Source organism: Ornithodoros turicata, chromosome 5 (genome assembly GCF_037126465.1).
Source record: "Ornithodoros turicata isolate Travis chromosome 5, ASM3712646v1, whole genome shotgun sequence".
Lineage (NCBI taxonomy): Eukaryota > Metazoa > Arthropoda > Arachnida > Ixodida > Argasidae > Ornithodoros > Ornithodoros turicata.
Genome location: NC_088205.1, coordinates 44615192 through 44759370, shown reverse-complemented (window position 1 = coordinate 44759370; position 144179 = coordinate 44615192). Strand labels below are relative to the sequence as shown.

At 46.1% G+C, this 144179-nt stretch overlaps 2 protein-coding genes and 3 long non-coding RNA genes across 8 annotated transcripts; 4 read left to right on the top strand and 1 right to left on the bottom strand.

Moving 5' to 3' along the window:
• The first annotated feature begins 17166 nt into the window (after window positions 1-17166).
• On the top strand, window positions 17167-19659 carry LOC135395794 (uncharacterized). Its single transcript, XM_064626887.1, has one exon. The coding sequence runs from the start codon at window positions 17167-17169 to the stop codon at window positions 19657-19659; it is 2493 nt and encodes an 830-aa protein (XP_064482957.1).
• Window positions 19660-57692: 38033 nt separating this feature from the next.
• Window positions 57693-138344, top strand: LOC135395622 (sodium-dependent low-affinity dicarboxylate transporter 1-like). Of its 4 annotated transcripts, none has more exons than XM_064626718.1 (11): window positions 57696-57785; window positions 58839-59156; window positions 59937-59994; window positions 68708-68821; window positions 68894-69010; window positions 73662-73742; window positions 98277-98357; window positions 106121-106292; window positions 107538-107699; window positions 114788-114925; window positions 138120-138344. In XM_064626718.1, the coding sequence occupies exons 1-11, from the start codon at window positions 57755-57757 to the stop codon at window positions 138285-138287; spliced, it is 1440 nt and encodes a 479-aa protein (XP_064482788.1). In that variant the 5' UTR covers window positions 57696-57754; the 3' UTR covers window positions 138288-138344. The 4 variants fall into 4 exon arrangements, with proteins under 4 accessions (XP_064482789.1, XP_064482788.1, XP_064482787.1 ...); XM_064626717.1 differs by having other exon boundaries at window positions 58836-59156; XM_064626719.1 differs by lacking the exon at window positions 107538-107699 and having other exon boundaries at window positions 57693-57785; window positions 58836-59156.
• Window positions 89080-90341, top strand: LOC135395621 (uncharacterized). The gene is made up of 3 exons (XR_010423220.1): window positions 89080-89292; window positions 89767-89857; window positions 90274-90341. It is a non-coding gene; the product is annotated as an uncharacterized LOC135395621 (long non-coding RNA).
• Window positions 99082-100479, bottom strand: LOC135395620 (uncharacterized). The gene is made up of 3 exons (XR_010423219.1): window positions 100228-100479; window positions 99663-99753; window positions 99082-99240 (listed from the first exon to the last, which is right to left on the bottom strand). It is a non-coding gene; the product is annotated as an uncharacterized LOC135395620 (long non-coding RNA).
• Window positions 100639-102027, top strand: LOC135395619 (uncharacterized). The gene is made up of 3 exons (XR_010423218.1): window positions 100639-100751; window positions 101060-101175; window positions 101742-102027. It is a non-coding gene; the product is annotated as an uncharacterized LOC135395619 (long non-coding RNA).
• Window positions 138345-144179: the final 5835 nt, after the last annotated feature.

The following is a 144179-nucleotide window of genomic DNA, read 5'->3' as shown; positions in this document are numbered from 1 at the left end:
ATGAAAGATACTGTATATGGAATTGAAAAATCCATGCAGATGCTTTCAGACAAGTACGACGAGATTCTTGAGAAGATTGAAGGTCAGCAGAGAGAAATTTCTGAAGTTAAGCAAAGGGTCGTCAAACTGGAATCCATTTTAGGCAAGATAAACGAACTGGATACTATAAAAGCCGATTTAAATAAGTTAGAACAATGCGGTAGATCAAATAACCTCGAGGTTCATGGCATTCCTGAGTTACAAAATGAGGATCTTCTTGAAAAAACTGCAACCATTGCTGTAAAGATGGGCGTACCTAAACCTGATAGGGATCGAGTTGAGCCTATACATCGCGTGCATTCTAAGAAAGGGAAAACGCCTTATGTGATTGTGAGATTTGTTAGCAGGAGCGATAAAATGGAGTGGTTAAAAAATAAACGTAAACTGCGTGAAGAAACAGATAATCAGATTTTCATTCATGAAAATCTGACACAAGCAAACAGAAATGTTTTCTTTCAAGCAAGGGCTCGAGCGAAGACCTTGCAATACATATTTGTCTGGACTACTTATGTCAGGAAAATTGAAGGAGCTAAGGCTCTGAAGATAGCGACAGAAAATGAACTTTTAAACATTAAATAATGCTGAATCAATCCTTTTCATCTATGAGTGAATGGTGGTCTAATAATGTGGCCAATCAAGATTCAGCATCGTATTACTGTTATACATACCAATGCTCGAAGTATAAGATTGCACTGGGATGAACTAATAGTGTTATTAAAAGACCTCTTAAATGAGATTGATGTGCTGGTACTTACTGATACGAATACACGTGATGAGGAAGGGACTATATATAGCATTGAGAATTTCGAACCTATTTGGTGTAATAGAATAGATCGAAGAGGTGGAGGAATTTTGGTACTGATAAATAAAAAATGGAACATTACGGTAAAGCATGTTGCGTTTTCATGCGCTGAACTGTATTAATGGACCTAAAACAAGACCGAAGATCGGTAACTGTGCTTGCAATATACAGACCTCCACAGTCCTCCCTCAGGACTTCATTTTTGAGCTTTCTCAGTGGCTTGAACAATACAAACAACGTACTGTGTTTATTGTTGGTGACATCAATATTGATATTAGGAAAAACAACAGAACTGTAAACGAATATTTGAATGCCATGTCGCAGTTTGGGATGCATCCCGCAATCAGTGATGTTACTAGAGAAGAAGTATATAGTGGAAATGTTACTGCATCATGTATTGATCATATTAACGTACGTCATGCTAATGGGCATTGCACTGGAAGTGTTATCAGGGAAAGAGTTGCCGATCATTATTTTGCTACGCTCGCTATGACGAACAACGTATCGTGTCGGAAAAACGATGAAGAAAAAAAATAACACTGAACAATGGAAAAGTGGACTGATAAGGGACACCAATTGGACTGAAATACAGAATTTAAGGGATCCTGCTGTTATGCATTATTAGAAGTCGACATGCAAACCTCGTTGCATACGCATCCATTCTGGCGCACCTGCCCCACTTTCGGAATAAACCCGTCCCGTGCACACGCACTGTTGCTGGCTCCCAGGCTTACTGCTCTCTCACAGGTTATGGGCCCAGGACACTAGAACTGTGGATATGGGAGACAGCGGCAAGTTTACGGTTGCAAAGCTCACGGACGGCAATTATCAGGTCTGGAAGTTCAAAATGAAGATGTTGCTGACCCGGGAAGGAACGTGGACGTACGTGGACGGACCTACTCCACAGACACCTTCTGCAGCCTAGACAGCTGTCGATGAGAAAGTGCAGAGCACGATTTGCCTCAGCGTTGACAAGGAGGACAATCAGATTGTGCACATCTGTAATTGCGGCTCAGCGAAGGCGATGTGGCAAGAGCTACGCAAGGTTCATGAGCGAGCAAACCTTACCAATAAGCTCTACCTGCTAAGGAAGCTCTACCAATCCATCCAGCAATGCGGTAGAGTATCGCCTTTGGCGGTGAAACTCCCCACTCTCCAAGGTCGAAATAAAGTTGTTGTTGTTCTACCAATCCAAGTTAGAGGAGGACGAAGACATGCCAGGCTATATAAGGCGTACGTTGGAGTTAGTCAAGCGGCTGAGAGGGATGGGACAGGAGACCACGGATTTCCAGGTAGCGGCTCTTTTGCTCAGTGGTCTCCCGGAGAGCTACGAGGCGCTCGTGACAGCCCCGGACGCACGGCCTGACGACGAGCTGACGCTGGAGTACGTGAAAGGAAAACTCGTGGACGAGTATATGAAAAAGCGAGCATCAAGTAGTTCAGCGTCTGCGGCCAGATTCACAAAGAGCTCGTGCGACGGAAATTGTCGTAACTCCGTCGTACGGGAAAGTTACGGCGAAGTGTAGCTTCACGAAGGGCGCGCGTCGGAAAATCTTCGCAGCTTACGGCGGAATCCTGCGAGAGCTCCCGAGCAGCCTTACGAAGAAAGATGGCCTCGTTATTTGGCAGCGGTGAATTTGGAGACGGGAAACAAAGACTCCGTAATACGCGCCAACGCATTGCACTTTGCCACAGAACCTTCGAGACCATTCCGAAGTGACATTGAGGCACTTTTTTGCTTGGTAACCTTCAACAAATGCTTCAACTTTGTGCTCCATAAAATCGTGCGGCAGTGATTTTTAAAGCATCCCCTACACCCCGCTAAGACACCCCCAACACCCCTCCAAATTGTCTGCAAGAAAGGCAAAAGAAGCCATAAAAACTGCAAAATTGAGTGCCACACACAGTTTACAAGACACCCTCACCCACCCCCTCTCCGAGACGAACGTACTGGGAACATATTTGCTGTGTCATCGAACGCGTTTCGCCTGTGATTGCATGGCATCCATTATGGCTACCGAAAGACCGAGAGCACGTGCAGTAACAAACCATTTGGGGACGAACAACTTCGTCTTCTTCAAATGGGACGACTCTGATTGGTGCGATCACAAATTTTCGTCATCGTTACCATAGCGAAAACCCCTTTGGCTGTCTCCGAGGTGCACGTGACAGGAAGCGAGCAACTTCCTCTTCCTCGTCAAAGGGGGTACCCTCTCCACTACGATAGCTTTGTGAATCGCGCTAACGACGCCGTCGTACGCGCGTCGCAGGCTACGACGTCTTAGCGCATCTTAGCGTAACTTACGACCGCGTTTGTGAATCCGACCCCTGGTTCGGGAACTGCCCTTCAAACGAAGAGAGACGACAGTAGGAAACCTTCGTCCGGCGGGAGGCATTGCTACTACTGCAAGGAGGTAGGCCACCTGAAGTGGAACTGCCCCCGCTTGAAGAGGCGCAGGAAGCCTCGCAAGCGCGCTAAGGCAGCAGCGTCCGACCGCTCGTCATCGTCCGAAACTGCATTTCTCGCCGTTCCCGTATTGCCAGGTAGACCATGGTACGTTGACTCGGGCGCTACCAGCCACATGTGTAACGACAGGGATTTCTTCACGGAGAATTATCGTCAGTCAGCAGAAACTGTGACCGTGGCGATTGGTCAGAGAATTTCTTCACATGCAATCGGTGACGGCATTTCTGATACCAAGTGCAAGTCAGTCAAGGTGAAGAATGTACTCTACGTACCCTCCCTTGAGAGCAATCTTCTGTCTGTCAAGCGCCTCACGCAACAAGGCAACGTGATGACATTTCAAGGAGACCACTGTATCGTCACTAGTTGTCAGGAGGTGTTGGCTAAGGCAAGAGTGAAAAATGGCCTCTATCGCTTGTCCACTTTGCGTACTACGGCTGCCAATGTCTCTCGGACGTCTAGTCGCCGAGAGTGCGTACACGTATGGCACCTTCGTCTCGGGCATAGAGACTCAGTAGCAGTCAAGCGTTTACAGCAGGAGGATTTGGCAGATGGGATCCTGATCGGCGACTGCGACCACTTGGTAAAATGTAACACCTTTATCAAAGGAAAGATGAAGAGGACATCCTTTCCTAAAGAGACTTCGTCGAGAGCGGGAGCTGTTCTGCAGCTTGTCCACACGGATATCGGCGGCCCCATGAGGACTCTAACGCATAGCAAAAACAAGTACTTCCTCACTTTCATCGACGATTTTTCACGATACACTGTCCTGTACCTGCTGAAATCTAAGGACGAGGTATCTGCAAAGCTGGAGGAGTACTTGGGCCTGATACACAAAGTTTGGGTGTCATCCGCAGGTAATTCGCGCCGATAATGGGACAGAGTACACCAGTGGCAAGACACAGGCCCTTCTGCGCAAGTACGGTCTAACATTCCAGACATCAGTTCCGTACAACCCAGAGCAGAATAGGGTCGCCGAGAGAAAGAACAGGACACTCTGTGAGAGCGCAAAGAGTATGCTTTTCGGGGCAGGCCGTCCAAAGTTATATTGGGGCGATGCTGTTACGACTGCCTGCTACCTTCAGAACCTGGTGGCCTAGCAAAGCGGTATCAAAAACTCCTTACGAACTCTGGACTGGCAAGAAGCCCCACCTGGAACACTTGCGCATGTTTGGGAGCACGGCCTGTCTTCATGTTCCTAAGGAGAAGTGAGACAAATGGGACGCTCGGGCTCTTGAGGGTGTGCTAGTGGGCTTTAGCGAGACGTAGAAGGGGTACCGGGTACTACTTCGTCGGGTGCAGAAGGTGCAGAAGGGGTTCGGGTGCAAGGTAGTCACAGTGTCAAAGTGACGCGCAGTGTGATCGTTGACGAAAGCCCGATCATGGAGGCGTTCTGTTTAGAATCACCCGCTTTCCGGTGTCCGGCCTAACAGCGTTTGGAGCAGTCGTCTTCTGGTGAAGTTGAAGTGGAGCTGCCTAGCTTTCGCCCTCCTAGCTTGCCCTTGCGCGGCGACAGCGTTGGAGATGTTCCGGTGACTGACAGAGTTGTACCAGGGTCCGGAGCGGATGTTCAGATGGCAGATGGAGTTGCTCCCGCAGTTGATGGGGGTGGTCCTGTTCAACCACGGCGCTCGAGTCGGAGCACGAGTCGGAGCAACAAAGGAGTACCTCCGGACCGTCATTCTTATGTAGCCTGCGCGGCATACGCGCCCGATCCAGTTAGCTGGAAGGACATGCAGAAGTTGCCAGCTGCTGACAAGGACAAATGGATAAAGGCTGCTGTCGATGAGATTGATTCGCTTCACCAGCTCAACACCTGGGTTCTTGCAGAGTTAACGGAGGGCAAGCAGCCCTTCGGCTGCAAGTGGATTATTAAAACTAAACGAGACATAGATGGCAACGTTGAGCGTTACAAGGGAAGACTGGTCGCTCAGGGGTTCTCCCAGCAGTTTGGAGAGGACTATGATGCCAGGTTTGCTCCAGTTGCGAAGCTCACCACACTGCGGATTCTTCTAACAGTGGCAGCTGCTGAGAACCTGAGAGTTCATCATTTCGACGTAAAAACCGCATTTTTGAATGGTGAAATCGAAGAAGACATTTATATGCAGTAACCGGAAGGGTTCGTCGCTCCAGGGGAGGAACATCTCGTGTGTAAGCTTTAGAAGTCGTTGTATGGACTTAAACAGGCTTCCAGGGCATGGAACATCAAAGCAATCAAGTACTGCTTGGAGTGGGCTTCACACGGAGCCAGGCAGACCGCTGTTTGTACACCCAAGTAGTGAACGGATCCCGGCTATACGTACTTGTATACGTGGACGACATGTTAATTTGCCATCGAGACAATCCTACCATAACGGGAATTTGGCGTCAGTTGAATAGGCACTTTGAGCTGAAGGGCCTTGGACATGTCTGCCACTACCTTGGTATCGAAATAGAGAGACCACGTCACGACTGTTTCCTGCTGCATCAGAAGAACAAAACAGATGCATTGCTGGAGAAATATAACCTCAGTACTGCTAAGATCAGCTTCACACCAATGCATTCAGACTATCTGAAGCTTACGGGGGAAGAAGATCTACTGCCCAGTAACGATCTGTATCGGAAAGCAGTCGGAGAGCTTCTGTATCTGAGCACGACGACACGGCCTGATATCGCCTGCGCAACTGGCATACTTTGTCGCCGAGTGAGCAATCCGCGTCAGCGAGATTGGGGGGCCGTGAAGAAGCTGTTCAGGTACCTGATGCATACTTGGGACTTTAAGCTGACCCTTACAGGTCGACAAAGCTTGGATTTGACTGGATATGTCGACGCAGACTGGGCCGGCAACGTCACTGATCGCAAGTAAACAAGTAGCTACATCATCCTGCTTGGAGACAACCCGGTCACTTGGTCCAGCAGGAAACAGCCATCTGTTGCTCTGTCAAGCACCGAAGCAGAGTACATTTCCGCAGTTTATGCTTCACAGGAAGTTTTGTGGTTGCACCCATTGTTGGAAGATTTCGGACTAGTCATTGATCAACCGACACCTATGTTCGAGGATAATCAGGGCTGCATTAAGCTTGCCCTTAGTGAAGGAATCAACGCCAGGACAAAGCGCATCGATGTCCGTCACCATCACTTACGTGATCTAGTAGCACGCAACATCATCAACTTTCAGTACCGCGAGTCCGCTGACAACATCGCGGACGCGTTGACGAAACCTTTACCACGACCGAGACTGGAAGCGTTAAGGCAACGGATGGGGCTCATCAAGGGATAACCTGTCGAGGGGGGTATTAGAAGAAGTCGACATGCTAACCTCGTTGCGTGCGCACCCATTGTGGCGGACCTGCCCCACTTTCGAAATAAACCCGTCCCGTTCACACGCATTGTTGCTGCCTCCCAGGTTTACTGCTTCCTCACATGTATAACAAAATCGTAGATACGTTTAGGAATATATACAAGCTTGCCGAAGAGAAAGTTTTTGTCAAAAAACGGAAGCCACAGAATGTATGGGTAAACAAAGAAATAGAACAGTTGATAGAAGAACGGCAAAAGGCATGGACTGAGTACAAGAATCAGCCTGGAGATCCACAGAAAAAACAGGCTTACAGGATTTTAAGAAATAAGGTTAATTCCCTGGTCAGGCTCGCGAAAAGAAATTATTTCTGGAATAAATTTGCGCAATCCAGGGATCTGGCACGACAGTGGAATTTAGTCAATGGGTCGTAACACTAAGCTAAGCGTCGATGAAACTATTCTAAAAAACTTTGGCCAAGCTCAGAACGTACCTAACTTGGCCAGTGAATTTAATATGAAATATTTGGAATCAGTTGCGTGAGAATATAAAATCAGATCATGCAGGTGTGAACAGAACGTCGATTAGTAATTCAATACATTTTCCTGAAGTAACTCGGGAAGATATTTTGCACATAGTGAAGCGTATGAAAAATAATAAAGCTGTTGGTTATGATGGCATTAGATCTCGTGATATTAAAGAAAACATTGATGTCCTTGTAGACTGTCTATTTCACTTGTTCAATGGTATTTTCAAAACTGGTAAGATACCTGATAGTCTTAAAACAGCAGTAATAAGACCCATTTACAAGAAAGGGTCTAAAGATAACATTTCAAGTTATAGACCTGTGTCTGTTCTGCCAACACTATGTTATATCATAGAGAAATATGGCACAATATAAAAAGCAACACTGAAGCTTCCTTAGTTTAATATATACAAGCTTTCGCGTGGGGGACCACGCTTCATCAGGTACAAGGTGTGAAGTTCGCGTATACAAGTATATATATATATATATATATATATATACAGAGAGATAGAAAGTTTACAATAAGCAGACCCCACAAAAATTGGGGGGAGGTGCATACTGAAAAACAAAACAGATACGACAATGAAAAAATGGCTAGGAAGCAAGCGAGCTGGTGAAGATGATGCATAATGTAAAAAAACCCGATACTAGGGAACACGAAGGGACAGACTGTCTGTCCCTTCGTGTTCCCTAGTCTCGGGTTTTTTTACATTATGCATAAAACAGATACAACTGGAAAGCTACCAGTTTATCACTACATGAATGTTGGGGGTCAACGCATTGGGAGGGGGGAAAAGCGGAACCTCTCATAAAGGGCACCAAGGTCATGGTGACGCATCTTCGCGGAAGTCAACCTCCAAGAGTGTGAGAAATCTGTGGGACTGTCTGGATGGAAGGGCAGACTCCATGTGTTTCAAGGGAATTTTTTTACAATACGGTCTGCAAGTGCGTCTCTGCACATGAGAGGAGGCAGTGAGAGGGAAGAGGGAGGGTGCCGCCGTAGCCAATGGGGCTTCCCGAGTGGAGTAACCGGGAGAGGAGATATGCGCAGGACGCTCGGTTACTTGCAGAGCGTATTGTACATTTGTACATTTGCCATTTTTACATTGTACATTTGCCAAATGTACATTTCTGATCGGACCGCTATCATATCTGATCGAGATTCTGCTATCAGAGAAATATGGCAGTAAAATAGTTGTTGATTTCTTGGAAAAGATGGGAAGACTTAGCGATTCTCAATATGGATTTCGGCCTAAGAAAAGTACAATTCATCTGTTAGAAGACTTTAATGATGATGTAAATAGATTTTTAGATCGTGGATGGTTTGCTATCTCTCTTTTTATAGATTTCTCAAGGGCGTTTGAAACGACAAATCATGAAATTTTGCTGAGTAGGTTATATTCGTTGGAATTAGAGGAAATAGATATATAATTGGTTTAGAAATTGTTTAGAAAACAGATGTCAAGCCGTGAAAGTTCACTTTTAACTTTTTTAGTCCTAAGTCACTTTTGTCACATGGTGTCCCGCAAGGCTCTGTGCTTGGTCCGCTCTTATTTATTATATATGCTAATGAAATTTCCAAGGTACCGTTGCAGGGGACGTTATATCAGTTTGCCGACGATGGAGCGCTTGTGGTTGCAAATCGTAGTGATGAAAAAGCAGTGAGTGTTATTAAAGGCGATCTACAAAAATTGATGGAATGGTACAGAGAAAATCAAACTGTGATGAATGTAGAAAAAACTAAGGTGGTGGTCTTCAGACATCCACGAAAAGTATTTAAGGCATTACCCATAAAAATGCATGGTGATTTTTGTAATTGTACTAATTGCCCCCTGATTGAACATGTAGATAGTAAAAGTACCTTGGACTGTACCTAGCCTATATATGAAATGGCACACGCAAGTTGAAAAGGTCTGTAAGAAACTCTGTTCCGTTTCGGCACAAATGTACTTCATTAAAAGAAATGCACCATTCAGTATCAGAAGATACATCTATTTTGCGCTGGGTATGTCTTCATTAAACTACGGAATAACATTATATGGGAATTGTGCGCAAGAAAATGTTACGAAACATTGTCCCCTACCACGGTTATAATGATGCAGCTCGGAATATATATGTAGAGTCGGGAATATTAAAGTTTAGCGATTTATTCAAATATAATATTCTATGTAACTATTACTTTTCAACTCAATTTAGGGTATTGGAAGAAAGAGGCATAGCGTTAAGATCTGGTACACACTATGTAAAACAGAATACGGCAAATGTCCGAGGAACTATATGAGTTTAGCAAACTATCTGATGAACTCAAAAAGCTGAAATCTATGTCTAGCGTCAAAAAAGAAATGAAAAACTGGCTGTTGAACACGTAAAGCGCTCATAGCGTTACTATTTATGTACAGTAAGTTTAGGTTTTTAGTTGTGGATGAAGTTAGTAGTTAGTTTGTATGATAGTAGTAGTAAATAGTAATGGTATGTAGTTGTAGTGGTGTGGTTGTAGTAGTGGTGCTCTATTTGTGTTATCATTCATTTTGTATGTTAGCTTGTTGTTCCTATGACCTGTATCTTTCTATTTTTAGTTATGTCAGAAGAATTTGTCAAAGAGTACTAAATATGGTGCTGTTGTCTGCAACCTGCAAACAAGCCAACTGGCTTAAGCAGGCGTTCTAACTTGTAAAAAATTGTGATGAAAAATAAATTATTGTTATTATTATTATTATTATTACTGGCCTAAGGTTTTGGTCATGGTGACACGCGCACTAGGCGAACCGGCAGCCCGTTTAGTTAAATATTTAGTTCAATACGTTACTTTAGTCTAGTTAACTAACCTTATCGAGTCAATTAGACTAGCCAAAATGAAAAATTGCGGCTACGAAGAATACACGACTGCTGACGTTCAGTTCAGATAATTCGTGTGCTGCGTTGTTTTATATCCTAGTGCATGTTGGGGCAGCCCTGTACATGTGGAGGTGAACACAATACTTCTATACGTTTATACGTTATATTCGTTTCTACCTCATCAGATCATGGTTTGTGTGATATTTCGCCAAGTATATACTGTTTTAGCGTCATCGTTTAATTTTTAACTGGTCATAATTTTAACCAACAGTTTTGGCGCACTATAGCCTTAGTTGCGTGTGCGCCATAAAATCTGTCATCATCATCTTCATACTTCTATCGATAACGTCTGTCAATATGAGGACATATAAGTCCATCTTGCTTGCTTCGGTACTTGAAATCTTGTTGCTACATGTTATCGTAGGCGTTCTGAATGTCAGTCTCAGTCACACGTTCTGGAGAGACAGTCTCCCCCGGTACCTTATCTGGGGGATGGGAAGACGGCCTCGGGAGCTGGTTAAGTTCGCCAATAAAGTCGAGTAAACATTCGCTTTAGGATTTCGCATATCACTTACCAGATGCGTCCGTTCACTGTCTGAAATGTGACGACGTCAGTTTCTGTGCTGTGCAGCCACCACGGAGCTACCTGACGATGATACGCCGCAAACAACCAGTGTTTCCTTATGTGGTGGGAGCAAGCGGAGCAAGCGCTACGACGACCTTAACCTAATTCGAAGGGGGGAGGGGCAACAAAGGCACCTGCTTTTAACCCACTTGTTTCCTGTCAAAGATTAGTTCTTTGCGCGTTTCTTGGGATGCGTACTTAAAAGCACGCGCGTCGCCTGCTCCGGGAACGAAAAGTTTGCGACTTCTCCTATAGGGGCAGAACGCCCCGCACGAGGCGTACACACGTTTGCGCCTTGCTTCTTTTGCCGTTTGTACTTTCTGGATGGTGAACCCACCACACGGTGAAACATTTAACAAATTAAATTTACAATGCGGTTCAGGAATATGTTACTGTACTTTTCTGAATTGAATTGAGTCTTCTGAGTTGGTGTGCATGCAGCCAAGGAGGCCCTGTGACTACAACATTTAGCGCAGGAAGTCGGAGCAGAAAAAACTTCGTACTGGAGCCGTAAACATTGTTCGTCGACAACCAAGTTGCGATGGCGACAGCGGTGAACCAAGTAATGTGGGAGCGCAATAAGCGCATCGAGCTGTGATAATTTTTTTTTCTTCGGAAAAGATCGAAGAATGGAAGCTACGACTCCAGCACCTAAACACGTCTCCGAACAGAGCGGACACCATGACGAAAATCTTAAAGGGACTATCGCATCCGGAGACATGGGTAGGAAATGGTTAGAGAATGCTTCGCATCATTCGACAATCGATCTCACCGATTTATTTTCTCCACTGAGAAATGTTTGGGTATTAAATAAACGAGTTTTTTTCGATCAGCGAAACCTCCGATGACATCATTGTGACGCAAGAGCCAACAGGACCAATGCGAGGGCGGCGCGTCGCCGTTCCCCTCTTTTCCCTCGGAGACGTCTGCTTTGGAGATGGCGTCGTACATGGCTACCTGTATAAAACAACCTATTTCTTCGAAAGTGCTGTGAGTTCCGTTCAGTGGTGAAATTGCAACATGTCGTCGAGTTCGTGAACGCGTCGTGGTGCTCCTGACTGCAAAGAATCGTCTGAGGCTAACCCAGAATTGACATTTCACGAGACCAAGGACAGGGACGCCAAACGAAAGCAGCAACCGCCAGCAGGCTTCTTAGCGTGGCACGGCAAGAATTGCACGTTCGGCACGTTTGTTCCTCGCATTTTGCGGACGAAGTGTACGTGGAGGCGGACTTATTGCAATCCCGTAGTGTCAGGAAAACTAAAGAGGCTAAAGCCCTATGCTGTAGCCACATTCTTCCATCAGGAAATGGACACCACCGATGTACCGGATGAGCAGGTAAGCATTTGTTTTCAGTTCATCTCGAATGAAGCCCCACACAATTGTGGTGAATTGATATAACAGGCCACGAAGTGGCTCCAGGTAGTCTGGGTGTGGCTCGAGTAAGATCAGACTGCGCGGCGTCGAGACGCGCGAGATCTAGATGACTCAATGCACTCGGAGTGAAAGTACGTACAATAAAGCGGAGAGTATCTCGCGAGATGTCGGTTCTGCTGTTCAGGGATAAACTCCCAACAACATAAGAAGTATGTACGGCAGTACGCTTTTTCACGCTCTTTCAGCCATTCGTTTGTGCAAATGTACATCGGAATATGTATAAACTGCGGCCGGCAGTCATGTACCAGACCCCCTTAGGCCCCACCGGCGCACCACGTAAATTTTTGACGATATCGTTCTAAATTTTCCGGTTGCGATATTCAAATTCACTACCATATTCTTGCCGAAAAAGTTGCCCCATCGTTCCTTGTTCACGTAACCCAGCTTGACTCACCATTTTTGTAAGCCAGAGAGTGCCCAGGAGGCAGATTTCCAGCAGAATAGCCTCATTCGGCATTACGCTTTTATGCATTATATTTTCCAATATCAAGTGCTCAATATCTATCACAGGTGGAGACAAGCAGCTTGATGGAATCTCCTTCTAGTGGTGAGCATGAGAAGCTCGATTTATTAGGAAAGTTAGGTGTTGTACAGTGAATGAAATGTGAATCATGAGTCACAGTGAATGTTCATGTTGTGAAACCGGCAGCCTATGCAAGAGTATCAGCCTCTGCAAGTGATATATATTGCTCACATGCTGTGAAGGCTTGATGTTGTTATATTGTGAATTTCTATTTTTAGGTTCCGGAAGTGAGGCTTCCACCTGCGTCACACACTGAACGAGCCACTGAAACTAAAGTAAAACAAGGCCCTTTCCAGAGGCACCAATTTTTATCCAGAGACAAATACTGCGTTATGAACCTGTGTCAGCACCATTGCCAATTCTCGTCCTGGTTGGTTCAAGCTACGCGCCACCGGCGCGACAGCAGTTAGTTCGGGTCTGGCTTTAGGACCATTCGACATATTAAAAGGCTAGTTCCTCTCCAGACCTGTTTGTCGTGTCAGTCACAACAACTGGTGACCCGAACTGCTCTGCCGTTGACACACCCTGCCGCTTCTCCCGATCTAGCGGATGTTCTGCCTGCGCAGCTTGTATTTCTGATGTTTTCCTTTGTTTTCTTTCCTTGGGTGGCGCCACCGGTTCTTGTGCTATTATTGCTAGTGTTTTCACTGCGACTTCTTCGTTTTTTCGGGTTCATGAACATCGAGAGGTCTCGTGTTCTCTTTTTCTTCGTTCGAATTGAGCGACCATGAGGGCTGCAAGGTGAATTATAGCATCATTTTTTCACCTCTTGTTACTGGACTTTTCAATTGGTTTAGCTATCTGACAAGTCTTCAGCTTGGAAGCATTCAGACGAGGTCAGAATAGTGAAAAAATGACTACAAAAGGTTGTCGACTCGGCTGCTGGTCATCGCCCTAGGGTCACGCATCACGGTCAGCATAACGCCACTTCATCCTTCAGTGAACTTTCACCATATCGCTGTTTCCAGAGGACACCACGTCATCTTCAAACACAGAAGCAGGACGCGTCCGAGGTTGGTCCGTTCACGTATTTTCTTAAAACGCACTGCTACGTCTTCAGAACTCCGGCTCTGCGCGCATCCTAGCCAATGGAGGTCAAATATGCTGGTGAAGTTTTTTCGAGACCTGTGAGAGAAGCTCTCGACAGATCGTCTACAACGCCGGTCGCCGACGTGCAGGGAGCAAAGCCTAAGCGGAGACTAGCTCTGTCCCAGAAAGCCAAGCATAACTACGAGTTTGAGAGAAACGAACATCGCACCCGATTGGAGAAGGCGTGGGAGGAAACCGAGCTGGAGCTAGAGAAGATAGATGTTCGTGAGGCTTCGTCGCAAGAGCTAGCAAACCTCAACGCTTGCTACAAGCGCTATAAGCTCCGAGCTGCGAAGTTTACCAGGTTCCTGACGAGAACAAACATTGAGGAAAGCCTTACTGAGAGAGATGTACAGAACGCAATAGACAAGGATAGACATAACCTTGTCTGTGGAATACTCACTGGGATCGAGCATCAACTCGAAACAGGCACCAGATGCGCTGATGGCTCTGTGAGTTCATTTGGCTTATCAAGACAATCTTCTGCATCCCATGCAAGTTCCTCAACGAGCGTTGCAGCAACTAAAGCTCGAGCGGATGCTGAAGCGGCACGCACGCTCGTGTCTTACAGCCAGCAAGAAGCTGCCCTGAAATTGGAAAAGGCCCGTATAGAAGCTAGCCTGGAGGCGCTCGAGAAAGAGAAAGCGGCTGCAGCGGCAGATGCTCAAGCAAAGGTTCTGGAGGCAGCTCTAAACGTCTCAAGGCTTCCAGAAGTTGAACTCGCTGATACGGCCGACAGAACGAGGGACTACGTTCTGCGCCACGCAGCACCCCCAAACGCAGTAGCACTTCAAGACAACCGCGACCAACATCATGCGCTGGGTGTGGAACGGACTGGCCCTACGATGACAGCTCCGCCTGCGGAGGACCGCCGGAATGCTGGAAGAGATCCTCTCCGATCGCAAATGGATACGGCGAGGTCTACCACCCTTCAGGAGCCGGCATACGTCATGGGTGACGTCATGGGTGATTCCTACTTCGTCGCGAGCTGGTCACCACAGGTCTCTCGAAGTTTACGGACAGAGCGGAGGACTATAGGTCGTGGAGGTCGGGTTTTCGTAACGCCACCGAGAGCCTGGGAATATCAGCCACTGAAGAAATGGACCTGTTGGTCAAATGGCTGGGAGCAGAGTCGTCGGTTTACGCTCGTAGACTCAGGGCTGTGCATATTGGAAACCCAACCACGGGCCTTCACGCTATCTGGGAGCGGTTGGAGGAAGCCTACGGCAGCCCCGAAGCGATAGAGAATTCGCTCATGGAAAGATTAGAAAAGTTCCCAAAAATTATCGGTAACGACGGGGGAAAACTCAGGGAGCTCGGAGATTTGCTACAAGAATTGGAATCTGCAAAGGCGGACCCTCACCTCTCTGGACTCTCATACCTCGACACGGCACGTGGAGTCAACCCAATTGTGTCGAAACTACCTCCGAGCTTGCAAGAGAAATGGATCAACCTTGGGTCAAGATATAAGCGAGAACACCGAGTGTCCTTCCCACCGTTTTCTATATTCTCCGGTTTCGTCCGCAACACGGCGAAGGTTAAGAATGATCCAAGCTTCAAGATCACGGATGACAGCAGCAGAAGCAAGGACAAGCCATGGTCTGCTCACGGTTCCAAAGCCTCTTCCGTAGCAGTGCACAGGACCCAAGTCACTTCGCCGGAAGACCTACGAAGCCAGGCGAAAGCAAGCACTAAGAATTCGGATCGAGAGTGCCCCCTACATAGAAGGCAGCATAAACTTGGGAACTGCCGAGCATTTCGACGTAAACCCCTGAGCGAACGAAAACGTCTGCTAGCAGAGTATGGGGCTTGCTTCAAGTGTTGCTCTACAGCACACAACGCCAAAGCCTGCAACTCAACAATCAGGTGCACTGAGTGCGACAGCGAGCAACACGTCACTGCCCTTCATCCTGAGACAGTGCTCTCACATCCTCAATCTACAGTGATCCCTCCACGGGAACATCACGGGGACCTATGGAGTGAGACGTCCGCTCACATTACATCAAACTGCACGGAGTTATGCGGAATTTTTCGTTCCGGAAGATCATGCTCGAAGATATGCCTCGTCAGGGTGTATCCAGAGGCTTACCCGGACAAAGCAGTCCGCATGTACGCGGTTCTCGACGACCAGAGTAACAAATCGCTGGCAAGACCCGGTTTCTTCGAGCACTTCAACATACAAGGGTGCCAGTATTCCTACACGCTCAGAACGTGCGCAGGAGTTGTGGAAGCAATGAGTCGTCGTGCTGAAGGCTACGTTATTACCCTTTACCAACGCTGATCGAATGCGACGAGATCCCTAACAACAGGGACGAAATTCCTACTCCAGACGTTGCTCGCCAGCACGCCCATCTGAAGACACTGGCTGAAGTCATTCCGCCATTGGATCCCAACGCACAAATTCTTCTGCTTCTGGGCAGAGACATTGTACAAGCGCACAAAGTACGTGAGCAGCGCAACGGACCCAACAATGATCCTTTTGTTGGGACTGGACGTTGGATGGGTTATGGTTGGTGACGTTTGCGTGGACAGGCTGCGCACGACTCAGAGGGTCCATGCCTTCGCTACTGCCGTGCTGGAAAACGGACGGCCTTCTTGGTTCACGCCGTGCCCCAACCACGTCCGTGTCAAGGAAATACCCCTACTTTCGAAAGCCACACAGTGTCCGTCATTCCATGACGACTCACACGACGGGCTGTTCAGATCGACGTTGGACGACGAGAAATTTGCCCCTTCGATAGAGGAGCAACGTTTTGTAAGCCTCGTGGAGAACGGATTTTACAATGATGCTTCGAATAACTGGGTCGCTCCTTTGCCCTTTCGTGATCCACGTCCGTATCTTCCAGACAACCGGGAACAGGCTCTATCCCGTTTCGCTTCCCTACGTCGCACTTTGCAAAGAAAGCCCGAGATGAGGGAGCACTTTGTCACTTTCATGCAAGACGTGATGCAGAAGGGTCACGGCGAGCCTGCCCCTCCACGAAGTGAATCAAGTCCGTGCTGGTACCTTCCAAGCTTCGGTGTTTACCACCCACGGAAACCGAATCAAATCCGAGTAGTGTTCGACTCAAGTGCGAAGTACCGTGGGGTATCGCTGAAGGACGCTTTGCTCTCGGGACCAGATATGACCAACAACTTGGTCGGAGTGCTGCTCCGTTTCCGTAAAGAGGCTGTCGCCGTAACCGCGGACATCCAGCGCATGTTTTATTGTTTCTTCGTACGCGAAGAAGACAGGGACTGCCTTCGGTTTTTCTGGTTCCGTGAAGACGACATCAATGGGGAAGTTGGAGAGTACAGGATGCGCGTGCACGTTTTCGGAAACACGTGTTCGCCCGCTATTGCGACCTACGGGTTGAGACGCACTGCGCGGGAGGCGGAGAGCCAATTTGGAACGGACGTCACTTCGTTGAAAGAGACTTTTATGTGGACGACGGCCTCAAGTCCTTACCGTCGGAACATGAAGCAGTCGACCTGCTCGAGAGGACCCAAAGAATGCTTATGGGAAGCAATCTCCGATTCCACAAGATAGTTTCCAACTCCGTTAACGTCATGAAGGCTTTCCCGACTGACGACTATGCTGCCGACTTAAAAGATCTGGACTTAAATGGAGCTGATGTACCAATGCAACGTAGCCTTGGCCTGAGCTGGCACTTAAAAACGGATACGTTCACCTTCAGAGCTCCTGCGCAGGATAGCCCAAACACCCGTCGTGGTGTACTGTCTACTGTCAACAGTCTCTCCGATCCTTTGGGTATGACCGTCCCGGTGACTGTTCAGGGTAGACTTTTTCTAAGAGACATGTCTGTCGGGACCACTGACTGGGATGCCCCCCTCGCTGTGAACCACGGCTGGCAAAGATGGAAAGACTCGCTGCAAGCTCTCGAGGATCTGCGGATACCACGCCGGTACGTCACCGTATCCCTAGCACACGCTAGACGCCGTGAGATTTGCATATTCTCGGATGCGTCGGAGAAAATCATTGCCGCTGTTGCGTACATCAGAGTGATCGACGCTAACGAAACGCCACACGTGGGTTTTGTCTTCGGTAAAGCAAAGTTAGCCCCAAGGCCTGAACAGACAATTCCTAGGCTCGAGCTGTGCGCTGCAGTGCTCGCTGTCGAAATCGGAGAGCTAATCCTGGGCGAAATTGATACACCCATCGATGATGTCAGGTTTTACTCTGACAGCAAGGTCGTCCTGGGATATATCTTCAATGAGTCAAGGCGGTTTTACGTCTACGTGAGCAACCGGGTTAACCGCATTCGAAGAACCACGAAACCGGGCCAGTGGCACTACGTCCCAACGGACCAAAATCCTGCGGATCACGCCACTAGACCTGTGGCCCCGAGCGCGCTCAGCCGTACGACTTGGCTGACAGGGCCAAAATTCCTCGAAAGACACGAATGTATGAACTCCGAGAAAGACTGCCCGTTATGCGAACCGGACGGTGACCCAGACGTCCGGCCGCTTGTGACAGTCTCCGCGACACACATAGAAAAGCAGTCGCTGGGAGCTCATCGTTTCGAACGGTTCTCCTCGTGGACTTCTCTCGTACGTGCCGTAGCGAACCTCATACATGTCACTCGCTCCTTTCACGACCCTCACGATGGTTGCTGCGGTTGGCACTACTGCAGCAAGCCACAGACCGTAGAATTCGAGGCAGCAAAGAAGGTCATACTTCACTCTGTCCAGCGTGAACAATTCGCAGACGTCTTCCTGAGCCTTGGTACTGATGGCCACCGCAAGCATGCTCCGTCCAACCACACTCTGTCAAAACTAGACCCCATCGTCGGCAATGACGACTTACTGAGGATCGGTGGCCGCCTACGAAATTCGAAAGAACTCGACGAAAAGGAGAAGCACCCTCTCATCGTGCCAGGCCGCCATCACATAGGCTTGTTGCTTACGCGACACCACTACGAAGACGTTGTCAGACATCAGGGGCGTCACTTCACCGAAGGGGCCGTCAGAGCTGCCGGATTTTGGATTGTCGGTGGAAAGAGATGTATCAGCGCGATCATTCAACGATGTATGACCTGCAGGAAACTCCGCGGAAAGCTGGAAACGCAAAAGATGGCACCTCTTCTTGAGAATCGACTAAGCCTGGATCCTCCTTTCACCTTTGTCGGGTTGGACGTTTTTGGTCCCTGGATGATAGCCGCACGCCGCACAAGGGGCGGCATAGCCCAAACTAAGAGGTCGGCGGTGTTATTTACGTGTATGGCCGTCCGCGCAGTCCACATCGAAGTGATAGAGGCGATGGACACTTCGAGCTTTATAAACGCATTACGGCGATTCCTGGCTGTCAGAGGTCCAGTAAAACAACTTCGGTCAGACCAAGGAACGAATTTTGTCGGAGCCTGGGCAGAGCTCAAGATAACTACAGTGCGTCTTGATTTCAACAAGGTTCAGAGGTCTCTCAACGGACAAGGCTGTACGTGGGTTTTCAACACTCCACATTCTTCGCACATGGGTGGAGTGTGGGAACGTATGATTGGAGCTGCTCGTCGTATCCTGGACTCTATGCTACTCCTCAGAAACACCAAGCTTTTCTCACATGAAGTCTTAACTACATTCTTGGCAGAAGTCGCTGCCATCATCAATAGCAGGCCACTGGTCCCAGCCTCATCGGATCCTGAATGTCCCTCTGTCCTCAAACCAGCTCTGATATTGACTCAGAAGCCTTCCTCAAGCTCAGTACCTCCAGGAGAGTTCACAAGACTCCATGTAAAACAATGGAGACAGGTTCAGGCCTTGGCGAACACGTTTTGGCATCGTTGGAAAGCAGAGTACCTACCCACACTTCAAGGCCGCAGAAAATGGCAAAGAGAGCGACCCAATCTTCGAGTCGGTGATCTGGTTCTGTTGAAGGATAGTGGAGCTAGGCGTAACGAATGGCCAATGGGGCGGATCACTGTAGTGCATCACGGGAAGGACGGCAAAGTGCGAAAGGTGGAAGTACAGACGGCAAAGGACGGGAACAAGAAGACCTTCCAACGACCAGTCACCGACGTGGTACTTCTGTTCTCTTCACCTGAATGACTTCCCGTGTGCAGTTATGTGCTATTGTAGTCGCAGTTACGGTTTAAACTGATATGACGATCGCGCAAATTTGGTTCGAACTGGCAAAGACTGTGTGTGCTTTCTGTGCAAACGTGATAACGCTTTCTTAAGGTATTTCATGTCAGGTATCTTACACGATACCAGCGGGGGGAGTGTTCTGCCTGCGCAGCTTGTATTTCTGATGGTGATCTTTCCTTTGGTGGCGCCACCAGTTCTTGTGCTATTATTGCTAGTGTTTTCACTGCGACTTCTTCGTTTTTTCGGAGTCATGAACATCGAGAGGTCTCGTGTTCTCTTTTTCTTCGTTCGATTTGAGCGACCATGAGGGCTGCAAGGTGAATTATAGCATCATTTTTTTCACCTCTTGTTACTGGAGTTTTAAATTGGTTTAGCTATCTGACAAGTCTTCAGCTTGGAAGCATTAAGACCAGAATAGCGGATTCAGTCAGAATAGCGGATGCGTCTTCTTTTCTTTCAAAGCTTAGTGCAACCATGTCTCGAATCCGGCCCTCCCCGACCCGCCGTCATCTTCGAAGCCATACGTTCGTCCCACCGGACCCTGCGACGTCAACGCACGTTTTCGTTCGACGCGACTCCGTCCGACGCGCGTTGCAATCACACTACGACGGCCCCTACCTCGTCCTAGAACGGCACCCTAAGTGGTACCGGCTGTCCATCCAGGGCCGCCGGGACACAGTATTTCTCGACCGTCTCAAACCGGCCCACGTCGACGCGTCGTCACTCGCCACTTTCACCTTGCCAGGTGACCTGGGCCCCGACACCCCCACACATCCGCAAGGCGTCGCAACGACTACTACCCCTGCTCTCGTTCCTCCCAAAACGGTATCTGGGAGCCCCATCCTACGCCGTTCTTGTCACCCAGGCTTCTGACGTTTTTTTTTTTTTTTCTTTACCATGGGGGAGGGGGAGTGATGTGGCAGCACCATTGCCAATTCTCGTCCCGGTTGGTTCAAGCTACGCGCCACCGGCGAGAGAGCAGTTAGTTCGGCTCTGGCTTTAGGACCATTCGACACATTAAAAGGCTCCTTCCTCTCCAGACCTTTTTGTCGTGTCAGTCACTCCAACGTGCACATTATTGTTTTGGTACAGCTGCAAACACTTTTCTGAATTGTGTTGCTGATTCTAGTGAACTTTTTAAAGTTCAATTTTAGCAACTGGCTATAAACGGCATCTAATCAACTAGATGCACACCTGTGACTTTTAGAACATTTCCAGTTACAGTGCACAGAGGACACTCCAAGGGTTCAGGATTATAGTGGTATTGGGCATTGATATGCACATTATAGTTCTTTCTTTTCGTCTTTTTTTTTCAGCACTTCGAGCTTCACATCTGCACTGCATGTATATTGTATGGAAGGAAAGAGGCTGTTACCGCACTGTCTACATGAACATCAATGCCAGCTCTCCACACAGCAACTGAAAAGATAGCAAGAACGGGGGAAATAAAATCTATTGACATAATGTAATCGGCTTTTGTTTCTTGTACACAGGGGGGATAAAACTGTGGTAGTATACACATTGGTACTAACATCTATCCTCCATTTCGAAATGAAGCATAAATCCATGCTCAGGGCAAAAGGCATAAGTTCTTTTTTTTTTCTTCAAACATACGTGAAAAATGTGGTACAAAAGAAACCACTCTATGGTGAAGCTAAATAGGCTACTCAAAATATGTATTACACAAGTACCAGTGCTTGTCCTAGTCGTGTGATAACCTTGGTTTGTACTCCAGAATGATTTGCAATGAAAATTATTTACACACTGCACTGTATACTTGCAATATATGACAACAAGTCTACGTTGTTTGTGAGACATGCTTCTTGAACTGATACAAATAGTTAAACCTTTCAAAACTATCAGTGCAAACACATATGACTAACGGTATTACCAGTCTAACCGCTGAATAATTTGTGACTTCACTCTGCAACATTTCATCACCACATACGCTTATGAAAAGCAGGAACCATCGATATTGTTTTGATTGTGTACACAGTTTCGTCTTCTCAATAGCAAACCAGCTTTCATGAACATGCAAAAACAACAATGACAATAACGATGATTCCTACAATGCAAGATATGCCTGCCTGGTTTGCATTGTACAGAGGCCCACTTGACACTTATGTTACTCGTATTATCCGCTATATGAATTTGATGTGTACAGCATCCTGATCCAGTGCAGAGCACATCCTGGTATCTGCCTTCGGTTTCTTATGCGAAAGTAACCATAAATCCAGCTTGTGCAGGAGCAATACGGAGGCCGCCTGTAATAATAAAGAAGAAAAGTGTTTATTTCTTTGACTAACAGCAGCAACCTTTTAGTAAAGCGTCATCCATGTGCTCGAAATCAAATTGGAATGAAATTACGCCATTTACGACGTGTGAGAAGTTTTTTGACAACGTACCTGTTGTCAAGTGGCTCGAGATAACGCATGCGGCGGTCATCGCGACAAAAGATGGGTGCCAGCCAACCAGCCAGCTCCCTCCGCAGACAAACGTCATTCAAGAGCAGGTGATCGGCGATGCAACTGTCCCTGCACTTTCAGAGACAACCGACACCCTGTGTTCGTCATGCTCCACTGGAATACAACGAGTGCAGGGGCGTCTGTCATTTCCAAGTGGACAAATGTCAAAATGCCCGACAGTGCACAATCACCATGAGCGATCGGATATGATAGGCTTACCTGAAAGTGTCGTCGCCATTGGACGGTTCCTTTTCACTGCCTGCACGTTCACCTGCGGCAGGGTCAAGTGGCAGATGGTCTGTGGAGTAAGGGTCGTCATCTAGCGCAATTTCTTCAACGCTGTAATCCCCAGAATCGCTTGGAAGCGACGCGACGTCACTTTCGTATTACGACGATTCCGTCATGACGCTGGCGGTCTTCTCGCTGCCTCGCATTTCAGATGTTCGGCGACTTCACTGATCAGCTGTGCCAGAAGGCGCGCTCTTATTGGCCCCGTTGGGCGTGACGTTTTCAAGACTTTGTGGACAGCTGGTGGAGAGGGACTCCCTTGTCCGTCATCTGCTCTTTCGATGTATTTCATGAGATCGCTCAGCATATACGCAACCTATGCACTTGGAGTTTTCCCTACTGTTATCAGAGACCACCGAGAAATATTGTGGTACTGAAGTTTCGGAATCGACCGGGATGGATACGATAGTCCCTTTAGATGGGGTGAAAACCCAGAAAGTCTGCGACGCCATGGGACTTCGAAGTGGCGTGTGGACGATACATTGAGGGAGGTGTTAGATGTGTGCAACGTGCCGTTAGCTGTTTGGGGCATTATGTTTTTGTGTTTGTTCTGAACTACTTCTGCGTGCCATCGCGTCTTGCGTGGGGTGCTTCTTTTCTCTAGGCCATTAAAGGCTTCTACGGCAACGTTGACACACGTCTCGACTTCTTGTCTGTTGTATTGCTATACCTGTGGTGACTGCTTAACAAGTTGAGTTGAGCTGAGAAGAAAAAATTTAGAAATAGTCAACAGTACTTTTGTAGTTGGTATGTTACTTCGTAATTGTACATTCCCCATTCACTAGTGCGTGGAGGTGAAGAAATGAAACTGGACAATGTAGCATCAGTACATTTGAATGTAGAACAGCAAGTAGATTCGCAGTGTAGTGCTTTTACTCAACCCGTGATGCTCGGTAGTTAGCAGCATACTATGGTACTTTGCCCACCACTGGCGCCGTTTCATGATTTCTGCCTTGCTCTTGGATTCGGTAATACAGGTTCTATAGATGAGATATATCCATAGAGTTGATTAGAAAATAAACTGCGTGTCACCCACAAAAAAAAAAAATGTAAGGCTCTCGGCGCGCAATGTTTTTGGGAGCTTTGGAGATTAACATTCCAGCTCGTAACGCCACTGGTGCCACTTTTAGGACCTATTTGAATTATTAAAACCAACCGTGTCAGGCAGTCTTAATATATTCGTATTGTATCTGACTTTTTGCGCGCCCAATCTGGTATTCCCAGTGATAGTATTCTTGGGACCCTGTTTTTTGATGCGTATATTAATGATAGTTAAAATAACACGAGCACCTAGCAAACATGACAGCAGATGACGCAGATAACACTACTTGCTGCTACTGCTCTGTATAGAATGCAGTTCATTATGTATTAATGTAACAAAAACGATGGCAATGTTTTTCGACCTAGAAACAAGGCAGTTCGTGATAAGATCAGTCAATTTTAGACTGGTACAAAAATTGAAATAGTGTCATCGTCTAAATGCTAGGAGTAATATTTATTTATTGTGGTGCTCTAAAGGCCTTGCGGCGTTACATGGAGAAAGCATAACTGCAACGAAAATGAGAACAGAACAGAACAAAAAAATTATGAAATGGATTAACACAGCATTGCATAACTGCATTGACACTAACTCACTAACATGACTGACTGACATAATTGACGAACATTAACAGTGCCTAACTGCAACGAAAATTATAACAGAAAAAAAATAAGAAATGGATTACCACAGGAAAAAGTAATACCATGTCACAAACCACCAGATGCATAACATGATGTCGCATAATATGGATTGGTAACACTACAAAGGAAAAAAGAGCGGAGAACGGTTTTGAATGATGTATGATTTCCAACAAAGGAACTGGTAAACAATTCCATAGTCTAATAGCGCGTCTAATAGTCGCCGACACTTTCCGGCAAAGCTGCTGAGCAGGTACAATGGCGATGCCTAAGGCATAATAATAATAATCATTGGGGGTTTACGTCGCGAGACAACTGAGATCATGAGCGACGCCACAGCGGTCGGTCTGTGGATTGCTTTTGCCCACCTGAGGGTTCTTCAACGTGCGATGAAAGCTCATCACACGGCACCCCGTATTTAACGTCCCTCGCGGAAGACGGCGTGTCTAAGCAACTTGTACCCTGCCACCAAGTTGCTGGCGTCCTCGGCCGGGTTCGAACCCGCGATCTCGGGATCAGAAGGCGAACACGCTACCGACTGAGCCACCGAGGCCGGTGATGTCCAAGCCGCGTAACATATCCATGCCGGCAATGGCAGCACCTTTGCTCGCCACATGAAATGCACAAGTGGCAGTCCTGTCTCCGAAACATACTGTAGCAGAGAATACCCCTTCCGTGGAGATGACAGCTTCAGTATGACCGTCTCAAAGTACGACTCCTGACCTGTAAAGAGTCAGGTGAGAGAACTTCTCATGGTAGACGTTAGAAGGTAAAAGAGATACCTCTGAGACTGTGTCGACCAGAAGACGTAAAGGAACTCCCGCAGCTTGTATTTCACGGAAAAGTGACTTTTTGTTGGACATCGATGTTGGATAGATGTCTACGTGCACCTCCTTGACAGTAGGGTTTGCTTGTACTGAGGACTTCTGTCGGCACACTGACGCGAAGTGTCCTTTCCTCTTACATGACCGGCAAGTTTTGTTCCTAGCAGGGCAACTGGGACTGTTCGCCAAGTGCTTCGTCGACCCACATCTACAGCATGCATTCCACGTTTTCTTCTCATGGCGAGCTACAGCTGAGACGGTAGCGTGGTGTTGCTGAACAGCCAGGAGAGCAGATTCTTTTTGCGCTTGCTCCACTTGCCAGATCAGTGTCCAAGGTCAGGTCGGGCTCTAGTAGAAGGTGATCCCTCACAGCCTGACTCGATGTCTTCTCCACCAACTGGTCACAAATCATGTCTTGAGCTATGGCCTCAAACTTGCAATTTGCACAAAGAGTTCGCAGCGCCGTAACAAATTCATCAATCGATTCACCTGGATGTTGCGTTCTTGCACAGAACCGGTACCGTTCGACCGTTCTATTTAGGACTCGGAAGTAGAAGCGCTGTAGGCTCTGCACCGCGGCAGCATACACGTCCTCCGTCTCATTGAGGGTCGAGGAGACTATTGTAGCAGGCAAAGTACGGAATATCCGTTGTCCCTCCACTCCTATGCAGTTCAGTAGAATAGACATTTACACAGCTATTATCCTGATAATATAATTTTTAGTTATGTTAAAGCCGGTGATGAAGATAGTTTTTTTTCAAATGAACTTGAAATCAGAAAATTCTTACGTGTAGATGTATATCCTGTTCCACCGCAGGCTTCCATGTAGGTCGTGAACAGCTGCATCCACTCCTCCCAGGGAATGGCCGGTTTGCCATGGGAAGGCAGAAATACTGTTGATGCAGGTTCATCGCAGTATAGACTGCGCCAGACTGTTATGTCTTTATTGACATCAAACACAACTGTCCTGGACTAATGCCTGAAACAGAATGCCACGAATGTTCCGGTCCGCTCTGCGCGAGCCACATCTGTCGCTCCTTCCCCTCGTCCTTGCATCAACACAACAGACGGCTATAGCTAAAAAAAAAAGCATTCTTTGCGACCTTCGTTGTTGTGGTCGAAGAGCTTCGTGGTCAAGACCTTCGTTACGACCCATGCAAATTGTCGGCCGCCTTCAAATCGCCATCAAGCAGCGACGCGGGGAGGACTCACTTTCGTTTCAATGCTTCAGATGTAAAAGCAGCAAGGTAGCAAACAAAACGATAGCTATCTGAAGCAACAGCGAGAAGACAGCACGAAGAGGCCTGGACACTGCTTTTTCTGCTACGCATACGTCCCTGCTTTTTTTTTCAGGTGTCACCGACATCTGTTCTCATTGAATGGGGTATGTCGGACAAGTGCTCTTGCGGCTGAAAAAAAAACAGACAGAAAAAAGAAAAAGAGAAAGACGGGTCGTTAACTTTGATGTTGACGTCAAGAAACCAAATTTCTTTTAATTAGAACCTAATCAAATTACTTGTCGTACGTGGCAGCAGCTCTGTACAGATAAATGCCGTTCTCTGTGGCATGCTTTGCTTACACATGGTTATTGAAACATTCTGTATGTTAGTGTGAAACGTGTGATCCTTCGCACTGCACGAACCTCGAAACCATCCCGAAAACATTCGTCGCACCTATCCCTGGTGACCCATTTTTAACCACGATGTGTGAAAAGAGGATAGTAGAACCGAAGCCGTAAGGCGGTCAATAAGGTGGTCAAGTAACGCTTGACGCACAGTAATAGCGCGCAATTTGCGATAACCTGAAATATCTCCAGCTAATATGCCGGCAGAGCTACTTTGCATGCGTGTCTGCGCTGGCAACTTGGTGACCGCAGTGTACCTGAGACGAGTTGCTCGCACCCTGTACATTGGAAGGTCCTACGAGGAGTGTCCAGGTCAAACCGGGACTTTTCATTTTCGCAAGAGTGAAACGAACTTACAGGCGAGAAATTAGTTTTATTTTTCAACGTAATTTTCCAGCTGCACTAATGCACTTGTCCCAGCGTTTCGCGAGGGATTGGATGCCAGCAGCGTAGAAATCCTTACCGACGCGTAGCAGCCATGATCGAACCGCATTCTTGACTTCGTCGTCGCAGCCCAAGGAACACCTTCAGTGGCCCGAAGAGATGGAAATCGCTGGGGGCGAGGTTTGGGCTGTAAGGGGGATGTGGCAGCAACTCCGAGCCAAGTTCCTGTAAGGTGCGTGTCGTGAGATACGCGGTATGCGTGCGTGCATTGTCCTGTAGGAGGAGGACTCCTTTGGTGATGAGGCCCGGCCGCTTTTGCTTCAGCGCCTTACGCACAACCCTGAGAGCCTCGCAGTAATATGCACTATTGATGGTGGTATCACTGGGCAGAAAATCAACATGAACAACGCCAGCCTTGTTCCAGAAAGCCGTGGCCATGACCTTGCCCGCAGACGGGGTGCTTCGATACTACTTGGGAGTTGGCAGCCCGGATGCTTCCACTGTATTGATGCCCGTTGAGACGCAGGAGTGAAATGATGCACCCACGTTTCATCGCACGTGATGATTCGATCAATGAACGGCTGTCTTTCAGTGTCGAAATGGTACCTTAGCTCTCGGGAGATTTCCAGTCTTCCCTGCCGGTCAAACACGGAGAGCTGCCTCCGGACCCAACGGGCACAAACTTTCCGAAACTAGAGGTGTTCATGAATGTGTTCAACGTTCCCACAGAAAGCTCCGTCTTCCCAGTTCGAGACATGTTAGCCGTCGGTCCTTGAGGATCAGGCGCTCCACAAGTTGGATGTTCTCAGGAACTCTGATACTGGGCTCTGAACCGCCCCGGCCGGGATCGTCCTGCACTGATGTACCGCCGTCTCGGAACCGTTTGCACCACGTAAACGCCTTGCTGCGGCTAAGTGTATCGTGGCCATACTGAGCCTGAAGTCTTCTGTGATTGTCAGATGACTTCACGCCTTTATTCAAGAGAAAAAAAAGAAATGGATTACCACAGGAAAAAGTAATACGATGTCACAAACCACCAGATGCATAACATGATGTCGCATAACATGGATTGGTAACACTACAAAGGAAAAAAGAGCGGAGAGCGGTTTTGAATGATGTATGATTTCCAACAAAGTAACTGGTAAACTGGGTAAACAATTCCATAGTCTAATGGTACGTGGAAAGAAGGAAAAGAAAAAATAGTTACTAAGTGAGGAAAACGGTTCGCATTCCTGAGTGTCATCTAACCGTTGACTAATGTAAGGCGCTGGACGAATGGAAGATGCAATTATAATATTTCCAGATAATTTAACGTGGAATATGCATGTAAACAATGTCGCGAAAGGACTTGTAGTAATGACTGGGATTTCGAGGACACATCGACACTTACTGCCGGAAAAAGTGCGATCGCAGATAATAACACATTGTTTTACTCGCGGATTCGCTACTGCTTTTTTTTTGGGGGGGGGGGGGGGGCACAGTCACTGTTGCAAGCATGAACCAGTTGTGTGTACTGCAAGAAAGAGCACTTAGTGTGGTCGCTGGTCTACATCGTTTTTCACATACGACACATTTATTTAACGTGTACGGAATTATTCCAGTTTTGAAGTTTTACGACTGTACCACAAGCCAGCGGTGGTATTTACCCCTTTGTCGGACAGAGTACGGTAGGCAATCTCTCTAATATATACTGCCCTCAATATCCAATCAGTTTATTCTTAGGAACGTTGACCCTCTGTCTGTAACTTTTTTTTCGCCTGTCTTGTGGTAAGCAGGCGTGTTGCATGGGAAGATACATTTGCAATTGCATATCGTCATATTGTATTTCTCGCGTAAAAGTGCTCATTGCCTGTATAATAATAGCTTCGTTTTATAATACTGCATATTGCTTGTACAGTATGGTGTAAAATATTTTTGTATAATTAGCTGTTGTGCTGTAAGCGGCCAGAGGAGCCTGCCAAGCCTGAGTGGCTTTTTGCTCCCCCCCCCAAAAAAAAATCAGTTCAATTCAAAACTGGAGGTACGATACAAGCACGAAGATAGAAATACAAACGCTTCGTTAACAGCATTTCTTAAGAAGAAGATTTGTTTCGGTTCTACCAGCGAACCAAGCACTGATAAAGGCGTGCTTGAATAAAGGGGAACATCCAAAGTTTTGCGTCTGTATCCAAAGGTGCCCCGAGATAGCAGCGCGTTTGACGTTGGCGTGGTGCTCGCTTGCCGCGTTTACGCTGGCCTGCTGCTTACGCTTATGCCGGATTGTTACCATGGAAATGGACAGGCGCTCTCCGCAAGACCACTTCGCCGACGCATCGAAACAGTTGAGCCAACTTCAACTGTAATGACGCTAACAACGCAAGCGCAAGCCATCTGCCCGATGGAATCCGATAAATGCGCGCATGCGTGCGGTTACGTAGAGGTTACGTAGGAAGAGTTCATTGGAGGAGTGCAACGGTCAAATCGCAAACATGTGAACTGGGCGACGAGCGAGAAATGTGAGCCCGTTCTGTGAGGAAACGAGAGTAGATGTAACCCGCTGCCAGTCTTGTACACGAGAGCTGATCAAAAACTTCCCGGACTGATTCGATTGCTGACGAGCAGAGGACAGCACGAGGGTGCGGTGGCCCATCTGGGAGATGTGGCCCTGAACAATCAGGGTGACGCGTGGTGTCACCCGATCTACTCTGGGACCCTAGTTATTACAATTTTTTTGGTCACAGGCAGTACCCCGTCTGCGGTTTCGCCATGACCATCAAACATGAGCAGAGAACAAACGTCAAGTTTTGTGTCAAACTTGATAGATCTGCAACGGAGACGATTGAGATGATTCGGCAGGCCTATGGCGATGAATCAGTGAGCCGGACAACGTGTTTTGATCGGCACGCACGTTTTAGAAGCTGCAGGATTTCACTGGACGATGATGAACGGTCAGGAGGACTATCCACAAGCAACACGGCGGAAACTATTGGATTTTCTTTGTTTTGTTTTTTTCGACATTCGACAGTGCTCCCTCACACTCGTCATTGAAAACACGGGAACTCCATGCATGTAACGGCATGATCGTCGCTTTCCACCCCCGGCATTCGCCGGACTTCTTCCTGTGCGACTTCTTCCTCTTTCTCTTGATGACGTCCGGATGACTCAGATGGAATCGCAGAAGGTGTTTCAGCATCTGGAAGAACAAGACAATGGCAGTGGCACTGGGAACGATGTGTAGGTGCCCAAGAAGACTACATTGAAGGGGATAGGGCAGATGGAGAAGGAGAGCGTGTTTATTTAAGAACGGCATTAAATACTCGCAGAAAGAAAACACGTGACTGTGATTAAACAACAACACTGTGATTAAAATGTGATGGTTAAAAATAGGTGCGATGTTTAAAAAGGAGAGCAACAACAAATAAAATGCAAGCCTGATACTACAAAAGATTCACAATTCCAATGTCTTAAAAATTGAAAACTCTACTAAAAGAGATGATAGCCTCATCACCGAGCAATATCGCTGGGTGACGAGGTAAAAAATATGTATAAAACTCCTTAAAATGATTCTGACGATGAGTTTCGTGATGTGGACATGTGATGAGTATGTACAGAACACAGAGAAGCTCAACACAGTCGCGTGCACTCAGGCGGCTCCTCTCTGTGAAGTAAAAATTGGTGTGTAACGAATGTATGACCTATCCGTAAACTTGATCGTAACACACTACACAGACGATTTTCCAGTTCTCCATGACTTTGAATGTGAGGTTTGATTAAGTGGAGTTTGTTGTATGTCTGTGTATCCCAGCATCTCGGCCATTTAGTGTAAAGTGATTTCTTGTGTGCTCACCTGATATCTTGGATGGGGATTTCAAATTGGGTAATATCACTGGAAGTTGCAGCTGTAGCAGCCTTGTCGGCTAATTCATTACGCAATATACCAGCGTGGCTCGGCACCCAGCACAGGATAACAGAATAGCCGCTCTTTTGTGCAGTGCTGGCCAAATATTGTGCGCGTTGCACAAGGAAATTCTGTTGTTTCTGTCTGCTACAAGTGGCATTAGCGGAGCTCAATAAACCACTGTATATGGAGCTAATTAGATAACGAATATTTTCCTTTGAGTAATTGGACGCTCCTCCACGAAGGAGCAGTATAGTGTCACGAAGCGAAATGGGTCGGCAGGTCGTCGAATAAACAGCGAACGGTTTATTAGACTACTTGGTAGCAAAACACAAGAGTGATAGCTCTCTGAACACAACTGAGTCCAAAGAATGAATGCTCCAGCTTGGAGCGCACAAGCATTTAAGCGTCGCGCCGAAAAGTCTAGAAAGAGCACGTGCGTTTGCCAGACAGCAGGCGATGTGTCTGGAAGCTTCTTGCTTCTTCTTCAGCATGCGCCGGGATGACATGTACCGTTTCGTGCCTGCCCGGGAAGTTTCGTGATGATGATTCGTGGCAGTAGCAACGCTACCAACAATATCGCCACACCGGAATTCTTCCCATGCGCCTTTTTTGTGCTTCTGTTCTCGTGGTGGCGAGAATTTGAAAACGAAATTGACGAAGCGGATGACTCGTCATCTGTGTCGCACGAGTAAATTACCAAGCGTTTGCCCGAACAACAGCCGGCGGCCCACAAGAGACTAGATGTGACGTTTCGATTTCATGAGTTTCGGGCTTCCCAGCTTTTTTGCAAGCTTTATTTCTCATCTCGGAAGAATGTACCTAACATATTGGCGCTGTCAATATAACAATTTCGAATTGTTAAACCCTTTAAACCACTCGAGTCTTTGCCGAACATGTAACTTCTCGAACCACTTTTTCATAGTTAAGGGGGTGCAACACCCTCCTGACCCAAAGGCATTTCTCATGCATTTCTCAAACCGGATAACTCCACAAAGAATTGCTCAATTTACACAAAATAAGCCTTGAATAGAAGATCTCAATAGGTGCAAGAAATGCATCTTTTATTTTGGAAAATTTTCCGCAGACAAATAAAAGCGATAAAACCCAGTGCAGGGGACACAAAGAGACAACACAGACGAAGCACTGACTGACAAACAACTTTAATGGCAGGGACACATCTTAAATATACCAACTGCACACCCGACCCCTAGTGGCAGCCAAGGCCGTCATGCTGTAATCATAAAATTATCACAAAGTTATCAAAAGCTATCACGCAAACAAGGCACCAAGTAAACGCCCCCCCCCCCCCCCCGAAACAGAATTCGCGTTAGTTATCAATGAATTGCAGGATTGTATCCGTTACCAACACGGAAGGCACGCTAATGCAACTACCTCCAGCCTGTTTTATCAACAAGGCTTCCTTATAAAGAAGAACACCTAACTTATGACTTTTAAACAACACTTTTGTGTTTTTGAACAGCGGCTCGCACCCGGAACAGGTTCTTAAGTGTTCCGCCAGCTTACCATACCCCTTTCCTCTCGAAGCTCTATGTTCCATCAGATGTACGTTAACACAACGTTTAGTTTGACCAATATACTGGCGCCCACAAGACAAGGGAATTGAATAAACAACACCAACAGTGCAAGTCACAAAAGGATCTACATGTTTTACATGACAACCCCCAGTTTTTGTCCGGTTAACCCTAGCCATCAGAGACCTGAGCCAATAACCTCTTTTGAAAGCTACATCAACACCATGCCTACAGGCTACCTTTTTTAGGCGATGGGAGGCCTGATGAACATACGGGATCACCCCAACCCCCCTCCAATCTCTCTGTTCACAACGCATGTGAGAATCACATTGCGTTTCGCGCTTGATTGAGTTTTGTTGGCCGGTCACAAAATAGACCTCAGGTGAGACTTTTAATCCCATTAAATTAGCCGAGGCGGAGGTGTGTTTATTTTAGTTCACGCATCCTTAAGGTCATCAGAGCTCGATGTTGGTAGTAACACCGCAGAAACGGTTTGATGTACAGTTAGTTTTGCTAATTGCTCACATGCACTGGGCGTTTTCTATCGCCCGCGTGGATCGGATGCTGGACTATTGCACTCGCTCTTTGATATTATATCCGAGATTCCTAATAGTACTATCATGTTAGCAGGTGATTTTAATTTGCTTGACTTGTGCTGGCAAGGTTCTTCGTGTCTTGCAAGAGTTGGTAGTCATGTAAATAATGAAATGAAATGTATTGTTGACACTTTTGGTTTAGTTCAATACGTGAATGTACCTACCCGTGAAGACCATATACTTGATCTTTTTCTTAGCAATTGTCCAAATACTGTTAAATGCGTCAACACTATTCCTGGCATTAGTGATCATGAAGCTGTTGCGGTTACTTTGAATAGTCGGAGTGTACGTAATAAGGTAGCAACGTCCAGAAGAGTCTACTTTTTTGATAACGGGGACTACGCGAGTATATCAGAAAAACTTTTTGACTACCTGCCTGTGTTTGAGTGCTTGTCCGAAGAATATAGCATTCATGAGCTATGGCAGTTATTTAAGAGAAACCTACTAGCACTGGTAAACCAGCATATACCAAATGTGGATTCATCTAAACTCAGTAAACGCAAGAAGCCTTGGGCTAATAAAGACGCATTAAATATTGTTAAGCGAAGAAGAAAGGCCTATCTTGTTTTCAAAAAAAACTGGACGAAATGAAGATCTCCAAAGCTTACGCGATGTTACGAGAGAATATAGGTCAAAAATTAAAATAGCGAAGGAACAATATTTTAATAAGGTAGATGAGCAGATGAAAACAAATCCTAAAAATAAAGAATTTTGGACGTACATAAAAAGTTGTAGGAAGGATCCTATTGGAATAAGTGAAATTACTCATGAAGATGTCGCCATTACAGATGACGTTCAAATAGCTACGTGTTTGAATAACTACTTCCGTTCTGTGTTTCTAGCGGATACTTCTTGTCCTTTTGACTTACCCTCTTGTCACATTCCATTAATGCAACCGGTCCAGTTGAGCGTAGCTGGAATCGAGGCACTACTCGAAACGATAGATGAAACGAAAGCATGTGGTCCGGATGGTATATCCCCGAGGGTGCTTCGTCGTTGTGCGCGACCTATATCGTTATACCTTTACTTGTTGTATGAAAGATCACTTTCTACGAGTATTTTACCCGATAACTGGAAGAAGGCGTGCGTCGTTCCCATACATAAGGGAGGTTCCCGGAAGGAAGCCACAAATTACTGGCCAATTTCATTAACGGCTGTGTCATGCAAAATTATCGAGCACGTTCTGTACAAAGCGATAATGGAGCACCTGACGGAGAATAATTTACTAACCAGACAACAACATGGATTTCGCAAGGGCGTATCTTGTGTCACACAACTTGTTGAATTCTATCATGATATTGCAAAAGAAGTGGATACTGGAGGACAAGTAGATTGTATTTTTTTAGATTTTCGGAAAGCATTTGACACCGTATCTCATCCGCATTTGTTGTATAAACTTAAAATGCTAAACATAGATGTGTTCGTTATAAAATGGATTGAGAACTACCTATTCGATCGTTCCCAGTGCGTTGTACTGAATGGCAAAAGTTCTTCCTATGTAAAAGTGACATCTGCAGTTCCGCAGGGATCTGTCCTGGGCCCGCTTTTGTTTTTAGTTTATATTAATGACATTGTGAGTGATATTTCTTCCTGTATCCGCTTGTTCGCGGATGACTGTGTTTTGTACCGTCGGATTGATCATTTAAACGATAGTGTACAACTACAAAACGACGTAGAGCGTGTCCAGAAGTGGTGTAATGACTGGATGATGACTATGAATCCTAAAAAGTGTGTTCACGTTTCAGTTACACGCAAGAAAAAAACAATCAGAACGCAGTATTTTATAAACGGTGAGGCCATTGACATAAAGAGCTCTGCTAAATATTTAGGTGTTACGATTACAAGTGATTGTTCCTGGAACGCCCACATAGATAATGTAGATGGGTAGAAATCCAGCGAACCGGTAGAGATGTAGGAAGGAAGTTGCCTCAGGACAGAAGCCGCCGATATTTCGAACACAGACTGTTCTTCTTCTGGGCACCGTCCTCATCATTGGCATGGTATTTAAAGGGTTAGGTGTGACGTGTTTAAAGGTTCATGCGAATTGTGGGTCAACAGCCCGGAGGGAAGAAAGGGTCCCTGCGGGCTTCTACGGCCGGAGTGAATGGCTGCTTTGTTAGGGTGTGGAGGGGATTATGTGAACATAGTGATCTAGGCTACAGACCGATTACAGAAAATGGAAGGTTCACGAACACGTGGACGAAACGGGACAACAGGCAAGAATTGGCAAGCATAGCGAAAGATAAGGAGGTTAGTGGTTACGTGTGGAAAATTCCAGAACAAGCAAATTTTTTTTAAAATAATATTTGTAATACAAAGTTGTGGCATGCAATAAAGAATGCAGAAAGCAGTGGCCATGCAGAACATAACAGATGATGATGGGGGTAAAAGGGAAAAGCATATTTTATTTGTGAAGTGTTTCTGGGGTGCCTTGCGATTTGTTGATACCGGACGGGTGAAGAGCGTTGAACTTGTATATGAGATAGGACTCCCTATCAGGTCTGTCACGTGTGGATCTAAACCCGCGACTGTTCGGCGACTGCTTTGGGGAGTTTGTTGGACGTGTCGGTTCTGTGTCCGGTAAGGCGGTTGTTCATTTGTTGGCCGGTTTCACCAATGTATTGCATAGAGCAGTCGCCGCATTCAATGCAGTATATGACATTGGAGCTTGTGCATGTGAATGCGTGGTTAACGGGGTGGGTGTAATTGCTCGCAGTGCTTTTGATGGAGTTAGCGTGTTGAACGTGCTTGCATGTTTTGCAGCGCGGGAGGTTGCAGGGCCGTGTTCCCGTGTACGGGGCGCTAGTTTTGCTGGTTTTGGCATTGACCAAGAAGTCTGCTAGGTTTTTTGCGCGTCGGTATGTCACCTGTATGGGATGGGTGAATATATTGCTAAGTCGGTCACTGCTTTGGAGGAGGGGCTCGTGCTTCTGTAGAATGGCTTTGATGTTTGGAAGTGCGTTGGAATATCTTGTGATGAAGCTTATTTGGCACGCGTCAGGATTTTTTCGGTTTTCCAGAACCTCGTTTCGATCGAGTGTGAGTGCCTTGCGACGGAATTCGGTTAGGAGGGAGTCTGGATAGTCCCTTTGGGCAAGTGTACTGCAGAGTTCGTCAAGCTTCTCAGCGTAATCTGTGTCGTTTGAACAAATTCTGCGTAGTCTTACACTCTGCATATTGGGAATTCCAACCTTACAGTGGCGCGGGTGGTGACTCTTGAAGTGAAGGTATTGTTGTTTGTCAGTTGGCTTTTTGTACAGGGTTGTGATGAGGTTGCCGTTGTCTAGTGATATTGTGGTGTCGAGGAAGTTAATTAAGTGAGTTGACTGTTGTGATGTGAACTTTATGGTGCTATGCGCGGTGTTCAGTAGATCTACGAACTTTTGAAATTCATGTTCCCCGTGTTCCCATATTATCAGTATATCATCGATGTATCGAAGGTACACAGTGGGTTTTAATGAGAGGGCGCTGAGAACTTTGTTTTCCAAGAAACCCATGAATATATTTGCGTATGTGGGTGCAACAGGTGTGCCCATACTTGTACCGTGTACTTGTAGGTAGTATTCGCCATTGAACTCGAAGTAGTTCAGTTTAAGGACCAAGTCCATTAGAGCGAGTATGGTTTCCGTGTCTTTTCTGATGTTTGTTGTAGAAAGGGTATTGCAGAGGGCTGTGATCCCGTCGTTCTGTGGGATGTTAGTATACAGTGATGTCACATCCAGCGTGGCTAGTATTGTGTCCCTACCAAATGTACGAGTGTTGTTTATATCTCTGATTATTCTGAGGAGGTGGGGTGTGTCTTGTACATGCGACGGCAGTGTTGTCGGAATATGGTTTAAATAGTGGTCCAGGAATTTCGAGAGTCTTTCTGTTGGTGTGTTGTTATTAGATACAATTGGCCTGCCGGGGATGTCAGCCGTATAGAGCTCGTTGGCGTGTACCTTGTGGATTTGGGGCAGTAAATAGAAACGACCTGCGCTTGTGTTTGATGGGGTGAGATATCTGAGGTCATCACGTGTGATGAGCTTTCGTTCGTGGAGGTCCTGTATGGTATGGGTTATTAGCGCCGTGTACTCCTTTGTTGGGTCATGGTCCAGTTTGAGGTAGTGTTGCTATTGTTGAGTTGCCTATGAGCTTCAGAAATATATTTATCTGTGGGCCAGATGACGATACTCCCACCCTTATCTGCGGGCTTGATAGTGATATCATCTCTGTCAGCTAGCGCTTTGATGATGTCACGCTGTGTTTTAGTGAGGTTGTGACCACGCGAGCTTTGGGAAATACTGCGAAGGATGTCGTTGCTTACTTGTTTAATGTACAGGTCTAATGCGGGTTCTCGGCCGTTATTTGGTGTCCAGGTTGATGGTAGTCGGAGGTCGTTGTTGTTTTCTTGTGTTGTATCAGCGAAGAATTCTCTAAGGCGTAGCCGTCTCGCAAAGTCTGATATGTCTTTGTGGATTTCGTATTCGTTAACTGAATTGAGTGTAGGGCAGAATGTTAACCCCCTAGAGAGGACTTGTAGTTCGTCGCTGGTTAGTGAGCGTGATATATCTATTACGGTGCTTGCGTCAGCGTTTTCTCGGGGTGAGTCAGCGATGTTGCGGAGAGTTGTGGTTGTGGTGCTGGAAATGATTTGTTCGGCTGCTGCGTGTGTCATGTTAGTGGGTCCGGTATCCGTGTCGTTGTTGGAATTAGGTTTTCCGAGTTTTGAGTGTTCCTTGTTAGCTAGCTCGCGGTTGAGTTGTTGAATGTGTAGTTCGAGAGTGTTTGCCTCCGCGTCGGTGAGACTGATATTGTTCATATGGGCCTGGATCGTAGCGAGTTGCGCGTGGCACTGTTTCTTTAATATGTCTAGAAACGTACGGGCTGTGTTGCTAAGGGTTGATGCCCACTCTGGCTCTAGTTCAGGTGTCAGTTTTCCTAATGCAGGGACTGTCTTAGGGGTGAGGCCTTTAGGTACTGTGTTGTGAGCCAGGTGGTGGGTGTAGATCTGTAGATGATGTAGGTATCGGCTACGTTTCTCCATGAGTTTTCGCATTCGTAGAAAGTTCGTTGACTGCATGGTAGGCTGGTGATTAGATAGTCAACGGTGTTTTCTGCGTGATGTGCGCGTGCGTCGTGTCTGTGGGGTCGGTGGCTGTGGGGTCAGTGGCTGTGGAGACTCGCTGTGTTCCTCGATGTCATCTGTCTGTGTTTGCGTGCTTGTGGTCTTCCGTGTCACAGTTTGCGTGAACTTTGTGTGTGTGCGGGTTGTGTTTGGCGTGTTCTCGTTTGCCGCGTGTGTATGCGTGGATGCAGTGGTCGTTGTGGTCCCCTTTGATGCCATCGTGTGTTCTGGTGTGTTTGCGGTGCTGGCACTTAAAGTGTAAGCTGGTTGAGGATGTTGTGTTTGAGCGTTTGTCAGTGCAGGACGGCATCTATGGACCATTAGGTGTTTGATGTTGTGTGCCATAGCTCGTACGCCTGCGTGGTTTGGGTGGATGCCGTCCCGAGCGAGATGTGCTTCAGCGTGGTATTCGAAAGCTGCGTGTGTGATAACCATAACGTTGGTGTGTACCTGACGCATGTGGATGAGGTGGTTGTTGACAGCGTGCGCCTTCCTGTTGAACTCGTGTAGCCATGTGTCCTGGTATATGTATGCTCGGTGTTTGTTCTGTCTGTGCTCTCCGTGCGGGATGTGTTCGTGTATGTACTTGTAACAGCTATCTCCTAGGAGTGTGACATGTGAGAAAGAGAGGACGGGTTGCTTACCTCCTGAGGCCATCGGATCGTCAGTAGCGAACGTAGATGGGTAGAAATCCAGCGAACCGGTAGAGATGTAGGAAGGAAGTTGCCTCAGGACAGAAGCCGCCGATATTTCGAACAGAGACTGTTCTTCTTCTGGGCACCGTCCTCATCATTGGCATGGTATTTAAAGGGTTAGGTGTGACGTGTTTAAAAGTTCATGCGAATTGTGGGTCAACAGCCCGGAGGGAAGAAAGGGTCCCTGCGGGCTTCTACGGCCGGAGTGAATGGCTGCTTTGTTAGGGTGTGGAGGGGATTATGTGAACGTAGTGATCTAGGCTACAGACCGGTTACAGAAAATGGAAGGTTCACGAACACGTGGACGAAACGGGACAACAGGCAAGAATTGGCAAGCATAGCGAAAGATAAGGAGGTTAGTGGTTACGTGGGGAAAATTCCAGAACAAGCAATTTTTTTAAATAATATTTGTAATACAAAGTTGTGGCATGCAATAAAGAATGCAGAAAGCAGTGGCCATGCAGAACATAACAGATGATGATGGGGGTAAAAGGGAAAAGCATATTTTATTTGTGAAGTGTTTCTAGGGTGCCTTGTGATTTGTTGATACCGGACGGGTGAAGAGCGTTGAACTTGTATATGAGATAGGACTCCCTATCAGGTCTGTCACGTGTGGATCTAAACCCGGTTTCTAGAATATATAGTTTAATGTTGTCAAAATTGTGTTGTCACGTGACAGACGTGATAGGGAGTCCTATCTCATATACAAGTTCAACGCTCTTCACCCGTCCGGTATCAACAAATCACAAGGCACCCTAGAAACACTTCACAAATAAAATATGCTTTTCCCTTTTACCCCCATCATCATCTGTTATGTTCTGCATGGCCACTGCTTTCTGCATTCTTTATTGCATGCCACAACTTTGTATTACAAATACTATTTAAAAAAAATGCTTGTTCTGGAATTTTCCCCACGTAACCACTAACCTCCTTATCTTTCGCTAGATTTCAGGAAAAAAGATCCATAGGGAAAGATCCACTAGTGGATCTTCTTTCCCTATGGAGCTTTTTTCCCTTTGGATCTTCTTTCTCGTTTGGACCTTCTTTCCCTGTGGATGTTTCTTCCGTATGGACTTCTTTCCTGTTTGGATCTTTATTCCCTCCGTCACGTGACCACGTTGGAACTTCTTTGTGTTGTACAGTTGCAGTTCGTATTGCGACATGGCTCCTTGCGTACATTTACGAGCTCTTCAAGCCCTCATCACATTTTTAGCAGCAACAGGGCTCCTGCGTGAACTCTGAATATTCATCATCATTCACCATCCTCTACCCCTCAAACAATCGGATAGGGTGCCGCCTGAGCACGAAACATCCCACTACATCATTGTCGTTGCTTATTTCACGAATTCTTCACAATCAATGTTTTTACAAGTAGAATAAGGTAATAATAATAAGTAATAATATCCTTAATATGTAAACTGCAAGAAGATTATATAAGAAATCATTCGCTAATACCGCAAACAAGCCATCTGCTGGTTCCCTGTCCGAATGACAATGCGTCAGGTCAGTCGAAGCGATTCCAATCACCAGGAGCACGTGACACCACGACCTTTTTTTGTGTGTGTGTGAAAACGTGTTCTTCCATTTTTTTACACACTACAAAAGGCAAAGAAATGAGGCATAACTTTAGCTTTAGAGCTGGTCGGTTGTTGGCTATAGCGCAACATATCGATGGTCGTGGACCAAATGTAGGAGTTCACATTTTTGGTTACCCATATCTCAAATCAACAAAGGGGCAGTGGTAAAACGACATTTTTGAACTTGAAACGCGTATTTAGTGGGTGAAAAAAGAAAAAGAATAATGGAAGGCACAACCTCATTTTGTGGATAATATACATCGTGAGCTGACGTTATTTCAACGCAATAATGCTCAATTGAGGCATCATCAGTAGAGCCTTCACGCAACTCACTCCCGCCAAGTCATGTAGGTTGGGCGCAATTTGCAATACATTTTAAATATTTCATTATTTAAAAATGGTAGAAAATTCGATTTCGTCTTTATCATGCCTTGCCGGTGTTTTTGCAACTCTTGTTTATGCACGTGTATTAGGCAAGGTAGAAACCTCCGTGGCCGACAAGACCTCTCAACAGTTGGAAGCTTCGTGCTATTGTCCCCGTGTCGGGCGTAGTCAGACGAAAGGCGCCCTGTATTTGCGAAACAAAGAACGTCGTTCAAAGACTGCAAAGCCAAAAAAGGTGTGGGGAACTGTGACCTGGAACGGCACGCAGTCACTTAGCACGGGTTGATTCATGAACCCACAGTTGATTCTGGAAATGCCCAACTCAACGACCTTGGGAGCGACCTCATCAGAAGAATCTTCAGTGAGTCATAGTGCATCCAGTCCTACATGTCAACGGTCTCCATCACGTGACCACAAAGACAAAGAACCTTCCAGGATAAAGTTTGCTGTCCCTCGCGAAGAACCTGTGACTGCCTGCGTTGCTTTCTTACCCACAGCCAGCGACCGATGGCCACTTTTGGGATACCGACTTTTGTGCCGTCCCACCACCGGTCAAGTAAGCCAGTATTACAGTACAAGAGTAGACGTTGGGAGAACGCGGTTTTGGAATTCTCCTACAAGGACACCAATCGTAAGGACCCCTCGGTAGTGTATTACCGATGTGTGCAGTGCTACAAGTTGAGCCGCAGTAACGCAAGTTCCGACCTGAAGTGCACGGTTGCCCACCTGACTTTAAGAAATGGCATCATTGTTACGGATCCGGACAATCCTTCCATGCCACACTGCTGCACGCCAGGAGTTGGAGAGTGTTCAGCTGCCAAGGTACTGACCAAGAGATACCTGTACGAGAAGAGGACAGAGGTCAGGACCACGAAGAAGAGGCCGCGAGAAGCGTTCAACGGCGCAGTAAGTGCCGTCGAGAGCAGATTTTCCGAATACCCAGCAGACGTGCAGCAACAAATCAAGGGAGAGCTGAACACCGGCTATGGCTTTGTTGCGAAGAGAAGAAGCCTGTCGATGAACCGTCAGTTTGGCGTGCTGAAGGGAAATAGCGTGGACGCCATCCTGCCTCAACTAAAAGTCAGTCACGATGGAGAGCCCTTCCTCCGTTTCGAAGAACGGACCGAGGGAAGGAGGATGCTGATCATCTTCGCGGACAAAGACCTTGAAGGACTACAGGCGGCTGAATATGTGCTCGGAGATGGAAATTTCAAATTTAATCCGCCTGAGTTCCACAATCCAGGCCAGTTCTATACGCTGCACGTAGTGGTCAAAGGAGAAGCCCATCCATTTCTGTACGCTCTCATGCAGCGCATGGACCGGGCTGCCTACGAGACACTCTTCACAGTGTTAAGGGACGGTCTGATAAGAAAGTTTGGCCACGTACACACCCTTTCAACAAGCGTCACGTGGCTTTTCGATTTTGAAATGGCTGCCATCCAGGCCGTAAAGACAGTCTTCAGCGGCACACAAGGCGCGCTGAAGGTAAGTCCTCATGAATTTTATATGCGTGTGTCTTCAAGCTGTCAGTACACATAGTTGTTGAATGCGGCTGCGTACGCTACCTAAAGTAAGCGCCAATAATGGGTTCAGGGCTAAATGTAGAGCTAGACAGTAACTGTGCAAATTTACAGCCGGTGTAATGCGACGCTTGAACATTTTATTCCTCAGTTTTTCACGTTCGTTGGACTACTTCCAGATGCCTTCAGCTCGTCCAAACAATATATGCGTCTGAATGAACATGATATTTACTTTGCTGTCAATTTTCTCTGGTGTGGTATTCCTAGGCTTATGCATCAAGCTTCGGAACTCTTGCTATTAGTGAAACTCTGCTCTTCACCGACTGTTTTTGATGTCCAGGTTCGTGGATGCGCCTTTCACTACGCGAAGGCTCTCAACACAAAGCGGGACGAGCTGGGTTTAAAGAAGCTGTGCGCAGAACATTCTGGTGTCGCCTTGTGGATTACCAGAGTGAGGCACCTTCCCTTTGTACCAGACGAATTTCGGCTGCAGTTTGCAGAAGACCTCCCAGCAGCGCATCCTGACTTGCCGCCACTTGAAGCAGCGAGACTACAACAATTCTCCCGATACTTCGCAAGCTTCTGGATCCAAAATGCTGTCATCAAAGACATATGGGGTCAATTCACAAAAAAATACCGGGCCCCGAACCACGAACATGGTAGAAGGCTGGCACAACGGCCTACTGAGCCGTATCGACAGGCGGCACCCCAGTTTGGCAGAGCTATTGCAGTGGCTCCAAACCTCGCAGCATGCCACTCAGAATCGCATGCTTGCTCTAAGGCTTGATCCCCTCGCCGTAGGAAGGCCACAATGCCCAAGCGTGCTTCGGAAGAACAGGCTGTTGCTTTCCGAGATGAACAGATTTGAAACGTATGTAGCGGGGCACGTCCCCACGTTTGCTGATGTTGCGAACTACTTGGACTCAATTATTGAGACCGGCGTGCTCCCTGCAAGTTAGGGATATTTTGAAATTACGTTGTGATCTGTTGGAATGCAATGACACCTTCCTGCAAATAAAAACGTGATACTGCTCAATTCGTGTCCGAATGGTGATGATTCACAACGGAGCATTTTCTGCTCTTGGGGTGAGGATGATGGGGACTATTGCAAAACACTTACTTGCGTGGCTCCAAATTCCTGCGCATCTGATAGAAGGCCATGCGGCCTGGCATTTTTGGCGTATAGTTTGCTGGAGCATAGGGGGGGGGGGAATCGGGTTATATAGGTCCTCAATAACCCGGGTGTAATCGGGTTGAGCGAGCTGAGTCTGATTCAACCCAGTTCTGGTGGAATCGGATTCAATCAAGTGTAATTCCTCGGTTTCCTCGGCATAATACACGTGACAAGCGAGTAGACATAGACACAGAACATTTACTCCATGCATTTAAGATACCGCAGTGTCTTTGTTTGGCGTGGCGGTTTGGGGTGCTGGACAGGTCGCGCGCTACACCCGTGTGGGATTCGACACACAAGTTCTGTGATAGTTGTGACTGTCGCCCTCGTCCAGCGGTCTTCGTGGAAATATCGGGCCAAACTTCATACAAATTGACAATATGATACAATGGTCCACTTATTAACCACGCGCTTCCTCGCTTGGATTCCCTTTCCCTACTGATCCTTTTGCCGTATGGATCTTCTTTCTCGTTTGGATCTTCTTTCCCTATGGATGTTTCTTCTGTATGGATCTTCTTTCTCGTTTGGATCTTCTTTCCCTATGGATCTTTTTTCCCTCTGTCACGTGACCACGTTGGATCTTTTTTCCCGATGGATCTTTTTTCCCGTTGGATCTTTCTTCCACAAGCGCTTTCGCTATGCTTGCCAATTCTTGCCTGTTGTCCCGTTTCGTCCACGTGTTCGTGAACCTTCCATTTTCTGTAACCGGTCTGTAGCCTAGATCACTACGTTCACATAATCCCCTCCACACCCTAACAAAGCAGCCATTCACTCCGGCCGTAGAAGCCCGCAGGGACCCTTTCTTCCCTCCGGGCTGTTGACCCACAATTCGCATGAACTTTTAAACACGTCACACCTAACCCTTTAAATACCATGCCAATGATGAGGACGGTGCCCAGAAGAAGAACAGTCTCTGTTCGAAATATCGGCGGCTTCTGTCCTGAGGCAACTTCCTTCCTACATAGATAATGTGGCTTCCAAGGCGGGAAGGGCACTAAGTCTTATTCAGCGTAATTTAAGGTGTTCGCAACAATCGTTAAGAGAAACAGCGTACCTGACTTGTGTGAGGCCCATCTTGGAATATGCTTGTGCAGTATGGGACCCTTCCCAAATAGTACTGAGCAATAAACTAGAAAAAGTTCAAAATAGGGCAGCCAGGTTCGTGTTGGGTCGCTACGGCCGACGAGACAGTTGCACGAGAATGAAAACTATATTAAATTGGGAGTCACTTGCTTCCCGTAGGAAAAAACTTCGTTTGAAATTGTTATATTTAATAATAAACGACAAAACGGGTATTAATAAAGATACTTATTTAGAGAGACCACATTATCTATCGCGGCGACTAGACCATAACTTTAAAATTAGGGATATCCATGCCAGAACCAACATGTATGCAAATTCTTTTTTCGTTAAAACCATTGCGCAGTGGAATCGGTTGTCGCAGTCGCAAGTGTGCTCTGCAAATGTTGATTTGTTTGTTGCAAGTTTGTAACCTCCCTACTATACGCCTTCGGGCTATGTAAGGTACGTCTGGAATAAAGAATAAAGAAAAATTCTAGAAAAATGTGTTTAAAATCTATATGTCCCGAAAGATTTTGTTTATGTCGGCGCATAGTGTTGCTACACGGATTCTTGTGAGCTGTGGTTAGCCGCTGTTGACCCGCTGGGATTTTGGCTGTGCGCGGTGGTGCCATACATGCCACAGAAGTATGCGCAGGTGTGAAAAACAACAACAACAACAACAACTTTATTTCGAGAAGATGGATCGGGAGTGGGAAAAACCGTACAAATTGTCACAACCTGTCTTTCGACATGTGATGACGAATGGAGCGTGGACGTGCAGCTCGCTCGTTATCTCGGAATCCTTGGTTCCGTGGTTGTGCTTTGCCTCGACGGTCACGTTTTTTCGCAATGGGTAGCAGGAGACCTGTCTGCGGAAAAACGGAAGAGACGCGAAGAACAAGTCCTCAACTTCTACAAGACAAGGCATACTACAGGCATTTCTGTATAGTACCAGTCTCTCACGAATCGAGCAATCTTTCATCGAGAGCTAGCTCAAGCGACAGCACGCAAGACGTGTCTTCAGGAACGTTCGGAAACGGACCCCGTGTTGTTGAAGGGCGAATAATTGTGGACTTTGTGCACTTGCTCAACAGATTTCAAGCGTTGGGAATCCACAGCCCGTTCAACTGCACATTTGCAGACACAATGTAGAGCACAATGTACTGCAATGTAGAGAGTCGAGTGCATTAGGGGTGGACGGGTAGGTGGAAGGCTTGAACAGACTCGGGAAATTAAAGAACATTGATAAGACACATACCACCCACCCCTGTTGCACTCGACTGGGTGTATCCACTCGTCTATCTTTGTCCGTGTCTCGTAGCTCCAGTTCTTTTCAATAATGCTGGATTACCAACAAGCCCGATTTCTAGCCTTGAGGGTACTCGAATTATCGCTACGGTTGAAAGGTTGAAAATGGGTAGAAAAGCCACACTTCTTCCCGACCTACTTTTTCTCTCCCCCTCGAAGGTCGGAGTACTGCATTTCTGCCCCTCCACTGACCTGTCTCCTTTTTAGGGGTCAGTAATTTTGAGGACACAGCCAAGTATAATGGTGGAAGTGAACAGTTGGGTGGGGTTAGGCGTGTTTTGCTTCCCTCTCACTCCTTTTCGGCCCTTTTCCTTTCCTGTGTTGTGTATGTTGGGGGCACCGTCGGTTTTTGTACTTTAGGAATCCGGACGCTCTTGCGTCTTAGGTAATATTTAGAAATGAATTTTCGTCATGATTACTATATTGAACTTTGATGCAGAAAAAGCGGATCATTGTGAAGAAAGTATATGCAGCTGATTGCTTGGACACGGTAGTAGCAGCGAAAAGTATAGAACCGTTAAACCGTTACTATTTTCCTCATTATTGATGTATCTTGGCATAACGACATCACCGACTGATACCACTTTATAACAATGAAAGAAGAATCCAATAGCGTTTTGGGCTGGACCAGGTCGCAAATGTACTAGCATTTACTGCTGGGCCGGTATCGGTGGGTCAGTGTCAGCGTGTACAGATTCCGGTCCCAAAATCGCAAATACAGCCCCGGCCTAGGTCGCCAATAACTTTTTGGCGGGGTACACGCCACTCTTTCGCGAGAAACGTTAAATACGGGGTGCTGTGCGATGAGATTTCATCGCGTGTTAAAGAAAACTCAGAAAGTTTCACTTTACGGTAATCCCCATCCCCATTTTTTTCTTTCAATCATCATCATCATCATCACGGTAATACTTAACTTACGCTCGTAAGAGACGTTTTGTTTTACTTAAAACTTAATTTGATCTATAAAGAGACAGAGTTTGTCGGACGGGTTTGCTATACTGCTGATGAATTTTGCCGAGTGGCTTAGCGCGATGCACACACATCAATTTCAGAACCCCTTCGCGCCTGCCCTGCAAATTGGACGTAATTTGGTATACTTGCAAATCTGTAAAAAACCAAAACAAAGAAAACCGTAAAAATGGTACAAAAAGAACAGATCGGATTTAGATCGAAACCGCGTTTGAAAAGAGGTGACAAATCAAATGCAAATCGAGTTGCGTTATCAAATCATGTTTAATCCGGATATAAATTTCTGTCAAGTTGATTTGTCTTTCCTTTTAATGAAGATTTAAATTCGGATTTACATAAAATATGGTATTTCAGATTTCGCATCCTGCTTAAAGACGATGATGCATGCGTGGTTGGGTGGCAATCATAAGGCCGAAACTCATAAGGCAGAATTATCAGAAGGCCGAAAATCAAAAGGCCGAAAAATCAAAACACCGAACAATCATAAGGCCGAAAACCAGATGGCCGAAAAATCAAAACATCGAACAATCAGAAGGCCGAAAAGTCAGAAAACCGAATTATCGAAAGGCCGAAAAATAAGGAACCCAAGATACGAAAACTGTTATTCCAACTGCGATAAAAAATTCGCTCTACAAATTAAGTAGGATAGACTTGTTGTGAATTAATACGGCAAATAAATTATTTCACCGAACTTCGTGTTAATAGCATACATTCGATCACCTAGGGGTAAACAAAAAGGAAAAGTAGACATATGAACCACTGCGTTATTGTATGTGTTTATTGTACACAATGGCAATAAGTTAAAATGAAAAATTACGAGCTATGCATGACATTTCCCATTCTCATCCCATTTTCAACAACGACTTCCACCTAAGTCATTCCTAAAACCAGTTCCCTATCATCAGCTCTGACTCAAAACCGCACCTAATTGTTCGGCCTTTCGATAATTAGGGTGCTGCTTTGGGAAAGTCGAGTGCAATAGGGGTGGACGGTATGTGTCTTATCAATGTTTTTAGTTTCACGAGTCTGTTCAAGGTCTTCCACCTACCCGTCCACCCCTATTGCACTCGACTTTTAGTACATTTTGCTGCTTGGGAAGTCATTCACTGGTATTCATTCACGAGACACTGCCTTTTTGTAGTAAACATGTTGTGTGTCAATGAGAAAATGGCTAGAAAGCAAGCGAGCTGGGGTTTTACATCATGCATGTTGTGTGTCTTTTCTCTCTCTCTCTCTCTCTAGCCAGTCTATTTCCGAGCACCAAATGCTACGCATTCCTATTATTCGATTCCTGATATAAGAGCCAGGAAACTTTATAATCTTATGACAAAAATAGTCCCATTCAGGATCTTCTGTCTCTTTGGCCTTTCCATTTTCCGCCTTCTGATTTTCGGCCTTTTGACTTTCTGCCTTCTGACAGTTCGGCATTATGATTTTTCGGCCTTTTGGCTTTCGGCTTTATGATAGTTCGGCGTTACGATTTTTCGGCCTTTTGACTTTCGGCCTTCTGATAGTTCGGCGTTATGATTTTCGGCCTTCTGATAGGCTTCCTGCGTGGTTACTTACTGTAACAAAAATAAGGAGAGGTTGAATTAATCACCCGATTAATTTTGCCGCTTCTGCAACAAAATTAAACTAAAAAGGAGAAGAAAGGAAGGAAAATGTAGAATAAACTAAAACAGACACGAGAGGAGATCCCCTTTATACATGCGTATTTTAACCTGGAATATGCGGTTGTGCAGAACCTTTTTATACTCTCATTCTCTGCTTGGCTATTGTTCTCCCTTGAGATATTGGGGCGCCAACGCTATTCGAGGAACAACAGCGTTGACCATAATACTCCAAAGGCACTAATCGGTGCTAGGAAACTCTCAAACGCTCAAGGCCAGTACACGTGGTCTGCTGCTTTTGTGTTTCTTCGTGAAAACGGGCGAGAGACGAAGGGAAGAAACTGCGTCATTCTAGGCCGTCAGTTCGTTGCAGACAGTCGTGCATACCGCATGCGACGAATCTAGCAATGAATATTATAACAAGTTACAGCGAAAGAATGGCGGTGGTGTCCTGCGACGGCATCTCAACAGTACTCTGGCTGAGGTACGATGAACTAATGTGCAAGCGCCTTACAGTGAGTAGTGTCATGTACTTTTTTTCGTGATAGGTGCTTGGCATAGCCATAGCGCGCTATGTAGTGTCTCAGTGGGATAATTATGCTTTCTTTCGTTCCTTACAGATCTACGATGACGACTTTGACATCTGTGTGGAAACAGCACAAGCAGGTATTTTTCGTGACTGTATATCTCCCACTTTGGTCCTCTTTAGTACGAATTTACCATTTATACGCTTTTATGGCACTTTTTGTTCGTTCAGATTAGGGAAGAATGCATTGCGATCACAGGGACTGCAATTGAAACTGCCTTCGACAGAGTTCTGTAGGGTATTTCGGAAGCGGTTTTGAGGTACAATCGAAAGAAGCGCCAGCTGGAAGTGTTCTTGGAAGCCTTTAGAATCTGAACATAGTGACGGTAAGATGATTTGTCTTCCGATATAGTACACAGATAATTCGGATGGTTCACGGATTTTATGGCTTCCATAGCGCATATGGATTGCCAGGGTGTTTTTCTTTAATTATCGTGTTACATCGGGTGAATATTCATATTGTGATTATGTATATGTGCAGCAATGATAGTCACGCTCCTTGTGGTCTCCAGTCTGGTACATGAATGGTACGAGTCCTTCATCACGCCCCAGGTGAGTACTTATAGCGTTCGTTCTTATTGTACATCGCTTAAGGTTTTGTTTTGTAGCTATGGGAACGAGCTTTGCATTTTTCGTACTTTATTACTGGTGTCTCTAGAGCGACCGGGAAGATAACGTCCTGCTGAAAATACTTGGAAGATTTTGTCGATGTATTCTGGTAACTTTCTAGGTGGAGAACGAACATGTCTGCCATGTGGTGCGCTTTTCCCGGGAAGTGTTCCATCCAGGGCGAGCGCTGTTATGCCTGGAGAAGGAGACCATAGGGATGTCCAGCTTGAAGGAGCCTGTGAGGACCCTCGTCGCGCTTTACTGGCTTATGAACATCGAATTCATGCCGAAGTCCGCTTCTACTGCAAGTGCTCCGCAAATTAATGAATGTACCCCTCGCATTGGTGAGCCCATCTGATAAAGCTGCTGTGTCTTCATTGAAGTAGATTGTGCAAAATAAAGATTTGTAATTTGCAACAGCTTTTTCGGTGTGCTTCAATGCTATCCACTTCGGAACAGCATTCATTAACTGCATGTCATTACTGTTAGCGTCACGTGCACCCCAACAAGAGGGAACAGTTTTCATTGCAAGGGAAGAAGCTTTCTATGCATATGGTGGCAAATACTTCTCCCGAAACGTGTGAAATATCCCTCCCCACCGGCAAAAGTATATCACTTCTAAGGTAGAAAAATATCTCCGTTGCTTCCTTCAGGACTGGAAATTTATAGCCCTGTAGGGCAGGTCACTTCTACCCCGTGCTTCTACCAAGGGTAGAACGTCCCTCCGTGAAAGATATAGCATTTATCTCCAACGCGGAGGCAAATTTCGCCTCCTCGAGGTAGACGTAGCTCTCCCACGGGGTATAGCGCATATGCCTTAAAGGTCAGCTACGCCGATTTCCCGATGTGTTGAAACGGTTGTGATATTCAGAACGAGCACATCCTACTGTCCCCGAAACGCACCTTCGTTTCTCAATTTTGTCTTCCTATTACGAAAATTAATTCATCAAAGAAACCAAAACAAGCCATGGGCGCAGCCATTTTTGTGACGTAGATGGGATAAACCTGCTCCATCTACGTAGATAGAGAATCGTGCGTCTGATTGGATGAAAGCTGAGGCTTTCTCTGACTTCCCTGGCGTCTTCTCCCGTTTGCGAGGAAATCCAGTTATGGCTTATGGCCGCCGGCTGCGATGAGCATTTCGTCCGAGGTAATCCCGAGAACTATTGAACGATGGAAACAACAACCGGGAATTCACCTCAACATCATTTTCGGCGTGAAATTGTGATTATGTGCTGGAGAACTTCGCAGTTCAACCGTTCACCTGCCAATCACGTCAACCCGTTTGCTGGTTTTACTACAAGTGCAGGAATGGGAGCGATTGAACAACGACGTGAGACTTGGTGATTGTTTGAGCATATACCTGCAGAGGACTGGTCTTCAAAGAAAGAAGGCGGTATTTCTGCCCATGCACATCGTCCGATTGCCAGGCTTGTTACACGAGATACATATATTGTGCAGCATCATAGCGCGACTGCAATGAACGACGTAGGAATGTATCGTGACCACTCGAACTGCATTCGTTGAACCATTCGTCGGTTATATGAAAGTGCTCATTAGAGTTGCCCCGCACAAAAAGTGTTGGATGTAGTTTTGTAGTGTGTTGTTTATCTCGTAGAGCGCATCGCGGTATGTAGGTCGAGAGACCTTATACGTATTTTTTGTATGTTTACTTGAGTGTGCGCATGCTCCTATTCTATACCACACAGGCCATATTTCATTCATAATAGTTTCGCAAATAAAGACGTACGGGTCGATCTCATATTGCTTTTGAGTTAGGCATAGTGTCTTCAGATCAGGGTATGTGTATCCTGTTTGCTGGGCCCAACAGATCTTATTAAGGGTAGTGCAACATGTCCCACCTCTTGAACCATGCTAACATTGCCAGAATAAGGAACATTACACTGTGCTGTGTATTCCACACTCAGTTGTCTCGCGACGTAAACCCCCAATTATTATATTGGGTACTCCACATGTTCAACCAGTCAGCACTTCCCATATCCTATTTTTTTTAAACATGTGCTTAAAATTGCACAACTGCCACTCAAGTAACTTTGCCACCAAATTAGTCAGTGACAAAAGGTATATGTACTTTATCACAAATTTGATAACCTTGGTGGAAATGGTTGATGGTGTCCCCTGCCTTGTATGGTGCACTTCATAGCAAAATACACAATAGTCCAAATGTTTTCTTTGTCCACAAATGCCCTGTCAAAGCTGAAAGACTCTTATCAAAATGGGGAAGCGGGCTTGCCTGTCCAGAGAAACAAATATGAAACTGCACAGCTCAACGTAAATAACTGCATGCTCAGCAACTAAGGCTGGTGATGCCGAAGACCTAATATTTCTAGGTTAAAAGGAACAAAGGAGAAAAGACCACTGTGGCATATTAATGTTGCTTCAAAAGTATAACACCACAAAATTTGTGAGAGTCAATTGGTGTATTTAGTTATGTTGGTCACCTCCTGCACAAATTTTTAATAAGATTCAAATGTGCTTCTACCAACCAGGACCTAAGCCTGACCTATGATCTAATAATAATAATAGTCTCTATCTATGACCTATATGGACCTTCACCACTAGTTTGGTCTAGGTTTCACACGTGGCTTCTAGTGAAATTCGAAGCTGCTCTGTAGAGCTGACAGGAGACTTGCAGAGTAGAGTATTTTTATTTATATTTTCCAAAGAACATGTAAAAAACAATGTGCTGTACCAACTGTATTCAAAGAAATACAAATATACTTTGTTTTAGCTATGTGCATATTAGCAGATTACAGGTGACCGATGACACACAATGGGCGTCAAGGGTGGGAACACAAGAATACCACTGCAGGCACTGTCCTGAAATTCTAAGTCACCATTTGTCAGAAAGCAGTGACCACGCACAGCCTAAGGATCATATTGATCTCCTTCCATTATTCTCTTTATTGGCAGCATGTTGGCTGCCACCCAGTCCATGAAAGTGACCCTTATCGTTGAAAGACCGGTTCAACAGCAAGCGAGCTGGTGATAGTGTCCATGATGGCGAGACCTGAAGAGGAGATACAAGAAGGGACATAAACACGCTATGTTGAGACATTGTGTATGTCCCTTCCTATCCCTCGTATCAGGATTTTTCGCTATGGACCTTCATGATGTTTCCCTCGGCAAACTTTACATATTTTTATGCAGAATTGTGAAGGTACAGCCAGGCGCTGTTAGCAAATCACACAGTACTTTTCTCGAATCAAGAATCCATAGAAGGTACACAGTCTTCTTCAGCATTGCACACATCTATGGGACATGTTAATCACTTTGGAATGTCACAGACATGTCATGGAGGCCGGCACATGATTAGTGGTGCTGAACAGACAACTATTTGTCATAGTTTAGGCATAAAAAGCAGTTTTGTCACCTGCATGTTGAGACAGATGTATCTCAATATACTTTGCCATGACACAAATATATGGAGCAACAAATGTACCCTCTACTTTATTATGGTTATTAGTCAACACTGCCAAGAATGTGGGAACACAGTCTTGTACCACCTACACTCTTCAAAATGACCTTCACACATGACACATTGTAAGTCAAGGAGACTCCAGAATGATGTCCTCTCCCTCCCCATTAGCTGAAAACATTTTTCTACAACCTTGCATAAGGGGAAGTTAGTACAAGAAACACACACATTCCTTTTTTGAGCAAATCAGTATTTAGAGCATTACCATACTGTGGTAGGCCTGCAGTGCATTACGTGGTACAGCACACACTGTAAAAAATTTCACCGTAGAATATGTCCCCCATTCTAATGACAGTCTTCTCCAGTTTTTCAAACTGCCATTTCCCATAGTGCTTTATGGTATGACACAGTATTTCTAAATCTTTACTGTAGTTTACTGGTTGTAGCAGAAAGAAGACACCACTGTTTCCGATCACAGGACGCAAGCCATAAGTGCCATGCGGAAACAGTACATGCTGCTCTCTAGCAGTTGTTCGTGTTTGGACATGGTATGGTGCATGCAGGGTAAACTCCATGGTTAAAATATCCAAACGTGAACAACTGTTAGATTACAACATGTAGAATGCTCTATAGTACAGTAAAACCTCCAAAGCCGGACACCTCCCTACTTCGGACAACTCCCCATGATTTCATTGCACGGGCAGGCTCCCATTGAAACTACATGGGGACGAAACTCTCTATGTCGGACACCTCCCTATCTTTTTTTTTTTTTTATTTATTTCCGTTTCCATCAAGAGATGGCGGTGGTCCCAGACAAAAAGCTGCCATGATGCAGCTTGAAAACGCCTGGGGACCGCGACGTCAATAGCAGTGCTAACACATACCAAACAAAGGAAAATAACTTGCATTCACATACGCGACACTTCAGCAACAACCAAATAAGCACATCTGGCATGATTACGTGCATCAATAAATTAATTGGTAAACACTCTTACAAAAAGCACCACAATAGCACAGACAATAACAGCTTTGCTGTAATTACACACACTCATGTCTCTCCCATCATCAATAACGGTTTGAATTCGCAACAAAAAAAACACAGCTACTTGATGATCGATCAGAAAAAACGGAAGAACGCAGGAAATGCCCTCGTAATAATCCAAAAGCGAAAAGGAGTAATAAAAAAATTCTAATGTGATTGAAGGATATTTAGGTAGTGTGCACGGAGAGCTTTTTTCGAGACCTTTTTGTAGTCAGGATGTTCGAACAGGTAACAGTATTTGTTTAATAACGTTGGTAACTGATAGCGTATCATTTGTGTTCCGTATGTGGTTCGGCATCGCGGAGTCAGCCAAACTTCCCTAGCCCGTGTACGAGCAACAGTGTCATTCTTTGTTAAGTGTGACAAAGTGTGCATTTCGTGAATAGCGGCACGACCAAATTTTAACATTACTAAGACTCTGTATTCATATAAATATGTGACTGAAATTATGCCCAACTTAAGGAAAATTGGCTTGGTATGTGCAATGAAGTGTTCATTACAATCTACATCTTACATCTTGGAAGTAGGATAGGGTTTTCCCTGCAAAGTCGGACAAAACCCTGGCCAAATTACCTCAATATCGGCACACCTTTGCACCAAAAAGACCCAAAATGAGCCAGTGGCCTTGACTTTTGCCCCTTTTTTCCCCTATACTGGTCTCAGCATTTTGTTGCTTTAGTTTTGAGAGTCGAAAAACAAGTGCTGTCAGTCCACATTGTAATTCTTTATGTGAGCACTTGTCTTCGGCTTGTCTAGAGCCTCTGAACGAGCACTGCACCAAAGCTATGAGAAGTGGGCTGACGCTTCAGAGAAAAGTCCTTGCTGCTCGAAAAGCTCCAGAGGTAATGCCATTGAGTAGAATCTGAACGGAATTGAATATACTAAAATCAGTAATAATTATCAGTGAAGAGTGGGTAGAGGTACCACTACCAGGCACCACCACCAGAAACCACTAAGGACCTTAAATTGAAGAAGGGGGACATTTCTCACAGCTGTGATCTCTTCCATTTTTTGTTGCCGTCATATTCTGTAACTCGGACACCTCTATAAGTAGGAGACGCTTCGGCTGCACCGTGGGTGTCCAACATAGGAAGGTTTCACTGTATTTATGTTCCGTGTCATGTGACCACAAACAAGATATGCTTTTGCTCATGCTGCACAGGACAGGCGGATTGAGCTGCATGTGAGGATAACAACATGAAACCCGAGGCGCGGAGGAAAAGGCATGACTTTACGGTCTCTGTGTCAGTTGTTTCATGTTGTAATTGCGTACCAGCTGGCCTGTACCTGAGAATAGGTTTGATGCATTGTACACGCACCATAGACATGCAGTATGTGGTGTGTTGTGATAGTAATGCCACTGCCAATTGAAGAATAATGCTCCAGGTGGATTGTTTCGGTACAATCTTGAACTATGCATACCAAGGGGTAGGGCATCTGCGTAAGAATGTAAATGTTAGCTGAAGCCATAGAATAATTAACATTATCAATATACTGCTGCAGATGATACAAACAAAAGCACACATGATGCTCCGATATGTTCTGCAGGAATGTCTCTGCACTCACAATATTAGTACAGCAGCTACAGAAAGGCACAAAACAAGTTTTTGTATACATGATACCACTTGAATGCAACAAAAGCTTCTGCTGCACTGGCAGAACACCACGGCGGACAGATTTACCTTACTTCACCTGAGAAAAAGTATGTACTGTTGCACACATGATGCTGTTTGAATGTCTCGAAAAACATAATTTATGACCGAAAGACATCAACTGGAAGATTTCGATTTACCTTAGTCAAAACTGAGAAAAAGTATGTGCTGTTGCACACATGAAACTGCTTGAACTGCCCTTGAGCACTCTGGAAGAACACCTTATTTGTGACCAAAATACAACAGCTGAGCCAACATTGAATTTATACCTTACTCAAAATACACAAGATGTGCTGCCGTGCATATGATACGATGATACTGCTTAAATGTACTCTGAAAGCGCTGACACCTCAGGCATGGTTGCTCTAAGCTAGCGAGCAACAGCAAGGGTATACGAACAGAAGAAGTCAAGCACAAGTGATGGAATGCAGTTGATTAATCAGAAACTGAAATGTCTCAGTACCAGGTGTTACTGTTCCGTCAACAAAAATAGATGAACTCTGAAGGGGCGACTGGTTGGCACTGGTGACAGCCTTCAGCTTGAAACCCAGACGGTGATAGTTGAGACGTGGAGTGCAAGCTTTTCGGTGGTGCCAGAATGCCTGCGAAATCATTTAACAAATAAGGCAATTCCAAATCTGTACTGAGAATACACCCGCTGGGGCGTAATCTCTAAAGGATGAAGCAGTAACTGACAGATAGCGTATTTTTCTCTTCTACGTGATGCAATTTGCACCGCATGACTGACTTGTCTAACATTACGCGTCTTACCTTTATCTGCTGCCTAATCCTGCCCCTGCAATCTCCTGCTGCAGAAAAGGTTGGCACAGCATCCCGGACGAGACATCTTCGGCTTCTTGTGAAACAAGTTGCGCATTGCTTCCGTAACATTCGTACGAGCCAGATGAACAGATCAAATCGCTGTTTCGAAGGTGGCACCCAGTCGGAGTTGTAACCGATTGTTGTAGTCAATAGATTTCTCTTTCGCCTTTCGGAGAATTGTGGTTTGAAACATTGGAACTGCATGCTGAAGTGTTCTTGCAGACGGGAGCAAAACGCTCACGCATTCTCGGCACGCAGCACAGAACACGAATCACACCAGGAAGACTGCACTGGCCTAGCAAATGCTTTGCAGTCGAAGGAAGCAAAACTCACGTTCCTCGCGGGTTTAGTGAAGTCCAGAAATATACTGGCGCTCTAATAGCGAACTGTTTATCACTTCCCCAATGTGAATCTGCGCAGCAGACGGCTCGGCAGAAGAAACTGGCCGGCTTGGCGGAAGAAACCAAGCCAAAAGTCATGCCAAGCCGGAGCGCGGGCAGACCACCAATGTGTCGTCGACACAGGGTTTGCGGGCCACAAGACGGAATGTCAGTGAAACTAAAAATTCACTTTTTCGGAAATCCGCGAGGAGTTTGGGATAACTATTTTGCATACATAATCAGTGTTCCCTTATGAACACATCGTATGAGTACCATTCCATTCTGTAACACTCGAAAATCGGCGTAGCTGAGCTTTAAAAGGCATAATACTCAACCGTGGACGGGTAGAACTCTTCAACGAAGGGGGTGCAACTGCCACCCCACTATGGGGTAGGTCTGTTCTACCCCTGGGGTGAAGTGATGGGATAGAACTGCTTCTATCCCTCATTTTCTACCCCAAAAGGGTTGAAAATTTGGGACAACGCACTTCTACCCCAAAAGGTAAAAAAAAAACATTTTTTTCTTAGAGTACAGCGACCAATCTTATCGCAGCTGGCGAAGAGTAGTTTGTCTTTAAATCAGAAGCGATATGCAGAAGCACTTTCCTGAGTGACGGTGTCGAATACATTTAAGGTTGCGACATGAATGATTGATTCGCGTCTTCGCATTTCTTCTGGGCGAAAAATGAAATCAAATAAAGACAGAAAAGCGGAAAAACACCGCGTTCAGTCACATCCACAGGCAATTGAATCGCGGCTCCGCAGCACGCCTCGTTGCTCAGAGCATTTCCCATAAACTTGTGTCTTTCTAGGATATCCTGTGGCCCCGAAGAGTTGATGAGAAACGATTGATGGAGCGACTTTCTACGCAGATGAATCCTTGTAAGTTCACCGTGCACTTCATATTTGCGTCTTTGCTTCGAATCTCGGTGAAGAGAGCTCAAGGAAGCTTCAAGTCGATTGGTATTTTTGTGCTCTGTTTTCGCCCAAGTTGTGGAACAATGATCGCAAATCTGCTAGTAATGTGAAAATCCTAAGCTGTCTCATATTCTCTTCCAATTTTGTCGAAAAATAACAAAGACGCAACTAAACACATGCTATATGTACACGTAAGTTCCCTTATACCTTGACAATTGTCAAGAAGTGTCGTTGCGCTTAATGAATTGTGTCCCCCTCAGACGTAGCGTTGGAAGGGTGTGGTTATGAGGTACAGGGGGAAACAGCTGAAACAGATGAGATCCCATTTGTCAGTACGTAGCACTTACGGAGAAGAACACTGTAGCTGGACGGGACAAGCGTGCGCGCTGTATTTCTATGGTATCCCATCCTTGGTATATCAGCTGTACTATTGTTGCCGTTGTTTAAAGGAGCATGGAAGTGACCTTTAACATGTCTCGAAACCCTGCTTCAAATGTGAAGCCGTCCACAAGGAGTCACCATGCAACATATTTCCGATCTGCGGCATAATGTCACTGCGCAATACACTTTACGAAAGACAGTCAGTGAACGGCAGTCTCGGGAGAGAGACACGAGCCTCGCGTGACGTAGAAGCTGCTCGGTGCCGTTTTTACTTGTTTTTTCATCTCGGCTCGCGTGCCGCTTATACATGTTTCAGCTGTGCCGTTGGACGTCACTGGTCACGTGCCGTAGCCCGTGATACGTCATGCCGTCTTCGGCTTCGCTTCGGCGCTCTTTGGATGTGGAGAGGGTTCTTTAAAGCTGTGCAGAACAGAGCCTTGCGCGTGCTCTCTGGGTCACCTGCGCTCGTCGTTCTTTCGCAGCAGCTCATTTTATTTGTTGTAGAAGACGTCGCAGAAAAAAACTAAAAATATTTTTCGGGTCACTTCCATGCTCCTATAAGCAATGGTGTGTTGGGCATTATTTGTCTCGACGCGTTACATTATAACCTATAAGTAGTAGTCCTTGCATTAGCAGCTGAAATGCGTCGGAGATTGCCTAGCAACTTTGAGGAGCCTCAACTTGCCCAGAGCAAGTACGCCAACACCTGGGTTGTGGACTATCTCGTCAGTAGTCGTCTCACGGACGAACAGCTTCTTCGACAAGACGTAGAAGCGAGCAACCAGGATAGATCCACGGAGCCTAGAGTACACCGCACCCCTTCCGCCGGTTCACCCAGAAAAGAAGGTGCGTCGCTACGCAGCAAACTCCTCCAGAAGCACGCCTCCATCCTGGAGTATGGCCAGGTCTATATTCCTGGTGACGAATCACCTGGTAAAGAAACGTCACTGCCACGTAAGACATATGTCATTTGGTACACTCATGACACAATAAACACTGCACGAAAAAAAACGGTTCTGGAATGAACCATCATATTTCGCGACATCACGAACAGCTGTGTCAATTCCATTCGTGAGCTTCAGAGCGAAACAGTAAAATCATCTACTATGACACTGAATCTGTACACAACATTTCCCTAGCATGTCAACAACGCGGTGACAGCAAGCGCTGGTGCAGTTTTCGTATGATGTTGAGGCCATCGAGAATGCGGGTTCGAAGCCGGTCTCTCCAAAATTACCTCTAGGAACTGTCCCCGCCTTTCTAGCAGTTCCTCTTGGTATATGCTCAGATGGCGTGATAACGACCTGAATCTTACCACCGGATCCCCTGCATATCCGAGGTTGCGGTTGTCGTCATTGCATTGTACAATGGAATTGTCTATTGCCTATACCTATGCCTATCTATTATTTGAACGCTTTGCCTTCCCTTGAAAACTGTTTGCCGTCCCCTGGGGGAAAAATCCTGGGAAAGCCTAAAGTTTCTCCCCTTTTTCACGATCAAAGCACGCGTTAAGTACTGCTCAAAGTAGCTCAGCAATGGTTAGAAATACCACACGAGAAGTATATATGTTAAGTACAGTTACTCTGCACAAAGGGTAATTAGTGAAGTTACAGTTACGAGTAACATAGCAAGGTTGCCATTACATTCCGAATTATTACTAGATAGTAGAATTACTGAGGCAATAGAATGCTACTCACTTTTCATTTCACTTTTTTTTTCTTTTTTTTTTTTCAGCGGGAAGCAGCAGCGAACGACGCGCCAGCATACGCGAGATAATTGCTTGGAGACCGGAGTAAGTACCCTTCCACTTGAGATCAGATCAGGCGTTGTTGCATGGAGTGCCACTTCCGTGACAGACCTCACGAAGGAGCTGTTTGATCTAATAACGCGCGGAGTAATGCTAATAAGAGTACGGCATCAGCCGCGAAACATTAAATATGTACTGTTAAAGGGACAGTCGCATCCAGAAACCCCTCTATGAAACCACTGTGTTCAGCATCGGCCGACAGTCTGCTTAGCTAATTTGTTTCCCGCTCGAAATGTGCTTAAAATGCACATTAAATGCACGAATTTTAAAAGGAAGCGCGGCTTCCGCAGTAACGAGATGAACGTGACGTCCACCACTAACAGGAGTGGGAGGGCCTCGTCCCAAGAGGAACGACCCGCCACCCCTTTTCTGGAGGCCGTCCTCTCATTCATGGCGTAGAGATAACGTTTTAAATGAATGTCGTAATTGAAGTAATGAAGGAATGACGTAACTCACTTCATCTTAGGTACGGCGTAGTTATTTATTTATTTATTTATTTAGAAATACTGCGAGCCAAAGCAGGAGGGGAAAGGAGCAACAAACAAATTCACGTCAAACAGTTAGTACAGTTGGAAATCAGTGTCTCTTGCTTTGAATTATTCCGTGGGCGAAATCGCATATATATGTTATTTGACAGCTTGAGCTCCACAAAAACTTTTTAGCTCCAAAATGTAGCAAAAATCGTTAGAGAAGTTCCTGTAACCTGCAACCGTAAAATAAATATAAAAAATATATCTGAGCTACTAACTTTTGTGGATAAAATGTGAAGGTTGCTGCAACATCTTTCTTCTTGCGAATCTGTTGTGGTGAGTTCCGATCCGATTTATTTGACGATTCATATATGACACTGCAAGCCTCTAATACATGGTGACCCTTACATAATATACTATATCCACGAAACGAAAACAATCGTGAAGATTGTATAGGGCGCATGGGGAACCTGGGAGGGATAGTGCAGTAGCGCAGCAGCGAGTGTAGAACTTCAAAAGGACTGTAAAGTGAAGTATAAACACCATGTTTTAAGATACCATCATGTAGAGCTTGGCTGTAACACACATACAACGGACAACGAGATCGGCGTCGCAGAGGAGAAGGAAAAACAAGAAAAGGTTACAGGGCAAAAATGACGACGAAGAGGGACGTACGTTTCTTTTCTTTTATTTATTTTCCTGGTACGTTCTGCCATTCCCTCTCGTCAGGCAGCTAGCAGTTCAAAATTGGAATAAGCAGGTGAGTTGACTGCACGTAAGAGCCCGATTCAAAACGAGTGCGTCCAAGCATACCCCCGAAGGGAAAGATTCGTTCTAGAGATGTAGACGATGAGCTAGACAGCTGAATTGATGCTGAAGAACAGAATTTACGTGAGAGAAGACACCCAGGAGTGAGCAGTCACCTATAATTCTTCAGCAGCAACTGGTACCTCCGACTCTCAAGCTGTGGACTTTGGGGCAGCCATTCAAGCAGCGGTTCAATCTGCGACAGAGAAGTGATACACCAAGAGTGCAAGTTAACACCATGAGTGCATCAGAGCGCACAAGACAAGGTGAATCTGTTACGCAAGCCCTTGCTACGTAAAGCAGGGTGTTGGTGCCAGGATTCAACCCTCACAGCAAAGGAATGGGTCCGTAAGGTCGACGACTTTGCCGAAGCGTATGGTTGCAACGATAAGCAGACATACTGTTGTACGGCAGGTGTCTAGTCTACTTTGCCTTAACCTTTTGTCGTCGTCTAATGCTGCAGTTCCATAATGATCGTCTAAAACTACAAGGTTGTTGGAAGGACTTGGTACGGCGGTGTTCCTTCACCATTCAATACTTGGGATGAATGGGAGGAAGCACTCTCTAAAGCGTTTCCAGATACTGCGGGTGCCCAGCAAAGGTTCCGAGCGATGGACTGCCGCAAGAAGCTGAAGGTAGGCACACTCGAAGAGTACGACAAGAAGAGCACTACGACAAGCTCACAAAAGCACGTCGCTGCCAGCTTGACGAGAGTACCTGCGTTGAATACATCATATCAGGTCTCAGTGAAGAAGACAGCAAGCGAGCCTGGGGAGCCAGCACTTTCAGCCGTCCAGAAGACCTGCTTTGTGCCCTGGAACGCATTGAAGAAAGGTTCAAGGCCATGAAAGCTGCCTCGATGTCAAGACACGGTACTCCGTTGACAAAAGCCGGGAAGAAACAAGTGACAGGAAACAGTGAGAGGCGTCACAAGGCCTTCCACCAGGTTCGAAGAAAGCGCCAAGATGTTTCGACTGCAAGGCTTATGTCCATATCTATTCTTTGGTGCACAAATCTGCCAAAGGATTATCGTTGAAGCAATGGCCGCAAGCAAGGAGATCTGGCAAGGGACTTCCAGGGAAAGCGAATTCTTCAGACAGCAGAACAGCTGCTGCTTCAGCACGTTTTGGAAATGGAAACAGCGTCAAGGTACTCCTTGAACTGGGCATCCAGTGTGACGCACGTACTAAAAATGACACCAGGACAATGAAGTTGGATTACAGAGCATTACGTAAGCCATACATCATCAACGGTTATGGTTCAGGAGAGATAGTTCCTCTTGGAGAAGCTTGATGCGGATCAAGCAAATGCGAAGTGGACATCTACATTGCCTCTGACGATGGTCGGAGTATACAGTCGCATATAGGACATATGTTTACGGAGCAGAGTCGCATCACGGTCGTTCGCCGAAGAAATGTCATGAGGGTATTTGAAGAGCCTTTGCCTGAGACTGCAGATACCGATGAAGAATGTCTGAGGAACATGCGTATTCCTCACCTTCCTCAAAGGTATATCAGTTCATGGTCAAGTGAGGCAACAGGCATACCATCTGGGTACGTAGGTACATTTACAAACGGCCTCCGACGTACAAGCTGGAGACGTGTTCGTGGAAGCACAGTTTCAACCACAGGGGAGGTGCGAAAGCTGTACCCCTTGTTGTATAATCAGTATCGAGGACGCATATAAAAGTTATGTGCCGACAAGTGTCAACACAAGACTTGCACTACATTCGTCAGGGTGAAGTTGTTGTCAGAGGAAATATTTGCACGGAAACAGATGAGACAACAGAAGAGACGAAGGTCAACCTATGCTGAGAAAGATATCTTGTCGATAGAAAATGAGGATGGGAGACTATCGTTTATGCGTCAATTACCGGTACTGAAGGAATCGGACCGATGGCACTAATCGACGACCACCTGAAAGGGCAGTGCTTCTTCACAAGCTCGGACCTTGCGTCTGGTTATTATCAAAGTAAAATGACAAAGAAAATTGACAAGCGAAGACAGCGTTCATGACCCCGGATGGCCATTATGAGCTTGCCAGGATGTCTTTTGGTTTTCGAGCACAGCAGCTGTTTCTCAGAGAATGGTGAACAGCGCGTTGGGGCCTCTGCGTTGTTCAATTGTGCTAGCGTACATGAATAACATCCTTATTCCATCCACTAGCATTTAAAAAGGCCTTCAACATCTCGAAGAATTGAAAGTTATTCAAAAGTCTGGGTTGACGCTTCGCTTGAGCGAATGTTCATTTCTTGAAGATCAAATACATTGCGTTTGTTACGAAGCTTCCGCTGGTGTGCAGCCCCAAGCCCACGAAAGTTGCATAGCATCAAAAAATTTCAAAGTCGGAATGATGTTCATCATCTCAGACCGTTTCTTGGTTTAACTAGTTCCTCCAGACGGCTTGTCAAAGGATTTAAGGCCATTGTCGCACTCTGACCAAGCTGACAGCGAAGGGTTCTCTTTGGGAGTGAAATGAAGAACAAGTAGAGATATTGGAAAATATGACGCTGGCTATCACACGACGCCTAGTCCTTACTCACTATGGCCCCGCGGCAGAGACTGACGCCTGCCAGGAATGGCCCGTTCTGCAGCCATTCGTGTGCATTGGTCAATAGGAACGAGGAATGCCCGGGAGCGCGCAACGCCTTCACTCTTCTTTCTCCTCTAGGCATAGTCTAAGTGTACGACCTCAAAATGGATGGCCGAGTGCTAGGAAATGACCATGCAATCAGTAGGCTGTTGATTGTGAACAGTGAACATCAGTAAATGAGGACCAAAGAAACTCTCAATTTCTGCAATGCAGGTGTGCGCGACGCTCCATTGCAATAAGCAAGTGTGCGGTGGAGTTGTAGCAGAGTGTGGATAAATATGCATTAAACTTCACCAAATATCCATGCAACTATGCTCTGGAAATTTTCTAAATATGCAGTAAAGGTAATCAATATATGCAATGTTTTTCATTGGTTTTGGTACGAAAGGAATGCACCAACAACACAGTAAAATAAAGCCGCCTTCGTTCTGCAGCACATAACAAAGAACACTTGCGCCACAGATATAAATCATGGAGCTCATTTGTGATAGATAAGATGGCGTAAACACAGGCTACCTAGTGAACGAAACACATGACGAAACAACTGTGCGCGTAGCCAACATGAAGAACACGAACATACACGGTTGTTTGTGTTTTTCGTGTCGCCCATGCGCAGGCTTCTTTCGTCATGGCTTTGCGTTTGGCACTGCATCATGCCGATATAAATGTGAGCGCCTCCCGTCTTCGTAACGTTAATGTGGCGAAGTTGAAGTACGGCCCATCGATCATGGACCCAGTGGATAGTGCAGCATCCAGGGTAAGAGCTGAATACCGCACCCCACAGAAACATGAAAAATATTCTATTCCGACCAGAGTTTTCGATAAAGACAAACAAACGCCGTCCCGAAACCAGCAAAATTATTTATGGAAAAATTAGTAGTAAGCTCTCGCACCTGAAAATATGGCAAAATATGCACTTTTCATACAATTTCATGCGGAATATGCCATTACGTGCAAAACGTGCATTTATATATACGCGATTGAATTCTTATGATCGGTCCCAAACCAAAACCTTTTTTTTTTTTTGCGAAACCATATTGAGAAAACATGAATTTGCATGAAAATCGGCGCTCTAATTATAACCATATGACCTGTGTATGACCTGTGCTTGTCTAAAACCGAATGACGGACGCAATAGCTGTCCGTCTACGGACCGTTTATATGCGTTTGTTCGCGTGTTCATTCCCTTGGCATTTCAATGACCCTCCAGAACTTCGTTTTGTTGTTCGTTTACCTCGGAGAAAGCACATTTTGCCCAAACCTTGTATTACATTCTACATATCCCGAAATTCGGTTCCTCCTCCACTTTTGAGAGTTACTAGCGATCTAAGAATTTCGGGAATTTGAAACAAAAAACGAAGAAAGTATGAATCTAGTGATCACCACCGTGGTGAACCCGCCTTTGCTCTCCCGCGGCACGGTCCGTCACCTAATCTGCACCTAAGCAACAGACACAGCATCTTATCACAAAAAAATGTGGTGGCATCGAGTTGACCAAAAAGACTGCGACACTTTGCTTGTGTCGGTACCTGGTGTTGGTTGTGCGCGTATCTTATAGATTCTGGTCCCATCCCGGTCTCTAATAGCGCCTACAATGTTTAGGTTATTGTGCGGGAGATACAAACATAACGGGGGATGAAGGAACCTCTTTCGCAGGTGCGAAAATAAGATAAAAAGCAGCCAAAATAAAATCAAAATAATAAACTGCAGCCTAGTAGTGAATTTTTTACGCGTTCTTTCCTATGAAGCTGTGTGCACCACACATACACAGTGTTTCAGTAACAATGTGAAAAAAAAAGAAAGAGCGCCCCACAGAAAATACATGATCAATGGCTGTGTGGTATGTAATAAGGAAATTAAATTGCATGATTTGAACTTCTAAAGTCGTCAAGCCAACATAACGTGTGTCTGTTCCTTTTTTTGTTTTTTCACACAAATAGAAAGCGTATGTAGAGTTGTCCCCGCACAATTACAAAATACAGGGTTCGCCAAGATAAACTTCGGGGTATGTAACTTCGTGGTTTCAGCTCCTCTGCGAGACGGCGAAACGATCGAACGCGGCGTTGCAGACGACTTCGCACACTATAGCCGTCTGCATTCAGTTCCACCTGTTCATTTTGTTTCGATATCGTCTGCAACGCCGCGTTCGACCGTTTCGCCATCTGGCAGAGGAGCTGAAACACAGATATAGCTGATTGTAAATGTTAGGCACCGGAGTTACGCAGAGAAACGGACCAACTGGCAGTATCCACATAAAATTTTGGGGCATATTGCCACGAATCATCTTCGAGAAACTTCCAGGGCAGGCACGAAACGGTACATCTCATCCCGGCGCGTGCTGAAGAAGAAGAAATAAGCTTCCAGACACATCGCTTGCTCTCTGGCAAACGCACGCGCTGTTTCTAGACTTTTCGGCGCGACGCTTAAATGCTTGTGCGCTCCAGGCTGGAGTATTGATGCTTTGGACTCAGTTGTGTTCAGAGAGCTATCACTCTTGTGTTTTGCTACCAAGTAGTTTAATAAACCGTTTGCTGTTTATTCGACGACTGGCCGGCCTATTTCGCTTCGTGACATCTGGTGGAGATGCAGGGTAATCCCTGCTCAACGGCCTGGAAGAACAGAAACGACTGAGTCGAAGACAGCGTGGTGTACCTTCGGAATTCAGGCCATTGGGACCCCCAACCCGCAAGAAGATGAATACCACAGCCACCACCGGCAGCGCGGCACGGCAACAGCTGGGCGCACTCGCAACAAGCCCAACCTGCACCACTCAGCTACCAGCCACGCGCACAAGGAACTCGCAAGACAGACGTACGGCGAACGTCAGACTTGAGGCCGCTCTGCTACCACTGTGAAGAAGCCACCCGGGTCTACCGCCGTTTCCCGTACCGACGACTGGGTCTAACCGGATTTTCACCTGACGCCTCCCGCCTTCAGCGCGTAGTCACCCCGCCGCAATTGAAGACTCTCTACGGCAGCAGCATGCTTCTGCTGACTCACGATGCGACCAGTCTCCGAGCTCAACGAACAGCAGTACAGACCGCCGCGACGCTCAAAACCTTACCGGTGACCTGCAAATACTCATCGACGACCACGAGACAACTGCATTAATCAATAACGGCGCCAACGACAATGTTAAAGACGACGACGTTGGCTACGAGGCTTCGCAGGGTGCAAACGAAATGCGATGAGCTGACACAGGTTCTGGCATCGGGACGCTGCCACGTCTACGGATGGGGCAATGCCACGAATCATCTTCGAGAAACTTCCAGGGCAGGCACGAAACGGTACATCTCATCCCGGCGCGTGCTGAAGAAGAAGAAATAAGCTTCCAGACACATCGCCTGCTCTCTGGCAAACGCACGCGCTGTTTCTAGACTTTTCGGCGCGACGCTTAAATGCTTGTGCGCTCCAGGCTGGAGTATTGATGCTTTGGACTCAGTTGTGTTCAGAGAGCTATCACTTTTGTGTTTTGCTACCAAGTAGTTTAATAAACCGTTTGCTGTTTATTCGACGACTGGCCGGCCCATTTCGCTTCGTGACAATATTATGTCCCCCCGTAACATCTCCTTGACTTCCTGACACTGTTTCCATTAGTTTTATCTCTGGTACAAACCCCAAGGTTTATCTTGGCGAACCCTGTACATTCCCCGCTACGATGGTCAAAACTAAAAAAAAAAAGAATAAAAAAGAAAAAGAAGCGACATTGCAAGACCTTCGTTGCAACCCGTGCAAATTGTCGGCCGCCTTCAAATCTTCATCAAGCAGCGACACGGGGAGGCCTCGCTTTCTTTTCAAAGATGTAAGGGCAGCAAGGTAACAAAACGATAGTTGTCTGAAGCAACAGTGAGAAGAAAGCACTAAGAACGAACGAAGCACTGGTCGCCGCTTCCCCGCTACGCATCTCTCTCTCCCTCTCTCTGTCTTTTTTTTAAGCTATTACCGACGTCTGTTCTCCTTGAATGGGGTATGTCGGACAAGTACTTTTGCTTCTGAAAAAAAGAAAAAAGAACAAAAGAGAGAGAAGGACCGGTCGTTAACTTCGATGTTGACATCAAGAAATCAAATTTCTTTTAATTAGATCTTGATAACATTACTTGTGGTAAGTGGTAGCAGCTCTGTACAGATCAATGCCGTTCTCCGTGGCGTGCTATTTTATTAAAATTGCTCAGACGTGGTTATTGAAACATTCTGAATGTTACCCATGATGCTGACTCAGACCAGATACTGGTCCTTCGCACTGCACGAACCTCGAAAACCCTCCCGAAAACATTCGTCCCACCTATTCCTGGTGACCCATTCTTAACCACGGTGTGTGAAAAGAGGATAGTAGAACCGAAGCCGTAAGGTAGTCAATAAGGTGGTCAAGTAACGCTTGACGCACAGCAGTGGCGCACAATTTGCAATGACCTGAAATATCTCCAGCTAATATACCGTCAGAGCCTCTTTGCATGTGTCTCTGCGCTGGCAACTATGGTGACCGCATTGTAATTGAGACGAGTTGCTCGCACCCAGTAATTGGAAGATTGCGGCCGATTGCGGTTCACTTTTACGCAGAAGCAGCTCGCGGGAAGAGAGTTCCACATATATGCAACAGAATCATTTTTATCTGTGGCAGACAAGAGAATCTACAGTAGAAAGTTATGGAAACAGCTCGGGAATTAGTCGTTTACCGAAATCGATAGGCACGTGCGAAATAATTTGCGTTTCCCGCATATAAATCTTATGTATGTCGCGGTCTGCATTTTACACACAGTGATATGGACTTATAAGAGGCGCCTAGGCAAAGTTGGTCAGTTAGTTACTTGTCGTGCATATTCTGTTCAAAGGCGGTATGAGGACATCAACAACGGCCTAATAGTTGGCGTTACGGTGGCATCCTCACTTTGCTCTATGGTGGCGCAGAACAGGTCAAGCCAATATGTGGACGAATACTTCAGAAGGTATAATCCGCACTTTATGGACATGCACTATGGATATACTCTGTTACTCATCCTTTACATCCATTTGTGCAGGAGATTCCACGAGAATGTAATCACTCCTGTGATGTGGTGGTTTATCATTCTACCGGTCGAAGTCTTCGCACTCTGCAGCTTCTGGATACGGATGAAAGTGCTCTTCCTGAAAACGCAGTTAGTAGGCCCTTTTTTCAGACATCAGCTATACAAACCAATCAAATGAAAGGGATAACACTCCCTTGGCATTGGTACGTGCTGTGTTCGACCCATTTCAACTAAATGGGTCGAAATGGTGTGCGCAACGCCAGACGTGAAACGCTTGATGGGTTCAACTGGTGTTATAACACTATAGAACATTATTGCTCCATTTATCTAGTGCAAACGGCAATGCCACTTATCCCCCGATCTCGTGGTGCTAAGAGAGACTTCGGAACCATCTTTAAAAAAAAAGTGAGTGTTTCATCGCAAGGGGCATCGCGCCTTGAGTTTCATCGCAAGGGGCGATACTCTACCTCACTGCAGAAGCAGCATGCAGTAGAGCCCTGCACGGGCCGAGTTTTCAGGGCCCGGATCGAAAAATGGCCCGGCCCGATCCGGGCCCGGACCTTCATATTTTTATGTGGTACAGCCCCCCCCCTCGGCCCTGTGGCCCTGTGAGTGGAGCCTGGCCCGGCCCGGTGACTCGGCGAGTAGATCCCGACCTAGCATTTCCAGCCGTAACGAACGCGTTTCTGGGGCTTATCAAACGAATTTATAACTAGACTTATAAGAAGAAGGCCACAAACATAAAAGTGCTGGCGGTTTAATACCGTAACAGCACGAAATTAAATCCAGATTAAATCCAGAACGCACACGGGTATGGGCGTCATCGGTACACTATCATGTATTTGCGGAGGTAGAGGATGCTGACGACAAAATCTTTCTCCCAGTACCTCCCCCTCCCTCTGACTTTCTTTCTTTTTTCTTTGTCCTTTTTTTCTGCCAATAAATCCCCCCACCCCCGTCTCACCAAGCTTTGTGATTGTCAAATACGGGAGGAGTGAGGAGCAATGTAAAATGGCTTTGTGAATGTTCTAGAGCGTCGAATCATACGCATAGTGTAATGTCATTTGCTTGTCTTTGCAAATATGTCCACAGGAATGACGCACGCGCGTGGTGACATGAACTAATAGCCCTCCATTGTGTGAAATTAGCTGCGTGACCCGGCCGAGCCTGACTCTCGGGAACATGTTCGTCGGCCCGGCTTGGCCCGCGGTGGTGGCGTATTTCGGCGGACCGGGCCCGGCCCGGCCCGCGGTCCCGGAGGATTTTTTCGGGCAGGGTCAGGCAGGTCGGGGGCGCGGGCCCGTGCAGGGTTCTAGCATGCAGCATTGGTTATGCAGAAGCAGCAGAAGTATGCTTGTGCCACGGTCGGTCATAGGAGCTGTGTTTCGGAGCACAGTTCCGTCATGATGGCTTCAAGCCATCACGACACTGTGTGCTTTTCGTCTTATTCGGACGAGTGCGACGGAGTTCCTTCGGAGCCACAGCTCGACGCGGACAGCAACCTCCGTGTTACACGGGTGTTCTACAATCTATATGGTTTTAATTGTATCAGACGAGCGTCGATTATCAAAGGAGGTAATATCAGCACCGTTGTACCGTTGTCTTCGTGTTTCGTATGTTGCGTAGCCTTGTCACACACTGCTCGGAATGTACACACTGTGCGCTTTGCATGAACCAGGAGCGTGCACCGCACTAGTCGCACGATTCTTGGGGCGCGTATCTCGCCCTTCTTAGCTTCAGTTCACGTTGGCTCTACCCTCGTCAGTGCTATGTCCATGCCGTTGAATGGCGATAGCAAGGAAAGCCCGTGGGGAATAGAGCTTTCTCTACCACATTGTGGAAACCTAAGTTCCCAGAACCTGGGTCGTCCACCTGTCCGTTCCGCGTGCTGAGTAATAAGCAGCACACAGACCAAATCAATCGAACATCAAACAGAATTTATTCACAGTTGATACAGTCAGAGAACAACTGAAATAAGCCTCACTTCCACCCAAGCACCTTGAATCCCTTATATCTGTCTCCCCCCATCCCCCGGACGACTGGGATGTCTATCTGTTATCTTAGCCAGAAGCCTGCGATGATGCGCCATCTGTCGGCGCTTCACAAAACTAACGCCACAAGAGTAGCATGGCCATACTACCCAGTCTTAAAGTGCCACCAAGTCGTCTGCGAGCACCAAAATGGCATCCTCTGAGGTCGTAGGTGCCGGGGATTGGGTGAGTGCCGCGGCAGGTAGCGACTCTTTTTAGGGTTCAGACGGAGGCGGCGCACTATGGCTAGGGCGGTGGTGACATCCGATGCGGTACGGGCTGCAGCGAGGTGGTACTGGTGCAGGGGCATTTGTTGTGGATGGCACGGTATACCCGTGGGACGTGCAGACCGGGCACAGGATCCTCCGTTTTGCATTTGTCAGAGGCTGAAGCGGGTCCGCCGTGTGCTACTTACTTAGAGCAATACCCTTGAACGGGGCGGGAGTCCGGGACAGATCATCTCCGCGAAGAGTGCGGGGCCGACAGCTCCAGCGGGAACAAGAAGCCCACGCTATTGGCAGGCCATTGGCAACCACCGTTCAGGTGGCCACCGAGTGTTGAGGACGGGGAAGAGCTCGAACCGAAGGTGTGAATGTCCGGGTCAGATCTCCGTTAGAACTGGACTGGGAGTCCGTACGGCCGGAGCTAACCCGACCTCACGGACGGTCACGACGCCTACAGGTCCCGCTTGAGAGGCACTGCATGAGGGGCACTGCATGGTTCCTGCAATGAAGGAAAAAGGAATACGGTAGGGAGGCGGCCTCAAACCGTGAACGCCTGAGAAGACCCCCACCCCATAACAGGCATTGCGGAAAACTACGAAACTGAAATCACGCCAATAAAATATACACTAAATCACAAACACTATGCTTAGCAGGCATAGCTAGCTAGCTAAGCTAGGCTAAGGTATGCATAGCTAGGCAGCTACGTGCGCCGCCTGCGGGGTCGCAAGTCGTAAGGACTAGATGCAGGTCCGGGAACGGGATCTAGGTCCTGGATGGAGGCAGGTTGCAAATCGGTTCCTCTCTGTTGGGGTCTCGGAGGTGGTACGACTTCAGGTCCGAGATGTGCATTGGCCCAGTTTCTTCGTCCGTATCACAGCGACGAAGCCTGTAAGTGAGGCCGGAGGAGCACCGACCTATCTGCGAGTGGAGCTGCAAAGCCTCGTGACGCACCCCTAGCAGGCGGGTGAGTCCGTCGAAAAACAAGGTCACCAACGCTGCAGGAGAGGTTCCGACGACCACGGTTGTACTGTCGAGTCTGGTCGAACCTCACGACGTCCAGATTATCCTGTGCCGTCAGAGCTGCAACTGTGGAGGTCCTCAGCAAGCCTTGAATAAGAAGGCCCTGCGCCATCCCGGAGGGCCAAAGGATTCTCCACTGGAAAAGGAGGAAACTCTCGTCCCAAGTTCAGGAACGCCGGGGTGGATCATGTTAATCTGTTGACCGCCGTCCGCGTAGCGAACGCCAGATCAGCTAGGCGAAGATGCCATTCACAGCGGTGCTGGCTGGTGAAAATTTCCAACATCGTTTTCAGGTTTCAGTTACCACAGTTCGGTTATGATGGCATGAGGGTGATAAGGGGAAGTCTTCTTGTGCTGAATGCCTAAGGTAACTCAATAATTTGAAAACACCTTACTTGGGAAACCCGAACCGGCGAAAGGTGTGTGTAGTCTTCCATCTTAATATAGTTGTGTAACACTTACTTGTGTAACCTGAAGAAGTGCAGTCTCTTGCACGAAAGTTCTTGTTCGAATAAATATCAGTTGCTCCTAACCGTTTTTCATGTTACGTGTGTAATATATATTCCATATAAAATGTTTTCTAAAGATATTACAAACAGTTGGACCTAGATATTTCGCACATATCTTGCACATGGTCAAGTACAAGAGGTTGGGTTCCTACTTAATATTTGTTGCAGCTGTATAATAGTTTCGACATTGAGAACTATGAGTGTGGGTTAGAATGAATGTTAAGGTGGAAAATAAAAAAAAGGAAAGAAACATGTTTTGTTGTTGGGGGAAAGATGTTACGTGTGACTGAAATAAGTGAGACGTGTACAGAGATCAGCGATAAGAGCATCGTAGTAATTCTGATACCCGCCTGTAGGAGCGTTATTGGTTGTCCGGGCCCGATATAAAAGCGTTGGGCATGAATAAACTCTTATTTTTTGTTGCTTGTCCCCGTGCGTGGATCGTAATAGATGGGCAGCTCCTGCCAACCTAACAGATTGCTTAAATGCCACTCGATGCATGACGTCACCTACGTAAACAGGAAAGGTAGGGCGAGCCATCTGAAACAGTTTTTTGCGCGATTTCAAAGTGTGAGTTTCTCCTAACTGAATTATCGGCTGTCCAGAAAAGTACCTTCCGAGCTGTGATAAATATTAACGGAAGCATACTCTAAGTAGTGTCCACAATGGTGCTCACGCATGTTTCGTTCTTACTGGCCGATGCTGACTGACGTTCGCCGCTACGACACGGTAGGGATTTGGAGATATTGAATACATTATTGTGTATCCAATATCATCAAATGCCTACCGTGTCGTGGCGGCGAACGTGCTCTGCACAGCGCGGGTACCTCGAGACAGCCTGGGATCTAAATCCCCGAGTAAACACATGTTCGGTTGGCTCTTGTGGACGATAATGTGGGCTTTGGAATGACTGATAATGTACTGTATTCACAGAACGCATCTTTCTGGCAACGTATGCGACCAGAAACGATGACAATTAAGAAATATTCCCTTCCAGTGATGCACCAGAGAGCGAAGAAGCTGCGATCGGGATACAGAGGGCCATCAGGAGAATGCAGGGCAACAACCAAGACTTCAAGTACACATGCATTCGTTTCTTCTTTGAACTGAAGCTCTTGGGCACTTAATCAATGAGTGACCGATAATATGATAACGCCAGCTTTTACTTACGTCTGTAAACGACTAACTTGACTCTAGTTGCAACACGCCAACCATCCAAAAACGGGGTACTAATTAATGACATGAGTCCCACAGAAAGACTGTAAAAATCTTGGTAGCACAAAAGAAACATTCTCAAATGAACCGCGTCGAGCTCCCAGTGACCCGAAAACATTCGCAGTCAAGCCATAATATGCGTTCTTAGACAACGAATGCTGGATATGAAACCCACGGCTTCCTGTATGTGCGACTGATAACCTGCGAGGTAGATGTCTCGTGCGTCCAGTTTAACATGCGCACGCGAAGCAAAACACTTTGGTGAGAAGTTCGTAAAATCATTATTTTAATGTGGTGGATAGCGCATCCTGGGTCAACGAGCTTCACGGGGAACTGTGCTAACATTTGTTTTAAAGTTAGGTTAGGTTAGGTTAGGTTAGGATCTTGCTGAGGAAAACCCAGGGGAACACCCACAGATTCCCAGATTCGAAACCGGGTCACCTCCCAGTGTCTCCGTAGAATGCCATCGTCGTAGCCACTAAGCCCCTGGAGTTGGTATTGTCATGTAGAATTGAGCGAACATTGGCTGGGGTTACCTCACCATGGCATTTTTTCACTTCCTACCTCTCTTCGAAAAGTTGGCTGTCTCGAGCAATACTTGATCAGGGCCGTGTGGTTCTCGAACTATCGAGCGCTTCACGACAGAGGTATAAAGGAGCTGCTGTTGGTCTCATACTCAGTAGGTCTAGAGTGAGTCTTCAAATCGCACCAGAACGTTACACCTAAGCGTTGAGCTGCAGAACTCGAACGTGTACATGAACGCCGTCAGCCTATATGCTCTGTGCACCATGTGATCATAGTTGTCGACCTTACGTCTCGTCGTCATCATTTTTCGGTCTTATGTACGTATGAAAACAAATGTACGTTCTATTTGTTGCTTGAGTTGAATTCCTCATTAGGCGCTCTATGAACTGCACTCTATGAACTATATATGTAGGGTTCCGCATCTTCGGCATTTAGTCCTGAGGAGATTCGATGGGTGTTTTTCGGCATTTATGTTTTTTGTCAAATTCTGATATTTTTGGCATTCTAAAATGTTTGTGCAAATAGATGGCTAAAAATCGGTAGCTATAAGGACTCATGGAAGCAGGGCAGCTTGGTAGTAGGATATTGAGAACGAAAACAAATTCTTGCCCTTTGTTGGAGGGTTCCACGTGCACTTGAACCCCCTGAATCTAGCAATAAAAGTGGTATAAGGGAAGCTACGGTTTCCCCCTTAGCTAAGAGCTAGCAGATCCACGGGGCTGTATTCTCTGCATTTCAGCCGGAAACGAGATGAACAAAAAGAAAACAAAACGAACATGTGATGCTCAGCAGGAGACATTTTTTTGCTTAACGCAATCTATCTGAGGAACACAGTGCGATTTGGTTTGACAATTGTCGTTATTGGTGTTTGCTTTGAAGTGAAAAAATCACCTTCCAGGCATGAAGAGATGACTTTTTAATCACATCCAAGAAAGAGAGAAAGAATGCCACATGTTGAATAACGATAGAGCTGATTGGAGTATAGGCGTCGATCTGATGGCATAGGGACTTGGGGACGTGGACGTACTTTTTTATTCACCTAGAGTAGCCAGGTAGTTGGATATGACGTAGCATCAGTGGTTTAGCCAGAATTTCGTCCTGGGTGCAGGTTGGGTTCGGCAATGGGGTCTATTTAGACGCTCTTGACAAAATATTGTGCAGTCGCTCAAAATTTCAGTGGTCTCCTCTAGATCTAGGGGGGCGTAGGGGGGCCTCTATGAATGACCGTGTAGTGTCACGTGACCTTAGAGGAGCCACTTTCGACAGCATTTTTCAAACCCATTGAGTTACTCTGCGTTCTGTCTGCTGCAAGTTGGTGGACGTTGAAGTTTCGAGCACACTTGTGCGGAAAATTGTAACGGGCATTCAGGAAGAGGAATGGGCACAATCTGGTTCTGTTTTCTCTAGAAATAGGGGTGAAATTGGGTGCTATTCGAGTTCACTTAGATGTTATGGTTTACTCTTCTTTTATCGTGTGTTTGTTATTTACTGTGTATCAAGCAGTGCTCAGCAAGCGTTTCATATACCTGGTGGTCATGTCTGCTTCTCGAGAATTATAGCCAGAAGGGGTGTAGTTTGTTATCAGGACCACTGAATTTCAAAAATAAGTGAAGGCGTTTCTTAAATATTGTGCATGCGAGTGAAAGATTGTCATGTACGAAACTAAACTATAACAATTATGAAATTGCGTGGTCTAGAATCTTTTTATCTATATTTGGATAACAGCCTAGCGGATTTGGAGGTTGCCATCTTGTGGAAAGTAGGAACAGTTGGTTAGGTTAGCGTGGTTAGGATGGTTGGTCTCCAGGTGACGCAGGCCCAAGACTGCACCGCTAAAATGTCTTTGCCACAGCAAACACGGCAGGTCATCTTGAAGACATCACCAATAAACGTCAATTTTTATGTGTTTTGCACAACGTATGACACTCATTCTTGTTTAATTTCCTGCGTTATTGGAATCTCCTTCAGGTAAAAACAAGTCGTTTTTCCAGCCATTTTCTTTCACTTGAAAAACTCAGCGTCGAAACCTCCGTTTCAAAATAATCAGTTGGAATTAAATGATATTTTGTTGCCCCCACTGAAAATAAGCTGTCTAAAATCCACGTCGCGCCGGGGAAATTGCCAACAGCGAACTTGAACTAACCTGAACAAAAAAAAATGTAAATAAGCTTGAACAAACCTGATAATAGATTGCCACCTAACCAACAAGGTGCTAGGGTGTCCGCCCTGCTAAGTATAACGGCAGCTAACATGTGACTTCTATTCGCTAAAACGACTTCAACAAATATGTGAAGCTAAGAGGTTAATCAGCAGTATCAGCTTTTTAAACATTATCTTAAATTAAACATTATCATTAAATATTATCTCACGAAGCAATCGAGCATTTTCTTTTCTTCGGGGCAGTCATGGAGGAAGGGAAGAGCGGAGAAGCCCTATTGCTCTGAGAAATGAAACCGAGATTGGGGGCCACTCCAGTAAAGTCGCCTTCCGGTTTCGGTTACATACATCTCTATGGGAGCCCTAACGCATAGTTTCGGAATGCTTGGAGAGGTGTGGTGGTAGCGCGCCGATGTGGCCTCTAAAGTGGCGCGTGCAAAGCAACCTCATTGGGGTATTCAGGTAACGTGACCTACAGCTACAGCTCATCTCCTATCCTCACGTCACTTGCCCTACTTTTTTTTCTTCCGTCGAGGAGCCGCAGTTCGCAGGCGAGAATATCGATGACATCCCATATAATCATACCCAGCGAATAAGAACCACAGGCCGTATAAGGTAGCCCGTACTAGTGCAAAACACTCACTACTGCCGTTGAACGCATACATTCCGGATGCGTACGTTAGTATCGCTGGTGCACCTCCATAAATGCATAAAGAACCCATATATGTGCATGTAAAAAACCATATGTACATAGGTTTGTCATTGGTAGATATGTACATAGGTACATAGTTAGTCATGCAATCATATGCACACAGTAGCTTGTGCATTTCTCATCGTAATGGATTCTAAATATTGTAACAATGGTGTAGTAGTGTTGACGTTCAATAATTTCTTCAAACGAGAAAAGAAAACACACCCTATTTAATGCGGACGCGGGTACGCTGTGCACGTCATAAAAGTGCTCTACATTTCTGATCCAACGTTCTTGTCACAGAGCACGGAAATCGATTGCGATATACAGCCCCGTGAGCAAAGTAAAAGTTCGGACTCAGACAATCAAACAGATGGTGGATAGCGGGCGGATGGATGAACCACGAAGTTTGAACAACGAGCAAGTCAAAATTTACTGAACTACACTTGGGCAGATATACACACATTCTTCCAAAATCACATCTACAAACATGCGAATGTCATACAGGCGATAATCCCAATACGTTAAAACAGCAAACTTGAACTACGACACAACTCTGCCACACAGGCTACAATCAATCACGGAGGACAAAACAGTCAACCCTTTTCAAATAGACTTGGCTGTGGTGGTTACGGAGTCGTCGGCCGCAGTCCAATGCCGTTCTTCTTCAGTGGGGGTTCTTCCTATCTTCCCTCGTGGATAAAAAAAAAAAAACGTCGTTGGCTTTCCTTACACAGAGACCCTTAGACACTTGACTGCATAACTTGACTCCACTTACAGTCTTTGCCCTTCTTCCTCGATCCTCGAGCTTCCGTTACACTACCGTCCACCCATTGAATATACCGACTCGCGCACCTCGGCCCCAGCGGAGAAGGAGAACGGTCGCACCACTTTCACTACACCTTTCATTTTCGCTGGCCGCCGGTATGCGGACGTTACGGTACAGCAGCTTTCGGTAGAGGACGCTTCGGTACGGACATTTCGCTACACGGACATTTTGATGGACGGACATTTCGGTACACGGATGTTTCGGTGCGTGGACGTTCCGGTACAAGTCGCCGGCAACATTCAGACATACTACGCCTGTCGATGTTATTGACACGTTGGGAACGTACCTGATATTGGATGAAAGGATGTTTTTGTATCACTGTTACAGTTCGCGTTTTATTGGAAGAATCGCAGCATGCTGTGGTCACGGGATGGCCAAGGTGTACTGGCTCATTAGAGGAGATAAGTTCAATGACAAAAAGAAAAGACAAAACGGAAGGTGTACATACCAGCCACCACAAACGGTTTGCTCTTCCCAAGAAAAGGAAAGGAACTAGAGGAAAATGAAGCAAACGGGGGAAAAATACAGGTAAGCAGAAAGAAATGCAGCAAGACGGACGAGTTTATTCAATCGATACACCGCAGTCTTTCTGTCATTACACAGAAATGTCTTTTGCGAGAACATTCATCCGCAAAATGTTTTAGTGCGACAACTCCGAGACAAAGAAAAATCAACAGGTACATATACGTGCAAGGTGCCGCCATTCTACCCAGGCAGACAGCTCGTCTACCTAACGTCGAGTGGACAATTTATACACAATGGACATTAAGTGGACAACCGCATTATTTATGGTCCGCGCTATATCACATGGTTTCAACAGATCAGGTTCAAACAAACTTTACATTCTTGAAATGAACTTAAATAAATCTAGTCTAGCCTCTAGTTATGTGATATGGGCTACATACAGGTCAGATTTCTACTCAGGTGTTCTAGGTGGACGGTTCTCCTGGACTGCAATCAATGCACCTGGGTCATCCCAGAAGGGTGCTTTGAGGGAGGTAGTACGGATACGAGTTAGGAGAAGGGACACTTGAGAACGTTTCGTTTCGATAAACAGCCCTTCACAGTTCTCACTCGTATCCCTCTCTCAAGACATCCTAGGGACGCCCTAGGAACTGCCTTGAAGTTAACTGCCGCTCACAGAGCGTACGCGTAGCTCTAGCTGGATTCGACGATGGCTCTGTACGTCCGTAGCAACCGTGACGGAAGAAGGCTGGTGTATAACGGGTACGAATACGACAAGCAGAAAATTTACGAAGACAAGGTACGTATAACCATCCACGAATGCGTTCATCATCATCAGTTTGCTTATTGTTGTTGATTAATATTTGTTCACTGCTACTTTAGACCTATTGGCAATGTAGCCTGAAAGGCTAATGCCAGGCAAGGGCTTACGCCGTGAACGACGAGGTGGTCCATACTGTGAACGAGCATACTCACGGAGCGGACAACCTGAGTTTGGAAGCTGCCTTCGCTTACTCCGCGATGAAGGGTAAGGCCCGCACCACGGAAGAGCCAAACCAGAATATCATCAGCACAATCTCAAATGTGACCACATTTGATGCTCTCCATTACCTGTCCTCGAGGGATACCATGAAACGGACGCTTCGGTGTGTCTTCTGATATTCACTGCGACAAAATCCCCGCTCACATCGTTTGTGCCATTTAAATGGCGATTCCCCCATTTTTGAGCTTCGCGAAAGACGACCAATCCCCAAGTTTCACAGCTCTGCAAATATTAATGGGCGATTTGTTTATTATGAAAATGCCTCGCATCTGTAGCACTTTCTTATGTCTTGTAAACCTAAGAGCTTTTTTCATACTAGAATCCATCGTTTTCAATTTTGACTCATACCAATAGCCAATATATTTGAAGAAAATACTTCAGGATGCCGATATTTCAAACATCGTCGAACACATTTCGAGCGCAATCAAGCAAGCGGGGCTAAAGCGGCATTTTACTTACTGTACTGTTACTTTTACTGTATCTGTTGAATACTGTGCATAGGTTTTGTTGTGTCTGCAGTTATCGGCGGAGGACTTCAAATTTGTGTAAAAAAAAACAGTGAGGCTCGCATGGCAATTTTCAGGGTTCGATTGAAAAAAATAAATATCCTTCATTTAGAAATTGTCCAAAGCCTCCCTAAATGACGTCAAAAGTTTGGTTTCGCGGACAAAGACTCACCGGACAAAGGCTCATACTCGAAACGTTGGAAGCGACAAAATCTCACCATTTCGTCCACCACTACATGCACGTTGCTTTATTGTTTACTACTTTACCTCACACAGCCTTAGTCCGCATGCACAACGAGTAAGGTGGTCCTTTCCTCTAACGCCTGTTGAGTAGACACAATTTTTCCGTGGGGATGACCGCGTATTTTCAAGGGTTAAAGTTGATATAATATTACCGTAATGCCCTTCCAAAAGCGCGGATGTTAAAATAAAATGATTGTAATATTTGAAACAGTAAGTTACGTGGTTGACAATTATGTACTGCTTCTGTTGTTTAACCTCAATATTTTGTTGCTGTTTTTTTTTAATCTGATAACAAAAACTGAACTGGCTGAACCTATGCGGAGTGCATGTCGGAGCGCATTAAATGTTTTATTTTTGTCAATCACATATTTTTCTTTTTTTTTTGTATGGAGTGCCCTTTACTGCGGATCGCATTATCGGTCATGGTGTTTTTTTTTATTTTATTTTTCTGTACCACAGTCCATGCCCCTCGCTGGTCATTTAAATCCCGTTCATCCAAATCATAATCTGCAGCACTTTGTAGTTCTCTTAATGTTCTTTTTCATTTCTTTTGCTGTATTTTTATTATTTTTTTATTTTTTGTGCTGTTCCCCTGAACTGAGCGTGTTGAGACATGGAGGTATAGTAATAAGGTAATTTCTGCAGCCGTGTAGGAAGATGCCGTGCAACCAGGCACTCATGTGACGGCGTGCCTGTCGTCACGCTGGCACCGGGTGGAATAATACACATACAAAGGGTGGCGTGTCGACATTTTTCTCCTGAGATAAGGTTTCCTTGCATTCAAACGTTCCTGCGCCCTTTTGGTTATGGGGGAGAAGGGACGCAATAAGCATGGAGGCATCCAGTCCAAGGAATCCGGTAACCAGTGGCACCAAAGCATTCCACTAAACCGTTTAATCGTTTTCACGACACACCAAAGAGAAATAGACGAATGATCTTGCTCGGCAGTGTTACCGGCAGAATTTTTGAAAATGTGCTTCGAAAATGTGTCTACGTGCGTCCCTCGATTTATGGCTTTATAAATGAAATGCTGAAGCCAAAATCTTGTAAGAATCTAAATACGGTAAATAAGCCCAGAACCATCGTTTTTTTTTTTTTTTTTTTTTTTGCGACGGGTATGCTGCGTCTTCTGATATTGAAAATCACGCGGGTTTGCTTCCTTCTACGTTCTGCAACTAAAAAATCACAATTTATTCCTGCCTGCGATAGGAGAGGCCTACCCCCTGTTGCCTATGTCACAATACACGATGTCCTTTTTTATACATATTTTTCATTAAAAAAACTAAGGGCTATAAACATCCTGTTTTGACTTCTATCGTCTCTGAGCGGGCGGACGTTCTTGGCCATCTGTTGAGTAGCCGTCGAACGACAAATTACCTAAAAACCGTTAATTAACTTGTTTTATTATAAAAGCTACGAAGTTGTCTCAGTGATACCGAAGCAGTTCTCAGAACAAAAATCCGTTCGGTAGAGCATCCGCAAAAAATTCGTAAAGGAACACCATTTTCTTTCTTGTTCATTGCGCATCTTCGGAGACCCGTCTTTCCGTCACCCCAAATGTGAGAGGGTGAAAGAGCACACTGTCCCCTCTTGCGTCCTGGAATAAGATTAAAAGAAAACAGAAAATGCAACCCAAGATAAGGGCAGTTCCGATAGCGTCACCCGATACATGTGTTTTTGTTTTGTTTCCGCAAGTGAAAGCTCATCTTTGATGCAGGAGGCCCCCAAGGCTCTCTTCACCTTCCTGGACACCACAGGGCTTCGATCCCTATTGTGAAGGGGCTCATTATTTCATTCCCCGTATCACCACCAGCAATGAGGTAGAGTATCGCCCCCGGCGATGAAACTCCCCAGCCATCATCCTGTAATAAAGTTGTTGGATGCAGGAGGCGGCACAGTGCTCCTTCACTCTCTCACATTGACGGTGAAGGAAAGACGCGTCTACGAAGATGCGCAATGAAGATTTCGCGTCAAAAGATCCAACGAGTCAAGAGATCCACGGGTGGATCGCTTGACCTGTTGGATCTCTTGACCCGGATGGATCTCTTGACTCGTCTGAGGGTTCGCCATGTTTAGATCTTTTCACCCCCTTCTGTTACGTCGTTAACTGCGCTATGCAGAAATTACTCGGATCTAAATACGAGCGAGTCGTTTGAACTAGAATACAAAGGAAGGTGGCACATCAACATCATATTTTTATTGATTTAGTTACTTTGTACAGATCCAATTCAAAACACTAATGAAAAATACAATTAGGCCTCCTGGAAGAACTGCGGCCGAAGCAATTTTGTCCAGATCTGCAAATAAGCCTGGTCTTGCGCTCATGTATAAGAGCATGGCGTCCATCGCGCGCAGAAGTCCCTGGTTCCTTTCTTGGACGGCAGTCGATGTCGGCGTCGGTGCAACGAGGTTGTGGGTCGAAAGAACGGCAGGTGCCTCACTCGAACGAACCATTTGTTGAGTTCACCGTTCTCCTTGCAAACCGTCCTGAGTCCAACCTCATCACGTCCAGCCTCGAGCTTGTAGGACAAACAAGCAGACGACATTTAAATACGACTAAGTGCACAGTACGAATCGAGCGTGCAGCAGTCTTTCGCGAATGGGTCGTAGAATAATATATATATAATCATGAACGAGACGTGGACAACAGAAGTAGGAGTATTAAGTAAAAAAGGTGCAAGTTCAGAATCAGTGTCCCATCTTATATGCCTTGAAATATGACTAATTATTGATTTATTTTTAAACAGTGATCCCAAAAATATAAAAATAAAGGCTCGCTCTCGAATATTTCGCCCAATAGATTGAGTTTTGAACTCGCACTATATCTACGTCGTGCTCAGGTGCGCCCCATCTATATCCTATGAAGCCCTCGCGGAGATGCACGACCGGGCGGCGGAGGGACACACTTCCGCTAGCGACCGAAGGGTGTCCATCCGCCGTGCCGTTGCTCAGCTCGTAGGAGGTCGGGCAAGCATTTTCTTTTTTTTCGTACGTTGTTGGGAGAGGGCGTTGTTACGGGGTCGGGGCGGTTGGCTGCGGGATGCTGGGAGACCTCGGAGAGAGGGAAAAGGACGGGAGCCCGTTTGTTGTGCATTGTGACGGAGCTCGCGCCGTGTAATGTGACGACTGGAAAAGGAGGGTGGGACTCAGTTTATTTCTGAACCAGTATCTTTGTTCACTGCGGTCGGGGATATCCGCTAGATTCCGGTTTCATGATTATTTTCTTGGTTATTCCTTGATAATCTGCTATTCCAGGCTTTCGGCGTCATGATTGTCAGGCCTTCCGTGTTTTCGCCTTTTGTGATTTTTCTTCAGTTTGAGCCTTCAGCCTTTTTGATGGTGATGGTGACGGTGCCTTTTCCTTTTGATAGTGACCGTAGTTCGGCGTTGTGGTGGTCTCGATTCCCAAGCCGGTTCTTGTGGTGCAGTGGCTGTGCTTGATTATTAAGGGAAGGTTTGAGGACGTGCTGGCACACCGTTGTTCATTTTTATAGGCATACGAGTGGGCACTGAAATGTAACTTTGCATATTTTTGCGCGTATTTACAATTTGCCGTTGCATATTTTGGGAACTTGATACCGACTTGGGTTTCCGTGACATTTGATCGACCGCCGTTCGGTCGAAAGAAGTTTGACAGGAGGCTGAACACTTGGTCGAACGCCGTTTTATTGAAGGCGTTTGATCGAACGCCACTTGATCGACGCCATTTTCTCGGAAGTCGTAATGAGGGCGCAGTTCCCCATGTCGAGTAAGGTCGTCAATGCCAGGGTAAGTCAGTGGCCTTTCTGTGTTGTTTCTCTGGAACACCGTGAACAAGGGATTACTGAGGTCTTTCAACTTCGTTTTCGTCACTCATTTCCGCTTGACGGGCAGCTTTTTACTGGAATTTTGACAACCTAAGCGCACGTTACCGATTTCGACTTTATTGTTTGACACTCATCTTGGTGCATTTGTGTAAATAGTAGAGCACGGGGAAGGGAAGGCCATGGGTTTATAAGGCGGTGGGAGGCGTGAATGCCATCCATTCAGGTTTGGACCTGTTCCCGCTACGATGGAGCTCTTTCACGGCAACCCTACATTCTTGGAAGTTTCGGAGCGCCTTGGTGACGCTACGAGGACGGTCGAGATCCTGCAATGTCTCGGGCTCCTCACAGCGGCTAGGGCATGCCCAAGATGTCAACGGTCCATGACCCTGCAGCGGTGCTGTGACAAGAGGGACGGACTGCAATGGTGATGTCGAAGAAGGGAGACAATTCGAAAGAACAAGTCCGAAGCGAAGAACTGTGCGCTGCTACACCTCACTGTCTCTGCGCAAGGGCTTATTCTTCGAACGATCAAACCTGACGCTCAAGCAGATTGTCCTTTTCGTGTACTTGTGGTGTGAGGACTACCTGTCTAAGCTGATTGAACGTCAGCTCAAACTTGCTCACGGCACGGTCACGGACTGGAGCAGCTTTTGCCGGGGGGTTGTGATCAACGATGTGATCTACAACAGCAGGAAAGTTGGAGGACCCGGAACCGTTGTAGAGCTCGACGGATCCATGTTCGGGAAGCGAGAATACAACCGAGGTAAACGTGTTGAAGGACAATGGGTCATCGGCGGTGTGGAGCTTGGAAGCGGGAAGTGCTTCCTCGTCCCGGTGGAATGCCGCGACCGAGACACCTTGTATCAGCTCATTTTGGACTGGGTAGAACAAGGTTCGACGGTCATCACGGACTGCTGGAAGGGATACCTGAAGTTTAAGGCATCACCGTCCTTCGAGCACTACAGCATCAATATTTCAAGGTTTATGTTCGGGAAACAAGCCAGAGCTACCGGCATCTCTGTCTTTGAGGCTTTGATCAGGGAGGCGGCAGTACTGTACAGGATGGGCGCTGACGTGCCTGCACTCCCACTTCCAACGGTCGGGGTCGACTCCGATGGATCGTCCTCGGACGACGACGAAGAAGCAGGCGCTTGAAGCCAAGCGGGGAAACCAAAACGAGGACAAAAGACCATCTTCAGGGCCACCTAATAAATTCCAAAATCAGAATGAATGTTACACTTAAAAAAGGTGGGTCGAGCCTTACAAAAATGTATGTTCTTAGTACCCCCTGCCTGAACTCCATAACTAGTGCTCTCAAGACAAATAAGGATTAACAAGCAGTACAGTAAGCATCAGTAAAGTAATGTTAGTTATTGATTCGGGTTTTACGTCGCGAGACAACTACTACAACTGTTGGGTGGGTAGGATCGGTCAGGTTGGCAGTAAAAAACTCGGGGCACGTTTGACAATTTTACTGGATAAATACTCCGACCGGCTACAATTACAACCCTGCACTTCCCCAGCATTTTATGTGCGACGGTGCTGAAACCTTCCCTCAATAGTCAAGCACAGCCACTGCAGCACAAGAACAGGCTTGGGAATCGAGACCACAACAAAGCCGAACTAGTGTCACTATCAAAAGGCCGATAACAACAAGGCCGAGTCATGAAAGGGCTGACGGCTCAAACTGCAGAAAAAATAACAAAAGGCGAAAACGCGGAACGCCTGACAATCATGACGCCGAAAGCCTAGAATGACAGATAATCAAGGAATAATCATGAAAATAATCATGAAACGTAATCTAGCGGAGTTCCAGTCGCGCGTTATTTTAATTTTCACTTAATTTGCGGCGGAGGCTCCGCCTTCATCAGGAAAGAAGTATTAAGTGGCCCCATAGGGCTTCCAAAAGTCACAAGTGATATCACAATGGAGGAGGTCGCACCACCTCGCGCTTGTCAGGAGGTCGGCTTCTAAAATGTTCTTAGTCACGTCCGGGGAGGAGGTCATCGTCCTTGAGGATGGCCACGATGTTTTGTGTGGAGATATAACAGCAATCCAGCTGAAAAAAAAACACACACACACACACACGAGGCATCATACAGTGTAAGAGCATAAATTGCTTATGGTCGACAGTACACCAGGGTCTTCATTGATGATCCACTGTAACTTGTATATTAGAAATGACTCGCGTTGTTCTCCGCATCGGTCGGAATCGAAGTTTGACTGAAGAAACATCTTTAAGTGGCAGTGCCGGCTGAAGTGGGTGAAACTGGTAGATTATGTTTCTTGGTCACGCCAGATCGGTGGTTGTTACACCTAACCCCAAAGGATGTTTTTGTCTGACCCACATGCTGACCCTGACACGCGTTACATTGAATGACATAGATAACATTGGAGGAGTTACAGTCTAAGTCTGCGTTGATTTTGACAAAGACGGATATTAAGCGGTAGGAGCAACTTATTTATTTACATATGGTTGAAGAAGTGCAGTCTCGTGCGCGAAAGTCTCGTTACCATGTGTGCTCCTACCGTTTAATATCACTCGTTGATTTACTCACCACCGGCAACTTGACATCGCCTATTTTTCTGCCTTCGTATCTTCTTGATTTTGACATTAAAATTAGTGCTTTTGAGTGACCGGGAAAATTGCATTACTTTGCATACCTGGCACCTGTGGCCATTGCATGGGTGCCAGCCAGGTGACAGGTGGCGGTTGAGGAAAGATTTCTTTTGTGCGTTCCTTTGTGAATGCTTTGGTGGCGTCTGAGTTATATTATTAATATTCGGAATATTTGCGCCAAATGTTACAATTAGATTTACTGAGTCGTTTTTCGCGTCACTTCTGCGTTTCGTGATTATAGTTTGGCGATCCGTCTTACGAGCTTTGTCCGGGGCGTCCCGAACAAGATTTGGTCGGAATTTTAGCTCCATGACACAACAACAACAACAACAGTTTCATTACGGGATGATGGCTCCATGATAATATATGTATACAGGGTGCCAACACTAGCCACAGAGATGGTATCTAACACATAGCTTACTCAAGGAAAAGTCGACAGTTCTCCTATGAAATTTGGGTAACATCTCATTACGGCCCGAGTCTCATTACGGCCGAAGTCTCATTACGGCCGAAAGTCTCATTACGGCCGAAAATCCTTTAATCCCCAAGTGTCTCGTTACGGCCAAAGTCTCAATACGGCCGAAGGTAGTCTCATTACGGCCGAAGATGTCTCATAACGGCCAAAAAGAAAAAAGAAGCATCCACCATAGTAGCTCTGTATATACTGTGTTTTATGCTTCCCAAAATATGTCCGAGGCGGTGTGCCCCCAGGGCTTGTGTCACACACAATGGTTCATGCACACAATATTGCGACAGTGTTTCATGCATCCCTCGTGAAAAATGTTTTTATTGTCATATGTGTCACACGATATTTGTATGTGTTACGCCATTTTCTCTCAGTATTCAAGCAACATCCTACTCGTTGGTTCTGTGAGCAAACTGTGTGTGTGTGTTCTGAAAAGTACTCCACAAGGGAACCCACTGGGAGCTCCAGGAGTCACATGACCTATGACCATGATCTTCTCCCCCACTAGCTGCCTTCTACAATTTACGTCCACCTGAAATTTACAAAAAAGTACATAAGCCACTGAACAAAATGACATATGCTCTTGTTTGATGATGACTATAAGACATATGCTGTCAAGCAGACTTTTTTTTTCATATATTCGAAACATATTCAAGAATTATGGACAACAATGACAATTACGTCATAACAATGCAGCTGCATAGCCAGGAAACTATTTCAGGAGGTGTTTTATGAGGCTTGACATGGGGTGGAGGAGTCCCCCTTGTCAGTGCTTTATCCAGACCCCCCCTAACTTTTTTGCCTGTGCACCCCCTACAGGGGGTGCCCTTGCGATTTCAGCTTCAGATATGTCTGTAATGATATGTTAAGCTGTAATGACGTAACTATTCCAACAATTTTTTCCAACACCCTTCTCGTGCTTGGGATTCTGGATAAACCACCACTACCTTGTTCATTTTCGTGGGGCACTACATTAGAGCTTATGCCATTGCACTGATGTCACAATGTTAAAAGTGTGTGTCACTCTGGGCATTCGGAATTCTTCTAAGCTACAATATGTAAATTCAGAATATCCGAAGGGTAAACATCAGATGTTACCTGCAGGCTTCATGCTGAAACGCGTGTACGCAAAACACTTCCGCCGTGGTGGGCGACGCCGTTAGTGTAATCATACACGCAAGACAATTGCGGGCACATGGAGTAGTGGCAGCAACCTGAAAACGATACATTTTCTTGTTACATATGAGTAATCAAAAATATACATTCCCACATGTTTCGTTTTGTCGTTTGTAGGAAGCGCTAGTAAGGGAAGAGCACTTGGTTGGTCACATGCAAGCCACAATGCGAGAGGTGCCGATATTTAGATTACGCGATCAAAAATTAAAAGTCTAGAACCATGCACACTTCCCCTTGCAACTACTTCCCCAGCATCGTGAGACATGACACCCATGACATGACACCATGTATTCACGCATAGTGTAATGATATGCAGGAATGAAAAAGATGCCAACATACCTGTAATCCAGTGTCCCATAAGTTTGATTCGATTTTTTGGCAGCTACCATGAAGAGCAAATGCACGATTCACAAGTTTCGTTTCGCCATTTTCATTGTTGATTTCACAAGCGTCGAGCAATCCCACGTGACCTCCTTTGGATCAGTGAAAAATGAAAATTACTCGCGCCATGAACATATATGTTCATCTCAGCGCAAATCACGTTTTGCATGCTATAGAAGGAGGGGGGATCAATACTCTTCCTTTCGTGTTTTGATATCTTGTTGTTTTGCTACTCTCACTTCGGAGTTCGGATGGTGTCTAGCAACGTTGGGTACCTCGTTTCTTGTGTGTGAGCGAGTGGTTGACTTGCTGTTTACGATGTGTTCATATATCGCTTTGTAGTGCTGTAATGTGCAAATTAGCGGACTTTATAGCGGCTCTCTATTTTCCGTCGTTGTCTTTCGAGCAGCGCCTGTTGTTCCGGTAAAAATCGAGTTGAATGAATCGCCACAGCCCCAACGTATATCGCGCAGTGTTGACCAAGACCAAGTCAAGCAGGAATTCTGGTGAGTAATGCTTTCGTAGATTGCCTGTCTTAGTAGTGTGCTGTCCACACATAGTTGGATTCTCATAAGAGTAATTTAAATTAATCAAAACAGCTGAAGTGCCTGTAATAGATGTAACTCGGTATCCGTTCGTAGGTTTGCGCCGTTTCTAGTTGGTTGCGCGTTTAGGAACAACAAATTTATTCGAAGACGATAAGATACCGATAATGCATCACCGTACAGCAGCATTTACTCGTATCATTGTGAGCCATATTTCATTTGTTAAAATTTGTCGTCGTATTTCTTCAAAAATAAAAGCGCAAGTCGGCGTACTTGAATTGATCCCCAAGAACTGCTTACGTCGAACGTCTGCAAATGTTGTACTTATGTGCCTTCGCGCACCATAGTAGGCACAAAGCATATCTGATTAGAATAAATACTTCAAGAGGAAGTCATTCAAATACACTGTTATTTATAGCTGGTTTTCCATTCCAGGCATGGTATGTGGCTGCACGAAAGATTCCGAAAAAGAAAAACAACAACATGGCTAACAGGATGTTGCTGCCCAGGGAGTCCTGGCGAAGAGGTGAGCTGTTAAGATCATCATAAGGTTCTGTTGTGAAGTGAGAAATTTTGTAGTAATTCGTGCACTACTTTTATAAAAAAGAAACCAGAAATGGAAAGTTATGCATGCATCATTTCATGAATTGTAATGTATTACTATTTGATATTCACATGTTTCCATTAAGGGAATGAACTACTGAACCTATATTCATATCATGGTCATGCTCTGTGTTTACCTGGAAGTCACATTTTTAAGGCTTGTCATTCTTTTGTCTAAATGAATATTTATGTTAACCTTGTATGAAATAGCAGACGCGTATCAACACGTGTGCAGCTTGTGCACATTAAAACGAGCCATGTAGAGACAAATGCTTGTTGTTGTTTTTTCTTTTTTTTAAATATTCTAGCCTATTCATGGTTGCTCATCGCTTCTTGCAGGTTTACTCATTCCAGAAGCAAGAATTGTATCATTGTAAGGCGAATGGAAATAAACTGACATCGACTGAGATAGGTGCTCTGTCATGGCCAATGACTGTAGGATGGCTCCAAAAGCGTCACAACAAAGCCAATATTCATCTAGCTCTCTACAAGTAGCTAACTCCACATAGTAGCCTGCTTCACAGCCTACACTACCTTGTGGGAGTACACATTACACAATATGTTGCATTGTGCTGTGGTATGATAACATACCGTTTGTCTCGCAATATGTGTATATAAATATGATAAGGGCCCTAAGGGCACAGTGCATGGCTTATACCCTGCTGAATATATATCCATACCTGGCTGCGACATTGCATATCAATGCAGGTTACAATACACATTTTGACATTTGGCCGTTATGAGACATCTTCGCCCGTATTGAGACTTTGGCCGTAATGAGACACTTGGGGATTAAAGGATTATCGGCCGTATTGAGACTTTCGGCCGTATTGAGACATCGGCCGTAATGAGACTTCGGCCGTAATGAGATACAATCGAAATTTGTGTTAAAAACAGGTGGTGCATTGAGACGAACCTGTTTTGTAACACAAACTTCATAGGAGAGTTGTCACTTCTTTTTTTTACAGTGCTTGCGCTACATATACTCACGTTAGATGGGCCGCCTGGTGTTCAAACCACGACCATCTCTATAATACACGACCATAACACTCGCCCGTTCGCCTATGGGACTTCCGTCCGCGCCTCGAGGAGCGGAAGTGCCGTATTTACGCGCGGAGCGCCCGCCAGGGGCGCCACTTGCGGGACCCAGAAGAGCGCCTGTTGTAGCTCAGCTGTGTGCAATATGAGTGGTCCTTGTGGTTAATTCTTCGTGCGTACATGTTTGTGTATTGTCGCAGGTTCTCCGTTCATGTAGAGCTAAGAGTTCTGAAACTAAATACTCAGAAATAGGCTATGCACTGAAGCGTAGGTGGCATGTAAAACTGTGAAACTCGCGCACTATGTGCCGTACATCGTACACATAAACTTGGCAGCAGCACCTTGTGTGTTGGGCCAGTTATCATGCGTTTATGATTGTCAGACGCAAGCGCGTTCAGACTTTACGTTTCACGTGAGAAGCGTTCCATGTTAACAATCTGGGCAGTTACAGAGAATGGGTGAATGCGACCGTAAGAAGAAACTGTTCCTGGCAAAGAGATGACTGACACCTGTTACGACGTCCAACAGAATTTGTTGTATAAGCAAGCACTTCAGTTTTAAATCAGCAGTTGCTTGTTTTGTTTTCCTACTTATTGGTCCCTTTTTATTTTACTTTTACACTTTTTTTTCTTCTTTTGCGGTTTGCCATTACAATGCTCTGCTAACCTTTATTATGCTGTTCGGATAGAAGCCACTCTGAGAGTTTTTCTTGATGGTGGCTTTTCTGCGACGCTACCTTGTGGTGCCTTTTTTGTGTTCGTTTTGCACTCCTGGGAGATGCAAGGCTGTGTAAACTTCGTGATCACTAAACGTAGGTACCGTAGCCATGGTGCCACGTCTGAGAATTTTGCGCTTTGCGTTGATGCTAAAGTCTTCGGCCTTGAAATGCCAAGAACACGCAGAGTTCGAGCTAGCATGCAGGCGAAAAACGATTTTAGATGGAGAGTTTTTCGCTGTTGTTGCAGACAATGGTCGCGGCTGATTACTTTGTTGTACGAAGCATCATCACCAAATTTAATGCAAACCTTTGCTCATCGGCACCAGTGAAGATGCGGTTCTCCTTTGCGAATCTGATTGTACGGCCGAACACAAGAATCCTAAGTTATGCAGTCAAAAACTTCTAATATTAAAATTACCGTGATAATCTAACAAATAAGTGCTATTTTTCCTTGCTGACTTGTTGTTATGTTCATCGTTATTTCTGTAATTCCAGATGACATCTTCATCACAGTATTTATGGTACTAGTTACGGCATTTAAATACTGTATATGTATTTTATATTTAAATACTCCTGTCGAAAAGTATTTATGAAGAGTATTTAAACACCCCTTTCAACAAAGTATTTTGTATTTATATTTAAATACTCGAAAAATGCATTCATGTCCACTCCTGGTCGGAGGCCACGGTTCATTATTTGTGTTTTTCGGAGAGAGATGGGTAAAAGGTACCCAGCTATATTAGATAAAACTATTTATGGTACACACTGCCATCCAAAAAGTGCACCCTATATGAAATGACACAATCTCAATTCGCAATGAAGATACTTGTGTCAAGACGCCGTGATATATTTCGAGCCACTTCTCCCGTAAGACAGCATTTGAGCAGAACTCGTGGAATGAAATACTTGTGTTCGACACTGCTTTCTTCGGCTTTCAAAGCGGGACGGTGCAGTACACCATCACGTCTGCACCATGCACAAACCATGCACTGAAGACAAACACTGTCCACCGCGTGAAAAATAGCAAAAATCCAAACGCGAATGGCTGCAGCAACGGTATCCGCATAGCATGCGTCGTCTGCCGATGGTCCCGTATTCAGCGCCACAAACGCGCAGCGGTCGTATGGCGAAACTTCATCAGTGGCGCTGGAGCTAGGTGCGAGTGTGATGGTCGTGTATTATAGAGATGGTCGTGGTTCAAACAGGTTGATTGCGGCTCGTATGGCAGTGGACAGACACTCTACATGGCCGAACCGTCAAATATAGCTTCACATGCCCGTACATTTTTATTTTTTATTTTTTTAGTATCCACTGCCGTTAATTTTTCCCATCGTCCACAGAAGGATAAAGACGAGGCACTTTGCGGCTGGGCCCGAACTTGTCGGTACAAGCTTCAGTTCTGGCATAACGTGGGGACGGCTCACTCCAAGGGACACAAAAGTACAAAGACAACTGTGAGTCAAGCAGTATACCCTGCATTTTGGGGTTGAGGTCAATGAACGTAACAGGTCAATGCTGACTGGAAAGTATGCTCAGACAGTATCTTCCCGCACGTCTGTCAGTAAAAGAATTGAATAACGTGATCAGGGCCAATGAGCGGAAGGCGACAAGACATTTTTTATTTAAATTCAATATTCTCGATAACACGCATTCGTTCTGACATAGCGTGTTGACGACGCTTCGGCTAATGAACGTAAAAGTTCAAAGGCATCTTTAACCCGCGTAGGGGGACTTGCAGCCGTACCCTACAGCACAACCTCGGGGTTTTCGCATGCCTTTTTTGTGTATGCGCGTGTGTGGTAAGAAGAGAGAAAACACCGACAGTCCCTACAGCGCAATCGTTCTGCAATGAACATGGTAAGGGAGAGACTTTCTTTTCTGTCGTGATCCTAAGCGGTATGGCGCTTAGACTGGTTTGATCTGTTGAACGAGTTGTATCTCTTGACTCGCCTCTCACGTGACCGGGTGGATCTCCTGATCGGGTTGGAAGTCTTGACGCTTTCGATCTCTTCACTCGCCTGTCACGTGGCCGGTTGGATCTGCTAACTCAGTGGATCTCTTGACTGGTTAGATCTATTTGCCGGATGCGCGCAATGAACAAAATAAAGAAAAAATGGTGTTCATTCACGATTTTTTGCGGCCGATCTACCGAACGGATTGTTCTGAAAACAGCTACGATATCAGGTGACAGAAAGGAACCGATGTTCTCATTGGGACAACTTCGCAGCTTTTATTAATAAAAAGTTAATTAACGATTTTTAGGTAATTAGTCATTGGATGATTGAGCAACAGATGGCCAAGAACGCCCGCCAGCCCGGAGATGATAGAAGTGAAAACAAGATGTCTATAGCCCTTATAGTTTTTTTTTAAATGAAAAAGCTGTATTAAAAAAAAAGACACCCTGTATGCCAGAAAGTAAGACAAATAATTCCGTAACCTAACGGAACGTGATTAATGAAGTGGTGAGCTTTTGTCCGCATTTAACGTTTTGCGGGTGAGCTTATGCTGGGTGAGCTTTCGTCCCGGAGCCCAAAAGTTCTCAGAAGGTATCTGCCGAAAGTCCCACAATCCTGCGGCGAGTACGTCGCCAGTTAGAATGTTTTATCAATTCAGCCGGAACACCCTCTATAAGATAATAATAATACTGTTAATAATAATAATTATTATTATTATTATTGATGGGCTTACGTCGCTAGATCCTGTATAAGAGCTACTTCATATATGCATGACATGGTACTTTATGTATGACACTTGGAACTGAGAGTGTTGTTTGGTGGCACTATTTAGTGCAAGTAGTGCGCGTTCGTATTTTCCGTCACAGAGAAAATGAGCATTATGGCATCATTGTCTACCCCTGCCTCTTATTTTTTTTTTTTTCGTAAAGCGCACCGCGTGAATTTGGATCGTGAGCACCTGTGTACTTGTTCATATATATAAGGTTGACATTTCGTGTGCGCAGAAGGAACAGGGCTCCTGAGCAGAGACCACATGTCCTCCCAACAAGCTTAAACGAAATGACAATTCCGGCGGAATACGCCAGGAAAAATCACGGAACTCAATTCCTGCTAGATGACTTTGGTTTGGGACACACCGAAAAAGTTACAATATTTGGAAGCCCAGCAATGCTATCTGCCCCAAGGTGCATGTAAAAAGGTAGCGACATTCCTATCAGGCCCTGCGTTTTCAAATCTACGCCATGTTTCGACGGGCAACGCCATCCATCCGTTGTGCGAACACCTACAGTTGTGACATCACTCATGAAATCCCGTGAAGTCACAATCGACGTCAGTTCACGTGTCACGCACTTCCGTTTCTCTTTCAATTCCTTCCCTTTCCCCCCTCACCCCGCACGCGCTTCGTTTTCCTTTACTTCCACCGCGACTTCGAGCAGTTGTTCGAAGGCCGATTGATCGACTGTTTGACCGTGGAAGTAGCCCAATGAACAAAGCAACGAAATACTAGACAGAGAACACTTCATGTAAGAGCGCACTGGTAACAAGTTTAGTGACAAATCACTCCTAGTAACATACCGTGACAACCCGTGACAACCCGTGCGAACATTAAGAGGTTTATGCGTGGTAGCATGGCGTTTACAGGATCCGCAATCAGTATACACAAGGCTATGCACGGTACCAGACGTTGTGTGGTGCACTTATGGTCTCATAAGGGTCCTGCTGAAGATTGGATTACAAGAAAGCTTTCGAAGAAGCTAGTCCATTTCACCATCACACATCACTGGAACACAAGGTCTACAATCTGTGTAAGTGCACTTTGGAATATATGCCACTGGTATGATATGGTACGACAGGCAATAACTCTCAATATACAATCTGTATATCACCAGTAACTTTACATGCAGATCACAAGTGAACGTAGGTCTCAACAAGGCGGCGCTCGAAAGGGCATGGAGGGTTACTTCTTCTGCCACATCTGTCATAATGCTGCGCGGATTGCTTCACCTTTTTAAAGGGTGCGATTCATTCAAGATAGCAATTATCAGACACTAGGGAGGGCAGAAAGCAGCAAGTGTGCATGGCCCCTTGTACATGGTATATGCACAGTCAACCCGAGACATTCAAAATAACACAATACCACAAAATGCATAGTAAGCACCAAGGAACACTATATTACTGAGTGAAGCACGCTCTACTACGAACAATGTATCTAAGCTCACCAGAAGCATTTGCGTGGTCTTCACGTGCACCGAGTGAAAATATGAAGGAGGTTAAACAAATATGTACAAACAGCAGCCTTGCAACTTGCCTTCTGCCCTCGCATACACTATACAATCCCTCAGCTCTGCATTTTTGCGTCCACAGGGATTAAAAGAAACGCACTCGAACAAACGAACTGAATAAGTCAGCTTACAGTGACAGAGAACACAAAGTTGATATGTTTCGTTTGACCATATCTAAGATTTCCTGAGGGCTTAGACCTTGTGCAGTAAGGAACCTGTCAACATTGCACTCAAAATTTCTTCACAGGTGTTAGCAAATGCAGCAATGTTCTTTCAGACTCTGCACGAGTTCATAGATTGTTCTTGATTGCTGACGTCATGAGACTTTCAAAGCTGCACCACAGCTCTTTGGTCCAGTTATACTCCGTCCACTGCAGGGTCAACGGTTCTGTTCTTCCGGCAATTTCTGCGCTAATGACGCGTAAGACCACGGCAGCGTATATCACAGTACTGACAGCCCTGAAGAACGAGTGCGGGCGCGAAAACCAAGCGGACGTTGCAGTGCTGGACTTTGAGCAAGCGGCCACCAACGCCTTCCAGCATGTGTTCCCTAACACTGTTGTGCGTGGATGCTTCTTCCAGTTATCTCAGTGCATATACAGGAACGTCACAAATGTTGGCCCGCAGGAACTGTACGCAGCTGTCCCGGACATCAGCCTAAAAGTCGAAATGATTGCCGCTCTAGCTCTGGTGCCGGAGGACGACGTCGCCCTAGCATTCGATGCTATGGAAGAGAACATTCCGCAAAATCTCCTAGATTATTCCGAGGATAACTTCATCGGTCGAAGGGCCGGACAAGGAAGACGGGACCCATGCCCCCCCCCCCCCCATAGCGATATGGCACCACTATCAATCGGCTCTGAGCCGCGACCCGAAGATGACTAACAGCCTGGAAGGCTGGCATCGCGGTTTCCAGACACATGTTCAGTGCTCCCACCGAACTATCTGGAAGTTCCTCGGCGTTCTCCACAAGGAAGACGCAATGCATATTTACATCGCTTGGAACTCCTCGTAATGTGCCACCGCGAGCGACAGCCAAAACAATACCGAGACTGCGCACAAAGACTGAAGACGCTTGCCACGAACTACGACCAAACGCAGCTGTTACGTTATGTGAAAGGAGTTGTCTACAATGTTGCTGTATAGTTTACTTTTCTTAAATTGTGTTTTGGTTAGTGTAATAAAAACCTGTTTGCCATATATATGGTCCTGCGACTGCTTTGAACTGGGTCGAGGTTTCACTGTCTGTAGTACTCGTTCGCAACATTTTCCTTGCACTGGGCGAAGAAGAAAGCGAAAACAACGTAAGCGGGGTCACGGTCAAAATTTTTGGAGATGCATAATATAAACCTCACGCCGGCGTTGAAAATTTCGAGGAAAGGGTATGGACATAAAAAAGGATCGCCTGCTCTCCTGAAATACGTCCTTGTACCGAAATGACCGTGCGGCCGAACTGTCCGTGCACCGAAATGTTCGTGCACCGAAATGTCCGTGCACCGAAATGTCCGTGCACCGAAATGTCCGTGCACCGAAATGTCCGTGCACCGAAGTGTCCGTGTACCGAAATGTCCGTACCGAAATGTCCTAGAGCCGTTATTCCCTATACGTTCCCTTCTTTTAACACATCGGGGCACGGGGCTTTCTAGAATGCCTGCAAGACGTGGCACACTTCCCCAGTCACAAATAGGTCACTGCGTGCGTCACACTTTGGGTGTGGAAAGTTACCTACTGTTTTACAATCCTGCAAACATATGAGTTCCCACGATGGGACTGCCACTCTGGCCACCAAAATGGACACCTCCCTTCTACGTGGTTCGCCGCAAGGCTTACACATTAAACATCGAGAAAAAATATGCGGCAAATTAGGACAGTTTAAAACACAAATATTTGTTGAACTGCGTCACTTCTATCTCGGTGTAAATGTTCTAGTAGGTCACAGAGATAACAGTGGAAAATTTTCCTAAACTAGCTCTACCCATAATTTTTTCAAAACTCGGTTAAGACCAAGCTGAAGTGGGCCAACTGTCGTGTTTAGCAAACATCAAAGCCGTAGGCGCATGTGTGTGACGTATAACCCCAGCTTACCCCGCTTTGCAGCAGAGCAGATAAGAGTTGTTGTCAGGGTTAACTCTGGCTACTTTCCCCCGCAGTTATGACCTCATATCCGCTTCTCTTGCCAACTCTGGCTATTTTACGCCCGCTTAGAGTAACTTGGAGTTGCAGGAGTTGAATACGAAAACGCTTAAACTAGGAAAAGCTCCTTCCCAGATAAGCGGAGGTCATGTTGTTTTCGCGCTCGACAAGTGCGTAGTGCTGGTTTCGGTGAAATACATTATCTTTTCGTTGCAGATACACAGAAGTTATCCCAACTGCGTTCTTCGCGACGTGGACTGTAGTTTACGCATACAATATCTTCGACTGGGAAGACCAGTGAGTGATTGCTTTTGTCATGACATAATTGCATAATGGTCGGACCGTCAATTCAAACCTTGTGCGCCAATGGTTCAAATATGAGTTGTTTAGCTTCCCATGAGTCGCATAAAATTCTCATCTTTCGGTGTTACGAAAACGCGTAGCTGCATTGTAGCAACTTTGAAGAAGGGCTCATATGAGTATGCGTGGCTCAGAACCACCGCGCAGCACGCTATGGTATGAAATCGATTTATTGAAGGATATTCCGGCTGTGGTGAATGCTGCCACACGGAAAAGTCAAAGAAACATTTTCTGTTGTGACGGGACTGAGTTTGCAGGGGCAACGTAGGAAAGAATTCACCGCATCTGTTCCGATGATTGTATCTCATTACGGCCGAAAGTCTCAATACGGCCGATAATCCTTTAATCCCCAAGTGTCTCATTACGGCCAAAGTCTCAATACGGCCGAAGGCAGTCTCATTACGGCCGAAGATGTCTCATAACGGCCAAATGTCAAAATGTGTATTGTAACCTGCATTGATATGCAATGTCGCAGCCAGGTATGGATATATATTCAGCAGGGTATAAGCCATGCACTGTGCCCTTAGGGCCCTTATCATATTTATATACACATATTGCAAGACAAACGGTATGTTATCATACCACAGCACAATGCAACATATTGTGTAATGTGTACTCCCACAAGCTAGTGTAGGCTGTGAAGCAGGCTACTGTGTGGAGTTAGCTACTTGTAGAGAGCTAGATGAATATTGGCTTTGTTGTGACGCTTTTGGAGCCATCCGACAGTCATTGGCCATGACAGAGCACCTATCTCAGTCGATGTCAGTTTATTTCCATTCGCCTTACAATGATACAATTCTTGCTTCTGGAATGAGTAAACCTGCAAGAAGCGATGAGCAACAATGAATAGGCTAGAATATTAAAAAAAACAACAACAAGCATTTGTCTCTACATGGCTCATTTTAATGTGCACAAGCTGCACACGTGTTGATACGTGTCTGCTATTTCATACAAGGTTAACATAAATATTCATTTAGACAAAAGAATGACAAGCCTTAAAAATGTGACTTCCCGGTAAACACAGATCATGACCATGATATGAATATAGGTTCAGTAGTTCATTCCCTTAATGGAAACATGTGAATATCAAATAGTAATACATTACAATTCATGAAATGATGCATGCATAACTTTCCATTTCTGGTTTCTTTTTTATAAAAGTAGTGCACGAATTAACATTCGTGCACTACTACAAAATTTCTCACTTCACAACAGAACCTTATGATGATCTTAACAGCTCACCTCTTCGCCAGGACTCCCTGGGCAGCAACATCCTATTAGCCATGTTGTTGTTTTTCTTTTCTGGAATCCTTCGTGCAGCCACATACCATGCCTGGAATGGAAAACCAGCTATAAATAACAATGTATTTGAATGACTTCCTCTTGAAGTATTTATTCTAATCAGATATGCTTTGTGCCTACTATGGTGCGCGAAGGCACATAAGTACAACATTTGCAGACGTTCGACGTAAGCAGTTCTTGGAGATCAATTCAAGTACGCCGACTTGCGCTTTTATTTTTGAAGAAATACGACGACAAATTTTAACAAATGAAATATGGCTCACAATGATACGAGTAAATGCTGCTGTACGGTGATGCATTATCGGTATCTTATCGTCTTCGAATAAATTTGTTGTTCCTAAACGCGCAACCAACTAGAAACGGCGCAAACCTACGAACGGATACCGAGTTACATCTATTACAGGCACTTCAGCTGTTTTGATTAATTTAAATTACTCTTATGAGAATCCAACTATGTGTGGACAGCACACTACTAAGACAGGCAATCTACGAAAGCATTACTCACCAGAATTCCTGCTTGACTTGGTCTTGGTCAACACTGCGCGATATACGTTGGGGCTGTGGCGATTCATTCAACTCGATTTTTACCGGAACAACAGGCGCTGCTCGAAAGACAACGACGGAAAATAGAGAGCCGCTATAAAGTCCGCTAATTTGCACATTACAGCACTACAAAGCGATATATGAACACATCGTAAACAGCAACCACTCGCTCACACACACAAGAAACGAGGTACCCAACGTTGCTAGACACCATCCGAACTCCGAAGTGAGAGTAGCAAAACAACAAGATATCAAAACACGAAAGGAAGAGTATTGATCCCCCCTCCTTCTATAGCATGCAAAACGTGATTTGCGCTGAGATGAACATATATGTTCATGGCGCGAGTAATTTTCATTTTTCACTGATCCAAAGGAGGTCACGTGGGATTGCTTGAAAATGGCGAAACGAAACTTGTGAATCGTGCATTTGCTCTTCTTGGTAGCTGCCAGAAAATCGAATCAAGCTTATGGGACACTGGATTACAGGTATGTTAGCATCTTTTTCATTCCTGCATATCATTTCACATTACACTATACGTGAATACATGGTGTCATGTCATGGGTGTCATGTCTCCCGATGCTGGGGAAGTAATTGCATGGGGAAGTGTGCATGGTTGTAGACTTTTAATTTTTGATCGCGTAATCGAAATATCGGCACCTTTCGCATTGTGGCTTGCATGTGACCAACCAAGTGCTGTTCCCTTACTAGCGCTTCCTACAAACGACAAAACGAAACATGTGGGAATGTATATTTTTGATTACTCATATGTAACAAGAAAATGTATCGTTTTCAGGTTGCTGCCACTACTCCATGTGCCCGCAATTGTCTTGCGTGTATGATTACACTAACGGCGTCGCCCACCACGGCGGAAGTGTTTTGCGTACACGCGTTTCAGCATGAAGCCTGCAGGTAACATCTGATGTTTACCCTTCGGATATTCTGAATTTACATATTGTCGCTTAGAGGAATTCCGAATGCCCAGAGTGACACACACTTTTAACATTGTGACATCAGTGCAGTGGCATAAGCTCTAATGTAGTGCCCCACGAAAATGAACAAGGGGTAGTGGTTTATCCAGAATCCCAAGCACGAGAAGGGTGTTGGAAAAAATTGTTGGAATAGTTACGTCATTACAGCTTAACATATCATTACAGATGTATCTGGAGCTGAAATCGCAAGGGCACCCCCTGTAGGGGGTGCACAGGCAAAAAAGTTAGGGGGGGTCTGGATAAAGCACTGACGAGGGGGACTCCTCCACCCCATGTCAAGCCTCATAAAACACCTCCTGAAATAGTTTCCTGGCTATGCAGCTGCATTATTATGACGTAATTGTCATTGTTGTCCATAATTCTTGAATATGTTTTGAATATATGAAAAAAAAAAGTCTGCTTGACAGCATATGTCTTATAGTCATCATCAAACAAGAGCATATGTCATTTTGTTCAGTGGCTTATGTACTTTTTTGTAAATTTCAGGTGGACGTAAATTGTAGAAGGCAGCTAGTGGGGGAGAAGATCATGGTCATAGGTCATGTGACTCCTGGAGCTCCCAGTGGGCTCCCTTGTGGAGTACTTTTCAGAACACACACACATACAGTTTGCTCACAGAACCAACGAGTAGGATGTTGCTTGAATACTGAGAGAAAATGGCGTAACACATACAAATATCGTGTGACACATATGACAATAAAAACATTTTTCACGAGGGATGCATGAAACACTGTCGCAATATTGTGTGCATGAACCATTGTGTGTGACACAAGCCGTGGGGGACACCGCCTCGGACACATTTTGGGAAGCATAAAACACAGTATATACAGAGCTAGTATGGTGGATGCTTCTTTTTTCTTTTTGGCCGTTATGAGACATCTTCGGCCGTAATGAGACTACCTTCGGCCGTATTGAGACTTTGGCCGTAACGAGACACTTGGGGATTAAAGGATTTTCGGCCGTAATGAGACTTTCGGCCGTAATGAGACTTCGGCCGTAATGAGACTCGGGCCGTAATGAGATGTTACCGTTCCGATTACACCAGTACGAAGAAAATCCAGATTAGGCGACGCGAAAGGTAGCGTGTACCCCGTACCCGCGTCGCTGTCGATAATCTAGAGTCTTCGCAATCATGTCCAAATTTCCCGACGGAACGTGGTGGGGCCCGCAGCAGCAGTGCTATAACTGTACAGATTGTGTAAAGGGCTAAGAAATACTTCACTTAGTGCGAGTCATTCCTCAAAGCGTATGACAATTTATGCTTCTAACTAGAGATTTGCACTTCTATGATAGGCAAACCTGATCGATGGGCAAGACACGGAAACAACACAAACACGTGGGCTCAAGACCAGCAAGACGTTTATTCGATAATAACAACTTCAAGAACACGTAGACGGTGCGTGGGAGACAGAGAGAGAGGGGAGAAGGGAATTGAGGACAAGTGAGTTGAAGGAAGGTCATAGGAGGCGGCTGAAAGCCGAGTGGATATAAACAGACGGTACACTAATACAATTGCCCACACTGTTTGGCCAATGCTTCTGTCAAAAGACGTCTTCGTCTGTCCGGTTCCCACGCTAGCACCGCCGTTTGGGAACAAAGGGGTTGACAATTATTATTACGGAGTCTTAGATGGTCTGACAAATTTGAATCAGGGCTGTTTTTATGTTGGAAGAAACCTTTGGTTAGCGCATTGAGACGTCTGTCCTATGTATACATTGCCACAAGCTAAAGGACTTCTATATGCAACATTTTTTTTTCGCACAGGGGACAAACTTGATGGTTTTGTGCTCAACATTACATCCAGAATCTGGTTTCGAAAAAGGCGTTAAATGATTTAACCTGAAATGGTTCCTAAAGATGAGGCGGGCCCCCATCTCCTTCGACACAGCCGTCAAATTATGTTAAATCTTGTGATAGTACGCAACTACTGGAATGTTTTTCTCTTTTTCTTCCGTTAAACTTCTTGGGCGAGCTTGAAACAGTGCAACGAAATTGCGCTGGATTAGCTTAAGCTCATATTCTGCTCTGTGTAATTTGGTGGTCTGTAGTTGAGAGCACTGAACACAAAATGCGAGCAAGACTTGGTCAGTGCACCGGTTATCAAGGAATTTATCTAACTATTTTTTACTAGATTAGAATGGCAACTTATCCTAGATAAGACGGGTTTTTTACTTGATGCACCATACTCCCTACATAAACCATCTTTGAAGTAGTGTAAGGTCAAATCTAAAAAGTTCAACTTCCCGTCGGTAGGGTGCTCTTCCGTAACTCGGGGGTCGATTCGCGGCCCACACGTTGCAATTTTACCAAGCAAGAACGGGAACGAGACATAGATATCCAATGATCCACATGTCTGGCCACCAAAACGGTGTCAGGCAGACGTGAATTTACGAAAGCACTTAAATGACAGTCGAGGCAACCTAGAGAGATTTCAGATAAAAACGGTGCCACTATCGAACCTATGAAAACACCATCCTTTTGAGTTTATAAAACGCCATATATGCAAGTTACATTAGAATTCAGGTACAAATTCAGCAATTCCAAAAAATCACTTATGGCTATGCCAGTGTGAGACTGGAAACGTACAAAATTTGCGTTCAAAATATCCGAAACACGTTTCAACAGCAAATGTTTTCTAAGAGAAGAGTACAGAACTTTCACATCCAACGACGTCGCGAACATTTCAGAACCATGAAACGGCAAAAGCATTCTGACGTTTCTTGGTCAGAGAGTCCTACTGACGGGAAGTTTTTAGATTTGACCTTACACTTCAAAGGTATGCTGGGAATATGGTGCATCAAATAAAAAAAGCCCTCCAACCTATGGTGAGTAGCCATTCTAAGCTGGTAAAAAATAGTTTGATAAATTCCTTGATAACCAGTACCCTGACCAAGTCTTACTCGAATTTTGTGTTCAGCCCTCTCGAACTACACTGCGCCAAATTACAAAGAGCAGGAAATGAGCTTAAGCTAATCCAGCAAAATTTACTTGCACAGTTTCAAGCTCGCCCGAGACGTTTAATGGAAGGAAAAGAGAAAAGCATTGCACTAGTTTCGTACTATCACAAGATTTCACATAATTTGACGGCTATGTCGAAGGAGATGGAGGCTTGTCTCCTCTTTAGGAAGAATTTCAGGTTAGATCGTTTAACGCCTTTTTCGAAACCAGAGTCTGGATCTAATGTTGAACACAAAACCCTCAAGTTTGTCCCGTAAATGTGCAAAAAATGTTGTGTATAGAATTCCTTGAGCTTGTGGCTTTGTACACATAGGTCAAACGTCTCAATGCGTTAAACAAAGGTTCTTTCAACATAAAAACAGCCCAGATTCAAATTTGTGGGACCATCTAAGGCTCTGCAATAATTATCAACCGTGTTGTCCCAAACGACGATGCCTGCGTGGGAAATGCACAGGTGAAAACGTCTTGCCATGCAATTGGCCATGCAAAATGTGGGCAATTGTATTAGTGTGCCTTCTGTTTGTATCCACCAGGCCTTCAGACGCCTCCTATGACCCTCCTTCAACTCACTTGTCCTCAATTCCCTACTCCCCTTTTTCTGTCTCCCACGCACCGTCTAAGTATTCTTGAAGCTGTTATTATCGATTAAACGTCTTGCTGCTTTTTGAGCCTTCGTGTTTGCGTTGTTTACGTGTCTTGCCCATCGATCAGGATTGCCTATCATGGAGTTGATCCATCGGCTAGCCTGCATTTACGCCATTCTATCTATGTTTTCCGGGTGAAACCAAAAGTTCGAAGAACATGCCGATAATTTCTTTTCTACGTTGATTTTAAATCCGAGATCAGTTGCACGTGTCATTGACATTGCAAAGAAACAGCTACATAAAGAAACAACCGTGGATATCTGGGAACGGGTAAGGCCAAAGTTCTGTGGCGAACCTCGTCGAGGCTTCCTGTGGTAGCATAGTAGCCGAGGCGAGGACTACGCAAGTGCACGTCGGCCAGGAGCGAGAAGAACAAAAGATCTAACAGCAGAGAAATGGCCCAGCGGACTAGGCGAGACCATTTCATTATGTGTCCATGGTACGCGGCGCAGTTGCTTATGTTTGTGACTATGTGTAGAACATCGGGGTGGATGACACATTGGTCTGTGAATCTTTGTGCGCTGCAATGCGGTTGCGTGCTACAAAATGTTCCTTGTGCCTTCACCAAAAATACGACAGTTGATAGGGAGGTGCGTCATTGTGTGTCGCCGTTGAAGACGAGCCAAACTTCGACGTTTGCAGTGCCCACCGACGGTTTGGCAGCATGGGCGTTTCGAGTGGGGGTACAGAGGGCCGTGCCCCCCTCAAGCTCTATAATCACCGATTGTGGGAATTGTCCGCACTTGACTAGCGGGTCGTCGTTGTCAGATATCATAATAATTTTATCCACTGAATCCCCTGCATATCAGTGGTTTCGATTGTCGTCATTCTTTAACGATGAGGGAACATCTCTTTGAGTTTGAGGAGTAAGCGCAGGGACGCGGACTAAGGGCACACCAAAAAATACGAAGGAGCAGACGAGACAGGCTCAAAACCAGCAATGCCACTCCTATTAGACAAATCACAAAAATGTTAGAAAAACCACACACAAAAAACTCAATATGTTTCCCTCATCGCATCTGCACTATAGCTAGCTTTCGTGCAGCTTCAGAGTCAAAAGTTTCGTCGTTCCAACTCTGCACGAAATGGCACAAGTACGCAGCCACAGACAACGAAGTGCCACGCGATGTTACGTCGGAGCTTCATTGACCCCTAGGTGACCGCTTAGAAAATCTATTGAACTGCTTCATACTTCCAAGTTTTTCGTACCCGTGTGAGCTTATGTACTATTCTCCTCGTGACACCATTCTGCCGTTCTGACAGGCCGTGGATGAGCCTGGAATTCGACTACCTCTTAACGGTGCTGATGCTGGCGGCGCACTGCCAATGGTGGGCCGGAGACACGACACTCGATGGACGCAAGCTGATGGCACACCTACCCTGGGATGCGATAATCATCTGCTTTACTAGTCACGTCCTTGGTTTCACAGTTCAGGTTTGCGTCTTGTGGACTTGATGGAATTAGTTCTTGCCACTGTCTGGCTTTTGCGACGACTGCCATATTTCAATCTTCACACTCTGTGTATGTCATCACAAAGATCAATCCTGCAGGAATGTATACCAAATTAACCGCAAATGGATCTCACTTTTCTATGCCGTTGAAAGTGCGTCGGTTATGGTGCACTGGAGATGCGTTGCTGGCAACTACGGCTACATCAGTTGATGACATACAGCAGTGCCGTAATGACGCTAGCGCAGTGACTACATCCAGTAAAATATAATAGTTATATTGGCATGGAATGCAATCAAGCCTGCCGGTAAGGCGTCCATATTCCGCTAACCCTTAATAAAGCACTTTGCAAAAAAACTTTGAGGCCAACGTTATTAGAACAATATATTTTCGAATAAATCTGGACGACTTTTCTGTAAGGACGACAGCCGACGAAAAGTCCGTTCAATTTTTTTTTCTCATTGTAAAGACGTAAAGTTGGTGTTTTCCTGTGGTGGGGAACGAACCGAGGCATCTATGCGGTCGCGATTACACGGCGCTAGCTGACAGCGCGCTGTAATCAACAACCCTCGTTCAGGAAGACTTTCTCTGACCACATTATCACTTACATTTTCTACTATACGCTCTCACATTTACGCAAGGACGGATAAACGACGACATTTTTTATAGTAACGTAATGAGGCAGTCAGCCGACGTAACCCCAGCGATGCTTAGTCAGCCTCTGCGGTTTATGTTACCTATAAAAAATGCCGTCTGCCTCTCTGTTCGCACGAGTTTGAATGTGAGAATGCATGGAAGGAAATGGCCAGAATTAATCTGCGACCGTGTCTTGGTGGTCGAGGCAATGGTATGTTTACGAGAGTACGACGTCGGTGTAGTGTTATTGATAGCACACCTGACAGCCAATCGGTGAAGTGCTGGTTCGAATCGCACACTTCCTGACATTTCGTGTGACTAGTGCTATTGCCATTTGCGGAGCAACCATGAAAAATGACTTTCTTGATTAGCTAACTGATTCCACTAGTATAGCTGCTTTGTGTAGATTCATTAAGCCGTAGTTTGTAAATGTATTAGGCTGAAGAGTAATTCGATCTACAGGCCTGTAGTGCAGTATATAAATGTACTGAACAAGAACGCCCATAGCAGTTCATATACAATGTTTCTCTTAGCTCGCGTATCTCGGACGTTCTGTGGTATGCAAGTGTTCAAGGAAATGTGTGTGTCCTTTAGGAATACGGTCTGGCAGCCTTCATTTCGTCGCGCTTAATGAAGGATTCATCGACAACTCCACAACTGACGCAACTCCTGCTCACATTCTTATCCGCCATTATAACGGAAGTAACGGCAGACAGCGCCACGGTAGCCATTTTCATGCCTGTCTCTATACAGATGGTGAGTATATAACCATGTAGTGCAATCACTTGAGTGGATGATGGAGACACTTACCCTGCTGTCTCGACATAAAGACATCCGCATCCGTATTCTATAAGCCGACATCTCCCGTTTTACACCGAGTTCAACATCGAAAGTACTAAACAGTATGTTTGTAATACGAATGTTATACGTCGCCCTGCGTGCAGAATAAGAGGACTGCGCAATTTTTTGGCAAGTCAAATGCCAGTTGTTTATTTTTATTCGTTACAGCATTTTTAATAAAATACTAGCAACGCAAAACAGGTGCCCTTTTTGCAGTTGAGTTATACCGCCAGGTAAACATTCTGTCGAAAACATTCTCTCACTAATTACCAAAAATTAATTAGTTAACTTTTAATTAGGGGATATCTTGCAAAAGCGAGGTAACGGAACGGGAGATATTCCCCGTTGAAAGCCATTCCATGTTTAAAAAAACCCTTAAATGTCGCACGTGCGTTGAAATATCTGTCGCTGCATTTCGCTATGCAAATGAGCCGAAACAAGAACTATGCACCTCTCGAGCGCAGAAATGACGCGACCGTAGCCTTATCTGGGTCGGAGAGCGGTCTATCTGGCCAAGTGATTAGCTTCTAAACCAATCAGGTCCATTGTTCTAAAACACGTGGCCCCCTCACGTGGATTGCCTGTCGCTCTTTCTGCGCTTGAAAAGTGCATGGTGCTTTTTTCGGCTTATTTGCATAGCGAGATTCAGCGACAGATATTTAAACGCACGAGCGGCATTTTAGGGTTTTTTAAACATGGGGTGACTTTCAACGAGGAATATCTCCCGTTCTGTTAACTCGCTTTTGCGCGATATCCCCTAATTAAAGAGTAAACTAATTTTTTAGGTTATTAGTGATCTTGTAGTTTCATGCTTTCTTCGAGAGAATGTTTACCTAGGGATAAAACTGAACTGCAAAAAAAAGAGGAAATATAAACACCCTGTATAACGAGGGTGTACAAGGTTGTTCTTGATCTTGAATATGAGTGACAGTTCTTTTAGTTATTGTCGCACACAGGCGCGCATTTGCGCATTTATTGACTTGTACAAGGAGTCTTGGGACAAGGTGCAACATCCGATGGTTGCACTCACTGACTGTACAAACAAACACGCACCGGGAACAAACGACACGTACCGGAAACACACCATTGCGAGACATAGCGGCATTACCTTCTCGAATTTCGAAGCTTCTCTGGCGAGCAGCAATTTGGCTACTTCATGACAACTGTTGGTCACTGCTTCGTACATTTGAGTGCTTTCTTGCCCCACGTTCACTCATTACGTTTATCATTATCCCACGCTAGCGCGGGGCAGACGGGTACATATCAATACCTCCAAGACACGAGCATAGAACGTAGACTTGAGCTCAACTATTGCTTTTCGTCTATTGAAGACACGGTTGGTGAGGACCTCCACAACATGCAGCGTGTTTCGTTTAAGTTTGACCCCATCTTAAAGGAGACAAAAGAAAAAAGGTGCATCGCACGGGAACGAAACCGTTTGCATACTGTTATCAGTCGTGTTAAGATATTCAGCGTATTTCTCGTTTCCTAATGGAGTTACAATTTAATTGAAACCGATCGGGTTAAGGTGTACCGCTCGTTGGTGGTAGCAAAGGTGGTGCTGAAGCCTGAGAGGTGGTGGTTCGAATCCTACCACTGGCTGTGCTGTCTGAGGTTTTTACCTGGGTTTTCCGGAGTCTTTCCAGATGAATGTCGGCACAGTTCTCCCTGAAGTCGGCCCAGGACGCATACTAACCCCCCTTTCCCCCACTCCTTCCTGCTGCCCTCTCTCATCGGTGCACATCAGTACGTCACTCATAGTAAAAGTTGCTTCGCGGCGCTAACGCGGAATAATAAAAAAAAATCGGTTGAAATTAAGGCTGCAACTTTTTTATTAGTAGTAGAAGAGTAAAAATGCTGAAGTTATGGGCCCTGACATGGGAGATGACGAATTCCGATGGGTGCGATTCTCAACCTGTTACGCGTTGTTTTTATCCCGCGTTCAAATAAATGGGCTCGAACTTCCAAATATACCACGTGATCTTCCTCCGCCGCGCGAAAAGCGCATCTGATCGAGGAGGTGTGACTTCACGAACGAAGGCCGTACGCTAGCAGGAACAAGACGAAAACACAACCGGTATCATGCGATTAATGTGAAGGCTGTTTGTGGAGGAAAGGGCGTGCGGCCATATCTGCTGAGCGTGTAGAAACCTGTGCTCCCATACCCGGGCGAACCACGTTGGCTCAACCACAAGTCAAGACACAGCTCGAATAAGAACAAAAGAATAGGGTTTATTGTTACCTCGAACGTATCTCACCCAGCAGCAGCCGTCACGTCTACCGCGCCACTCAATGCTACCACCGTTTCCACCTTTTGCCCCAGGATCACAATATGTCAAGGGGCGTGTACACTCCCCTTGACATATTGTGACAGGGTTACGACGCTAGCGTCATATGCCGGCGGGTGATGGAACTACCATCGTCACCACACTTCCCCCACACATGAAATAGTTCACGGGAGGTCCATTTACAGGAGGTCTAGTATATCGATCTCTACATCGCCTGCAGACGCAGGTGGTGCTTGTCCGTGTTCTCCTTAACGTCCTGGTCGGTGGCGTCGTCGTACGACTGCAAGGGCCATAGAAATCATAAGGAGTATATGCTGGAAGAAAAGATCTGCTGAAAGAGTGTATATAACCGAAGGACGCGCCATATTGTAACCAACGTTGCCACACCTATACACGCGTTCCGCGCTGAACGCAACAACACGTATTTTGCGGACCTATGTTGTCACGAATTGACAACATAGTTCCGCAAAATACGCGTTAAATATCTGCGAAATAGAATTATTTCTAAATATGGAACGTCCACCAGCTACCCTGCGTTCACGCTATTTTACCAATCACGAACGCAAAGGCTCTAGCTGTTAACAATATTGACAGTGTGTCGTTCATGGGGGCAGCACATATGTTTTATATCCTCATCTTTATCAGCTCAGTGATGCACCAGCAGCGCATCTCATGACACTTGTTTCATTAAAACTGTGTGAACATTCCCGTCAGCCACGTCTTGCTTAGTCCTTTTCATCGTTGAGGTTGTGCGCCCAGGAACTATACGTATCACTGTATCACAGGTACCGTATCACACTTGAGGAATGTGTAAGTTGGGGCGCTGGGACAGGGAAACGACGAACGGCAGTAGCATCGCTCGACAACGTTTGAGCAAGTTCGTGACGAGAGGTGGAAACATGTCAGGGAAACATGGCATTGTCGGATGAATTAAAGATCCCGAGGCTCATGCCGGACAGCTACCATGCGTCGTCAATTAGGGCCAGGGCAGCTGTCGTGCAGAAAGGCTGTTGGGCAGCTGTGGATCCAGGATATGCCAGAATCGAAATGAGGGAGGACGACAGGAAGGCCAATAACAAGGCCCTCACGTTTCTTTTCTCTATGGTGGAGGACACTTAGCTGGACGACATCGGAGCCTCTTCATCTGCAAAAGAGGCGTGGGAAATCCTGCAGGATATGCATACAAAGTGCGGACTGTTGCATATCTTGAAGCTCTTACGCGATTTTGTGAACTTGAAGAACAAGCGTGAAGAACCCATGCTGGAGTACTTGAGCCGGTTTATGGATCTTCACAGAAAAATGTCCACAGGAGACTAAGGAAGAGAAACGGGATAGTTGGCAAGTCCTACTTAAGGTTTCTTCTGTTCTTGTCTCTCTGCTGCAAAAAAAAAAAAAGAAAAGAAAAAAACTAAGTGTCCACAGGAGGTTACGGATTCACCGTTAAAGAAGTTGCTCTGATCATGCTTCTGGGTTTACCGAAAGCCTACGAACCACTCATTCTGAAGCTTGAACAAGACGAAGCAACTCTTATGTAGAGATGCGAAGCCCCGAAAAAAAACGGAATTTTTTTGGGGAAAAACGTTTTTTTTTCGGTTTTTTTTCCTCGTCTGCGGAGAAATTGCCCAAAATTTCCAGGCGACAAAATTCAACAATATAAAGTTCCGTGCCTTTGATGCGTTCCAACCTGCCAACAGTGGCTTAGATGCCTCTAATCCACCAACAACCACAATCATAGACCTCAATCTGGCCGCTCCAAGCGATCGCCATCGAGTTCACGTAATGTCGGGGTTGTAGTCGGAGTTCACAGGTTCTTCTAATTACCTATCGCTGAGTAGACAGCAGTCTCATAGGATGCTCTGCTCTGCATTTATGCCTAGAGGATGAACACTCCTAAAGCTTCTAGCTCATTGTATGCTGTGGTTTGGCCGGCAATGCTACGACTCAATCGAATAGTGACGCAGTAACCACGCTTGTTTCCAGTAAACAGTACATGAGAAGAGTAGTTCCGAGGCAAAGGATCGACGCGTCGTGAAATGCAGGTGGGCATTTCGAAAAAAATACAAGGAAAATGGAGATCTAGAAAAATACAAGCCTCGACTTGTTGCTTCTGGATACTCTCAAGTTGAAGGAGTAGATTTGAACGAAACCTTCTCGCCAGTTACAAAATTGAAGCCGGTTCGCATATTGCTGCGTTAGCAGTCGAATGGGGATGGACTGTACACCAGGTTGATATAAGTTGATATAACCCCAGGTTACTTGAATGGTACCTTGAAGGAAACCACATACATGGGAAATCCTCTCCCGTTCCATGAAGGAAAGAAGAACGACGTTTGTCTTCTGAAGAAGAGTTTATAAGGACTGCGTTAGTCAGGAAGAGGGTGGAATATTCGACTGAACAATTTTTTAAAGAGTGAGCGGCTATCCAGTTCAAAAGCAGCTCCGTATGTCCATTTCAACATCGAAGACGGCATTATTGTCGGAGTATATGTGGGCGACATATTGATTCTTGCAAAGGATGACAGGAAGTGCAAGGACTTCAAGGACATCATGAGGAACGTCTTTGAAGTGAAAGATCTTCGTCAGGCAAACTACACTGTCAATGACAATTCAACGTCACCAAGATGGAAGATTCACTAAGACAGCCTATGCCGAAGAGATCGTGAATACCTTCGGGATGAAAGCCGGAAAAGGAGCTTCATCACCACTGAACCCAAGAATGAGGTCCCGGAAAACATTCAAAAAAGGGCTGACAACGAATGCACTTTCCCATAAATACAGCCAAGCAGTTGGAGGATTGTTGTACCTCGGCGGGGGTACAATGCTAGACTAAGCATTCTCTGCTGCCTACATGAGTCAGTTCAAGGAGAACCCAGCTGAAGAACACTGGAATGGCGTGAAACATATTCTGCGCTACGTCCAACAAACGAAGGACTACTTATTAATATTCCAGAGAACAGGAAATGGCACGAAAGCTTTTTCTGACTCAGACTGAGCAAGTGACAGCATGGACAGACGATATTTTAGAGGGTACCTGTTCACCATAGCTGAAGCAACTGCCTCCTGGAGCAGCAGGAAGTAGAGGTCAACCACTGTATCGACTGTAGAAGCAGAATTCCTTGTAATGTGTCATGTCAATGTGTCAGAAGTTCTGTGGCTGCAGAACTTTGTTGAAGAGCTGGTAGCAAGCGAATTTATAAAACAGCATCATACTCTGTTCGTGGATAACCAGGGAGCGATTGCGGTCGCGACGAATCAAGTGACGTCAGAGCGAAACAAACATATTAAGCTCTGTAATTTGTTTCCTACGTGAACGGATGGAAAACAGAAAATTGCGACTGGAGTATGTTAAGACATCAGATAATCACGCTGACATCACGACGAAGGTCCTGAACGGAGAGAGAACTTTTCAGGTTCCCGAGCCCCCCTCAATTAGGTCTACATTAGTTCACAGAACATCGGGCGACGGCACATTGAAGGGGAATGTTAACAATATTGACAATGGAGGCAGTTCATGGAGGCAGCACATGTCCTGATCTTTATCAGTTGAGTGACGAACGTGTCTCGTGACACTTGTTCTTGTTTGATTAAACCTGTGTGAATATAACCGCCAGCCACGTCTTGCTTGGTCGTTTTCGTCGCTCAGGTTTGGCTTACACCCTAACATTAGCTCCATGATCTATATCTGTGGCACCAGTATTTGTTGTGTGCTGCAGAACGAACGCATTTTACCGTGTTATCCCTAATAAAGAATGACCTTTTTTTAAATATGCGTTTCCTGCATTTTGTTCCTACCAAGAACAATGGAATATATATATATTATATATATATATATATATATATATATATAATGCAGGAAAAAAAGTCATTAAATAAACAAGTATAGATGACACTAGACGTGTTTGTTATTCAAAATTACATATTAAGATGGCTTCTATGGCTGCACGCAGTGAAACAGATACTGATGGAACGATGCGACAGCACCAGAGGACACGTGTTTCGCCGTGTTTGCGGCTCGTCAGCTCTAGGTAGCTGCGCATCGTTCGGAATCGGCAAACCAGGGGTCACTCAGCGAGCGATCTACACCTGGGAGGGTCACTGAACACACCGCAATGCCACACTGCAAGCCATGAATCATTCACTGGCTTGCACTGTGCCATTGAGGTGTGTTCAGTCACCCTCCCAGGTGTAGATCGCTCGCTGAGTGACCCCTGGTTTGCCGATTCCGAACGATGCGCAGCTACCTAGAGCTGACGAGCCGCAAACACGGCGAAACACGTGTCCTCTGGTGCTGTCGCATCGTTCCATCAGTATTTATATATATATATATATATATATATATATATATATTAAGAAATTTTACCGCAATATTTTCACTGCATAGTTGCATGAACATTTCGGGAGATTTTAGTGCATATTTATCCGCGCTCTAATGATGACGATTTGAGTTTTTATGGCGCACAAGTATCTATAGGGCTATAGTGCGCCAAACCATTGCTGATGAACGGTTAATGAAAGCAGGTATTTTTTTCTCGTAACGATGACAAACGTTACTGCTCCCTCGTTATTGCTCTAGGCTGCGCCCCAGAGAGACCAGCAGACTCAGCAGAATGCTGAAGGCTCTCGCATAATTCTCTATTGCGCATTCGGCGCCTCATTGTAGCTTTGCTCGCACGGTGCAAGCAGAATGTTTTTAATTCAACCACACTGAACGTGCAGGGTATCCAATGCCAGTACCACCCACTGTACTTTGCCCTGCCTGTGTCTGTAGCCGCGTCCACATCACTCATACTTCCAACTGGATGCATGGCCATCGCTCTTCTCAATGGTCTCACTGACATTCGTTCCTGGGACATGGTATGTATAAACTGTACAAAGAGTACCGGTAAAGAATTTGCATTTCTGACAAAGTTCATATTTTCCGAAATATCCCAACATCTATCCGCTGTATTGCATATTCTAGTAGACAGCAATCACTTTTTACCTATGCAGTCATGACATTATGTTAGCTTCTATACGCATGCAGGGAAGGCGGGCTGGGTAGGGGCTCGTGTGAGCTTAGATCCCTGCAGTGTTGCGCATGTGAGGTAGGCAAACGGGTTGTGCTCGGACACAACCTTAATATTTGTCTCAAATACCCAGTGATCAAATTTCTTGAGCCCAACTACAAACTGCTCTCGCTGTGTCGCTGCCCATCGCGCTTGCGTCTCCGCGAACCTGTAGCTCGCGAATGAGTTCGGCACTTCCTTGCCGTCGTCGTTGATCTGATCTAGACACGCACCAGCCGAGTGCGCTGAAGCGTCCGTGAAGACCCAATAGACCTCAAGCCAAGAAACGTCATCATGACGTTGGTACACAGACTAAAACCGAAACAAATCGGAAGGAGACGGCTGGGTTCCACGAATGGCCACTTGTTCGCTGCTTTCTATTGAATGAAAGGCAGGACCGAAGGTAGCATCCCTTTAAGGGACCATACTGTAATCCCCCCAACACCGTGGCTTTCGCGCGCTGCCTTGTTCGCCTCCTAGCTTCGAGCGTAGTTCAACTCTACCGAATTGGTGGCGGTGTCGAACACTATGACGTCATTTGTATAAAACATGGAGAGGTCTATAGGGCTCGTTTTGATCAGGTGTTGCCAGGGCTACGAACCCTGAGAGACTGGCCTTCAACGCTTGGAACGATGTGGAACAATGCTTCTGCCTCATCATCCCAAGTAATTTTGTTCGCTACCCTTTTACCGGTTCGCATCGTTAACGCTCGGGCGATTTCCGAACAGTCTATCGCGGTGAACTCTTTCTTCATCGCAGTCCATTTTACGCTGGAAATTGCCCGGATTTTTTCGGGATAATGCGCATGGGAACCTGAGCCTATCACGTGGCCTAAATATCGTATCAAGCTGTGGGTCACTTGACCTTTTGATAGGTTCATTATTAACCTCACATTTGCCACATCATTAGCCTCACACGCCGCACCGTGGTTATACGGCTCTCAGGTGCGCCTATTGTTCATCCCAGTCTGGTGAATATACTCCTATATCGTTGAAGTAGTGTTTTAAAGGACCGCATTTACAATTCGCTGAAATTTCTGCAGAAATTGAATTCGCCAGTACCCCCGCCACCAACCTAAGACAGTACAGTCAAACTCCTTTACAACGAAACTCAGGGGACAGCAAAAAAAATTCGCAGTAAAGGTAGTTTCGTTAAAAAGGTGTTCGCTATAAAGGAGTTTGAATGTAGTGAACCGTGCCCTTTCCATGCGGAATAGCAGAGCTGTCCGGTTTGAGTGTCATGGGGTAGCCGTCGTCCACGGCGTCTGCATTTAGCGTGTTGTAATCCACGCACTGTCCTACTCCGCCGTCCTTCTTGGTGAGGCACACAACGGGGTGAGCGTAGTCTCTTGCAATCGGGTAAACGAACCATTGCACTAGGAATTCACTAACTTACTTCTCTACTGATCTTCGAAGATGTTCTTCGAGTAACTTTATTACGTGGGAGCCCACTCTAAGGACCTAGGGACATCCTTCAACAATGTCGAACCACGTGTGCTTTGGCTTCATCTAAATGAGATGTTGTTCGGGAGGCAAAAGAGACTGCTCAACATCCTTTCGTGTTCGTGCGGTTTCCACATCTCCGAACTCTTCCTCCCCTTCGAAGATTACCCCCACGTGATTGACTCTGGCCTTGTATCTACGAAGATTATTCGCATGGCCGTGCGAGTTTGGCCGTTGTCCGTGAGCAGTCCATAGCGGGGTTACGCTTTCCTATCAACTGAGAGGGCCTTTTGCAATCTTCGTTCGTCCGCTCCAGTCGTTCTAGCTCACCGAAGGTGAACATCATGTCTGGCTCCGCAAGTAACGTTTATTCTCCGTTTCAATTGTTCGGGTGATGTTCAGAAGTGCGGAGTGGACAGCCAAGAGGACGTCTGACAGCGAAGTCGCTAAATACTACTTTTAATTAGAATGCGTTATATCAGGGTGGACATATTAATCCGCTCGTGTCTCACCGCCTTTTGTGCCTCTCATTTTAAAAGAAACCTCTGCCATTTTCTTCTCGTTACCTGTAAGATACCCGCAAGGCACCTGACCTTGTGGCTCCGGCGCCTTTCTGGCGTCTTCAGGATTCTCACATCGAGATCACACGGCCGCACCGGTTTACAACAGCGGAGCCGTGTTTGCGACTACTTGATTTCTTACATTCCACAACTCTTACAGTATACAAATGAACGCGCGACGTGTGGCATCTGTAACGATTCGGGCAGTCATTCGCGAGGTATAGGATCGGTAGGATCAACCGTTATCTACCAAAACCGTAATGTGATCGCGCTGGTAGAAAAGCGGCATTATCCAAGGAGAACCCAGGACACGTAGGACGGAAACCAGGTAAAACAGAAGCTTTATATACCGGTTGTTTCACGAAGGTCCTCCGACCAAATAATTCCAAATGAAGTGGCGCTGTCGAATTGGTAAAGATCCTCCAGACATCCACCAAGAACTGGGCAGTGAGCGGTTCATTTGCATACGGGCATTAATTAAATAGAAATGGTAAATCCAAAATTTTTCGGACGCTTTCGGAACCTCAATTTTACGTATCGGGACCTTCAGCGAAACATATTCCATGAAAAAGCCCGCTACTATACGCCGTTTTCCAGACAGCCTCACACCCAGGACACTCCAGTAAGGAGGCATGGGCAGTAAACAGTTTTCAACGTGCTTCCCCGGCTAGACGGCGCTGCGCTTTCAATATGGCGGCTTCCACGAGAAAAAGGTGTATACTTGGATGATTTTTTTTCGAGCACTTAATCGGTTTCGGTTTACATATTACTTCAACAATGGGATCTTTCGGTCAACTACTCGACATAGATTACGTGTCGTCCGCTCGGTTCGCATACAGGGGTGCCAGAAGATAAGGAACAACCAGGAGTGAACTTTCGCCGTCACTTCTCGTTATTTACTTGTTTACTTTACTTTACTTTACTTTACTTTACTTTACGTAACGACATCATAGACAATAGCCTGCATTACAAACATGATATGTGGTGGGTAAAGGTCTCCGAAATGTAAGTCGGTACCTTGATTCTGTGCAGACGTATGTATTAACCGTGCAAACGCATCCTCGTCACCTTTACAAGTGTGTTAAGTCCTCACAACACGTAACGAACGTGCTTCAACTATTTGTATGCATAGATGTACATGATGTAACTGTGGTTACTCATACATTTGGGAGCATTAAGGATGCTCGCTTGTTTCCTATCGTGGATAGTTCTCTAGGACTATCCACATCCTAGAGCAAGAGGGTTGGTACACGTCTCCTTAAGGCTACTTAGAAATGTCCATGAAGTTTCCCGGGCTAATAATGGGAGGTGATGTTCATGCATTGCGCAGCGGTTTAGGGATCTGAGGCGATCAACCGAATTTCAATTGTTACCAAGTTTGTTGTTTCATATGTTTAATACAAAGTAAAAAAAAAAAAAGACGGGCATAGCACCTGTTCTTCGTTTTTTGCGGCGATGCGGTGTTGTTTTTGTAATGCTATGCAACGTGAATCAATAAGAAGATCTGCAGAAATAAAAAGGCAAAAAGAAGAGAGAGGTAATAGCAGTGGTGGATATTAAACCGGATAATGATTTATTATTAGGGCTCGGGATCTAACACGTTTTTCCGACTTTCGTTTAAAACGTTTCCGTTTAAACGTTTTATATGCCATTTAGATTCACGTATAGTCTGGAAAACGTTTCCTTATGAAACGTTTAAACGTTTTGTTTAATGCGAAACGTTTAAACGTTTTGTTAATGCGAAACGTTTGAGCGTTCTATTAATGCGAAACGTTTAAACGTTTGTGAATGCGAAACGTTCAAGCGTTTTGTTAAAATGAAGCGGTTGAACGTTATATCAAGGTGAAGCGTTTAAGCATGTTGTTAATACGAAACGCAGCGCCTTTCGAAACGGATACCTATTTAAGCAAGTTCTTATCTTTATTAATGGGGAAACATGGACGCTCCACGCATTACGGGGACAGAGACAAAAGTTGTCCCCGTTATGCCTGGCGCGTCCATGGTTCCCATCAGTAATTACCAACTACGGCAGTTTCTCACTGGCTTAGTAGTTTATTACTTGAGTTCATATTTGGCTTTGTGGCCAACAACGGCGAGCCCATCCTGCCATTACCCCCCCCCCCCTCATATTTGGCTTTTAAGCCCCCCCCCCCATCAGTGTTCATTTTTCGTCGTACATTTCATATGAACCGACATGTTTCACTACAGTTTTAAATAGCGATGGGACGAATCCAGAATTTCTCGAATCCACGAATTTTACGAATCTCGAATCTTTCGAATCATTTCTTTAAAAAGAGCTGAAAAAGCCAGGGAAAAAAAGTCTTCTACTGAAGAGTGTTTTGAAGCAGAATTTGATATCTTTGTTTAATAAAAAAAACAAATTTCGGAAAAAGTCATTCCCACCCAGCCAGCGCAATATTGAGGTTATGTTGCTAATGACCGCTTTCCTTATGCTGCAACGATGTTATTGAAACAACATTGCAGAAATGTGACATTGCAATGCCGGTGTGACATTGTTAAAGACCGGCTTCGTTATTTTGCAGCAATATTACAGCAACAATATTGCGAAAAATGTAATATTGTAATGTTGATGCAGCACTGCCAATAGCCAGTTACTTTACAGTGTAGCACCGTTACAAAAGCATCGCCCGAGGAGCACTACAGTCTCGGTGATATATGTGCAAGTGAACACAGTATGCTTACATATTCAGTAATCGTCCTGCTCTTGGGCAGACTTCAGGGGAATGGTGCCGACATTCGTCATGAAAGTCTACCGAGAAGCTCTGAGAAAACCGCAGACAGTCACAGACAAGATTCGAACCCGTGTTATTACCTCCCTGTCTTTGCACGGAAGGCGATCATTCTACTCGCAATGCCACGCGATGGCCAAGGGCTGTGGTCGCACTGGTGCTATGGAATAACGCCATATCGATGGCCAGCGCGCATTCACACGTGCGTAAGAATGGATTGTAATTAATTTCAAGTCGCCGGTCGGATTAATTTTCTTTAAGATTATGTTGTCCTCGTCTCGATCCCTTTGTCCATAGTCATCCCCCATGGTACGTCCGCAGTGTACGTCCCAGAATATGCCTCTCACAGTCTGAATTAATTCTCCCCAAAATTGTCACGCTAATTGTAATGTTACCTCGCTGCGGCACGTGAAACATTGCCTGAGCAACATAATCGCAATGTTTCTAAAATGCATCGTCTCAAAATGCTGCACCAACATTGAACTAGAGGCATTGTGGTAACACTCCATTTGTGCATGAAACGATGCCGCAAAGTTTGAACACGTCATCAAAAACACACTGACAAATGACGGGTGAACGTCACGGGAAATTCCGAAGATTTCATGCATAGTTTATTGGTGGGAATTACAGATAGAACAAGATCGTGCAAACATTGTGTTAGTGGTGCACTCGGAGCAAGTGCCTCGGAAATGCTGCATGCAAAACGTGCCGCATTGCAGCAATATGTTTGTTTCGATGTTGCTACAATGTCTCAGACGTTACCTAGAGAAACATTTATAAGCTGCGACGTTTCCTCAATGTATCATGTGCAACATTGCTCTCGCAAGAGAATCACACTGTTAGCTCTACGCATCCTTCGAAATACAGCAGACACATCGATATAATGATAGTGCTGCAACGCTAAGATTAGGTCGCTGATGCACTGTTTTGTGGGGAATGCTATTGCAACATTGCATTAGAATTGACTGCCAAACCCCACATCAGAAATGTAACTGCGACATTTCTTCAGTGTAGCACACGCAAATTGATTCGGAGACACAATCACACTGTTATCCCTACGCATCTTTTGAAGTACGGCGAAAACAGTGAAATAAAGCTACTGCATCGTAGCTAAACGTCGAAGTCACGTTGCTGATTAAGCGTTTTGGAAGAAATGCAATTGCAACGTTGCATTGACATGCGTAAACAATGTAAACGCCACATTACCAGAGTGTAACATATTCATCACCGCTTCAGTAATATCGCAATGTTAGCTTTACGCGATCTTTGAGACATATAGCATGAACATTGAAGTAAGTATATTGCTACAACGACGAATGTGTGCATCGCTGCAACACTTCAACGTTGAGGTAACATTGATGCAACACATTTGCAGCATGTTGTGCTGTCTGGGCATATACATCTTCCTAAGTTTTTCATCGACTATAGGAGATACATAAACTGAGGAGTCTGAAATCCCTCCATAAGACTAAGAAACAATCAAAGCAAAACCGTGTTACTTTTAAACTTCTAATATCGGAGCTTTATGTTGTGGTTTTGTAGCGCCGCGGGAACCGCTGGCCAAGCAGGCTTGGTGGTGCCGATTTTTGAAACAGAAACAAGCATACTTGGTTGGATGGTGGATTCCAAAGATTCGATTCGCGGTTTTGGGCAATGGGATTCGGATTCACGAATCTCGAATCCCTGCCTAGGATTCGAGGATTCGCGTTCCTGAAGCATGTAGCCTGCTCTTTCCTACTGGTTCCCACTATTGCACTCTGAAACCAGAACATTTGCCAATCACGCTTTAAGAACCTATCACTTTTCACTGTCCCGATTCTTGCGCCAGAATGGGAAAAAAGGGATGAGGACGACTTTTGTGGCATGATGGGCTGACGCGTATTCCCACAAAGAGCAAACACCTCCCATTATGATCAAATTGGAATGGAGAAAAGGCTAACACCCAGAATTGTAACTGTGCCGGACGATGTCGATGAGATAAAGAGTGCACGCGGAGCGGAGTGCGGTGTACGCTGCGAATGGGGTCGTGGCAACGCTATTAACCACCAAGAAACGGAATAAAATGCCGCCCTGCGCTGTGAGTGTTCTTTATTAAACATTAGACGGTCACAAATAAGCGGGACAAAGTAACATGCCACTTTAGCGACACCCTGCACTGCCTTTCAAGGAAAGTAAGCTGTAGTGTTTAGAGGAGGAAAGAAAACGATTAAACGTCTCCCAAGAAAACGTTTATATATGTATACGTGCCGCTGTACGCTTGTGCGAACGAAAACGTTTAAACGTATCCTGGGAAAATAAGTATACGTGCTCTTGAACGTGTATCTAACAGAACACGTTTAAACGTGTCTTAAGAAAACGTTTAATATGTGAAACGTGTTACAAAAAGCGTTTCTTAAGAAAACGTTTAAACGTTTAACGTAGAGCTCTATTTATTATTACGCGGACTCCTCGTTGGCGTTATCACGAAGATATTGGTCCAATATGGAGCCTGGTTGCACTCCCCATATTGGTCCCATATTGGACCAATATTGGCAATGTTGCAGCCCATATGGGTACAACATCGGACCAATATTGGTGTGCTGCTTGGGATCCAATGAATTAAAATGGATATGATTAGACGTGCATAATATCCAGGACTATCCGTCTTCTAGATGTTCATAACACATGACACTCCAATGATCATAAATAAAATAAAGTAGTTGTTGCTTGTTCTTGTAGAACAGAGGAATTGCATATTTGTCGTTAGCCCTACCCCCAAATACGTGTCTCTGTATAACCACAGGCCAAGCCGAACGTCAAACAAGCGCTGAAAAACTACAGGTCACGCTCGAAATGCATTCCTTCGGCGGCAAGGCACAGATAACAATAATAATAATAAAGTTTAGTTGTGGGAGGTGGAGGCAAAAAACTACAAGGTAGTATCTTGACGCGGCCTCAGCCCCCTCGATTGACTTACAGCAAAATATATACCTAGATTATTTATAATTGTACATTCGATGGACAGCAGTAGTAACGATGACAGTATTACATACGTACATCAAGGTTAAAAACAATGGTACTAACTATTACAAAGTGAATCTGTGCAGAGTGCAAATGCGTGCAAAAGGAAAAAAAAAAACAAATGCGTGCAAAAGGTGTGCAAAGTGTTATAAGTTTAGCTACGAATGGTGTCCTAAATAATACAAAGTGATATTAGCTAGCGAAGTGGAATTGCGGACGTAGTAAAGAGGACAGGACAGTTCGCTGCACTCACAACTAGTGAAATGATTTTGTTGTAAAACTCCTGAACCTATCGATAACGGTTGTCTAACCACTGCGCAGTGGTACATTTCCCGATGGCGTGCCCGATAGCGTAGCCGCGTGTTCTCTGAGTCTGACGTTTATTCAGCGACCAGTTTGACCTATGTATGACCTACCACATGAGATTGGTATCTTGTATATAACTCATTTCACACATTCCACGTACTTCTTCTTGTGTCTCACATTGAGCTCAGCCTTCGCTTCGTGGTTGTTAATCCTGGAACATAACTTCACTAGCTTGTTCGGTGCAGCCAACACGACGAGAACTCCGTGTCGCTCAGTCACTCTCTCGATGTTGTGGGATATACAGAATGGATACCGAATGCGCCTTCTTGCTAGGCTATCGTCTTCTCGGTGATTGCGTGGCGGCCGCAATTAAGCATAGTAGGTCCACCCGATATCCTCTCCTCCCTCCTCCTGCAGCCTCGTCATCTGCATGCTGAAACTATTGACTTGTGTATGCAAGGCCTGTGCAGGGCCACCCTCAGGCAGGATGTAGCTATGACCCGCTGTACCACAGTGAAATGTGCCGAGATGAATGGGAGTACCCTTTCCTGGTCCTCGAATTATAAGTCCAACATCTGCTGCAAGCGCCATTCTCTATCAAGAGGTCCCGGCACTGCGGTCATCCATAACTGGGTTCTTCCATAGTGAACTGAAGACCTTCAGAACATCCTGTGAACACTCGCAGGATATCTTGAGCCTCCTCCCTTTCTTTCTCTGTAGAAACCCAAGTAGTCGTCTACCTATCTAACTACTGACATGACTTCCTTCCAAGAACATGACGTCCTTCTTTGAGTATTCCCATGATCTTCCTATTACACACTGTGAGGAAAATGTCAGTCAGGCTTGGGAGGACAGGTGTTATGTGCAGAAGTGTGACATTTGTGTAGACCCAATACGTGGCGGAGATCTTTGGCTGATTGCTGATACCGCAAAAAACACCGGCCGAATATTGTTTTACATAGAGTATATTCTGAAAAACACCGCATTATACACTTGCATATGGTGCTGAATGTCTAAAAATGCAGGTACTCGATTACACCTTTCTTCCTCTGCTCTTTTGACGTTTTTAAACAATTCTTATTTCAATTCTTATTGTGAAGGGGCTTGTAGCGACGACGACAGTTATTCGGCTCACGCACATGAGCGTATGGTGCAGTCCATCAGCATTACTGCCAGAATTAACCTTGTGAGCCCACGGGCGTTTACACGCTGGCCAGAATGCTGATGGCCGACATCTCTGCGTTCACCTTTGCCCAAGCTGTCGTAGCCGGATGGATTGCGCGTTTCGGGGTAGCGTCGATCATCACAACGGATCGCGGACGTCGTTCGAGTCTCGGCTCTTTTCCGACCAGATGAATCTGCCTGGCACGACATGGATCCGTACGACAGCTTACCATACTTCAGCCAACGAATTAGTTGAACGGTTCCATCGTCAGCGGTTCTTCCTGTTATTCTCCTTGGGATACGCTCTGCACTGAAAACTGACCTGGACTGCTCCTCTACAGAACTGGTTTACGGCAGCACACTCCGGTTGCCTGGGGAGCTCTTCCACGCTACTGCTCCTGCCTCTATCGGAGACGTTCCAGACCCCTCGCAGTAAGCTCAGAGGCTTCGCGCGACAATGAGCCAGCTGCGACCGAGACCACCGCATGCTCCTGCTACTGTCAAAGTCTTCATCAGTCAGGATGCACCCGACAACCTGCATGTACATCTACGTCCGTCGTGATGCCACCCGTAGGCGTCTTGACCAACGCTATGATGGCCCTTTCAAGGCTCTCGAGCGCACCGCCAAGGCTTATGTCGTCCTCATCAGTGGTCGTCGTGAAGTCATTTCCATTGACAAACTGGAGCCGACCTACAATGCTGATGATCCTGCTTCTGCAGGCATCGACATCATGATTGCCCCAAGCGACTTCCACCCGAGCCTCAACTCTCCCCGGCCCTGGGAAGCGAACACGGCAACGTCGGGTGCACTGGTCTCTACACCTAGTCTCCTCCGCTCCCGCTTGACGCCCTGATTCAAACTTCGTCTCTCAATGTAGAGGGCGAGTCATCTGTAGCGACGGCAACGACAGTTGTTGTGCAGCTCACGCGCATGAGCGCATCTCGTAGTCCATCATTACTACTGCGACAATAAAGCTTTTCAAACCACGGGCCGGACGCGTCTCACTAGGCTCATTATTTCATTCCCCACATGACCATCAGCAATGAGATAAATTATCGCCCCTGGCGATGAAACTCCCCATTGTAACACTTTGATGAACACTTTGAACACGCTGCACCCTGGGTCAAGAGGGTTCAAGTACACGTGGAAGCCTGCAACAAAGAAAATTAAAAAGGAATCTACCTCTGGCGCAAACATTTAAAACGCCGAAAACAACGGAATTTAACAAAATATATAAATACAGAAAAAGCACCGGCCTAATCTCCCCATTAATAAACGCTGAATACGCGGAACCGTAATCATAATCAATGAAGGCTCTTAGTGTGATGAGCTTGTTCTCAGAGCCTGAGATAATGTGTTCTATTCGGCAAGAAAGGGAAGTTCACTGCTCGGCCGTAATGTTCGACTCCAATAAGTTCGACGTGTATCTAGATGGGACAACATTTACCGTCCAGAGCGACCATTAGGCTCTCGCATGGCTGCAGCGGTTGAATAAACCGTCTGGTAGACTAGCAGGCTGGGCGTTCGCGCTTCAGGGCTATTCTTACAAAGTGCAGTACCTGAAAGGAAGCGCGAACAAATGCGGCAGACGCTTTGTCTCGTGCGCCTGAGTTTAAGCTGTGACGCACGGCAAGAATCCGAGGGCCAGGAAGGTTCATCGAGCGGTTTCGCAGGTGACTTCTGTCTAGTTGAAAATCCCATGGCCTAGTTACACACGCTACATGCAGGAAAAGGAAGATGGGGTGCGCTCATCTCCCGGAAGGTCGGGAAGCTCTAACTTAGAGGGAACATCTTGTGGCCACGGTTGGTTCAAATCGGGCAGGTGACTCTTCGGCTTTGGATACGATCTGTCGAGGGATTGATGTCCCTCTATACATCAGTTCTCACCGGCGATATACGGAATGTCCCAGCGGGCAGATGATCGTGATTGCACGTTAGGACGGTGCCGGTACAACTCGCTGGCAGGCACAGTGGCGCGTGTCAGCAGGGGCACGCCTTCATCGTCGTCCACGGGCCGCCACAGATTTTAAGTAGGGATGCGCTCTTGGAGGCAGAACGCTCTTACGGCTTATGTAAACGGGTGTCGGAAAAGCTTGTGGAAAACAGTACAGCCGACACCGGGAACGTTGACAGGGATGTCGATGGGTGCCTCGGTTCATACCTGTTGAGTGCTAGAAGCGAGTGATGTTGGGTGAGGATGAGCCGGGAATAGACGAGGAGGGCAAGAGTGTTTCAACCTCCAAGCTGCTAGTTACCAGGAGATTGCGAAGGGTCTTTATGCGGTACTTCCACGACTCAGCTTTGGCAGGTCACTGCAGGTTCAGCTGCAGCAAGACTTATCAAAAGTTATGACTGAATTTATGAACGAATGGGTCGTGTCGTGACCCTCCCGGGAATAAGGCAAGATGCATGCTCTTTAGCCGTAGCTGTCCTGCGCATCTGAAGCCAAAACCGAGGGGTGGCAAACCTCCCTGGATGATGCAACCAGTAGTCAGTAGCTACCCCACATCCCACATTAACTGCCCACTGAGTTGCGTGCGACGTCATGGGTCTGTTTCGCTGGAGTCCATGGGGGAATCACTACCTGTTAGTGGTCACTAATCACTTTTCTAAATGGGCGGAGCTATTCGCGCTTGGGAAGCTGGTGTCAGAACGAGTATGAGACCGCCTCCTAGAAGCATTTTCATGGTGCGGTTTCCCGGCGCAGTTGATAACGGATAATGCATCGTTCGCCAGAAAGGTGTTTGCTGACTCTTCTGCTGCGCTGGGTATCCAGCATCATCCCGTATCATCCCAGGGGAACAGCACGGAACGAGTGAATTGTAATCTAAAGAGCACGTTGGTGGCCTTTGTAGTGTCCGCTGTGTTCCAAACAGCCGCAGTCAACCACGCTGCATCCGATCTCGTGCCACGTACCGAAAAAAGCCCCGTTTGGAACACAGCGGACACTACATGGTGTCAGAAGTCTAGGGTTACGACGCCACGCAGCTTTGAAAGGATATGGCTCTAGGGAACAGCGAATCATCGACGGCACCCGGGGTGCAAGGTGGGTTCTCACTGCAGCAACCACCGCCGTTCAGCTCCGACACCGCTTCGCAGTGGTCCGATTGGATAGAACACTTCGAAGACTACCGCTACGCGTCGGGCCTCAACGAACGCAACGGCGAGGCGCAAGTGCGCACGCTTCTGTATACGATGGGACGGGAAGCCAGGAAAATATTCAACACTTTCGAACTCGACGAGCAACAACAAAAGGATTACAACCTCGTGAAACGCAAATTCGTTGAGCATTTCACGGAGGCTGAAAACCTGGTCTACGAAAGCGCATGCTTTCACTCGCGCGTCCAGGAACAGGGAGAGTCCGTGGATCAGTTCGCCACTGCGCTCAGGACTTTGGGCCACAGGTGTGACTTTGGAACGCTAAAGGAGCGGATGGTTCGAGACCGATTCATATTAGGTCTACAAGATAAGTCTCTCTCCGAGAGCCTACAGATGGACGCCAAAGCAACTTTATCTTCAGCATTGAAACTGGCTCGACAACGAGAGACTGTGCGCCGTCAGCAGGAAGAACTGCGTCGTCAAAATACGGCAGTGGAAGGAAATCACGCGGCGCAGGACCTGGACGCGGTGCAGAAGTCCAGGTACAAGAGGTCCCACAAGCAAAGAGCTTGGCAACGAGGTAAAGCCCAAGACCAGCCAAAGAATTGCGCTTACTGCGGGGGCACGTCGCACAAGAAATCCACTTGTCCAGCAAGAAACTCAAAGTGTTATTCATGCAATAAGCTCGGGCACTTCGCCCGAGTGTGCCAGTCAAGGAGAAGATCGAAAGAGATTTCTGCTCTGGTGGAAAACAACGATGCTGCATTCCTCGGAACGCTGTCTCTCGAAAAGCAATGTCGATCAAGGCATGTACAGATCACCGTCAATGGAATACCAATTTCAGCGAAGATTGACACCGGGGCCGTCGTTTCGGTATTGCCAGTTACGTTCGCTGGCATCCCTTCTAAGTTACAGACTTCGAACCAGCGACTTCAAGGGCCAGACGCTCAACGTAGTTGGAAAATTCACAGCGGAAGTTCGCTGGAAAGACAGGTACTGCGAGGAGGAGTTCTACGTCGTGGATCCTTTGCGTAGTGCGCTACTGGGAATGCCACTGATTGACCGTCTTGGTCTCTCCAAGTTCGTTAGCAACCTGGACAAACAGAAGGAAGTAGAAGAGGAGTTTCCCCAAGTTTCTCATGGGTTGGGAACTCTTTCTGGAGAGTATACTATTCGACTGGTAAAAGGCTGCGAGCCGTACGCCATTTCGGCGCCCAGACGGATTCCGATACCAATGAGGACAGGTGTCCAAAAATATCTTCAACGCATGGAAAGAGCTGGGATAATCCGTCCACTACAAGGCCCAACGTCCTGGTGCGCTGGAATTGTTCCAGTGTTGAAGCCGTCTGGAGACGTCAGGATCTGCGTCGACCTCACCAGGTTGAACGCAAGCGTCATGCGTGAGAGGTACATCTTACCCAGCGTGGAGGAGACTTTGGGACTGCTGGACGAGGCGACAGTTTTTCGAAACTTGATGCAAATTCGGGATTTCGTCAGATCAAGCTGGCTCCTAGCTGTCAGGAACTCACGACGTTTATTACGGCGTTTGGTCGCTACTGCTTCACGAGACTGCCGTTTGGAATTACATCGGCTCCAGAATATTTTCAAAAGCGAATGGCAGAAGTTCTTGATGGGCTACAGGGGGTCACAAACCTCATGGATGACGTCTTGGTCTATGGCAAGCACAAGGCGGAACATGACAAGCGTCTGAGGCAAGTACTGCAGCGCATACGTACGGCGGGCATCACTCTCAATCAGGAGAAGTGCGTGTTTGGCACCGATGAACTGACATTCCTGGGCTACAGAATCAGCAAGGACGGGATTCGTCCTGATGAGAAGAAAGTAAAAGCAATAAGAGACTTGAAGCCGCCGTCAGACGTAGCCGGCGTTAGAAGAGTTCTTGGCATGTTAAATCATCTATCAAGGTTCCTTCCCAATTTGACTGAGAAAACGAGGACGCTTCGTGAACTTCTGAAGAAAAACACGGAATGGCACTGGGGCCATGAACAGGACAAAGCGCTCCAGGAACTGAAAAGGATGGTCTACTCGTCTACTTGTATGGCGAAGTACAACCCAAAGTTCCCCACCATTGTCTCAGCTGACGCCTCATCCTATGGACTGGGAACCGTTTTGTTGCAAGTACAGCCGTCTGGTCATCGGCGCCCAGTTTCCTTCGCATCCAAGTCGCTTTCGGATACTGAGAGAAACTACGCACATATCGAGAAGGAGGCCTTGGCAGTGACGTGGGCAGCAGAGCGTTTCCAAGATTTCTTCAGAGGCCATCACGCAACGTTCGAAACTGACCACCGTCCTCTTGTAACGCTGTTGGGGAAGTCGCCAGTAGATCTACTTCCGCCGCGCATTCAAAGGTTCCGGTTGCGCCTCATGCGATTTGACTGCAGTGTAGTCTACGTGCCAGGGAAGAGCCTGGTCATCGCTGACGCACTCTCAAGAGCTCCTCAGCCGAACGACGCAGACAGCGACACCCTCACTGTCACTGAAGTGGAAAGCTTCGCCAGCGGAGCAATGATGGGCATCCGCAATGTACCTTTGCGGCTTCGACGTATTCAAGACGCCCAAAAGGATGACAACGTTTGCCAACAGTTAAAGCGGTACTGCGCCACTGGGTGGCCACACTGGTCGTCGACCCCGCTGGAGCTTCGTCCGTACTGGAACGATCAAGCAGGCATCACAGTACATGCAGGAATTCTTGCGTTCGGCATTAGAATAATCGTTCCCGAGAGATTGCGAGCAGAGGTCCTCGACTCCTTGCACGATGGGCACCAAGGGATCGTTAGGTGCAGGGCACTCGCCAGAGAAACTGTATGGTGACCAGGGTTGTCAGCACAGCTAGCAAGGGCAGTGAAGACCTGTCAGAAGTGTGCACAGCACAGGGAACAACCGGCCGAGCCGTTGCTTCCTTCAGAAACGCCAACGCTTCCTTGGCAGGTGGTAGGAGTCGACCTGTTTGACTTCAGGAAGAGCACCTACCTACTTGCTGTCGACTACCGTTCAAAGTACCCTGAGATTTCACTGCTGCCAAGTGCGACCTCTTCCGGCACCGTCGATCGCCTCAAAAGTATTTTTGCGCGGCACGGGATTCCGGATACCTTGGTATCGGACAACGGCCCGCAATTTTCCTCAAAAGACTTCAAGCGTTTCGCAGACACTTACGGCTTTCGGCACGTAACAAGTAGTCCTTTGTATCCCCAGGCAAACGCAGAAGTCGAGCGCATGGTCAAGACAGTAAAGCGACTCTTGGAAAAAGCCGATGATCCTTACCTAGCGTTGCTGGCGTACAGGAGTACGCCTGGAAACACGGGATATAGCCCAAGCGAAGTGCTCATGGGAAGACGTCTTCAAAACAGAGTGCCAGTACTTCCCGCGACGCTGCGGCCGAAGAACCTCAACCAGCGTGAGATATCAAAAAAGGAAGCTGCCAGGAAAGAGACACAGAGGAGAGACTATGACAAGAGGCACAGGGCAAGGCCGCTGCCGGACTTGCAGCAAGGAGGCAGGGTCTGGGTCTGGAGTGCGAGGACAGAAGGGGTCATAGTTCGACATTCTGGATCTCCGAGGTCATACGTGGTGCGAACGACAGCGGGCATGCTGCGAAGGAACCGGAGAAGCCTGGTTCGACTAGAACGTCAGAGCAGGGGCGACGCTACCGGAACGTTTCACTTGCTACCGGACCGGCACACGCAGAGTCCAGGGATTCCGTCGCCAGAGCAACGTAGTACTCCTGACCCTCAGCTATTGGAAGAGTCCGAGGCTGCCGATTCAAGTAGTTCGGAGAAGTCAGGCACAGAAGAGCCACCTGCACGAGTTCGCGAAGACCGCACAAGCAGATTCGTCCGTGTATCTCGGTACGGGCGGCAAGTCTTCAGGTCGGGCAGACTTGGACTTTGAGTCGGACATTGAAGAAAGCTAAACTGGGTTGTGTTTTGTGTGTCGGGTGGTAGCAGGTGTTTGGGTATGGTTAATGTTGAAAGAAAAGGAACAGGAGATGTGGTGTTAATGCAAATGGTGATATGGTTTGTTGACGATGTACGCATGCTCGCCTGACGAGGATGTAAAAGAGGGCGAGGAAATAAACGGGGCTTTCTTCGGTACCTGGCACGAGATCGGATGCAGCGTGGTTGACTGCGGCTGTTTGGAACACGGCGGACACTACAGCCTTGACCGACAGACACATAGATTGGGGCGCACGCCTTCGTGAGTTTGGTTTTGCAACCAGGACGTCTATGAATAGCTCAAACGACCTTTACCAGGCCTACCTTAAGGGAGGTCGCTTTTCGATTGGAGAACAGACCATGACAAAGCACAGAGCCGATTGCTCGGAATCTGTCGAGGTACCGGAGCGAGTTGCGTAGCCGGATCTCGGGTGCGGTGAACTCCGAGAGGGAGAGCCTTGATGCCACCCGCTCAGAACAGGCGCGTTAGTGCGATAAGGCGCACCGTCCTTAGTCGTATGAAGTAGATGATACGGTCTTATAGTGCATGCACCCTTTGAGCAACGTTGCGATAGGGTTCGCAGCGTCGCTGGCGCAGCGCTGGGAGGGACGTTTTCGAGTGGATTCTTGAATATCCCGCTTGTCATACAGACATCGCCGTGTCATCACGGGGAAGGAGAATGGACCTGTTCATGTTGGCGACTTAAAATGCTGTCATGAGTGGAACCACGCAGCGGATGAGGGGGACGCGTCTGTCCGCACACCTAACTAGCCCCAGGGTAACCTGAGCGGCTTTAGCCCAAGGCAGCGTGGTAGGACGGCGTGCCCCATTCGCTGCGAGATCAACCTATAGGGGGCGACACTGTCACCATTCTAGTGTGGATAACACGTGGTCCGATGTTCGGATTTGATGGTTCTTTTTCGTAATTCTTGTGTATATTCACCGGAAGATCACTTGTGCCGCGATGGTACGACACTATTCGGTTCCCCCTACGGCACTGAACGCGGAATAAACGTGTAAAAGCAGACGACGCGTCCACACTGCGATAGTTCTCTGTTCTCCGCAGCGCGCCGACACCGTTCGATCTCGGAGCGAATCCGCGGCGGAACACGGGCTGTTGGTCAGCGTTCTTCTTCTTCATCTTTTTGTTTTGCGCGCGCGAAAACATTTCCGTGTTTCCGTACGTTTTGTCTTTCCAGGACACCCAACCCCAAACATTCCCCTTCGAACGCCGTCACCAGGGACCGTTCGAGCAGCAGGATGGCCCCCTTCTGGGACAGAGGCCCGATGACTACGCCATTGGCCGGACCCACTATGCGGGAGCCTCCAAGTCGCCACTCTGTGCCCACCTGGACTGTGCAGGTCGGGGAGGAACCGAGGTGCTTGATGTCGTCGAGCATGTGGCGGGACCAGTCGTGCCCCGTTCGGGACGCTGCTCCAGAGACCGTGGCAGCCACCTTCCGGGGCATTCTCCTGTCCGACCGGTACCCCTCCGGGCCCCCGGCCGTCTACACCGAGGGCGAGAAACCCGTCTTTGCGGCACCTGCAGTGACCGCGCGTATCCACCGCGCAACCTACGAGCTGAGTCACGACGCCACCCTACTGCGGCGGCCGCTTTGCAGGCAGCAGACTTCCGAGCGTTGGCAGTTCCGGACGCTCCACCAGCACCCTCATGGCAAATCCGCCGAAGGTGCTGCCGGTCTGCCGCCGCCTCCCAGCAGATTCTTCGGGAGTTTAGGCCGGAGCTTCTGCTTGGGGCGGGATAATCGCCCTGCCGGGAGGCCACCGCCGAGGGCTTTCCCACTGCCTGCGTCACCTGACTCAACCTGGCGACTGACAACACTGACGCAAGGCGACCAGGTCCCAAAGTCGACTGCTGCGTTCGACCAGCAACTGATTAGCTTTCTAGGGTCGGAACCTCGTCGGGGTCTTAGGTGTGTGTGGGGGGAGGGGGTGACCCAGTTTAGGGAACTCGGGAGAAACCTTCCCGTGACCTCGATCTCCCAGGCGATCCCTCCACTTGGACTTTTTCCACTAGCCAGTTTGGCCGCGTGGCCGTGGAAGGTGCTTCGGGAGGGAACGCTAGGAAGGAAGGGGACATTCGTGGCAGGGACCTTGAAGAGAGCGGACTTGAAGGAATAAAGGAGAATGTAAGTCATTCCAAACCTGTGTTAGTGTAATTATTGGTTGGCGATAGGGAACGTACCTGTTACGACCACACCACGTTGGGAAGGCTGCTTCTAGGAGCAAATCCGACAACTCTCATGGTTAAGTTGTCCAGGACGTATTCTTCTACTACACGAATCATTACTACGCGTTCGGCATGGTACCCCCCACTCCGGCATGAGAAGCGGAAGCGAAAGTTTCAACGCGCGATATGCTGCGAGGCTGTCATGTTTGCTTCGATATTCGGGAAAGAGAAGGTGAGGAAACTGAAGAAGACAAGACATTAAAAAATTTAGACAACATATTAAGTCCTGCTCTGCAAGATGTTAACAACACTAAGCAATATGCATCGTGGATACTGGAATCGCTTGCCGGACTTCACCTCAATTACATCGGTAGCTAGGGATAGAAAGGGAAGAAACTGCCGCGTTGCGGAGGATTTTCCTGCAGACGCCATCATTCCAGGTTTAAATTTGTTTTCTTGGATTGCGCGAGGATGATGTCACCATTATATAAATATGTATCCCACATCACAAAGGACTCCAGCAAGTAAAAAGTCGTTGCCGGGTTTCCAAAGACTACTTTCGTCCCGTACACTCTTAAAAATGAACTTCACCTCATAGCACGCTCATAGCCAACCATCATCTCGAATGATATCGTTATGTGCCTTGGTTTGCCGAAAACGGGAGGCGTACGCCTTTTTGTGACAATTATGAACAGCATAAGTGTCACAAAAAGGCGTACTCCTCCCGTTTTCAACAAATCAGGGCAGATAACGATATCATTTGAGATGATGGTTGGCTATGAGCGTGCTATGAGGTGAAGTTCATTTTTAAGAGTGTACGGGACGAAAGTAGTCTTTGGAAACTCGGCAACGACTTTTTACTTGCTGGAGTCCTTTGTGATGTGGGATACATATTTATATAATGGTGACATCATCCTCGCGCAATCCAAGAAAACAAATTTTAAGAGTTTTAAGAACATTTTTTAAGAGTGTATGCTGTGTGTGCAATCCTACAGTAATGTTATGGTCCATAGAGCGAAGACACGATGGTCTGCTTTGTAATGATTTGTCTCTTGTTTCCGTTGCTTAATTGACAAAGTTGTCACGCAAGAACGACACGCGCCTGTCGCAAAGATGTTAACGCCATTAAATGAGAGTGCATTCCGCTCGTTGGACAAGAACAATCCCCGACAGTTCGCATTCCTCTGCTGCAAATTGCGTCGATTTGAGCGGTGACAAAGGCCTGCTTCGATGCTGCGCGCATTCGTTCTATAGAATTCAATGCAAACGCATGTAATCATCGTGGTGTAGGGGCACTGCCACACCCACCAAGCGATACAACGCGCACGGGCTGCCAGCCAGGTAGAGAACGAGACGGGTCGGCCAAATTTCACTTGTGGTTGTTCCTTACTTTTTGTCGCCCCTGCGTACAAACCGCGATAGGATGAACATGTAATGTAGTGTCGGATACTTTAGCGAAACAGCGCATCGTTACGCTACTCCGCCAGAGAAATATGTAAATCGAAACCAATTAATTGTCCTAAACAATGACAAATTGTCAAAGCGGGTTTTCGTTCCTGGAGTATGCTTCGCTGAAAGTGCTGATACCTAGAAGTTCTGAAAATACTCGAAGTTAAATTTAGAACTTAGGATCGTTATTTCATTGATGAGTGTTTGCAAATGAGCAGCTCGATCACTGGTCAGCTTTAGGCCGGTGTCTCAAAGACCTTTACCAAACAAATGAAGAAAAATGCATACGCTCTTTGGCTGCACGTTGGCCCAATAAGGCTGAAACAGCTGTCCAATGCTGGTGTGGCGACGTTTGGGACTTATAAACATATGTTCAACGTGCAGCCAAAGAGCGTATGCTATTTTGCTTCATTTAATACTTTACTAGCTTCGCACTGGGCTTTCAGAGGTGAGTCACTCACCCTGACGGGAGGACATCACGTTCAACGGGATGTTCCGACGCCACTCGCTCAAACGTCGCCCACCTACGCATTGCTGATGAAGGCCCAATAAGGCCGAAACAGCTGTCGAATGCTGGTGTGGCGACGTTTGGGACTTATAAACATATGTTCAACGTGCAGGCAAAGAGCGTATGCTATTTTTCTTCATTGAATACTTTACAGGCTTCGCACTGGGCTTTCAGAGGTGAGTCACTCACCCTGACGGGAGGACATCACGTTCAACGTGACCTTCCGACGCCACTCGCTCAAACGTCGCCCACCTACGCATTGCTGATGAAGGCCCAATAAGGCCGAAACAGCTGTCCAATGCTGGTGTGGCGACGTTTGGGACTTATAAACATATGTTCAACGTGCAGCCAAAGAGCGTATGCTATTTTTCTTCATTTAATACTTTACTGGCTTCGCACTGGGCTTTCAGAGGTGAGTCACTCACCCAGACGGGAGGACATCACGTTCAACGTGACCTTCCGACGCCACTCGCTCAAACGTCGCCCATCTACGCATTGCTGATGAAGGCCCAATAAGGCCGAAACAGCTGTCCAATGCTGGTGTGGCGACGTTTGCGACTTATAAACATTTACCAAACAGTTAAAGTTAAAGTTATGTAAAGTTATTCGATAGCTTCGCCTGTGTACGAAATATTCAGCCAAAGGACCCTTGTGCAGCTCCTGGTATAAGCTATAATTTTCGGCGTATCCACTGCTCGACCATCTTGTAACGACTGTGGCGCCCCAATATGGGCATTTCCAGTGGAGGGCGCGTTGGCTCAATCTATTGGCGAAGTCGTGCGCTGGTGCCCAGTGCGGGTGTTCTGGTGTCCCGTCTGATTTAAACATTCGTATATCCAGGTTTTTCTATACCATTGAGTTTTGATAAGGCTTAGGAATAAAGCAGCAAAAACTGAAGTCAGCAAAGAGTGTACTACATAATCAACTTTTCGATACCACGGTGCTATATGCGGTTACAAGTTTGTTCAATCATACATCGAGCACATATATAGTTCTTATTTTTCTATGTATCGTGGTGGACTCTTGCAAGTGGACTTTTTGCAGCGTGGCGCATAACATTTCTGACACATACTCACTGTTCCCGGTATCCCATTCTCTTCTCGTTTCCAATTAAGTATCACCGTTCTTGAACACCGGAGTATTCCTGGCACATATTTCGCATAATGTAAAAACCTCGAGACTAGGGAACACGAAGGGGCAGAAGGGGTGTCTGTCCCTTCGTGTTCCCTAGTCTCGGGTTTTTTACATTATGCATCATCTTCACCAGCTCGCTTGCTTCCTAGCCATTTTTTCATTGACATATTTCGCACTTGCGAACATTTAAGCTTGCCTCACACGAAGGTCCACTCGTTAATGTTTCAGTGAAGAAAACAATGATTGCTTTACAATTAAATAAGTATGCGTGCTAAGCAATGGTCCCACACTGCGACAATAACGTCAACAGCACCATAAGCTGTGATTATGGCTATTAATCCATGGTAGAACGGGCCGTTAGCTCATAAGGCCCGTACTTTGTTTTCCTTTTTACTTCTTTTCAAATGCCAATATCTCTTTGTCCCGCCTCCTTCACTTTCTGAAAATAAATAAATTAAATTGAATTAAAATTAAATTTCTTCATGCTGTGCACACCATGCACATAATTTCGTAGCTTCTGAAACTACTAGGCAATTAGCTGTGTATCCTGAGATAAAGTACGCTTCAAAATAACGACAAATTCTTACGGAAATCTTAATTGGCAAAGACATTGGCTGCTGGGCACACATTTTGCGTGAAAATCTGAAAGAAATAATCTTCGGACTTAATTATACCAGTGTCCGCTGGTTGCGAGGAGAATTAGCCAGTTATTAAGTACTGCACCGCAGTATTCTTTGGGTGAATACGTAAAACACTGGGCATCAACATGACAGCTTCTCCCGCAGTCCCTACACCGGCCGTGCCCGCAGATGGGGCACTGTGTCGAGAGTGAGGAAGAGTGAGAGTCTCGTCCGCGCCCTGGTTCGCAGCTATAAGCTTCGTTCGTAGCTTGTTGTGGTTGTTTCGTAGCTAAAGTTTATCGATAGTGGAAGTAGTGTGTGGTTCAACTTCTATCCTGTGTGATCTTAGCTCCTTCTATGATGTCGCAACCACTGTCTGTTTGTAGGTGCGAGAAGCCATAACTCGCGTCATGATTGAGGCTAGGGAGCGACTACTAGTAGTGAAGTAGTTCGTTAATCCAAAAGCAGCCTCTGTCACAAAGTAGCTCCCTGAGGTTCTCGCTAATGTGCTGTACATCATGTTATTATACCTTCGATCCTTTTATTTGTAGAAATTTATCCCCATAGTACAGAATCATCAGAGTCATTGTTATTGTGAAAGGGGTCATTATTTTATTCCCCGCATCCCCACCAGCAATGGGGAAGAGTACCGCTCCTGGCGATGGAAGTCCCCCATTCATCATCTCAAAACAAAGTTGATGTTTTTTCACGGTCGTCAGATTTTATGAGTAGAGAGCAGTGATAGATACAAGATCATTAATACTGAAAATTTCTAGAAGAGTGACACACATTGTACATTGTGCTTTATTTCTTGTTCACGTTTAGGTTCTGATTGCGATGATTACGAAAGTTGGTACAGTCATGGCCATCCTGATTTTGGTGAATACAGTTGGAAGCTTCCTCTTCGACTGGAAGTCTTTACCGGAATGGCTGTCTCGTGGACCCAACGTTACAGTCAACGCTACGCCAATTGTAGCTGGAACACATAGTTAGACAGCCGTTATTCTTCACGGCTCCTTATTGACGCTATGATACTTAGATTGCGATGGAATGTGACGAACTGTTGTCAATACACATCTTTATTCGTTATCGGTAGTCTGATTGAGTATTTCAAACATTTTATACACAAGAAAGTTGAGACGGGCGTGAGGACATTATCTGTAATAGCTGTGCACGGGAGAGTGACAAGGGTCCGTTCCCCTACGGTGTTCGCAATCTACGGTTGCCCCCCTCTCTGATGCATGTAATTCAGTTCTCGACATTTCTCGCAATAACATTGCATTATGTTTACTGTGTCGTAAGGACCGCTCAAAGCGGGCTGAGATCATGGTTATGAAGAACATCATCTTCAAAACACGGTTGCATATAGTTGGACCCAAAGGTTGAATGGCTCGGGGTTGCCTTCCACTCACTCTCTGGGAACACAGCTCTGTCTCTCTTCAGTGCAGCTAAATGATACTACGGATCTTCATTTGAAGTTAGAAATTCTGAAATATCGCGCTGAAATCTGCGTCAACACTACGCTTCCTGAAAACATACAATTTTGTCATGCTGGGTGCGGGCAAGAGTTCGTAGAAATTCCGCTAGAGAATTTGTAACGCTGCCACCTTGGCAGTCCTTTCGGTAGGGGTGGCGTGGCTTCCCATCACTGTACACGTCTCGACAGCGACAAAGAAACACGAAGGTCAGCAATGACTTTAAAGGGGTTTAGAAACGATATGCAACCCACTAAATGTATGCCCGGTTTCATACGTTGTAGTTCATGGATTCGAGACGCAAAATCCGAAATTCCTCATTTGGAAGGTTTTTTGACAATTGGATTTTTAAAACGGCCATTTTTGCGAGTCACCGTCGACGGTGGTGCCTAACAGCGCTGAGATATGTCTGCAGACAAATGAGAAGTGACGTTTTATCCGTGCACGCCTGCCTGAAGCACCCTACGGTCTCTATAACTTATGTCGTTCTCCGGTGGCCGGCTCCTTTTACAATGGCCGGTGTAGTTCTGGAAACGAAAAGGTAGGCACTTTCTTCCTCCACGGTAAGACGTCACTCCAAAAACTGGTCAGGACGTGAGGATTTGAGAGCGACGGAGGAGCTCCTCCAGCCCGCGATTTTCGGAGTGCAATAACTTCGTAACGCGGGACCGCAGAATTATTTTGACGTACATTCTCAGTACACTCTCAGTACGCTTAAATCAATATTTACAACGTTGGTTCTTCCGAAGTTTGGAAATGTGAACCAGCAGCCCTTTGAGTCAGGATCGAAAACAAAACCCGGGGTAGCCCATGTCTGGACGGAATAGCGCAAGTCATATCGCAAAGCGTGCGTTTGACTTGAGGACCACAATACATGAGCCGGGAGTATGGAGGAAACAAAGAGTAGAACCATTTAAAAGTATCGTATGATTTCGATAAAGGAGGTCGTCAGGACATGCCAGGGAATTGAGTGGTCGGATGTTCCTGGATTGACGTCCTATCCCTTAACGAACACAGGGCTTGTCCATACCATGTCGGGGTGTCCGGGTCACTACTTGACGGTACTGGCTGCGCACCCCAGAGATGACATCATTGCTGTGTTGGGGCAACTGTCTCAAGAAATGGTAACGCGGTTGAGAAATAGAGCGCTCTTCCACTGGCTCTCGGGGTGCTGCGGCCTCGTACTGCAGGGGCGATTCCGGAACTTAGCCAACACTATCTTCACGAGTTCTGTACATTGAATGTAAGTTTCATTCAAACTAACGAAGTCGTTTTCGAGGAATTTTGTCGAAACGTGCCGTAATAGCAGATGACGAAACCTGCGCTTCACTCTCATGCAACGTCACACATGACGTCGGCCTCTGGGTAAGTCATCGTTGTCATAGCAGTTGCAACCTGCAAAAGGACCTTTGGTAGAGTCATCCCTTTGGCTCTCGAGATGAGGACGCTCAGATGTTTATCACCGAACAAGATGGCAATTGATGTTCCGAGGCTGGAGCACATAGATATAGTATATCACACAATATATCACCGCGAACGGGGAATGTAGTCCGTGCATAGAGTGTAACGTCTCCGAGAATGTGGCGCATAATCGGATACGTGGCAGCTAAGTCATGTGTTTTCTTTCCGCGAGTATTTAATGAGGGCTTGAAATAAACACGCACGCCTTCTCTATGTACGTCGTCTGCGACACTTAATTTCGATGCATGATCAATGTGCAATGGGGAGTGTAATGGAAGCGCGCATAATATATTCTTCGTCGGAGCTGTAATGAGACCGCGCGCACCGTTGACGGGCTACTTCAGATTTGTGATTGTGGATGGGTTTGTCTTGCGACTTCTAGCTTGCTCCAAACCAGCATGGGGATCACTTTTTACAATGTGTGCTTTTCCCCTGGGAAATGACAGAAAATGTGAGAATTTTACCGCCGTACGCAGTCGCTTCAGAAAATCGTCTGCTGACGCCCAGGGGCGGATCTAGGATTTTCCCAAGGGGAGGGGGATCCGCTATGGACAAGTGCCACGTGCATGCTAGGATTGGTCCACTGATGTTCAAGTCTGGAATTGAGAGGGGGTCCGGACCCCTGGACCCCCCTCTAGATCTGCGCCTGGTCACGCCAGCGCGTGCAGAATCAAACGATTTCTGTATCATATCACGGACTTTCCCGCAGGGCGACGTAGCCGTTCTTATTGTTGCTAACACAGATCGAGGCACGCTTTGCAATCTTTATCAATTTAATTCGTTTTTTTAATAACCGTGACGTGCTTTGTCGGGTAAATTCGCAGTATCCCATTTTCAACAAAGGGCAATCGAAAGTTACACGTCATGAGAGGGGCAGGATGTACGAGACCGTCCCTTTAAAGGGACTGTCGCATCCGGAACCGTGGTTACGAATCCAATACCAATGTGTTCGGTACACTACCACGAGCTATTTGCCAAATTTTCTCCTTCCAAAACGGACCGGGTGATGAGGAATCGAACGTAAAAGATCCGGTTTCGTTTTGATCCTCGAAAGCGCCAGCGCCAACAACATCGCGTGACGCAAGGTCGAATCTGGCTAATCCGCTGTGAAGGACGTTGTCGTCTGCCGCCAAGTCTGGGGCTGCTTTGTTTTTTTCCGGCACGTCGCCCGTATTCACATGTGACACTTTCTAGTGACTCGGATACTATCGCTACGCTTGCATCCTTCGCGTGGGATGTCGTTTGGAAACCGACGCAGCGTTCCCGACTCCAGGAAAACTTCCTTCGAAAACCTCGATGTTTGATTTCGCACGCCAAGGATACAGCTACAGTCAGACCCCAAACGAAGGGAAAGTTGGAAGCAGCTACATCACTAGCGGGTATCCAGATGAAGCAAGGAGTGTTCATGCTGTCCGTGTATGCTCCTCGCATTTCACCGATAATGTGTACCTGGATGAGAACATCATGGAAGTGCAACTTGGATTGACGCAAAAAAAGGAACGAATTGAAACTTGACGCCGTTCCGACAGTGTTCCACGAACAAAGCGAGCCAGCAACTTCGACAGTAAGTCACAATGTCTATGTAGTTTCCCAATCGGGTCTGTCACTCTTGCGCGTGAGTAACTTAGCAGCAAAAGACGAAATCGGTACAACGTAAGGTATCCCCTAACCTATGATTAATAACTAGATAAATAAAATACAATAAACAAGTTCAAGTGATGTCATTCATATGAACGTGATTGACTTTTCTCGTTGTCGGACGCGTTATCATGAAACTTTCACTGTTACTGAACCTGTGACTTTTGTGGAATGTGGTAGACATGAATGGTTTTCATGTGTATTACAGCTGCAGGCAGTTCGACAGGGTCAAGCGCAAGTGGTACGTATATTACTTAAATACATATAATGTGTTTACAATTTTTGGACACAGAACAATTCGCAAACTATGAACCCCGATCACTAAAAGGAAGAACTGACGCTGTTTGTGTGCTGGTGTTAGAAACAGGCACTATACAACCAGTACCTCTGTCCGTAACATAAGCGCCATAACCCACTTCCCAGTTACCTTTTATCTCTCTGTTTGTGAACTGTTTGTGTGCTGTAGGGCGGCGGTTTTTGCGGTTGTCGTAGCCAACTTGAGGTGCACTTTTGACGTTCTGTGTTATAGAAGGACCAGGTACTGCTGATCAAGTCCCATCCATCCATGAAACGGCATCAAACAATGTACGTGTGTGCACGGCAATTTTGCTGAGACCTGGTTTTTACACTAATGCCTTTACGACGCCTCTGACAAATTAGGATCTTCCAGAACAGTGCTTTCTTCATCCAAGTTCAAGAAGTAAAGAGAATGACTTCATGGCTTCTACTGACATCTCACAGCTACATGCCAAGACAAAATAACTTGACAGCAGGAAATGAAAAGAAAAAAAAAAGGTCCATTTCAGGTCCACCCAAATCTTTGTGCAGAGGCTGACAACAACAACGCTATTGTGAGATGATGAATGATGCTGATGCAGCGTTGAGATTAAGCCCTTGTTTCCTTTTTTGCAATGCTATACATTACTGCTGGTTAAATGTAAAATGATGCACCTACCTCCAGACATTAAAGGGGCTACCAGAGATGTAGTGTCAATTCAACAGAAAACCTGCATGTTCTACGACGCACTGTCACATAAGCATTGGCCAAATTTGCTGTCCTGTGAGCTTTGATAGGATATGCCGTAGATAGTAAGAGGCCTCTTACTGTAAAAGGGAGGTGCATTAATCGAGTAGTGGGGTCTGAGGCATGAGGGCCATTTCAGGATGTACTAACCCTTCTAAAATTTTACACTTGGTTATGCCCAGAGATCGATCCAGATCCCCCCCCAACACCCCGATTTTTTTTCCTGTGTACCACTGTTATAATGAAACCGTCCAATTTACTGTCCAATCGTCCCGTTTTCATAGCAATTGAAGTACTTACAAAACTGTTTATTTTTTATTTTTGTGAGTCCCCGCTTCAGATCCCAAGGGACATTGCCAGTGTGGTGCACGCTGATAACTGTCTGTGCATAGCAAATAATAAATATCTGTGCGTGAAGAGTTGGATGTGGACTTGTGCAATGGCTCTTGACTGGACAGCACTCAGTCAACACAAAGGTTTATTCACATTTGCGTAACTTATTGGCTGTCATTATAATAATTATTATAATACATAGACAAGAGGTAATGCTCTGCCAAGAATCTCTGAAGTTAGTCTTGAAAGCTGTTTTCAAGACAGTGGTGCTAAAAAATTGGATCAATGGCAGGTATCAAAATTTGTTTTGCTGTATCAAGGCAGAACAATCTTCCGTGGGAATGACAAATTTTGGACATTCCCAGACAGATGTATCACTTACCATGATAATGAGGTGTAACTGTACCATTAGTGAGTTATGAAACGTTACCTGAAATTATTTGACGTTTTATATCCCTCACATGCTATAATACTGCCAACGATAAGAAGCATTACACTATCATTAAAAGTATAACTGTCACTTATGGCCAGGTAGTTTATTGCTCCTGCCTATTCCTTTGCACTTCTCGGGATTACTGTGGTAACACAGATTCTGTTTCACACTTCTCAATTGGAAACTACGCAAGTCTATTATGGTGTAGGTGTGAACAGGAAATGAGGTACACTAAAGATGATAGTCCTGATAGGACCAGGATGGAAAAACGTTGGCGAATCATGCGGACGACACACCCAGGTATCTGTCGTCTGTTTTTCGGTCCAAGGAATCTCCAAACTCAGCTTGTAAACACACAATAAGCAGTGAACCTGACGTAGCTGTAAAAAGAAAGGTCACTTTCCTAAACACGTAGCATAGTAATTTCCTGACAATCATTCTAATCTAACCCGGCCCTTGAGTTGCACAGTTGGTTAGAGCCTTCGTAACTTTCATGGGGCATCCGTCGTGTGTGCAAACAA

Excerpts from the sequence above, each read along its gene's own strand:
- LOC135395622 (XM_064626717.1), top strand. The coding sequence starts at position 57,755 with ATGGAGCGACTTTCTACGCAGATGAATCCTT. Across the intron at positions 73,743-98,276 it reads GGCAACAACCAAGACTTCAA|ATACACAGAAGTTATCCCAA; the intron begins GTACACATGCAT and ends TTTTCGTTGCAG. Across the intron at positions 98,358-106,120 it reads ATCTTCGACTGGGAAGACCA|GCCGTGGATGAGCCTGGAAT; the intron begins GTGAGTGATTGC and ends CCGTTCTGACAG.
- LOC135395794 (XM_064626887.1), top strand. The coding sequence starts at position 17,167 with ATGAAGGCTTTCCCGACTGACGACTATGCTGCCGACTTAAAAGATCTG.